The sequence below is a fragment of the Juglans microcarpa x Juglans regia genome, chromosome 6S (genome assembly GCF_004785595.1).
Source record: "Juglans microcarpa x Juglans regia isolate MS1-56 chromosome 6S, Jm3101_v1.0, whole genome shotgun sequence".
Taxonomy (NCBI): Eukaryota; Viridiplantae; Streptophyta; class Magnoliopsida; order Fagales; family Juglandaceae; genus Juglans; species Juglans microcarpa x Juglans regia.
The window spans coordinates 12682061-12826239 of record NC_054605.1 but is presented as its reverse complement, the minus strand read 5'-3'; the positions used below and the strand labels follow the sequence as shown (position 1 = coordinate 12826239).

The 144179-nt window shown below is 36.8% G+C and overlaps 4 protein-coding genes across 5 annotated transcripts; all 4 read right to left on the bottom strand.

The window, feature by feature from the left end:
* Positions 1-9003: 9003 nt before the first annotated feature.
* On the bottom strand, positions 9004-28998 carry LOC121236386 (UPF0481 protein At3g47200-like). Of its 2 annotated transcripts, none has more exons than XM_041132800.1 (3): positions 28840-28998; positions 27325-28489; positions 9004-9386 (listed from the first exon to the last, which is right to left on the bottom strand). In XM_041132800.1, the coding sequence occupies exons 1-3, from the start codon at positions 28911-28913 to the stop codon at positions 9312-9314; spliced, it is 1314 nt and encodes a 437-aa protein (XP_040988734.1). In that variant the 5' UTR covers positions 28914-28998; the 3' UTR covers positions 9004-9311. The 2 variants fall into 2 exon arrangements, with proteins under 2 accessions (XP_040988734.1, XP_040988736.1); XM_041132802.1 differs by having other exon boundaries at positions 27325-28486.
* Positions 28999-67905: 38907 nt separating this feature from the next.
* On the bottom strand, positions 67906-129409 carry LOC121236389 (UPF0481 protein At3g47200-like). Its single transcript, XM_041132805.1, has 6 exons — positions 129362-129409; positions 129175-129273; positions 127990-128200; positions 104356-105545; positions 71807-71809; positions 67906-67933 (listed from the first exon to the last, which is right to left on the bottom strand). The coding sequence occupies exons 3-4, from the start codon at positions 128173-128175 to the stop codon at positions 104853-104855; spliced, it is 879 nt and encodes a 292-aa protein (XP_040988739.1). The 5' UTR covers positions 128176-128200; positions 129175-129273; positions 129362-129409; the 3' UTR covers positions 67906-67933; positions 71807-71809; positions 104356-104852.
* LOC121236387 (UPF0481 protein At3g47200-like) lies at positions 90462-97659 on the bottom strand. The gene is made up of 4 exons (XM_041132803.1): positions 97575-97659; positions 97286-97389; positions 95456-95935; positions 90462-91348 (listed from the first exon to the last, which is right to left on the bottom strand). The coding sequence occupies exons 3-4, from the start codon at positions 95667-95669 to the stop codon at positions 90462-90464; spliced, it is 1101 nt and encodes a 366-aa protein (XP_040988737.1). The 5' UTR covers positions 95670-95935; positions 97286-97389; positions 97575-97659.
* Positions 129410-137187: 7778 nt separating the features above from the next.
* LOC121236388 (UPF0481 protein At3g47200-like) lies at positions 137188-138696 on the bottom strand. The gene is made up of 2 exons (XM_041132804.1): positions 138172-138696; positions 137188-138130 (listed from the first exon to the last, which is right to left on the bottom strand). The coding sequence occupies exons 1-2, from the start codon at positions 138238-138240 to the stop codon at positions 137192-137194; spliced, it is 1008 nt and encodes a 335-aa protein (XP_040988738.1). The 5' UTR covers positions 138241-138696; the 3' UTR covers positions 137188-137191.
* Between the last annotated feature and the right edge of the window lie 5483 nt (positions 138697-144179).

Below are 144179 nucleotides of genomic sequence, written 5' to 3'. Positions count from 1 at the left end.
TCATTTTTAGTAATACTTACCAATACACTGTATTTAAAATAGTTTCATACGCTGATTGCTTAAATAGTAACCATTATATGTACCACAGGGGCGGAATTAGAAAATCTGGTTTGGGAGATCAAGTTAAAAAAATAATTTTGGGAGTCCAAATATTAATTTTTACAGTCTACTTTATAAAAACACCATTCTAAACCTAATTTTCTTCAAATTTTGAAAATTTTGGGGGGCTTTCTTAGTAGTTCCGCCCCTGTGTACCACATAACAAGTGTGTTTGAAGATGGTAAAATTTAATAAAGAATGCAGAGTTGTGCATAAACCTGATTTCTATTCCATAAACATATGAAGTGCAGAATGAAAACCATACCATTCTTTCGAGGTGTATAAATGAAGAATGCATAGTTGTGCATGTCCTACAGAGCTCGGGGATGGATCATGATCTTATATAAATAAATAAATAATTACTTGGTGGTAGGAGGCCGGATCAGCTGGGCATTGCCACCATGTGTTATCCTCCTGAAATTGCATATGATGAAAATCCAATCAAATTCTAGTCATAAAATACTGGGGGAAAAGGAAAAGAAAAGAAACGAAGAGAGAGAGAGAGAGAGCCAAGGTTCAATAATTGAATCATTGATAGTTACAATTAGAATATCATCTCTTACCGTTGATATATTATTATGGGGTGGAATTTAGATAAGGTGGGCAAGGTGATGATCGCTATATAAATAGCTAGCACTATCAATCCTTTTTTACTCCCTTATATAAATCTTCTTTTAACATATATTAAAATAATAATAATAAAAATAATTCACACGTTGACGATAACTTTAACGTCCACTAGCCAAATTTCCTGGAATTTCTTTAAAGTTTGTTGGCTAGATTTTCCTGGAATCTCTTTTAAGTTGACAAATTTAAGTTTGTGGCTAGTGTTATTTATCATAATTTTTAATTATGATTGATGTGATATTTAACGAGTCAAAACTTTTTATTTTTTTATTTATTTGCTAATCAATAGATATAATATATAAAAAAATATAATGACTAAAAAGATGATTAATAATAATTTTATCTAAAATTTAATTGTAAGGGGATTTTTCCTTCTCTGTCCTAGTCGGCCTGAGAAAGGTAACTAAGAGAACAAGAACCAAAGGCTCAACCCAGAACAATTAGAGTCTCCAACCTTGCCCATAGGTAGACTCATCTAGACTCAACCTGCATGAGAGAACGTGCTGCAGGGGATGAGACTTGCTGACCTGAAGACCCCTTGAATCGTGTCCAGCTCTTGAGTATTTGTCCGTATAGTGGGCGTAATGTATGGAGGACCCTCGATCTCCTGACATGGGAATATCGACGGATCACAAAGGATGAAACAAGATCGAAAAGCCACGCCGCATTGATGACACCACTACCCGAGCTACACGCCACATTAGTAAATTCATCGTAGAGCCATGCCACAATAAAAGACTCTGACAAGAGGAATAGTATGAAAGACACGGACTCTATGGGAGCAGACACAATTTGTCTCCCCAGACTTATAGTATAAATAGTCTGTTCCAGGTATGAGAAAACTCTCTGATCTTTAGACTCTCTCACTTATTTACAAACTTCCAAGAGAATTTACTAACTTTGGTACCTGAGACTCCCTGACCCCAAGGCTGCTCACTCCCAAATTGCCTTCTTTCTCATCTTTTGCAAGCCCAAGTTCTGAATACTTGAGTTGTCGGAACTTGACCCAAAGGTGTGTGAAACATGACTTTAACAGTGGCGCCATCAGTGGGATCCTTATAGATCTTACTTGTATTTCGTATGCCTATGACAACTCGTTCTAGACAGCTTAGAAAAGACACAAAGGAAGCCATGAAAGCAAGGCAGAAAACTATAGATGAGTGGGTGACGAAGCTGATTGGCGAGGTGCAAACGCTTCGCAAAGAAAATGAGGAGGAACTCAGAAAACCTTCACAGGTGCAGGATGAGGAAGCAGAGCCCAGCGATAGCAAGCACATGGGGTCCCAGTAGACACAAGCTAGAGCAAATAGGGAAGATGAACAAAAGAACATGCAGGATGAACTTCGCAATCTCAAAGAAAAGTATGAGGAGATCGCAAAGAAGGTGAGTACGTCGTCATCGGTGGCCTACCTTACACAGAGGAGGTGATGACTATGCCCTTACTACCAAAGTTCAGAGTCTCGACCAATGTATGACAAAGGAGGGGGCCCTTTTGAGTACCTGGAAACTTTCAGGACTCATATGATGCTGCATGGCTTATTGGGTGAGGTGGCATACAAAGCATTCTTGTTGACCCTAAAAGGGCTAGCACAAGTATGGTTTGGGTCTCTGGCGCCTAAATCCATAAACAGTTTTGGCGATCTAGCTAGACTGTTTTCAACTCAGTTCATATCGAGTCGGAGGAGGTGGTGCCCTACAGCGTACCTCCTCACCATCAAACAAGGGGAGGATGAGAGCCTAAAGTCCTACTTGACTCGGTTTAACAAGGAGTGCATGACCATTAATGACCAAGATGAGAAAATAACCTTGGCGGCGCTTCTAGGATGGGTCTGGTCGCGATCCCAGTTTATGGCTGAACTGGCAAGGAGGACTCCTGTGACTTTGCGGAAGTTCATGGATTAGGCCTACGACTTCATCAACACCAAGGACACTTTTCAAGCCTTGATGGAGCTGTGAAAGAAGGAGCTGGAGTGAGCAGAGAGGAAGGCGAGGGCCCTCGGCTAAGGCTAAGACCCATAAGAAGCCAGAGAAAAGTTCCTAAGACAAGAGGAGGGAAGAAGCCCTAACAAGAGGACCAGGACCTCAATTCGACCGGCCTGCATTCACCATCTGCTAGGCTGACACCTCTGCCACCCGCGAAGAGGATGACCGGGGTATTGCATGCCACTACTGCACGTACCACAGGTCCACCTTGCATAACACCGAGAATTGCTTCTCCTAGCAAGGGAGAAGGGAGCATGTGGAATGGACAAGGCAATGCTATCTCCCGGCCCAGAGGCTGGAGCAAGGAAGAACGAGAATGTCAAGGGAAAAGAGCATGGACCGAGTCGACAGGCACAGGAGGGAAGACAGTCCCCAACGGCGAACACCAGCGTGGGGCCGCAACAAGATCATCCCCGTTCGCCGCCACGGGGGGGTGGGGCACTCAGAGAAATATGAACCATAGCAAGAGGATTTGCGGGTGGGGGTGTTTCCCCCTCAAGTAGAAAAGCATAAGCCAATACTACGAGGTGTACTCAGCTGAGTACCATCCCGCCAAGAATCAAAGGAGTGAGCCTACCCCAGTCATCTCCTTCACGGAGGCCAACGAGGAGAGGGTCCTATACCCCCAAGAAGATGCGCCAGTGATAACTATGTTGGTCGCCAAATTCACCAGCCACAGAATCCTCATTGACAATGAGAGTTTTGCGGACATCCTTTTTTGGAAGACTGTGGGAGTATGAGTTGGCTGCATCCAACCCTTATGCCATTAAAGAGCTTCTCTGGGAGTATGAGTTAGCCTGTGGGAACCATCACGTTGTCGGTCCTCGCTGGTAGTGCTGCCTCCACGGCCTCGATCGATCATGGTCGACTTCCTGGTGGTAAGGACCTCGTCATCATAAAACGCCATCATCGGAAGGCCCACCCTCAACAGCTTGCAGGCCATCACGTGAACCTACCACTTCAAGATGAAGTTTCCAACTCCTCACAGAGTAGGAGAAATCCGAGGCAAACAAGTACTGGCAAGAGTTGAAGCAAAAGGATGGTAGACTTACCCTGGACGATACCTTTAGGAAAGAGTAGGCCATGCACTGCTTTGGGAGCCCTGGCAGGCCTTAGTCTGGGGCCCAAAGGCAAAATGAATGAATGAAAGCTCATTGGATAGGGGGAGTAGAGAGGGAACATGGCCCCAAAGGCAAAGACAGAATGAATGAAAGCTCCTTGGTCATAGGCTAAAACTGCATTGGACAAGGGTCAACAATTATTGATCCCGGAAGCGAAAGGTGAAGGAGGAGGGAAAAGGGAGAGGAATCTTAGGATAAAAAAGTATAGTCAGAAAAAATAAGGGCAGTCCTTGCTAGGATGGTGATGGTGGATGAGTTACCATTTATGATTGTTGGGGACCAAGAGTTTCGAGACTACTAAAACCCTTGATCTTAGGTTTTCTATTTCTTCTCGCTTTATGATAATGAGGGACTGTATGAAGCTATTCTTGAGGGAGAAGGAAGGCTTGAAGAACATGTTTTGACCACTAGGCAAAGAGTGTGTTTGACAACTGATACTTGGATGTATATCCAAAACATTAATTATATGTGTGTTATAACTTACTTTATTGATAGTAGTTGGATGTTGCATAAATGAATCATTTTATTTACTCAAATTATCGATCACAAAGGGGCAATAATTGGGAGGAAGTTGGAGGATTGTATGCTTGGACGGGGCACTGATAAAATTCTTACAATCATGGTATACAATGCAAGCTCTAACGACTCTGGCACTGATAGGTTGAGGAAGAGGGAAATAGGAAGTTCAGATTGTGTTAGAGATTAGGAATTCATACACATGAGGTGTAGTGCACACATTCTGAACCTTATTATCAACGATGGGTTAAAAGATGTTGATTATTCAATCATAAAGGTCTGCAATTTAATTAAATATGTGAAGTAATCTCCCCAAAGACTTACCACTCTCAAGTCTTATGTTGATAGGTCAAAAGTTTCACGTTCTACTTTCTTATATCTTGATGTACCTACTAGATGTAACATGAGTTATCTTATGTTGGATGTGGCTAAAAAGTATCAGAAAACCTTTCCAACTTATGCTTGATGAGGATCCGTACCTATCTCAGTACTAGTTTGAGGATGGGTTGGGCAAGAAGAGTTTAAGTTCTCTTGATTTTGAGGATTGGGATAATATCAAAAACTTTACGAAGTTTCTACATGTGTTTTACAATATTACATTACGAATTTCCATATCACTGTATGCCGCTTCAAATTTGTACTTTTGGGAGCTTATTAATGTTCATGAAAATTCGAATGCATTTTTTTGAAACTAGTGATTCATGCTTGAATACAATGTCTTATAGAATGAAGTCAGAATATGATAAATATTAGGGAGATCTTCACAAAACCAACAGTTCGTTGTTTATTGCTGCTATTCTTGATCCTCGTTATGAGTTGGTTACTCAAACATTTTGGTTTAATAAGACATTAGGCACTGAGAAAGGTTGAGTATTTGTTGAAATCCTTAGGAGGGACTTGGAGCTATTGTATGACCAATATTGTAGGCTCTGTGTTGGGCACTCTAGCGGATTTAGGTAAGCTATCTCTCACACTTATAATGAGAGTAATACATCAATGGAGAGTAGTTATTCAATTGACGCTTTAGCCTTTTTGAGAAACTTCCATAAAGAGCAAAAATAGCATCTTTGATGGATTGTAAATCAGAGTTAGAGAAATATTTATTAGAAGATGTTGAGGTTTCCACGAACTTATTTGATGTATTAAGTTGGTGGAGGGTTAACTCTAGTAAATACCCTATCATTGCTCAAATGGCAATAGATATCTTAGCTATTCCTATAACCACTATAGCTTCTAAGTGAGCATTAAGTACAAAAGGCCGTGTGTTGGATCCGTTCCAAAGTTCATTGGCTCCTAGAATAATGAAGGCTTTTGTGTGCATTCAAAATTGGTTGAAGTCTACACTTATATGTTTGAGTCAACATTATTCGAACCAAGTTGATGATACAGACAACTACAAGTTAGAATCTAGTAATGTTATTGAAATCATTATCACCTCTTATATTTTATTTTTTTTTCATTTTTATATTAATAAGTATATTTTAACTTTTTTGAATTGTAGAATTAATCATCAATATAGCGAGTATACTACGCGACGAGGATTAAGGTGCATTGGTCAAGATTTTCACCTTTGTTATTTAATTTATCTTCTCTTGTCATTAGTTTTGTTCTCTTCTTAGTTCTAACGTCTACAACTCAGAAGGCGACAAGTGGAGAGAAGCAATTCGGAGGCAGCAATATGTAGTCATCTTTGATTATTTAATTTATTCATTCTTTATCTTGGAAACAATATTTTTCATTTTGGTTCTATTTATTGGAGTTGTGTTGTATTGTGCTGGTGATTTTGTTATTTTGGAGTTAGGATCATGTTGCATTTGTGTTATCATGGTTGGTTGGTTACTAAATAATCGGGAACAATATTGGAGTTGTGGGTTGTAAATGGTTTGGGGTTGTGTTGCTTTCGGCCTTTTGTGCTTAATGGAAATTATGTGTTTTTCTTGACTTTTTGTTTTGTTACGTATTGAATGCGGGATGATGTAAATATGGGGCTGGTTTGTTTCGTTTTGTTCATGTAATGGGTTTATTTTGTTTTATGTTTATGGCACATACTAGATGGTTGTTCATGTAATGTGTTTTTTTTTTTTTTTTTTTAATGTTATGTATTGAATGTCTAGATGGTGGTTTTTTTTATTTGTTCATGTAATTTTGGTTTAAGTATATTAGAATTTCCTTTTGTAATTGGATCCAATAGTTTATTTTCAATTTTTACTTTCAAATTTGACAGGTGATTTGTATTTTTAATCCTATTTATTTAGTTTGTATTTTAATAAAGATGGCAAAGATATTATTCTATATCATTTTTTTACAAAATTTATATTGTTTCCTGTCTTGCTAAAACTTAAGCCCAAAAGGTAGGGCTTTATGTAAAGCTCATTGCATGCCCAAAAGCGGGGGGTTTAAAAACTACGTAGGTTTTAAATATTTAAGACATTTTCAATAGTTTGATCCAAAATATGGACTTTGTATGGAGCCCATCGTATCAGCCCATAAATTGGGGTTAAAAAAATGGGATGGGTCTTAGTTTAAAATAGAGCCTACTAACAAAGCCCAAAACATGAATGGATCAATTTCGCAGCCCAAATCCGATATCCGATCCAACTTCACTGCACTTTAACTAAGTTGGAGTCGGATCAGATTTTGCACTTGTCGAATTTGGAGTCGAAGGTCGATATCAAACTCTAACTAAATCGGAGTCAAAGTCAAAAAAAGTTGAACTCGACTTGACTTGGTTGGTGCTGAGCCCTAGTGGTTGGGCTTGGGCTGATAGATAGATTTATGGGCTAAAGTCTAAACTGGCTATTTTATTATAAATAGATTTACTTTACAGGTAAAGTGGTTTGGAAGTCAATGCTAGGCACATGTTTGGTGGTGATGGTTCCATTTTTCCCCTCTTTGATTTGTTTGGTTCCATCTACAAACAGTATGCAAAGCTCACCCCTATGCACGAACAATCAAAACTTATAAAATTCTTTTTTGTTTTTAAAATTCTTAATTTTGGTGGCCGTCTATTTGATTCCAGTGACCATTCTTGTATTTCGACCAAACTTTGGCCGATGACCTCTTAGAGGGGCGGTTGCCACCCCGAGTAACAGTCGGAATAGTGACTAAAAATTGTTTTAAAAATAATTAGTATCATGGTTTTTGAGAGCTTAGGTTCATGTTTTAGGGTTCAAAACTTAATTTTCTTCTAAAAAGATTTAATTGGGTGTGGTTTAATTCATTGTAGAATTAGTAAATTTATGACGTAACGGGGTATAAAAAGATGGTGGCCGGGCGATGGCCAAATCAACTCTTCCGGGGTGATGGTTGACCCACTCAGTGTCGATTGTCAACCAGTTTATTTGGATACATAAACGGTTTCATTTCATCTCATCTCGTCATTATAATTTTTTTAAATTTTCACATAAAATATAATAAACAATTCAATTTTCTCAAATATCAAAATAATAATAATATTAAAAAATAATATTTAATAATATTTTTTTTAACTTTAAATTTTTATATAAAACTATTTCATCTCATCTCACTGTTCAAACGAGACCTAAATTAAAGACGACTTACTATTTTTTATCTTTGTGCAAAGGAGGCTCGCAACACTCTAGTTCTCCATGAAAGATATGGAGTCACATATTCCTGGATCTATGGAGCCCTAAGGAGCCACCCACTCGTCATTGTTGGGCTGGCCTATTGAGGTCGAACATAATTATAATTATTTTGATGATGATTTAATTAATAGAATCTAGAAATTGAGATTAATAAAAAATGTAAAATTGAGAGAAAACTTTGAGATCAAAGTTTATTCATAAAATTCAAAATTAAGTTTTGAAACGCACAAGTCAAGGTCCTTTGTTTGGGCCAGATGGTATAAGACTCGATTTCCAAATGGGAGAAGCACGTTCAAACCACTCCACCCCCTTTATTAAAAAAAAAAAAAAAAATAGTTTTGAAACTCATAAGTCGAGCTCAAATAACTATGAAAATTCGATATATATTTTGAGAATTTTGCTGGAAGATAAATGTCAATTATTGCATAAAAATAACATGTGTAATAAAATAAGAATCTTGCAAAAATGTTCCAAATAAAAATAAAAATTCTCTCTAAAAGTGAAAGAAAAATATTTGCATAAAAGGCAAAAATAATTTAAATTGATGATTTGAATGGAAAATAGCTGATTTTGGATTTGAAACTTGGACTAGTACAAGGCGTAGCTGGTGACCATGACATCTGCGCCAATAAGAACTTTGTGAATTGAGATCTTATACGCGATTATAATACTCGTATCAGTATTAATACTCATACGTGCACAATATGATCCAAATTCGAGGAATTTTCACCATTTCTTACTATATTTATACTGGTTTGTCCAGATCTAGATCGCCAAGCGCGCCACCATAGAATCTGTCAAATCTGCATCACCAGACTCAAGCCCCTTGCATCACCAATTAGCGCTATCCCAGAAGATTTGGGTCGTGACCACCTAAAATCTTTGTTTTCTAAACTTCCTTGCTCAATTTTTTTTTTCTGAATTGGATGAACTAGAGTTTATTAATAGGAGTGTGACTGTCATATCAGTTTGTAAGGCATGCACCTAGTAATAAACATTTTTTTTCTATTTTAGGGACAAATACTACAATTAGCACTTCGAGTTTGCAAAGATAACATGAAAGATCAGAAGTATCCACACTTACTAAAACATAGTTGTTGAAAGAAATACACACTTAGATCATAAACATAATTACTTGACATGAGCTAGCTCGCAGCCGCATCATGTAAAGTAGCAGATCAGGGCAGAATAAATGACGGTTTGTAGCAAGGAAAGACATAGATGGACTAAAGAACATCTTTGGATCTCCAAAATAATCGTGCCTCGATCATATTCGTTTTATCCAATTCAAGTTGTGACAACCGAGGTACTGTTTTTATTTTTATGTAACGGGAGTCAAGGGCTTCAGATGAACAGTTCATCAGTACCGGACTCGTACTGCATGTATGCCTAGTTGGACTGTTGGCAACGAGATTACTGGTGCTGGTCTGTTCACATGTTCGCAGAGGTCTGTGTGGAGAAAACCATGGCAACAGATATCTTTATAAAGCCTGTTTAAGAAACTTGCTATGTCCCCATTGCTCAAACCAATTTGTATAATGTCTCTCTCTTTGAGACGAAGTGCATCAGTGGGAGACTCAATCAGGCAATACAAGAGCGCAGCGTAAGAGGTGATTTCGTGGCCCTTACTCGGATCACAAAGCTCATATGCGATGAGGTTTCTAAACATAGATTCTGTGTTCTCCTCTATAACTAATGCTGGCATCTTGATTATGTTATCTTCGAGCTTTATATTGAGGATGTTTTCTCCGTCTTCAGCGATAAATCTAAATCCTTTCTCGCAAAGCTGTGTCACAGACCGAATTGGGATCCGCTTTAAGGGAACTAAGCAATTAGGCCGTGTTATAGTGCATGAACCAACTAAACAGTTTCGGAAGCAATCGAGTAAATGCTTGTGATTTTGAGTACTACTGCGCGCCGAGGGAGGAAACATTCCATACTTGGAAAAAGGAGAGGAAACCAGATCATCAAGTCGGGAGCACGATTCAGTTTTCAAGTAGGGCATGAGGTTGAACAAACAGTCGAGCACGCACCAAGGGATTTGATTCTCAAGCAGAAGCAAATCGGCTAATATTTTTCTGGGCATCCATGACGTATTAGGCACGAGATTTTCCTCTCCTTTAATTGCCATCAGGTCCTTTTGATACCTGCAGAAGAATTCGAGGATAAAGCAACCATCGAGGATCATCATCTCTATGAATTTCTTTCTTGGAACATCGACCTCTTCTGCATAACACTTACGACAATCCTGCTCAGTACTTCCGAGCGCGACGGCTTTTACCAAGCAAACCAAGCTAATTGTTTCCTCAGCTGGTGCTCGATTGAGGAGGCATTTTAAATACCATAGCTTGATTTTTTCCATTCCTTTTAGCTCCTTGTTCTCGAAGTGAAATGGACCTATTGAAACTAGTTGTGGCACGAAAGCCTTCTCATTATGCCTGCGTAGTCTATTTGGAACTCTAAATATGGAACGCTGAGATGGTGGTGGAGACGTTTCGAAAAGCTTTCCTTGAATCGAAGATGCAATTTCTTCCACATCTTCAGTCTCAATGGAAGTTTGCTTGCTTCTGTTGGAATCTGCCATCAGATCATCTTGTCTTCTGCAATATTAATTATTTCTATCGAATTTGTCATCATGTATATATTCTTTCATCTTGGAAACCCAAAATATTATATAGTTGAGGATGAAAGGTGGCTCAAATTAATGAATTAGAAGAAAATATTTTGAGAATGAATCAACTAGAAGACAATAGTTGAGAATGAAAGGTGACATAAATTAATGAAATTACAACTAATAATGCCAAATATTTTGTCTCAACGAGTGAATGAAAATAGAAGGAAAAAGAAAGGAGAAATAATCACTAAAGAAAAAATGAGTATTTGTGACGGATTATTTCTAACGAGAATGATTATTTACGACTAAAATAGACTCATTTTGACAGAAAATAATTATTTTTTCATGAAATAACTGGTCACAATTAATCAATTTTTTTTGTAGTGAATTAAGGTGGCACAAATTAATAAGATTAACATTAAAACAGATAAAATGTAGAGAATGGAAACAATCCTTTTGAGACTATGCATGTATTAATTACCTAGAGGATTTTCTTGCTGACGTCGAGTTGGTTGCGCCCATGTGTTATCCTGAAAATTGCAGATGAAGATCCAGTCAAATCCTAGTCATAAAAAGCAGGAAAAAGAAGCAGATGCAAACGGAGGCAGATGATCTATAAGAGGACCGGAGAAAGTGAGAGGCAGGCAACGGCAGATCAGGGCACTCAAAGAGTTCGTTAGATAGAGAGAGAAGGATATCGATGTCTCTAACGTTAACACGATCGTCTTAATATAAACCAAACATTATTATTATTTTCTTAAGTTTAAGAAATAATATTCTTTCTTTTAAATTAGACTAGTAGAGAAATACATTACTCATAAAATGATTACATAAAAATAAATATACAAAATGATGTGGCTTGATGTAATATGTTAAATTGTAAATTTACTTTTATTATAAAGTAGATATAAAGGATCACATGAAATCATATTACTTTTAAAATTTTCTTTTATAAAATTTTCTTTATATATGTAGTACTTCTCTTTAAATTAAACACCACACATTTAAATGAAAAATTATATAAAATAATTTAAAATGTATGGAATCAATAGGAGAAATTAGAAAGAAAAGTACTACAACAAGAAGTAACATTTAAGCTACAAATAACATTCAAGTAACGAATCAATGAATTTAAGGACTAGGATAGTCATGGGTTCGCACGTTTGACGGTGATTTGGGAAATGTTTTCCTTCTTCCTAGATTTTAGTATTGATCCTTTATATAATGATTTGGGAAAAGTTTTCCTTCTTCCTAGTTTTTAGTATTGATCCTTTATATATATATATATATATATATATATATATATAAATAGTATTGATCCAGTACGGACTCTTAAAAATGTATGACATAAGCCAATGATTAAAGAGAATAAAATCATTGGTTTAATTAACGTTATTACGTTTGATTCCAAAACCCACTATTCCTAACTACCTAACTAGTGACTTTGACTGGCCACTACCCTCCCTTTATGATTAGAAAAAGAGAATTGCTATAGTGATAAATAGATTCATAAAAGTGAGTTTTTATATAATTTCATATAATACGTTAAATCTATTTTAAAATAAAATTAATTTTACAATTTAACGTATCGCATCAGTTTATATGTCTACTTTTACAAAATCTAGTATTTCTCCATAACACATCTAAAACCCACCAATTAATCTCAAAGAGATGTGATTTGTACAAACTTTAAATAGACAAGTCTTATACAAGCTATTCTAAAAAAGCGGATTTCACCTTAAACGAAAATGTAAAAAAACCTTTATTTTATTAGTGGTACTTGCTTTTTTTTACAAAGAACTTGTATAAATTTATCTATTTAATACTTATACTAGCATTCTCCTCTCTTACAAACCGATGATAAAGAAGCCAAGGTGTAAGGCCTTTGCTTTACATCCCGACAAGATTAAAGATGTTACTATTTGGTAAAGATGAAAACTATGAAGCTACTTTTACTTTCCCTGTATCCGGGTGAGAGGGAACTCTCAAAAGGTCTAGAAAGAAATCAAGATGTCCAGCTCAGCCCCATCACATAGACCTGCAGCTTCAGCACAGGTTAGGAAAAATTATGACAGCAGCAATGGAATTGGCAAGGACGTGTGAAGGATATTCTCAGCAGCTCGACAACTCCACTACAACACTATTAGTTAGGACTTTGTTTATTCCTTTCCACTACACAGTCTATACATGTATTCCCTTCTCAGAGTTGTACAGAGTAGCTATAGGTTTGTTAGCCATTCTTTTATTTCATTGGTTGTGAGCTTTTTGGATAAGTTGTATATATATATATATATATATTATATATATATATATATATAAGTCGCACAGCTATGTACAAAATTAATTCAAGAAATGAATGAGAATAGAATTTCTTCAAGTCATTCCTCTTTTCCTCTTTTTCAACATAGTATCAGAGAGATACTCTGACATGTGAAAACGAATTCTTCAATTTCCTTTCAAGCTTTTCATCATACACCTTCCCTGCTTTTCTTCATTTTTTTTTTCTTGTCCTCTTTGATTACCTTTATACCAATGTCAAACGAAGGTTCTTCAAATGCTGCCCCTCCAACCACCTCACCCTCAGAGGACCCAAAGAGCCCTTTCTACCTTCACCACAGTGACAATGCCAATACTGTGGTTGTTACACCTACTCTCACTGGTCCAAACTACCTATCCAAGCATTAATATTTCATCTTAGCCATTTCTATGAAGAATAAGCTTGGGTTTCTAGATGATAGTAAGCTTGGGTTTCTAGATGATAGTATATCAACACCAAATTTAATCGATTCTCTCTACATTCCCTGGTTACGCTGCAACAACCTTATACTCTCATGGTTGCTCAACTCCATATCAAAAGAAATTGCCTCCAACATTCTTTATATCAGTTCAGCCAAGGATGTGTGGGAAAAATTGAAGACCAGATTTGCTCAGCCCGATAACGTGAGGATTTATCATCTTCAGCAACAACTCGGTACCATCGTGCAAGGCACTCATACAATAAGTGAATACTTTACTCAACTGAATGGCATTTAGGAAGAATTACATAATTATAGACCTGTGCCTTCTTGCTCATGTGGTTTATGTACCTGTAAAGCTCTTAAATCCGTTGGTGAAGTTCAGGAGTTAGATTACGTTTTCAAATTTCTTATGGGTTTGAATGATATATGAGCATGTTAGGGGACAAATTATACTAATGAGTCCTATGCCATCTTTAGACTAGACTTTCTCTCTAGTCTTGAAAACTGATGACAAATTTCTTATGGGTTTGTTTCGTTTTGTTCATGTAATTGGTTTATTTTGTTTTTTTTATGTTTTTGGCACATACTAGATGGTTGTTCATGTAATGTTTTTTTATGTTATGTATTGAATGCCTAGATGGTGGGTTTTTTTTTCCATGTAATTTTGGTTTAAGTATATTAGAATTTTCTTTTGCAATTGGATCCAATAGTTGAGTAATGCTAGAGAGAAGCCACTGTAGCAGTGCACACTTTGCACTCACTACATGACTGCTTTTAGTTCTCTACTTTTTTATTTTAGACTTGGGAGATGTGTGGTCTAGATAATGCCACATCATGTGTGCAAAATGGTTGCTCCCAACAGTGGCTTCTATCTATATTTATTCTTTTAGTAAAGATGGCAAAGATATTATTCTATATCATTTTTTTTTTTTACAACATTGACCTTGTTTCCTATCTTGCTAAAACTTAGGCCCAAGAGGTAGGCTTTATATAAAGCTCATTGCATCTCCAAAAGTAGGGGTTTAAAAACTAGAAAAATCTTCACAGAAGCCACTATTTGGTTGCATCCATTGCACACATGACGTGTAGACCGGGTTCACTAAGACACTGAACAGGTTTGAGGCTTTCCGTCTCTCAGCCCTCATTCCCATTTGCTATCCCCCCCCCTCTGCCCATCGCCGCCTAGCCTTTTTCCCGCACGGTCCATTTCGAACAAGAGGGAGGAGTTCATGGGGACCACGTCGCCTAGATCCTGCGATGCCCTCCCTCCACCAGTGCCACCGCTCAACGCACCTCGAGTGGTCTCCGTCCCTCTCGTCGCCCAGCACCCGCGACTCCTACCTCTGTTTTGCCACCCATCTGCTCAGCAACAAGAGGTAACTCCACATTATTAAGTTATTTGTACTGAGAGAGGTAAAGTTTGGGGCAGATTTTATCTTTCAGAGATGGGTATTGGGCTTAGGGCATGGAGATATAGAACTCCATTTATGAGTATTGATGAAAATGCTCGAGCATATTCTAACCATCCTGAAGAGGAGAGTTCAAAGGGCCATAGGCATGATCATTTTTTTTTTTTTTTTATATATAAGTATGCTGAATGGATAGATACTTACCTCCCTTGAAGGACTTTTTTGTAGACATCATTGATTGAATGGGAGCAAAAGGAAGGGTCATTCATTTAAAATATTCTTTTCTAAAATACCTCTATTGATGAAAATACCTTTATTGATGAAAATACCTCTATTGATGAAAATGCTCGAGATATGAAGGGCCATTCATTTAAAATATTCTTCCTAGTGAACATGCTGGTAACTGGGAGACTTTTTTTTTTTTTTTTTTTAATAAGTAGGTAACTGGAAGACTTGCCCAAAATCATGCTAGAATTCTGGTTTAGGATGAATTAGCCAAGAAGAAAAATGAATGGAAAAAGTTGATGTAGAAGAAAGTATAATTTAAAAAAAAAAAAAAAAAAAAAAGCTAAACAAGAAAAACCTTCTTTCCCTCACTTGAACTTGGCTGGTGTGATCTCCGTCCTCACATGCAGTTCCATATGAATAATAAAAACAGGTTAAGAAACCTTGAGCTGCAGGGTTTTTCTTCAAATCTTGTACTTTCAATATATCATTTTTTCATTTGTGAAATGATTTTGTAACTGTATTCTAATAGTTTTTCTTTCAATGGTTTTTGTTCCTCTATTGAAAGATTGTGGTTATCCGGTAGCTTGGATTGGATAATCTGCATTTGGCTGGTTGATTTTGATTTTTTGCAAGAAAAGTAAAATTTCAACAATGCCTTTTGATTCTGGGGGTTAAGTATTACTTGGATGTGTTGTAGTTGTCAAACATTTGATTTTATTTATTTTTATCTGCAGCTAGCAATGTCATAACTTTGTAACTCAAGTGTAGCAGTCAACAATAGCAAGTGAGAGGGGAAGGGCAGGGGCCATGCTGGAAGGGCATGGCAATGAGTGGACTATAGCCATTGGATGCTGTAAATCTAAGTGTAGCAGTCAACAATAGTTGTGTGGACTCAAGTGTAGCAGTCATTAAATTTATTGGTCCTGTATTATTTTGTCTAGTTTACTAAATTTTAGTTTATTTTTGGTGGTTAGTGTATTTTTTGGCAAAATTTGGTTCTAATTCTGGACAGCTTACCCAATGATTTTGGACAGATTACACTATAAATTTTGGACGTATATTGTTATCATTACAATCACAATCAGCAAAGTGCAATGTAAACAATTGCATTATAAACATGTTTTTGTAAGCAATATTCAAAGTTACATTCCAAAATGTCTTACAAATATTACAACATTACAACATTTCAAAAATTGGATGAACACTACAAATGACCTAATATCCATATTTTAGCACTGATAGACATACATTATTGTTTTTCGAATATAAAATAATTATAGCACAAATCACAACAAAATAATATACAATCCAGTTTCGTCTTGAGTTTCTTTGCCTTTCATATTGCTTGATTCTGGTGCAACTGTCCAATCATGCAAAGGACCATAATTTGTAGTTGATCAGTGCAACTATCCTATTCCAATTTGTTTGATCTGCATCCGATCTAAAGAGGCCCTGCAAATAGTTCATCAAAATTTATTAGCATAAGCTAGTAGAGTAATTTACATTCATTGTTGTCCACTCTAGGGGAAAATTGCTAGAAGGACAAGATATAATCAATAGAACAGTAAAATGTAGTATTACTTGCAAGCATTCACGAACAAATTACAAATACAGAACATCTCAGATTTCAGAGTCCTTTGATTTCACTAGATTCTGAAAAAGTCTAACTAATTACAAGTAAATAATTACAAGTAAATGCTTCCAGTTCGTGCAGATGAGACATTTTCTCCTTTGTCTTTCCTATAAATTCTTCCCATTTGTGGAAGCATAGTTCACTTAAGTGTTTCAATGTTAATTGCCAATATGAAGTGTGTACCCATATAGTTACCATAAAAAAGATAAATATTAAGTTCTCCATCATCTAGGTATAGTATCATAATCCATAGTGCAGCAGTAATAAGTAAATAATTGAAATTCACCAGCAATAGATTCTGACGTATAACATATCCTTAGGATATCTTGAATCGATAATACAGCCAACTTTTGTAAACTGAAAGTCCTCAATGCAATTTTCAAGATCATAAGAAAAAAAATATCCATTTTAGAAAATGATGCTAGAGTGGAATCTAAAAAAGAAAAAAAATGTAGTTTTAAATTGCATCTCAAATGCCAGCACTCATAGTCCCTTGTCTATACTAGGAAAAACTGCACACAAAATTACAAAAAAACAAAGAAGATGCAATTCAAGATCAATTGCAAAGCTTTTTTTGATAGGTAGGCAAGAAATCTTATCAATAGCAATAGGCATAGCCCATGTACATGGGTTGTATACAAGAGAAACACCTAAGCAATTGCAAAGATTTCATATCAAAATGTGTGGCCTTGGCACAAGATGAATGATAAATTGTCAAGAAGATGAAGGTTATGATTTTTCTCTTGCATTTCTTCCAGTAATTAGAAAAATTAAACAATGACTTCTAGGAATTACCCTCTTCCAAATTTGACATTATATGAATGAAAAATCAACACCTAGAGAAACCTACAAGAATGTAGACATTTTTTTCTCGTTAGGTGAAAGAATGAAGATAATATCATGATCTCATAGTAGAACCCTCTACATACAACATAAATAATGTATACAGTGATCATGTACAACCAAAAAACCATCAATGCTCTAGTTTAAAACATCAAAAAGCCTGAAAAGAAGTATCCAAGCCACTGGAAGTACATTAATTAAACACTATCCAAGCCAAGCCATTGGAAGTACATTAATTAAACACTATCCAAGCCAAGCCATTGGAAGTACATTAATTAAACACTATCCAAGCCAAGCCATTGGAAGTACATCGATAAAACGTGCTATGAGCCAATTATCTAACATATAGTAAGTGCATCGATATGCCAGAAGAGTTTCAGTGTAGATGTAGGACTAAATCAGCTAGAAGAGTAGTCTACAATCAACTAAGTGGTCAAACCTCCCTAAATAAAAACATAAATAGTCAAATTATAAATATCGAATATACTAAAATATGCAATAAGAACAAAAAAATGTTACCATCGATAAAAATATGTAATTCTAGTCATGCACATGTTTCCATCATAGGGGAAAAATTGTCACCAACAACATATGACTTTCCATGGCAAAAGTAAACACAATCTCTGCCCCTATCTTAGTTACATGAGCCATGGGCAATTATCTTCAGTCGAAAGAGAATGACTTAAATGAAAAGACCAGAACAGAAGACCAGATTTTGTCACACCTTTGCATGGATGAACTTTTCTTTCACTGATATAGAATCAGCATGACTAGGTTTACTGAGAAAAATCAACTGTGATTTATCGGACTTGTAAAGGTTACACAAATAGAAGAAAAAGTGAGTGTTAGCCACACCTAATAAAAGTAACATATTTATGTAGATCTCAAACACATATTCCAATGACTATGGAGATTCCTTACTCTGCAGGGACGAGATCAAGCTGGAACGCACTTCTTGATTGCAATAGTTCCTCCCAGACCGAGTTTGCAATAGTCACATCAGATTTAACAAATAGATTTAACAATCTCTGCCCTAAAAATGGATATGATCGAAGTTTTAACAATCTAGTTACAAATCCAACAGTGTTGGGTTCTGTTTGCAACAGTTTTGACAATCTCTGCATATCTTCCTTGTAAAGAATTCTTTAAATTTACAATCACTAAAGACGACCCAACAGAAGTAGAGAACTCTACACAACATAACTTAAAAGTTACTATTTTTTACAAACAACCACTGGGTATGGTTCTATTAACAATACCCATATCAGAAAACACAAAAATGCCTTACGAACCATATTTTGAAAAATGTTTTTCTCCATGCCCTAAGCCACAATATCCATATCAGAGAACACAAAAGTCACATCTCGATGTATACATGAAGAACATAATAGTATGGAAGGGAAAATGATACAATATTTACCTAAAAAGCTGAGCAAACCGTTTGGCGAAACAGAGCTGAACTTGTCGTTGGTTAGGTCGGTTCAATCAAAAGTTTGAGGGGAGTGGCGGTGCTGGGGAGACGTAGGAGTGTCGTGAGGTGGCGGTGAACAGAGAGACACCGTCACGAGGTGGTGCTGGGAAGAGGAAGCCAACGTGGGTTTGTGGCGAGGAAGGAGGGTGGGTTTCGCGGGATTCAAATATGGTTTCGGGTTTGCTCCATTCAATGAGCTTGCGGGAAGTGGCGGTGGCGTTGGGCAGATGAAGGAGCGCCACTCGATGGTGCTGACGAGAGAGACAATGTCGCCGGGAGGAACTGGGTAGAGGAACGTGACGTGGGTTACTGTCGAGGGAGAAGGTGTTCTGCGGGATGAATTCGAATGGGGATAAAATTAGAAACCGACTTTCAAATTGAATCAAAATGCACGTTTTGATTTTTTTTTTTTTTGTAAGAGAGAGAGATAAGCAGCCAGCAACGAATGCACTACTACATGGCTTCTAAATAGCAAACCTCTTAAAAACTATATAGGTTTTAAATATTTAAGACATTTTCAATGGTTTGACCCAAAAATATGGACTTTGTATGGAGCCCATCGTATCAGCCCATAAATTGGGGTTAAAAAAATAGGATGGGTCTTAGTTTAAAATAGAGCCCACTAACAAAGCCCAAAACATGTATGGACCAATTTTGTAACCTAAATCCAATATCCGATCCAACTCTGCTCCGCTTTAAATAAGTTGGAGTTGGATCGGATTTTGTACTTGTTGAATTTGGAGTTGAAGGTCGATATTGGAATCTGACTAAATCGAAGCCAATGTCGAAAAAAGTTGAACTCAACTCTGACTTAGTCGGTGCTGAGCCCTAGTGGTTGGGCTAGGGCTGATAGATAGATTTATGGGCTAAAGTCTAAACTGGTTATTTTATTATAAATAGATTTACTTTACATGTAGAGTGACTTGGAAGCAAATGTTGGGCACATGTTTGGTGGTGGTGGTTCCATTTTCTCTTCTTTGATTTCTTTGGTTCCATCTACTAACGGTATGCAAAGCTCACCCCTAACCGGGTAATGCTACCTGCAGTTGTGGAGTGCGTAAGCGCCGTACAGTTATTTTGAAAAAGAGTGAGTTTCACTATTAAAAATTTATTATTTTTTCATGTGGGTCTCGTATTTATTTATTTTTTTTAGAATAATTGCACGGCGCTTACGATCTCACAACTGAAACTATCATTTCTCTTTCAGAAATATATTCTTGACAATCATATATTAATGTCTAAAATATATTCTTATTGAAAGAAATGCGCGCTTAGACAAGCACAATTTCCAAACTAAGCTTAGCTAGGAGGGACTTTTATAAAATTAAGATACGGTGTAAAAGGGACTTTTACACAAAGTTTTGAATACCGTTTCGGTGGCCGTTTCAGTCAAGACACTGAAACGAAATATTCGATATCGATACCGTTTCGGATACCGTTTCAAAATAGTTTATATATAGATAAATATATATATATACACCTAAACTATATTCTAAAATAACAACAAAATAAATCATAAACTCAATAAGCTCAAATTCTTCATCCACTTTCTTTACTCCAAAGAAGTTAAAAAATGAAATAAATAAATAAATAAAATAAGGGTCCCATGGATGTAGTACATGTGCAGAAGTAGCTAGCTAACTAGCATTCTATGTAGTACTGCATGCCACGAGGAAACAAGCCAAAGAACTGAAATATGAGAGTTTGAAAAATAAAAATAGTTGAGCTATTCAATGCAATTATGCAAGTAACAGAGAGAGAGAATAGGGAGACAATAAAAATAAAAGTCGTGGTCTAAAAGAGAAGAGGAGGGCGTGTAGTATGTAGTGCATAAAAAATGCCCCTGCCGTTTTACCTTAATTACAAAAATGCCATATATGAGTCAGCACTTGAGCTTCCTATACACGTATCGACCGAAATTCGCATTTCGGCAAAAATCCGACATATCGACCAGTATTTTAGCCAGTAAGAAAAATATAGCTTCTCTGTACAAGCTATTAGTTTGGTATCAAATATTTCGACCGTACCGGTTGGTATGGTACAAAAATAAAAACTTTGACTTTACAGCCTCCAACCAATGATATGTCAGTCTTTTCATCATAATTAAAACACTCACCCATGCACAAACAATCAAAACTTATAAAATTCTGTTTTGTTTTTAAAATTCTTAATTTTGGTGGCCGTCTATTGGATTCCAGTGACCATTCTCGAATTTTAACCAAACTCTGGCCAGTGACCTCTCAGAGGGGCGGTTGCCACTCTGAGTAACGGTCATAATAGTGACTAAAAATTATTTTAAAAATAATTAGTATCATGGTTTTTGAGAGCTTAGGTTTATGTTTTAGGGTTTAAAACTTAATTTTCTTCTAAAAAGATTTAATTGGGTGTGGTTTTAATTCATTGTAGAATTAATAAATTTACGACGTAACAGTGTGTAATTGGAGGCAGTCACTTTTATACCACATTCTGACCAAAGATATTGTTTCCAACTAAAAACTAATCGAAAATAATAAAAAGATGGTGGCTGGGATGGCCAAATCAACTCTTCTGGGGTGATGGTCGACCCCTTCAGTCCCGATTGTCAACCAATAAGGTTTTGTTTGGATACAGAAACGGTTTTATTTCATTTCATTTCAAATTTTTTCAAATCTTCACATAAAATATAATAAATAATTCAACTTTCACAAATTTCAAAATAATAATAATATTAAAAACTAATATTCTAAAAATATTTTATTTAATTTTAAACTTTCATCTAAAACCATCTCATTTCATATCACTGTTCTAATGAGATCTAAATTAAAGACGACTTACCATTTTTTATCTTTGTGCAGAGGAGGCTCGCAACGCTCTAGTTCTCCATGAAAGAGATGGAGTCACATATTCGTGGATCTATGGAGCCCTAAGGGGCTACCCACTCATCATTGTTGCCGGTTGGCCTATTGAGGTCGAACATAATTATAATTATTTTGATGAGAATTTAATTAACAGAATCTAGAAATTGAGATTAATAAAAGATGTAAAATCGAGACTAGAGAGAAAGTTTTGAGAGAAAAATTTATTGTTAAAATTCAAAATTAAGTTTTGAAACTCACAAGCAAAGGTCCTTTGGACCAGAAGCTATATATAAGACTTTGTCTCCAAATGGGAGAAGCACATTCAAATCCCTCCACCCCCGTATTAAAAAAAAAAAAAAAAAAGTTTTGAAACTCATAAGTTGAGCTCAAATACCTATGAAAATTCAATATTTTGAGAATTTTGCCCGAAAAATGTCAATTATTGCATAAAAATAAGAATCTTGCAAAAAATATGGTCCAAATAAAAATAAAATCGTCTCTAAAAGTGAAAGAAAAATATTTGCATAAAAGGCAAAAATAATTTAAATTGATGACTTGAATAGAAAATAGTTGATTTTGCGTTTGCAACTTGGACTACAAGGCCTAGCTGGTGACCATGCATGACATCTGCGCCAAAAAGAACTTTGCAAATTGAGGTCTTATACACGATTAAAAGACTCGTAGCCAAAGTACTTATGGCCAAAATACTGATACGTGTGCAATATTATGATCCAAATCCGAAAAATTTTAACCATTTCTTGCTATATTTATACTGGTATGCCTTCTCTAGATGGCCAAGCGCGCCACCATAGAATCTGTCAAATCTGCATAACCAGATTCAAACCCCTTGCATCACCAATTAGAGCATTGGCAATGGCTAAAGGTCAATACAAGTCTAACGAGCATAGGCAATAGCCATATGTCAATACAAGTCTAAATTTTAACTATATGTGAGAAAAAATTTTCACACTGGATTAGCTAAAGGTCCAAAACTTAGCACTTGACCTACAGTAAATCTTGGATTCTCTCTAAACCTGACGAGTTACTGTTCACACTGGAAAAATATATTTTATTATTTCATCTATCTCTCATTCTCTCTTTCCCTCGTTCTTTTCTCTTTCTATTACCCGAAGTTGCCCATTTCTCTTGTTTTTTCTTTCTTCTCCCGAAAGCTCCCAACATTTGATCCTTTGTCTTCTCCAGTTTGCAAGCACCCTTCCCTCCGTTGCCCGTCCACGTCGCCGTTGTATTCCAGCCCAAACGGTAATCTGTTCCTTGCTCCTCTCTCCCTCTTCTCTTTCTATTTTCTCACATTCACATAGACCTCGTGATGACGACGAGAAGTCGAGCCTCAAGCTGATGAAGCTTTGTTGAAATCTCTATTTCATTTTCTGTTTTTTTCGTAGTTTTAAGTTTTTCCCAAAAAACCAAATCTGGAGTGACGGTCCCAGTTTGGTGAGATTTTTTTTTTTCCTTTTTTTTTTTTTTTCATTTTTTCATTCCATCTGTTTCTCCTTCAGATTCAGAGTTTTCTATGCCTCTCTATCCGGCTTGTAGTATTATCAAGGTAACCCTGTCAACATTTTCAGTCGACCCAAAAGAAATCCACTACTTCTCTCCTTTCTAATCTCTATTATTGTGCAAATATCATTTCATTCCCCAAATATCATTTTAAGCCTTCCTGCAATTCAGCTTCCATGGAGGATTTTGTTAAACAGTCCTGGAACTCATAGTTCAGGTCTCTCCTTTCTTTTGCTTTTATGTTCTTTCTCTTGTTTTTGGCTGAGATGTACGGAGTTACAGTTTTGTTGTTGCCTTATTTTAACAATGGCCTTATGGCTGAAGTTGGATCCTCAAGCGTCGGGTTAAATAGTTAGAGATCACCAATTAATAGAGTAGTAAAACAGGGGCTGGATCATGAAGATTCACAACTGGAAAATCAAGTTTTGGGTAGAGTCGAAACAATAAAAAAGGTTAGAGAAACTCTTCCCATTTGACAATGTTGGGTTAAATATCTTTTCTCTCTTCCCTTTTTTTTTTCACTCCAGTAGGGAAGGATTCTTTCAGTATATTTTCAGTTATGTGTTTGATGGAGTTTCCATCCATGACCATATTTAACCAAATTCGCTTAGCTGTGTTTGGATTAGGGACTTTGAGGAGAGATTTGAATTTGTAATTTTAACCTTGATATATTGTTCAAATTCTATGGAAGAAGGTGCCATTGCAAAAATTTTAACCTTGATCTATTGTTCAAACTCTTTCCACCACTACTCAGTCGCTGTGACCATTATTGTGATTCTAAAGATTTGTCTTAAAAGGACAGAGTGGTTAAACTTTATAAATTATTTCAGGGAGTTTGAATGGTAACTTGAACAGACCATTTGGGGTATAGTGAAAACGTAGTTAGTGTTTCTTGAGTGGTGATATCCTTGAACAAACCTTTTATTTTTTCTTTTACTTGTTGAGACCAAAACCTAGAAAGTATATCTTCATAATCATCAAGTCACTAATCACTATTATTATCATCATCATTATAGCTATTTTATTGATCAGATTTTTTACCCTAAAAAAAAAATGCTACTTTACCTTTATCCTTGCACATTTCATTTGTCAATTTCAATCAGAGCAAGAATTGGCATGACTAGATGACTAAACAATCTGATGAGTTGTGACTCGGTCTAAAATGTGCTTCCAAGTGTATAAGTGTCAAGTTGTATCAAGGATAATTTCAGGATCGTATTCCACAGGGACAGAGAATTATCAAAGCATTTGTGAAATTTAATTGGAAAATATGATGATGTATGAGAAGTGTGAAGAAGTAAAATGAAGTATAAAATTCTTTCTTTTTGTATTTTTTTATGTATGTATAAACAATGAGTAAAATAGATTTTAATATATTCACAAAGAAAGATTTAATGAAAACGGAATATATGGTTATGCTTTGAGCATCTCAGTTTTATAAATCTTAAAAAGATAGATTAAATCATAAAAGAAATAGTCGCTGAAAATTTAATATTCTAAACGATGAAAAATTGTAATTCCAATTCCTACAAGTAACAAACATAACTTTTTAAATATAAAACTGAAAATAACAGTTCCAAAGAAATAATTTAACAAACACTTGGGTCACGTTTTTAACCTTCCTTTGTTTCTACACTCCACAAGAATTCTGGGCACTACTTATCTTCTATTAACCCAATCAAGGTATTAACAGATCACAGATTAAAAACAGTATACACATGTGCTGGTTCTGAACACGAAATATCCTCACTAAAGCATGAACCAATCTCACTATAACAATTGGCTACTAGAAACCTTGATTAATTCAAAGGTCTGTTTTGCCTCATGTCAACAACAGAGCAAGACTAAGAACAAGAGAATCTATCCAACATTCTTTTCCCAAACTTTAGTATCAAACACAGCAAGGTAAGAAACTTGAAATCTGCATAAATCTAGCAAAAATGCAGATAAAAGAAAGTGTTACCGCAACCCAAGTTGTAAAACTTAGCAGATCATCCTCATAAAACAATAGAATGCTCAAAAGAAAATAAACCCGAAAATGCCAAAATACCTCTCTGAATCAAAGCAAGAAAATAAAATAATGGAATGTTCAAAAAAGTAAAAACTAGCTGTATATATATTCGAAGAATAGCGCCTCTGCTTCATGCGATTCCCTTTCGCAAACGTCTGTGCCTCCAACTTCATGCCTGCACGTCCCAGTTGCAGCTCCACGAACGTGCGCAGCAACTCCTGCCTTTGGTTTGTTCCACTCCCAACTGCCCGTGCATAAGTGTGAGGCGTGCTCCTCATTTCTGCTCGTGGCCATCTATTAGGCCTCAATTGGTTATTTAGTTGCAAGTCCAGGGGCCCTTCATGCATGGGCTTCCCCTCTTGTATGTGGGCCTCCTTGTGATAAACTCTAACTCTTAATTAAACCTGGAACATCGTAAGCTATATGAGCCCATGCATCTGATAAGAAATTCATTTCACATGCCAAACAAAGTTAACTTTATCTAATTAATACTCTTGTTTTAACACATAAAACACTTTTAACCCAAGATATTTAAGAGTATTAATACCGCATAATTGACCATTTATCAAGTTGACTTGAGCATTTATAAATAAACAACCAGAATTCTTCTCTTTTACTAGTGGATTATATGACTAATGCGTTTTGGCATTCTAGAAGTAATAAGAGTAGCCTACAAAAAAGAATAACTTGCTAGTAAGGTAGGAGCTTATGAGTAGTAGGAGTAGGCTACAAGTAAAGCAGTGTGAGTTTTTTGGACTGTGGTGGTGTCATGTGGACTGTAATGTTCATTTTATTTGTGGACTGTGTTGCTCTGTTCTTTTTATATATGTTGGACTGTGTTGAGGATACTACTAATGTTGGACTGTGTTGGTGTCATGTGGACTGTAATGTTCATTGTGTTTGTGGACTGTGTTGCTCAATATATGAATGTTCATTTTTATATGTTGGACTGTGTATTGATGAAGGAGTATTTTTATTTTTGATCTCGTACTTTTTTCTTCCATTAATCTTTCTCATTAGTAAAAAGTCTCAGTTCTCAACATTTGCAAGTAATTATCTCTCAATTTCTTTATATTTTTGTAGTCTACAATTTTTTGGACATCAAGATAGTTTGTTTATTTGTTTGTTTTTCGTCGTCTTGGAAGGCTTGATCTGAGAGGAGAGATTCTTGTCTTCCACTTTTCTTATGGTTGTAAAATGTAACATTTCAAATAATAGCATCACAAAATTCTAATTTGATCATTAACTATTAGCTACAACTAAAAGAGTCGTCGAAAATTAGTTTATTGGTTTCAAGAATTGTTGGATAATTTTTTTTGTCAAATATTATTAAAATATATGAAGTGTATTTATAAAATATAAAAAAAAAATTTAAATATTCTTAAAATATATAATATTATATTATTATTTTAATTTTAAGATGACTAGTCTATATGAACTCATCTAACTAAAAATTGATGTTATAACCAAAAGTTGAGATCCAAACCAAACTTTAGACTTGATTCTTGGCCATTAAAAATGCTCTTAGCCATCCAAAAGATTTGGGTCGTGACCCCACCTAATTTTATGTTTTCTAAATGCTCAATTTTTTTCTTGAATTCGATGAACTTGAGTTTATTAATTGGCGTGACTGTCATATCAGTTTGTAAGGCATGCACTTAGTAATAATAACGGTATATATATATATATATATATATATATATATATATATATATATATATATATAGTACTGTTAACACATTTTTTCTATTTCAGGGACAAATAATACAATTAGCACTTGGAGTTTGCAAAGATAATATGAAAGATCAGCAGGATCCACACTTACTAAAACATAGTTGTTGATAGAAATACACACTGAGATCATAAACATAATTACTTGACATGAGCTAGCTAGCTAGCAGCCGCATCATGTATAGTAGGGGAGGGAGGACAGAAAAAACGGCTTGTAGCAAGGAAAGACATAGATCATGGACTAAAGAACATCTTTGGATCACCAAAATAATCGTGCCTCGATCATATTCGTTTTATCCTATTAAATTGTTCGACACCGAGGTATTGTTCTGTGCACACGTTCGCAGAGGTCTGTGTAGAGAAAACCACGGCAACCGATATCATTATAAAGCCTGTTTAAGAAACTTGCTATGTCCTCATTGCTCAAACCAATTTGTATAATGTCTCTCTCTATGAGATAAAGTGCATCTGTGGGAGACTTGATCAGGCAATACAAGAGCGCAGCGTAAGAGGTGATTTCGTGGCCCTTACTAGGATCACAATGCTCATATGCAATGAGGTTTCTAAACATAGATTCTGTGTTCTCCTCTATAACTAATGCTGGCATCTTGATTATGTTATCTTCGAGCTTTATATTGAGGATGTTTTCTCCGTCTTCAGCGATAAATCTAAATCCTTTCTCGCAAAGCTGTGTCACAGACCGAATTGGGATCCGCTTTAAGGGAACTAAGCAATTAGGCCGTGTTATAGTGCATGAACCAACTAAACAGTTTCGGAAGCAATCGAGTAAATGCTTGTGATTTTGAGTACTACTGCGCGCCGAGGGAGGAAACATTCCATACTTGGAAAAAGGAGAGGAAACCAGATCATCAAGTCGGGAGCACGATTCAGTTTTCAAGTAGGGCATGAGGTTGAACAAACAGTCGAGCACGCACCAAGGAATTTGATTCTCAAGCAGAAGCAAATCGGCTAATATTTTTCTGGGCATCCATGACGTATTAGGCACGAGATCTTCCTCTCCTTTAATTGCCATCAGGTCCTTTTGATACCTGCAGAGGAATTCGAGGATAAAGCAACCATCGAGGATCATCATCTCTATGAATTTCTTTCTTGGAACATCGACCTCTTCTGCATAACACTTGCGACAATCCTGCTCAGTACTTCCGAGCGCGACGGCTTTTACCAAGCAAACCAAGCTAATTGTTTCCTCAGCTGGTGCTCGATTGAGGAGGCATTTTAAATACCATAGCTTGATTTTTTCCATTCCTTTTAGCTCCTTGTTCTCGAAGTGAAATGGACCGATTGAAACTAGTTGTGGCACGAAAGCCTTCTCATTATGCCTGCGTAGTCTATTTGGAACTCTAAATATGGAACGCTGAGATGGTGGTGGAGACGTTTCGAAAAGCTTTCCTTGAATCGAAGATGCAATTTCTTCCACATCTTCAGTCTCAATGGAAGTTTGCTTGCTTCTGTTGGAATCTGCCATCAGATCATCTTGTCTTCTGCAATATTAATTATTTCTATCATCTTGGAAACCCAAAATATTATATAGTTGAGGATGAAAGGTGGCTCAAATTAATGAAATTAGAAGAAAATATTTTGAAAATGAATCAACTAGAAGATAATAGTTGAGAATGAAAGGTGACGGAAATTAATGAAATTACAACTATTAATGCCAAATATTTTGTCTCAACAAGTGAATGAAAATAGAAGAAAATTAAAAAAAGGAGAAATAATTAAGGTGGCACAAATTAATAAGATCGACATTAAAACATATAAAATGCAGAGAATGGAAACAATTCCTTATATCGAGTATAGAGCACGGGGATGGTTGATTATAAATATGAATTACCTGGAGGTATTACTTGCCGGCGAGCTCTTTTCCGGTGGGCAATCACTTGCTGACGCCGAGGGAGTTGCGCCCATGATGTGCTATATATCCTGAAATTGCAGATCAAGATCCAGTCAAATCCTAGTCATAAAAGTCAGGAAAAATAAAAAGAAGCAGATACAAACGTTAACACCACAGAGGGCAGTACTCGAAGGTAGAGTTCGTAATTACATCGAGGAGAAGGATACCGATCTCTCCAACGTTAGCAAGATGGTCTTAATATAAGAACCGAACATTATTTTTTGTTTTTTTTTTTTTTTTTTTTGTTTTTAAGTTTAAGAAATAATTTTTTTCATTTTAAATTAAAGAAATACTTTAATTGTAAATAGATTACATAAAATTAAATCTACAAGATGACGCAAATTGATATAATATATTAAATTGTAAAGTTAATTTTATGATAACGCAGTCAATCACTTTCTCTGTTTACTTTTATAAGACATGTTTATGTATTAAACCATACATTTAAATAAAAAACATAAATAATTAAAAATATATTACAAAAAATTAAAAAGAGAAGTATACAGCCATAAATAACATTAAAGTAAACGAATTAATGCATTTAAGGACTAGGATAGTCTTGCGTTAACACGTTTGACCGTGATTTGGGAAATGTTTTTCTTCTTCCTGAATTTTAGTATTTATCCAGTGATTTTTAATTTAAAATGTATGACATGAGTCAATGGGTAAAGAGAACAAAATCATTGATTAGGCTCGTTTAATTTTTCAGATAAGATGAGATGAATTAAGATAAAAGTTTAAAGTTAAAGAAAATATTATTAAAAAATATTTTTTAAATATTATTTTTATTTTAAAATTTTAAAAAGTTAAATTTTTTATTTTATTTTGTGTGAGAATTTGAAAAAGTTGTAATGTTTAGATGAGATGAAATGAGATAAAAATAATTGTGAAAACAAACGAGACAAGAAAGATTTAAATAGTGAGTTGAGATTAAAGTTAAATAAAATATTATTATAATATTATTTTTTAATAGTATTATTATTTTAAAATTTAAAAAATTTGAATTGTTTATTATATTTTATATAAAAATTTGAAAATTTTAAAATGATTAAATGAGACAAATTAAAATGAATTGAAAGATTTGCATATCCAAACCGAGCTTACATAAACGTTTGGATATCGAGACAGTCTGATCGTTTTAATATATTTGAGATTCTTTGTGTTTAAATGTAATTTTATTATAAAAGAAATTATTTGTATAAATCTTAAATAGATAAATCATATACAAATTTTTATAAAAAAAATATCTAACATTAAATAAGTATAATTTTTTTTTATTAATAAAAACTATTTTTTTAATAAAAAATTGATATAAAATTCACCTATTTAAAATTTATATCTAGTTATATCATACCTTGTCCTTCTCTTTTCCTAGTAATAAAGGGACAGTGGCCAGTCAAAGTGGTGTCGAATCATTTGGTCCTCCTTTTGACTAAATAATTGAAGGGAAATGCTTTTCGTACAGAAGGGTGGTGGCCACCAAAATGTTTTTTAATTTTTTTTTTTTTTTTTTTACTTAGTGATGATATAATTGTTTTAAAATGAATATGTGATTTTTTTTATTTTTAAAAAAATCTTAATTGTTTAAAAAATATGAAAGTAAAAGTAAAAAATTAAAAAAAAATATTTTAAATGATCAGTAGAGAATTTCTCTGTAGACGTAGGAACGTCCATAATTGAATGGTGGGTTTTTGGAATCAAACATGATAACGTACACAGAAATGCTCTCACCTCACTTTATTTCAAATCTGTTCCTTGAGATGTCTATATATAGACTGACATTTCTGAGACCAACACTTTTAATTTTTTATAAAATGGAAATATCTTTTATAAAGTATATGAATGTTTTTTATAGAATAAAAATATAAAATAATAAATAATAACTAATAAGAGGAATTTTTCGAAACTTCTGAGACCAACAATCCAAGCCTCAAACCGAAACAATTATAAACAAATATGGGCAAGGCAAAATACCGGCAGGGGCAGTATGGCCCAGTGGGGATAGAACAATACAAAAATTTTCCATTGTTTAAATGTGAGATTTGTATTATCAAAGACAACCTCTAAAAGGGCTACTGTACTACACTATAATTTACACAAAAATTTGTTAGTAAATTTAAGAACTACATAGTTTTATATTATTGTCATATTTATAAATTTATAATTTACAATTTGAATCTAAAAATGTATTTTTATCACTTTTGGACCGAGAAATTATTTTTGAGTTTAGTAGATTGTAGTTCGTTATTAAAGTGGGCATTGGGCAGGGCAGATTGGGAGTCTGTCCCGCCTCAACATTAGGGCGGATTGCTTTTTTTCTCATACATTTTTTTAACGCTTTTAAATATTTTAAAAAATTCATAATATCATTAAAAAAATATTTTCTTAATTAATAAGTAAAAAAAAACCATTAGCCCCCATCAGGAGCAGTAACATTTTTCTAGGTCCCGTTTGGATTCAAAAAGTGTTTCATCTCATCATTACAACTTTTTTAAATTTTCACACAAAATATAAAAAATAATTTAATTTTTTTCAAATCTTAATTCAACTTTTTTAAAATTTTAAAATAATAATTATATTACAAAATAATATTCTAAAAGTACTTTTTTCAACTTTTATGTTTTATCTAAAACCTTCTCCTCCCTTATTATATAGATAGTTACAAGCATATTAGATAGTTACAAGCATATAATCTCTTACCATTGATGGTACGGGATTTGGAATTTAGATAAGGCGGAGATTATATATCAACATCATTATCATTATCGATCATTTTTTACTCATTTATAAATCTGTTTTTACTTTGTTGAAATATTAAAAACCAAATTTCCTGAATCTCAGTTTGTCGGCTAAGGGAGGAATTACAAGCTTGTCGGCTAGTGTTTCTTGGAATCCCTTTGGAGTGGATATTTGGACCTCACAATTTTAGCTAAGAGATAAAGTTAAGAAGGAACTCAAACTCTTAAGAGGGAGATGACTCAGACTCCTAGTAAGAGATAGACTCAGAGTCTTAAGAAGAAAATGTTTCACAAGGTATATTGAATTCTATCATTCTAAGGAAATAACCTCTATAAATAGAGTACAGGAGATAACAAATACTTCACTTAATTACGTAATTACTTTATACACTTACTCTCATATTGATATACTAACTTTGGCATCGGAGTGTCCCTAGGGCAACAAGTGCCGTCCTTTTATTCGTCTCAGGTCATTTGTATAGTTGATGGTGTGAAACACAACCTTTAAAGTGGTGCCGTCTATGGGATCTATACAGACTTCAAAATGATTTTCACACACTAACCACCACACGATCACACGCAAGCTGTCTAAATGTGACTCACAAGATCGTTCTAATAAGCAGTGCATTGTGCACGCCTTGCACAGTGCTGGCAAAGATCAACGAGTGGCTGGAGGCCCATACACCTGCGCTCGTGAGCTGGCAGGGTAACCACCAGCCACCACCTGCACCGTCGGTGGTTTCTATCGCCGGTGGAGTGGTTCCTCAACATCGGAAGTGAATTGCGTGCAACACAGCATGGGCAGAGGATGCACACTGCCGAAGGACCACTAAACCAGGCGTCCATGGGGCGGCCAGCCCATCGCCGACCACCACCTTGCTCATCGGTGTTGTTTGTCATTAGCGTGGTGATTCCCGACCCCCCTAGAGCTCCTCCCCATGCGCCTCGCCATTCTCGCCCGTGCTCACCAAAGGAAACTTGCTCAACGTCAACTATAGCTCACCAACAAAAGTAGCTTGACCACCGCCTAGCTCGCTGGCATGCTCTGTTGTTGTCAAGGTGGCTCCCTCCAGCTGGCACGCTCAGAACCGATGAACGGAGGCACATTCCATGCACATAAGGCACGCCCATGTAAGTGCACAGTGGGCACACGGACCACGGGTGCACTCCACCATGCACTTGGTGACCCTTGTGACGAGCGATGCGGCCACACCACATCCTTGTCACGATGGCTGGATATCCAGGTGAAACCAGCGGTAAACTCCCACCCAACATCGGCAATCGCACCTACTACGAGTTCGGTCGTAAAGCTTCCTCGCACTCCAGCCCCTTGCAAATGCAACGGTGACATCGAAGGTGCAGATCCACCACTGGCAAAGTGCTCAGAAATATCAGGCGGCGCTGTCCGCCACTCCCGTTACAGTCCTCACCACTGTCCCTCTCCACCATTCTCACCAATATACACCACAATATGTTCATCGGCGTAGCCCAACCGTGAGCTTGTGGAGCCACCCAACAACACTATTGCAGTCACCATGACCCTCGTCATGGCAGCACACCATGAAGGTTGTGCACTATGCAAACACTGAGAGCCCGATGGTGAGCATCCTAAGGGAACCAACTTGACCACCCCCAGCTCGCCAGATTCACTACATTTTTCTGTTTCCAGCTTGAAGACCCTCAACTACCAAAGTGCCAGCGCTCATCGCTAAACTTCCTCGGCACCAATGCTTGCCACCGAAGATAAAGCTCCTCGCCAGTACTAGCCCACAGAAACTCCACCTACTTAAAACCTCCCCGCCACAGATCGGTACACCGGAATGGGGAGAAAGATATTCTCCGACTCACTTGATCATCAATGAAAGTTTAGATAAGTTTTTCTCCTTTTTTCCTTTTGTATTTATTTTACTAACATATGTGAAATAATGGAGAAATATGGGAGGAATAGAGCATGTACATGATGTACACTACACGTACATGCATGCCCTACTGGCCAAAATACTTGTACATGCATGTCCCACGTAAAACCTGCAATGTGCATGGGACCCACAATGTTGGCAACTCTTGCATATTAGAATCGTGTACGCACGAACTTTCAAAAGATCCACTGCACCCGACACATCAAAACCATAACTCCACTGCAACACCACGACCAACACAATTAGTGGTTCTATCACTGCCCGTGCCAAGGCATGGCTACTCGTGGGCATCACCCATGTATCACCAGCCTTCACCACACATTAGTGGGATGGCTCAGGTTTGCATATCTCAAAATTGTAATTTGTATTACACTTACCTATTTTGTGTTAGTAAAAATCTCTTAGGACACGGTGTAATTAAAAAGGGCATGGAGGTCAAACAACCCCACGACCCGCTCAGCAATCAAGAAGGGCGTGGAGGTTAAAGAACCCCACGACCCACTCAGCAATCAGAAGGGCGAGGAGGTCAAAGAACCCCACGACCCACTCAACAACAAGACCCGCGCCTCTCGGCAAGCAACAAAACCAACATCTCCACCATGCAACAAGACAAAGGTCTCTGTGGAAAGCATATGTGGTTCTGTCACTGCTCGTGCCAATGCATGGCTACCCACGGGCATCACCCATGTATCACCAGCCTTCACCACACTTTAGCGGGGTGGCTTAGGTTTACAAATCTCAAACTTGTAATTTGTATTAGACTTACCTATTTGTTCTTTTCGTGAGAACTTCTTAGGATGTGAGGCAACCAAAAAGGGCTTGGAGGTCAGAAGACCCCATGACCATCTCAGCAGTTAGCCATCAAAATTCGAGTTACACACTCACAGTGCAATCAAACAGGCATGGAGGTTAGAAGACTACATGACTCTCTCCAAATGAACGGGCATGGAGGTTAGAAGACCACACGACCATTTCCAAAGTTAGCTACCAAAAGTCGAGTTACACACTCACGGTGCAATCGAACAGGCATGAAAGTCAAAAAACCACACGACCCTGTACAAAAGAATGGGTGTGGAGGTCAGAAGACCACATGACCCTCTCCAAAGTTAGCCACCCAAAAGTCGAGTTACACACTTTCGGTGCAATCGAACGGGCGTGGAGGTCAGAAGACCACACGACCCTCTCCAAAGTTAGCCACCCAAATGCCGAGTTACACACTCGCGGTGCAAGTCAACAGGCGGGAGAGGTAAGGGATCGCCCGACCTCCCAAGTGCCTAACAGGCGAGCAATCTCTAGACTGACTGGCCTTTCTCTTGGACAGCAGTACAAGCACAACATCTTCTCCAGCAAATGCCAAGTGTTTATGCTCACGCCACAACCGCCTAGAGCTGGTTACCTTCGGGAATGAGCAACCAAGCTCTACAACCGCCTCGAGCGGGTTACCTTTGGGAACGAGCCACCAAACTCTATAACCACTTCGAGTTGGTTACCTTCAAGAACGAGCCACCAAGCTCTACAATTGCCTTGAGCAGGTTACCTTCGGGAACAGGCTGACGGACTCGATAACTACTTAAGATGGATTCAGGGGGTCGACGGACACCCTGACCACTTAAGCACAGGTTACTAAAAATAAACAACAAAATGAGAACACCAACAAAAATTTACACCAAGGGGTAGAAAATCCACCATTACCAATAAATAACAAAACGAGAATACCAACAACAATTTATACCAAGGAGGTAGAAAATCTATTACTACCAACCAAAGTAAAAACGATCACAAAAATACACACGAAAAACCAAACATGGAAATATGCACTCTTCACCGACAATAAACAATCTCTCAGGCCAACATTCACACAAATAAACAAACTCAAATTGACCTCCGTGCTCACACCTGCTGTTGTCGAGTACATCTCCCGCCCATCTCTCCATGCTGAGCTCTTTACCACTTCACACAAAACAAACAAAAATACAACACTGGGCGAAATCCACTAAGGCCACCAAAAACCGAAAATGATCACCGAGCACACCTACTTGAATTGTTTTTTCTGCATGTTACCTCCATCACGGTTGACTTGAAGATGTCCAAGACAACCAAGAGGTCGAGCCACCAAAGATCGAGCCTCGCTCACGGTGTAGCCAATTGTTAGCTAACCAAAAGGGAGTGGAGACACCCACACGCACTAACTAGCACGGATCCTCAGCGGGGTAGGGAAAATAAAAGCAAGTAGGCACCTATGAGCTCACGGGGTAAAAAGCATATGCAGAGAATGTAAAGTATTTAATTTCCCATGTGCCAGTACAAAGAAAATTAGTGTGGTAACTAGAAGGGATATTTGAGCTCCCACAATTTTAGCTAAGAGATAAAGTCAAGAAGGGACTCAGACTCTTAAGAGGGAGATGACTCAGACTCCTAATAAGAGATAGACACAGACTCCTAAAAGTAAAAGGCTTCACAAGGCAAATTGGACTCTATCACTCCAAGGAAATAATCTCTATAAATAGCCTAAAGGAGGTAACAAATACATCACTTGATTACTTGATTACTTTATATTCTTACTCTCATATTGCTATATTGACTTTGGCATCAGAGTGTCTCCAGGGCAACAAGTAACGCCCTTTTATTCATCTCAGGTCATCCGTATGGTTGGTGGTGTATTTATCAATCATGATGCTATATTAAAAAGAGTAATATTACATATAGTCGTACAGTGCGAAAGTGCTGAACCATCGCTTCGAAAAAAAGTAGGGTCTACTATTAAAAAATTAATTTTTTTTAATGTGGGTATCGTATTTATTCATTTTTTCTTAAAAGTGATTGCTCGACTTTTACACACTTCACAACTGCAAATATCATTTCTCTATTAAAAAAAGTTAAAAAAACATGATTGTTATGAACATGTTTCGTATTCCTATTAACGACTTCTAGTAACCTGTAAAAAGAAGATGAGAAGAGCTCAGTGTGGTTGGTGACATCTCCAATGCCTAAGTCAGCATAGAGTGTGCAGAGTATTTTAATTTTCAGATGGTTCAGAAGTTACCTCATGCGTGTTCTTTGACCTTTATTTATATGGTCGAGCATGTGATAATAAGGCTTGCTTCATGGCTTGACTTTCTCTAATCCTTTCTGGATTGCAAATTGTTAGGGCTCCAAATCAGCTATTATATCAGAGGGAATTAATATTCACGATGAGTATCGTGGGCGGATATCACGCTGGAGATATATGCCCAGTATATCATTAAATCGTAATTAATGATAGCCGAATTCAAATTCTATATAGGTGCATTTTGGCAGTTGGTCCTTTGATTTGTGTTGAGCGGGTCTTTGACCTTTGGTTTGTGGGCCTTTACGGTAGTGGGTTCGGCCCACTCTTTAAAAGGGAATATTTGGTCCCCCAATTACCCGGCAAAATTCCTATCATAGGAGTGTGATGGGAATTTCTACTTCACTCTGCACCGTTTCAATGACCCTTCCTTTGCTTTGCTTCATTTGTGGGCATTTTCCTGACCCCACATATTCCCACGTCTGGGATGGCGTGTGTCATCAGACCCCCCCAAGCGTCTCCAAACAAGGCTGGGGCTACCAGCCTCATCAGACGGATGATTTTGGTCCCTATTGGTCTACCACAAGCTCCCAAGCATAACTGGATTTTTTAAGGAACTCTATAGAGTTCCTGACTCCGTTGTTTTGGAGGTGCCTAGGGTCCATCATGGGGCCATCAATTCAAAAGGGTTTGCGGACAGGTGGCCCCTTATATGAATATGTTTCTGATGGGGTTACAGTTCCGCTTTTGTGGTCTGGTTCGGGACGTTTTGGATTATCTAAGTTTAGCCCATTTTCAGCTTCACCCCAATGCTTGGAGGATTTTACTACCGTGTTACATTTTATGGTGTTGGGTCTTGGAGCCTGTGAGGAATATCCCGACCTCACCACTTGGTAGTTCTTTTATACCCATGGTGTTTGACTTTGTGCAATTTTCGTTCTCGAACTAAGTGTAAGGTAACACACCTTAACACTCGCTATTCTCATGCCAATGATTGGTACAAGAAATTTTTATGTATCTGGTATGGGTTGGGAATACCCGACGGGAGAAGCTAGTTGTTAGGAATTTTCAGTTTGAGCAATATGGGGTGTAGTCCTCAAATATCTTGAGTTCAATGTGGCGTTTTTTGCTCGAGAGGTGCCCAAGCTTCAACAAGTTTATTCTTGGGTTGGACATAATTCTGAGGTGGTTTATACTGATATTCTTCTTACTCAGGTGAACATTGATCGATTTCTGGTTATGCTAAGTCTTTCCCATGTAATTGGACATACTTTTTTACCATCCAATGCTCGTGGCAGAAAAGAGCCTCTTCCATTCCATTGGAGCAGAAGGGGAAAAAGCCTCGCCTAGACCACAACGAGGATGAAACTTCTAGGGAATCAAGCTTTGAGGGTGCTTCCATACCCTTGGGCATTGCTGTCCAGGGGCAGGCTTCATCGCTTCTAGAAGGCAGTGGATCAGACAATCGATTGACCAACAACAGCACGTTTCATCGTCTTCAGGAGACAGTGGATAAGGTAGCTTAGGTTTATCTACTCATGACTTCTTGGAGGAGATTTTGAAGCATGTGGAAGCTGACTGGGCCCTAGTTTTGGATGTTGAGTCTTCTGAATCAAGTGACCAAGGCCATGTTAGTCATCCCCTATCCACTACTGACTACTCGGTTGAGGTCCTTGATTAAGAGGAGGTGGATATCAACGTGGTGCGACACTCCACATTTCTAGAATTTGTACCCAAGGGCTCAACAGGCCCCTTTCCTGAAGTACCCTTTAAGACTATGGAGGGCATGTATTTGGCCCTAGGGAGTTTGGTCGAAATGCAAGAGGTTGGGGAGGGAGCCCTTCTTCATGGTGACCGTAATACTCCCATGCCATCCACCCTTTCCACAGCTTCTGGTGGGGAGACTCCCGACCTCTCATTCAATCCTCGAGGCTTATCTCATGATGATCCCTTGAGTGTGGAACTCAGCGATGGTCGGAATTCAATTCCTTCTCCGCCTTTTAGTGTTTCCTCTATTGGCAAGGAAGCTCTTTGTGCTGCTAATCCAAAAGGTAATTCAGACTAGGCCCTTCCCTCAGGTGAAGTTGAACCATATGAGGAAGGTGGATCAACACTCCTGGCCAGCAATGCCTTCACACCTTGATCACCTATGGTCTCACCGCCCTGTCATTCTGAGCGGGCAAGTGGTTCCAGGCCTTCATTTGCTAGTGGGGAGCTTAACTTTCTAGGCCTACCTAACCCTTTTGGGTCTCATTCTTCAAGGCCTATCCCGGGAGCTAGCAGTTGTGTGAAGGAGTTTGTTCGAGATACTGCACGAAGATTAAAGGGCTTTTTGCCCTCGGTAAGTTTCCTTGCTTTAGTTATTGTATACCTATCCTTTCTTTCCAAAACACAGATTGGTTTTGTGCCCCAAGGGTTGATCAAATCATTGGCTGAATTGTCGATCGCCAACTCTAATAGAACACGAGTTTCGCTCTATGTGCGCCTATGCTGAAATAGCTCGCTAGGTTATTTCCAAAGCGAAGGCAGAAAGGGATGAACTGGCAGATGCATGCTCTCATTGGGAGTCTAACTCCCACATGTTAGAGGAAGACATCTTTGGCCTTTAGGACAAGGTGGTTGGTCTTCGACATGACTTGCAGAAATTCGAGAAGTGTCGAGGTGCTACTTTGAGTCCAAAATTTTGGAAGAAGAATGTGACACTGTGCGGGATAGGCTTGACACCTAGAGAAAGAGTTTAAGGAAACCAAACAACACTCCATGGAGTATGCTGGTATAGTGGCCCAGTCAAAGAACAGTTGCCGGGAACTTAGTTTGACCCTCGACTATGTCCATGGCGAGATGGCTCAACTGGAGGCTCTGTTCACAGCGGCCAACAAGAACCTTATGGAACACAACAAAGAATTCCTTCAACTCAGTCATGCAAACGGCCAAGGGTGAGTGTAAAGGCACTCGGCCTAAGGGGTGAGTGTTGATACACTTAAGGGAGTGTCACCATTCTTTAATCGCCAGATGCGAGGGCAAGGGAACTCAACTTCAAGGGGCGAGGCTTAATGCACTCAGGGGAGTGTCATCACCCTTTAATCGCTAGCTATGAGTGCAAGGGCACTCAGCCTAAGTGGGCAAGGGTTGATGCATTCAAGGGGGTGTCATCACTCTAAGCGTCAGATCCGAGGGCAAGGGCACTCAGCATAAGGGGCAAGGGTTGACGCACTCAAGGAAGTGTATTAACCCTTTAGTAACCAGATGTTGAGGGTTGACGCACTAAAGGGAGTGTCATCACCCTTTAATTGCCAAATATGAGTGCAAGAGCACTCAGCTTAAGACAACGATGTTTTATGCATTCAAGGGAGTGTCATCACCCTTTAGTCACCAGATGCGAGTGCAAGGAAGTTTCACCACCCTTTGATCGTCATATGCAAGTGCAAGGGCATTCGATTTAGAGGGAGTGTCATCGCCCCTTAGTCACCATATGCCAGTGCAATGACACATGGCTTCAGGGGGTAAGGGTTGATGCACTTAAGGGAGTGCCATCCCATTCGATTCTCGTATGCGAGTGCAAGGGCACTGGTGAGGCTCAATGCACTCAAGGGAGTATCAAAACCCTTTGATCGTCGTATGTGAATGCAACTACACTTGGCTTAAGTAGCGAGGGTTGATGGACTCAAGGGAGTGTCATCGCCCTTTAGTCGCCAGATGAGAGTACAATGGCACTCGACTTAAGGGGGCGAGGGTGGATGCACTCAAGGGAGTGTCAACCCTTTTGATTGTCATATGTGAGTGCAAGGGCTCTCAGCTTAGGTGGTGAGAGTCAATGCACTCAAGGGAGTATCATCACGCTTTGATCTCTGTATACGATTGCAAGAGCACTCAGCTTAAGGTGGTGAGTGTTGATGCACTTAAGGGAGTGTCATCACCCCTTAGTCACTAGATGATAGTACAATGGCACTCAACTTTAGTGAGCGAGGGTGGATCCACTCAAGGAAATGCCATCCCCTTCGATTGTCGAATGTGAGTGCAAGACACTCGTCTTAAGGGGCGAGTGTCAATGTACTCAAGGGAGTATCATCACCCTTTGATCGTTGTATGCGATTGAAAAGCACTCGCTTTAAGTAGCAAGGGTTGATGCACTCAAGTTGCCAAATGCAAGTGCAAGGACACTCGTCTTAAGGGGGCGAGGGTTGATACACTCAAGGGAGTGTCATCCCCATTTGTTTCTAGATGCGAGTGAAAGGCACTCTAATTAAGGGGACAAGGGCTTATGAGCTAAAGGGAGTGTCGTCCCTTATGATTGCTTGATGCGAGTGCAAGGGCACTTGGCTTAAGGGGGCGAGGGTTGACACACTCAAGGAAGTGTATTCACCCTTTAGTTACCAGATACAAATACAAGGGCACTTGGTGTAAGGGCTGAGGGTTGACGCAATAAAGGGAGTGCCATCAACCTTTAAATGTCAGATACGAGTGCAAGGGCACTCGACTTAAGGTGGCGATGGTTTATGCATTTAAGTGAGTGTCATCGCTCTTTAGTCACCAGATGCGAGTGTAAGGGCACTTAGCTTAATTGGCGAGGGTTGATGCACTCAAGGGAGTTTCACCACCCTTTGATTCACCATATGCGAGTGCAAGGGCATTCGGTTTAGAAGGACTGTCATTGCCCTTTAGTCCCTAAATGCGAGTGCAAGGGCATTCGGGTTAAGGGGGTGAGGGTTGATGCACTCGACTTAAGAAATGATACTCTTCATTTTAAATTAGAGAAATATTTTAGTTGCAAACGATTACATAAAATTAAATTCATAAAGTGATGTGGATTTATGTGGTACATTAGATTATAAAGTTACTTTTATCATAAAATAGACCTAATAGATTACATGAAGTCAGTCACTTTCTCAATTTACTTTTATGAAACATCCTTATGTATGTATTACTTCTCCTTAAATTATATTTGGTTAACATCACACATTTAAACAGAAAATATATAAAATAATTGAAAATAATACCAAAAATTAGAAAGAGAAGTGTTACGAACACAAGTAACATCTAAATAAACTAATTAATGCATTTAAGGACTAGTATTGATCCAATGACTTTTAATTCAAAATGTATGACAAGAGTCAATGGTTAAAGAGAATAAAATCATTTATTTAGGAGATGTTTGGTAGGCTTGTGCATAGAGGGCCTTGGCCTGATCTGTTCGAGACATCTGATTTACACACGGGTTCATCGGGTTAAAAGTTAAAACCGAGTTTTATACAATGCAACTTGTCGAAACCGAAAAATATTCTCTGTGGAATTACATGAAAAACTTCTCGGACTCTCTTCTCCCCACTGCTGATCGAGTTGTTTCTTACCTCGGCGAAGTAAGTACTCAATGTAGAGAAAACTTTTGCGATCTACTTTCTTAGAATTCTGACAAAACTCAACTGAAATGACGGATTCGATCTTGCGTCGATCTTTAGCAGATTTTGAATGAGCTACTCGCAAAAACCCTCTGTATAGACTCAGTACTTGGTTCTACATTCTAGAAAGCTTCGAACCACCGGAGCCTCCCATGGAATCTTAATGCCAAGTTCGCAACTGGATACACTTTTTGCGAGCATAGAGAGAGAGAGAGAGAGAGAGAGAGAGAGAGAGAGAGAGAGAGAGAGAGAGAGAGAGAGAGGAGAATGGGGAAGGGGCGGGGGGATAAATGATGATTAGGGTTCTGAAATACTGATTCAAACGGTTGCGTTTTGAATTTTTCTTGCATTAATGATGACAGATTCATTCATTCAGAAAGAAAAAGGATAAGCATTAACCATTACGGAGAAACTGAGAGAGAAGTGAATAGTTTGGAAATGGGTCCAATAAATTTCATCCATCTGCTCATTTTACTCCAAATCTTCACATGTTTCTGCCATTTCGGGTAAGCAGTTGCTCCAGATCTAATTAGGATTATAGCTCATCCAAGAGACTTTAGATTTTGACAGGAAATCAGACCCACCAAGAAACCAACAAAGTTTTACATTTTTCTCTGAGAAGAAATCAAGCAAGCTACTGTTTTCCTGAACAAAATGATGCCTAGTTACTTGCAGAGTGAAGACCCTCTTATTATTCTGTTGAATGCTATAATATTTGTAGCATGAGAGAGAGAGAGAGAGAGAGAGAGAGAGAGAGAGAGAGAGTTCAAACAGAGATAAGCAAGGCGAGTATCACAAGGCAAGTTGAATAAGAGTGGTTTGGATTCAAAGATGAGTTGAGATGGATTGAGATAGTTTGTGAATAGTAGAATAAAAGTTGAATTACTTATTATATTTTGTGTGGAAACTTGGAAAAATTATTTTCGAATTTGAAAAAGTTGAATTGTTTCTTATATTTTGTGTGAAAATTTGAAAAAGTTGTAATAGTGAGATGAGACAATTTGATGTAGGTTTTGAATGCAAGCGAGGCCAGTCCAACGCAAGTGTACAATGATAGATGGATAAACATAGGAACTGGGTTCGACCTTGACTGCAGAAAACACAAATCAATGAAAATCTCTAGCCTCTAAAGAGAAGATTACCCAAATTACACTTTTTATTAATATTTATGAGATTTCTATATTTAAAAAAAAAAAACCGACTTGACTTGTACGGTACGGGTCAGGTTGGTGCGCAAATAGTTCGGGTTGGGTCCAGACCTGGTTGGTTGCCATCGGGTTAAAGGCCTAATGTTTAGATAGTGAGTTGAGATGAAATAAGTTATAATGAAAGTTAAATAAAATATTGTTAAAATATTATTACTGTTTTGAAATTTGAAAAAGTTGAATTGTTTATTATATTTTATGTGAGAATTTAAGAAAGTTGAGATGAGTTGAGATAAGTTGGGGGGCTTCCTGCCTCCAAACCGAGCCTTAACGTTATGATGTTTGATTCCAAAACCCACCATTCAATGATTTAGGTCTGGTTTGTTTTCATAGATGAGATGTGAATAGATGAGATTAAAATTAAAAATGGAATAAAAATTATTAAAAAATATTTTTTAAAAATATTTTTGTTTTAGAATTTGAAAAAGTTGAATTGTTTATTTTATCTTATGTGGAAATTTTAAAAACATTTTATTGAATAGATGAAATGTGATAAAATGAGTAGATAAGTGTTGTGAAAACAAACGAGACCTTACTCAAAAGGAGAACTAGATGATTCCACCCCACTTGACTGGGCACTACCATCCTTTTATTATTAGGAAAAGAGAAGTACACATGTATAAAAAGATTTAAAAAAAGTTATAATTTCATATGATGCATTATAAATAGTTTATAATAAAATTATATTTAAACACGAAGCATCTTAAATATATTAGTATGGTCAGACCGTCTAGATATCCAAATGTTCATCACAAAAATGATACCATGTATAGGGGTGGGCTGTAACTCTGACAAAGTTGAAATGCCCACTTCTGACCTCCGACACCTATGGGGGTCAGAAGTTAAAATGTGCTCTGACTCTGACTTTGATTGGAGTTGGAGTTCGACTCTGATCAGAGTTCGGAGCTCGGAGCTCCAATTAGAGTTGAAGTATTAAAACTATTATAAAAAATAAAATAACGTAAAAAAATAATTAAAAAATCTAAAATACTGTAAAAAATAAATTAAAAAGTTAAAATTTAAATACAATGATTAAATCATGTACAATACAAAAATAGGTGACTTAATATGTGTAAACCATAAATTTAAATTTAAAACTACAAATTTCTAAGAAACTTAAATTTACAGCACCAAAATATAAATAATGTCATAGATTTCAATCAAAATTTCAAATAACCACGGTGACATAGTCCCCTCACATCAGTATTTACAGTCCATGCATTTGAGTTGATGACTCGATAATATTTTCAATTTTCCTGCATGAAGTTTTATTGATCAGATGCACTACCTTTTCTTTAGTCATTTAACTATAAACTTCTAAACCATCAGCCAAGTGATATATGACATAAAATTGGACACATTATGAACTCACCTCCACCTCTAACTCTGACGAGTTTTGCATGATGGTAATCATGGTATTGAGTTTCTCACCAATAAAGTAGTCATCCCACGGTGTATCCATCTCAGTCATCCATAATTAGTTTAGGATTCACAACTAGGTCTACAAAATCATATAAATTATAAATTAAATAATAAAAATATTAAATTTATGTAAATAATAATTTAAAATCATAAAGTTGTCTGATTCAAGCCTACAGCCCTAGGCATCAACAAAATCTACTCCAATGGACGTTGAACTTAACCAGTTATGTGTGCAAACGAGGGTTTCGACAGTGGCTAGAGACAATGAACTTCGAGAGGCATCCAAGACATGATTTACAGTGCTAAACGCCGACTTAGAGGCAACTGAGTGATTGGATTATAGGAATGACTAGTACTTCCTTGTCTATTCGAAAAATAACTAGAAAATTGTCAGAATTCACCTTCCACCAAGTTAATATATGAAATATTTCACTAGGTACCTCGACATCTTCCATAAAGTAGTGCTCCACCTCAGACTTACACTGCACAATATTCCTCGATCCACAGTTTTGATGAAAAAGTCATAGCATCAAAACATTTGAACTCGGTGCATGTGAGTCATCCCAAGAAGATGTCGAGCCGGTCAGGCGTGAGGAGCTACCACCTACAGTTGAGGACTAACCACTGTTTTTGTAATGGCTATATAAATCATCAATAGCACATTTAAGCGATCTAATAAACTGATCAGCATCATTATTACCGATGACGCCTTTAATCCAAAGTCCTACAATCGCCAACTTATAGCGGGGGTCAAGGATCGCAGTCACAAAAAATAATCTATATATCTTCTCTACATCCCCCAAATATTTATTCTGTTTGTAGTTCATCCTCATAGCCATTGAATTCAACAAACCCATAATATTAGCACTACTCTGTTGCAAGTGGCCGTAAAGCCCCGACAGCTCCTCGAAGTACATGTTCATAGTAAGATATTTTATCCCAGATATCCGCATAGTTATGTAATAAAATAATTGAAAAAAATTGAAAAAAATATCTTACATTGGCCCAACCAACTGTGTTCAGCACACCAAGCTCCTTTCTCCCCCTAATTGACTCCAACAAAGCATACCACATGCCCCCATCCTCAACTTCCATCCGCTCGAATGATGTTTGGTATTTCTGCTCTACATCCAACATCATGTATGTAGAGTTTCATTGAGTCAGAACATCCAGTTGCAACATATTGGAAGATTGGATCTCAAGTTGTTAGGCTGTTACATTAAACTGGCGGAGCCGTTGGGGGGAAGCCCTCACATATCTCAAAAGGGTCTGAACTTTAATAATGGAATAATCAACCTCCTTCAACCCCTCAGAAACTATGAGGTTGACAATATGGGCACATAAGCGAACATGGATAAACTGGTGCTCAAGAATGATATCCACCTTTACCATCATATTTCGCCTAAACCAATTATTGGCAGTGTCATTCCCGCTGGCATTGTCAACAAAGCACTTTTTTGATCCTCCAATCCTTTATACAGTCATCTGTCTCCTTGCCAATGGATGAATTCTTGTGATCAACAATTTCTTTAAAGCCGATAATCCATTTCTGCAACATCCACTCACTGTTGATAAAGTAGGTTGTGATACACATGTAGCCCATATTCTGTATGGAGGTCCATGTATCAGTCGTAAATGACACTCTTTGGCGAGTGGAGACAAAGATTTCCTTCATCGATGCCTTCTCCTTGGCATGCCTCTTCAAACAATCGTGCATCACCATATACGATGAAGGCATGGGAAATCGTGGCTCTAAAGTGTGTACAAATTTGCGAAAGTCTACCTTATCAACAGTGGTAAACGGCATCTCATCAGTGATGATAATCTCTGCAAGAACATCCCTTAACATCTTCTCACTATATTGAATGATTGATAGCTTCTTAATCTATGTGCCATCAATGGCTGAAGAAGTCTCATAACTTAGCTTTGTCTGATTAGTTGCCACTAACCCTTTGTGTATCTTATACTACTGGCAGCTCGTAAGATGTGCTATTAATACTGATGTGCCTTACTTTTTCGAATGACAATCACATTGTTGCCCACAGTAGTGGCATCGAGCCTGTGGGTTCTCACCTCACTGGGAACTTTGGTGAAATGTTCCCATGTCCATGACCTTTTTTCACTAAGTCGACCAGCATCAACATTCATCAACTCTTCCTCCTTATTAAGCATATCAACATCTTCTAGATCTATTGGGACTCGACTGCTTGCACATGAGGTAGCATCTTTAAATGGGGGTCTATGGCCCGAAGTACCTGTCGGTGACTCTAATGGTTATGCGGTTTCCTCTCGTGGAGAATTGCGGCGAGATGGTGTAGCATCCATAATTTTCAATGTAAATAATTTAAAACAATTAACAAACAATCGTCATTTAACATGTTATGAAAATTATATGCATATTGGAAACACATTGAAAAGGAAAAACATATGAGTTTAGTCATGTTTATGGTTTTAAAAATAAATAAAACACAAAAATTGAGTGTCCAATTGAGTCGTATTCGAGAGAAGACTCGAGCTAACAATCTGTGTTCAACTCGCTCAAGCCACACTCGAGCAATAGTTCGAGCGAACAATCTATGTGAAGTTTGCTCGAGCCACACTCAAGCAAACAATCTATGTGAAGTTCGCTCGAGTGTGACTCGAGTGAAGGCTCGACTGAGCAATCTGTGTGATGTTCGCTCGAGCCACAACTGAGCAAATATCGAGTGGACGTTGTTTGAAGGGCACTATTCAGTTTTTTTCCAAAACAATCCCACAAATCTCATGACTAAAACCTTAAAAATAGAAATCGCCCAATTCAAACAATAAATCAACAACAAAAACCACAAAACAACAAATTTCACAAACAACTTCAAAATTTTTTAACACTAAATCATTCAATTAACAAACCTAAACATAGGGGTGAAAAAAAAAACTAGTGAACCAGTAAACCGAACCGAACTCACCTTTGGTCCAGTTCTAAATCGGTTCGGTCCAGTACTGGTTCCATTTTTTTCAAAATCGGTCGAAATCCGTCTGGTTTTGGTTTTTCTTTTTCTAAAACCAGACTAGACCGATTTATATAAATATATGTTTTTAATTTTTATATTATATAAAATATTTTTTTTATGATTTTTTATAATTTTGATATCTAATATATAAAATTATATATAAAATAATCTTGTATTATTTGCTAAATTACTAATTAAAATAGCATTAAAATTTAAAATCCTATTTAAATAACTATATATTAATACTATAATCTATAGTATTTGTAGTTATACTAATACAATATCACTATATATTATAATATACTATAATATATCACTATATTATATATTATAATATATCACTATAGTCTATAATATAATTATAATATATATATTATAATATACTACAATATATTATCACTATATTATTATATACTATAGTATATATAGCATATATAATATGTTGTATATATAATATATTGGGAAAATCAAACCGAACCAGATAGAAACTGGTAAACTGGAAGTACTGATTTAGAGGTGTAACTGGTGAGGTATCGGTTCTTCAAATATCAAAACCGGTGTATACCAGTTCGGTTCTAAATGATGTCCAAAATCGAACCGAACTGGATCGGTTACACCCCTACTAAATCATTCAATTAACAAACAATTAAAACCATTATAACAAAATATTAAGATATAAGGCTTACAAAAAAGAATGGCAGATGGAGTTCCCTCTATGGTGGCTCACGGTGGTGCAGGCGACAAGGAGAGAAGAGAGACAGGGAGAGAAGATGTTGGAGAAGGAGAACCAGAGAGGAGAGAGTTCCTAGGTGAGAATGAGAGGGAAAAGTGGGAAAGAAACGAGGGGGGTCCTGCGTTTTGGACCCCCTTGTGAATAAAATGACGTCATTCTGCTTTAAACGGAATAACGTCGTTTGAAAGAATGAAACAAAGAGAAAAGGAATCGGAAAGAGGATTCACATTTCATTTTAGATATTACATATCCTTATATACATCATGTAGTCAATGAAAATTTAAATACAAGGTCATAAACAACATAAATAGAAGATTTATAGAATAATACAATAAAGGAAAATTCCCATGATCTTCTCCTTCAAATCTTCACTATATCAGAATTGGTAGGTTCCATGATTTTAGCAGTTTCAGCTTGATGTTGGGTGACATACTTTCCAACTTTGGTAGACTTGATTGAAGACTTGATTCTCTTCCTTTTGTCTAGCACAAATGTTGCATAATGTTAACACGTTTTAGTTAGGCTAATTTTTCTAAAAGGAAGTGTCGGAGTTCGGAGCTAGAGTAAAGGAGTTGGAGTAACTTCGACTTTGACTCCAATTTCTGAAAAATTTGATTCCATCATAGTTGAAGTGGCGTCAGAGCTCGGACGGGGTATATTCTATGTAGAAATTTGAAAAAATTATAATGATTAGATTAGATGAGTTGAGTTGACATCATTCTTGTATTCAAACCGGGCCATCATCCAAACACCATAAATTTGTAAAAACTAACTCATCTCATCTATCTCAACTTAACAATCTTACTATTATTCACAAATCATCTGAACTAATTTCATCTCAATTTACTATCCAAACGATCACTAAAGTAATTTTACAATCTAACACATCTCATTAAGACACATCAATTTATAAATTTACTTTTACAAAATCTCTTTATATCTAAAATATTTATGCGCCTACATATCCAAAACTCACCCATTAATCAAAATGAGGGGAAAAAGTGACGTGAAAAGTTCCATCTCACTCGGATACGGGGAAAGTAAAAGCAGCTTCATAGTTTTGATCTTTACCTAAAGTAAATAGTATAACATCTTTATCATCAATTTGTCGGAATGTAAGGCAATTGGCTTTACACCATAGCTTCTTTATCATCAGTTTGTAAGAGAGCAGAAATTAAGCAGCCCAAAACTCACAACTGTTCCTCATATTCAAGCTTTCTCGAACTTGCAATCCATCCCAGATAATTTAAGAACAAATTCTTTTATTCTGATAAATTTCAAAAGTTATTTCCACTTAGATGATTAAAACCTTAAAATCATTAACCTCGAGTCAACTCCAAAGAATTGAATTGATATTATCATATAGATAGTTATAAGCATATAATCTCTTACCATTGATAGTACGGGATTTGGAATTTAGATAAGGTGGGTTGAAACTTGATGATATATGAACATCATTATCAATCCTCCCATATAAATCTGTTTTTACCATGTTGAAATATTAAAAGGCGACCACTTTAGTCTTTAACATCCACTTTTGCCAAATTTCCGGAAATCTCTTTTAAGTTTGTCGGCTAGGGAAGGAATTACAAGTTTGTCGGCTAGTGTTTCATGGAATCTCTTTAATCTTTTTTAAGTTCGCCAAATTTAAATTTGTCGTCAGTGTTATTTATCAACATTTTTAATCATGATATTGAATGACTTAAAAATTATTTCTTTTATTTTTATTTATCAATTCTGCTATATCAAGGAGTTATAAAAAATATGATTGTTACAGACGTGTTTTGTATTCTTCTTGTTAACGACTTTCGGTAACTTGCAACAAGAATGTGAGAATGGCTCGGTGTAGTGAGTGACACCTCTAATGCTTAAGCCAGCATAGAGTGTGGAGAGTATTTTAATCATCAGATGGCTCAGAAGTTACCTCACTATTAGTGCATCGTATGGGGGTATTAGACTTCCTCGCAATCTTCGTCACCAAAAGATATGGCGTTCGCCTTTTGGTTCCTTGCTTACTTTGGAGGCTTCTCCGTTGAGAGTTTTTTTGTATCTAGCCCTTCGTGCAGCCAACCTCGGTGAATCCTCCCGTTCTCATCCAGATCTCACCCAAGTGTGCATTGTTCCTTGTTGAGCTTTGTTGAGGAGCATCATTGGGATTTTCCCGCATTGTCCTTCGTTGCTTTGGGCTTTCGCTTCTGTGTAGCCTTCGAGTTTGCTCCATCCTCTGGCCCGAAGATTGCCCTCTGGGCATTGAATGTTGGGCAACTAACAGTTCCAGCTCCCCATTTTCCCTCATTGTTTCTATCTTCTTTTTCAGGGAGTAGCAATCTTTCTTCCTATGCCCTTCCACTTAGTGGTAGGTGCAAAAATAACAGTTTCTTCTATTTTGGTTGCCATCGCCCCTTGCACGCCGCTCGCCTCCTGTTTGCACTTTCAACTTCATGTGTGCAGGCCTAGAATTGTTCGAAAGCGTTCAAACGAGATTTGTTTTGGGACAAAGCATTTTCGTCCCAAAAAACCGTTCGAATGGAACATTTTATGTTCGAATGGCTTGGAATCTGTTCAAACACTATCGAAATTTGATTCGAACGACCAAATTTATTTGATCTTGTTCGAATGGACGAAGTGTTCAAATAGTTTATTTCTATTTGAACAGATACATTTATGTTCGAACAAAATTAATCTAATCGAACATGATTCATATACGTTCAAATTGAAAACATTTGTTTGAATGAATGGTTCAATGTTTGTCTTTGGACGGTGTATGGTACATTCGAATAATGACAAATGTGTTCGAATAAAATATTATTTGTTTGAATGTTAAGACATGTAGTCTATTCAAACAAAATTAATTATTCTCAAGTCATTCGAATGGTTTTGATTTCTAGTACAAATAAAAGCTAAAATGCATTCGAATGTTAATAAATTGCAATTTACTGTTCAAACTGGGTATTTTAGGTTCGAATGGTACTCATGATACATAACTCTTAATTCAAAATATAAAACTATTATTAAATATTGTAATTAAAACATCACATTTATTCAAATGTTCAAATCAAAATAATAAAAAGACTTGTAAAGAAAGTAAGTTCTAGGATTGTGGTGACATAGAGTTTTGGGATATCATTATGTTGTGTAATGTTGTGCAAAACACTCACACCAATAATGACAAATAAAGTAAAAACAAGCATGATCAAGCACATGACGCACAATATAAGTGATTCAACAAATTGCCTACATCCATAAAGTTGCAAAAACCTTATTAGTCAGAGGAGATTACAATCACTCAAGACTCACACTCTCTAGGACTTTTTTGCTCTCTCACATAATATGCACTCACTTGACAATTATTCTATCTGAAAAATATGTTGAAAGTCGTACGAAACAAGTAAAATATGTTGAAAGTCGTACGAAACAAGTAAAATTTGCGTTCTTCGCTCGAGCGGCGTGTTGAGTGCACATCGAGCGAACGACCAAATCAACATTGGCTTAAGCGGGGCATGAGTGAACATTAGGGTTTGTGTCTTCCTCGAGCTCACTGTCACTTGGGAATCGAGCGAACTCAAGAGTTGAGCTTCGCTCGAGCCCATTGTCGAGTGCACGTTGAGCGAACTCACAGGTTGAGCTTCGCTCGAGCGCACGTCGAACAAACACTCTGTTTCTCAATTTTTAGCTCCAAAACCAGTCTCCACATACACTCCAACAATCTCTCACTTGGAGACTGGATGGATCTCCACATGCCAGCCACTATTTCTAGCCAAGCCCTATTATCTCTGCAGCTCACAGCTCCCGTATTCAAGTTAGAAGATGCCCTGAAGTCAAGCCCGACTTCAGTCTTCCACGTACATCGCCCTTAGTCATCACATCCATTGGGCGACTCATAACTCTCACTGCTCTAGGAGTATCCAGTTTTGAACCGATCTTGGCAACCTTAGCCAATTTTACCAGGCTTTCATAAGGAACAACAAAGCTGAGTCCCTTTGGCTTTCTCACATGTTTCGCGCGATCAAGCCTGCCTTTTTGCACTCTTGTATTTTTCGGTACATCACTGGACCCTAATGTTAAATACAAAGAGTTAGATCTCTTACCATGTGCTAAGACCAGTGCACCCTTAGTGATCTTCCAAGTTTCACCAGAGAACAGTACTGCAAAACCGCTATCATCAAGCTATCCTACAGAGATCAGGTTTTTCTTCAGATCTGGAACGTGTTTGACTTGTTGTAAAGTCCACATGCCTCTGTTTGGAAGTGTGATGTGCACATCACCCACTAGTGCCTCTCCATCAGTCACATACATCTTCCTAAAATCACCAGTAACATAATTTCGCATGACCTCTCGATGTGAGGTGCTATGGAACGAAACCCTTGAATCCAACACCCAATCATCAATCAGACTGTGGACTGAAAGAGTAAGGTATCATGAATTTCTACTGCGACTACATTCACCGCATCATCCTCATCACTTTTTTTATTCCTACATTTTTTCTTGATGTGGCCCAGCTTGCCACAACTTCAGCACGTGATTTGCTGCCTAGATCTCGTCTTGCTCTTCCCCTACTCTTGGAGCTTGATTTGTCATGTCTTCTGCCCTGTTTGTCAACTTTTAGGGCCGATCTTGAACCCGAAAACTCACCCGAGTCTCTTCTACGTACCTTTTCTGCAAGGACCATGTCACGTATGTCGTCATAGTTCAGTTTCATTTTGCCGGCTAAACTACTCACAGCCATCCTCATGGCCTCTCAACTATTTGGCAACGATGTCAACAAAATCTCCGCTTTGATCTCATCATCAAACTCAATCTCTACATAAGACAATTGATTTGTGATCGTATTGAATTCATTCAAGTGTTAGGCTACGGACATACCTTTCGACATCTTTAGATTGAACAATTTCTTCATCAAGTGCATTTTATTGTTCGGCGACGGCTTTTCATACATACTTGACAAAGTCGCTATGAGATCAACCATGGTTCTCTCCTTACTAACATTGTGTGGCACTATTTTGGACATGGTCAACCGAACAATCCTCAGAACCTATCGATCTAACAAGGTCCACTTAGCATCATCCATGCTCTCCGACTTTTTTCCCAACAGTGGGAGGTGGAGCCTCTTCCCATAGAGATAATCCTCAATCTGCATCTTCCAGTAGACAAAATCAATGCCGTTGAACTTCTTAATCTTGGGTGCTTTCACTTTTATCTCCAGCCATCTTTCTCCTTCAGATCCGACCTTGGCTCTTGATTCCAGTTGTTGTGTAATGTTATGTAAAACACACACACCAACGATGACAAATAAAGTAAAAACAAGCACGATCAAGCACACGACGCACAATATACGTGGTTCGGCAAATTGTCTACATCCATAGAGCTGTAGAAATATTATTAATCAGAGAAGATTACAATCACTCAATCTTAACTCACACTCTCTAGGGCTTTTTTGCTCTCTCACACAATATGCATTCACTTAACAATTGTTCTATCTCAAAAATATGCTAAAAGTCGCACAAAACAAGTCAAATATGATATATATATATATATATATAGCAAACGGCGCTGGAAACCCTAATCTGGCAAAATCTACGTTCTTCGCTCAAGCGGCGTGTCAAGTGTGTATCGAGCAAACGACCAAATCAACATTGGCTTAAGTTTTTCTAAAACCGTTCAATAGGATACATCCATAAATATAGTATATAGTATATATAGTATATAATACATACTATAGTATATAATACATACTATAGTATACTAATACATACTATAGTAGTATATATTATAACTACTACTATTATACTTGCTAGTATTATAACTACTAGTATATAACTACTGCTACTAATATAACACTAAAGTTATACTATATATTCGTATATACTATATTATAACTAGTATAGCAGTATAATAGTATACTAATATATATATGTATAAATATTATACTACTATATAATATATATATATATGTTTAATGTTACTTAAGTTTGTAATACTTTAGTATACTTATAAAGCCATTCAAACGGAGTACTAACCCGTTCGAACTAACCGGGATCATGGACAAAAATGAGAAGTTCCACGAATTCATATATTTGAACAGGGTCAAACATTGCTCGAACGGGTTGAAGCACTTGTTCGAACGTCTAGATTTTTATTCGAACAGACAAAAGTAACTAATAAAGTGTTTGAACTCGATAGTACGCTTCAAATGGGAATGGTCGGACAAAAATGAGAAGTTTCACAAATTCACATGTTCGAACGAGGCGTACAGAGTTCAAATGGGATGAAGCACCTGTTCGAACTTCGTAGTTTCTATTCAAACAGAATAATTTAAAAGATAACGCGTTTGAACTGGAAAATATCTATTTGAACGGAACTGCTCAATACAAAATACCCAGTTCTAATGTCGAACGACCATATTCGCACAACTCCGTTTGCAAAATCTCCTCCGTCGTACGCTGTCACCGCCACTAACTCCACTGTAGAAAGCAAACTTTCTGCTTCGCTTGAAATGAGACTCATTTAAGTGCTTTTTGGTAGTTATTTAAGTTTGTAAAGGAGGTCAGATTTCGAATCCAATCTGACCCTTTTTGGTGTTTTCCAACGTTTGGCTGTAGAAATGATGGAGTGAATTGTAGGCTTCACTCCATCTTAATTTGGACCGATTAAAACCAAGGATTCTTGAGAATCCTTGGATTCCACGTTCGGTGCTGAGTCGACTCAGCCATGGTTTGTTTGAAATGTTCACGTTTGAGCTGATTCAAACCTGTTCAGATGCTTATTTGCCAAACAACCATTTTAGCATTCAAGCGTGAAAGAACCACATTTGAACGTTAAAAATTGAGATGTCGATATAGGTTGGCTCTCCGTTCGAACTTAACATTTATTATGTTCGAATATCATTTTATTTATATTGTTCGAACAACATATTTTTTTGTTCGAACGATTTGTTGGTGTTCGAACAGGTTAAGTCACTGTTTGAATGGTTATAAACTATTTGAACACTTAGAGCTACTGTTCAAACAATATTATTTAACATTCGGATTAAATACCTGTTCGTTCAAACCAATTAGTTCCTGTTCAAACGGAGTTGTTTCTATTCGAACATAACCGTATATATATATATATATATATATAATTTAACTACAGCTTTATATTATATTTATATTCTTTGTGGTTTTATGAACAGTTAACTAATGGCAAACGTGGGAGAGAGGGCCAAGCTAGCGGTGAAGTTAGTGAGACAAGGAGGCTAATACTGGTAGAGCGAGAGATCATTATAGATGACTTCTGCGATTTTGTGTGGGATGGAGGAAGCCTCTTTTCTATTATCAGCAATAGAGGATGGGCCCCGATTTGTCAGCAGAGGGGTGTGGCCTATCCAAACATGATCAATGAGTTTTACCAGACCATGGGTTAGATGGAGGCTAATGAGGAGTCCTTCACGTTTACCATTCGGGGAATGAGTATTATTATCTCAGCAGACATTATGGCTAATTTTCTTGGGATCTCCTAAGCGATTGGTGCATACCCTGCACAACAACCGGCTGTAGGGACAAATGGTGGAGATGCTATCTAGGATGAGGCTCCAGCAGATGATGGTCCCACACACGATGAGATTCGTCAGTTGATGCATGATGTTTCGGCTCCTCCATATGATGGTAGCAAGTTGATCAAATAGGTAGATTGTATCGCATTTTTTCGAATGCTGAATTTAATTGTTTTCCATAATATTGATCTGAGGAAACACAAGACTGACTTTGGCATTGAACGAGCTCAATTTATGTTATGGATAGCACAAGGAGAGCCAATTGATCTACCTTTATATTTCCTCCTCCGTCTGATCTGAGTCACGATATTCGAGTGGGGGTAGTCTACCATTTGCATTGATGATCTCTAACCTCCTAGTCCGATTGGGGGTTAATGTGCTGAGGACCGAGTGGAGGCAACCACAGATTGGTCCCTTAACAAGATCACCTTCAGCAAGAGCGAGTGCAACTTGCGGAAGGCTCAAATTAATGTTCCAGTTGCACAAGATAGAGGCACGGAGCGTGATTCAGCTTTTACTGATGTCGTGTTGATAGACAGGCTGTAGTGGCTACTATCACAGAGATTCGATCCCTTCTCGAGAATCATTGCATACTTTTGATCCAAGAGATGGAGAGGATGGTGAAGAGGATCACTACGCCATATGGTTCGACTACAAGATATTGAGGGACGCATTTCTGTCATGCAGGAGGACCTGGATAATCTTACCCAGTAGTTTTATTTTTTATTTGACTTTTTGTATTGTTTCGAACATTGTTGATTTAATTACTGTATCGTTTTTATTTGTTATATATAGCTAGCTTGTTTATTGTCAAAAATCATTTTCCTTATTTTACTTACCGTTCATGATAATATAAAAAATGACACTCCCTAGAAGGTAATGTTTGTTTAATTGTAAATTCTTATTTACCATAATAAAACTCATTAATTAATTTTTAAATTAATTATATAAAATTCTTAGGAATATGAAATATTTTAATTTACCATAAATAATAATAAATCTGTATAGCTAGATTTTTTATCTTTTAAGAATGATAACTAATAAACTCAAATAATATTTATTTTTAAAATATTTGAATGCCTTTCAATAAATTTCTATAATTAAAAGGTACCGTTCGAACGACTATTATGTGCATTCGAACGTTTAATAGATCCATTTGAACATAAAAGTACCGTTCAAACTGTGTCGCAACCATCCCTGCTAGATTTATTTATAACTTCTCACCAAAAAATTGGTTCGAATGAATAAATGTGGCATTTGAACGGGTTCTAATGTATATGTTCTCGCCACGACTATTATTCGAACAGTTATATCAACATTTGAACGTGAATTAAAATACAATTCAAACTTGTACTGGAGCGTTCGAATTGTATAACAGCATCCCCGCCAAATTTATTTATAACTTTCCACTAAAACTTCAGTTCGAATGATTAAATATCTTGTTCGAATGAGTTTAAACTTTTCCCAGCACAATTGTATATACTTTCCCGCCACAACTATTGTTCAAACATTTATGTAACCATTTGAATGATAATTAAAATGTGTTCAAACGGTTCAATTTTTAGAGACAAAATCTTTTAAAGACGAATTAAATTTTGTCCCTAAACGTATTTATTTGGGATGAGATTTAAATGTATGCATTCGAACAAATAAGTATCTGTTAAAACTAGACCTTCTGTGACAAAAATATCATCTCAAAAAAAGAAAACTGTTTGAACGTAAACAAAATCTCTTGCAGTATGGAGTGCGTAAGCGTTGCACAATCTGTTTTAAAAAGTGAGTAAATATGAGACCCGAATGAGATAAACTAATTTTTTCATAGTGAACTCCACTCTTTTTCAAAACAATTGCACGACACTTGTGTATTGCACGATTGTATGTAGCATTACTCAAAGCCTACATTTCCAAAAAGAAAATGTATGAGACTTAACACGCATGTACAAATCATTTTTCTAAATTCTTTTAAGAAGGGTAGGGCTTTACTGATTGTACCGAGGAAATTTGTTAAGAGATCATAGTTTACGTATTTAATTATTCATTGTTTGCTCGTATAATTCTTCAAATGTCTCTAGCAAGGTACTATCAAGGAAACTGAAGAAATCAAACAAGTGCCAACTCAAGTCCAGCTGCCACCATAAATATCACCAGATTTTTCTGTATCCCATGATTCTAAGATGTATCAAGGAAACTGAAGAAATCAAACAAGTGCCAACTCAAGTCCAGCTGCCACCATAAATATCGCCAGATTTTTCTGTATCCCATGATTCTAGGATCAGTCTCTTATTGCTATAAATATTGCCATTTATTATGATTGTAAATTTCCTTTTTCAGTTATGTATTTTGAATGCCTAAAATTAGGTCTCTCGGGTTGTATATAGTAACTGTGCAATGAAATGAAAATTGTGAGTTCAAAATACAATACCATAGCAGTGTAAAGTTCCTTTATGGTATCAGAAGAGCCAGACCTCTAACGAGTATCTCTGTCCTCTTCTTGCGACATGGCTGCCACAGACTCACCCATCATCACCATCAACGCCGCAACCACCATCAATGAAAAACTTACCCCTTCTACATTCCCTCAGTGGAGTGCTCAATTCGAAGCATTGCTCATTGGTTATGATCTTATTGATTATGTCACTTGTGTAAAACAATTCCCTACCATTGACGGAACAAACTCTGTTGCCTCCAAAGCCGCGAACTCCCACTAGGTTCGCCAAGACAAACTCATCCTACATGCTATTCTTGCCTCAACCTCCACTACCATTACCCCACTTCTTGCTGCATAAAAAACGTCCCATGAAGCTTGGATGACTCTTACCCGTTTATATGCAGGAAAATCACGGACGCGTGCGATGCAACTCAAGGAGGATTTGACCTTGAGCACTCGTGGCAATCGCACTATTACTAAGTTTCTTCAAGCAATCAAAGCGGTTGCCGATGAACTTGCAGTTATTGATCATCCTGTTTCGGATGATGATTTAACTCTTTACATCCTCAATGGATTGGGTCCCGAATTTAGAGAAATTGCGGCACCCATTCGCACTCGTGAGACCTCTTTGAAATTTGAAGAACTTCATGATCTTCTTGTAGGTCATGAGAGTTACCTGCAGCGGCAGGAGAAGCAATTGGCAGCAGCCTTCATTCCCACTACAAATTATTCTAATCGGCAAGGAGGAGCTGTTGTACAGCCTAAACCGAGCCCCTAAATTCTCATCCAACAAGAATCGCAGCAACAACGGACCCAATAAAAATGGACATTCGGGCTACAGGAAATACAAGCATAAATGTCAATGGTGCGATCAAGTGGGCCATACGTCTAAAAATTGCCCAAAAATGAATTCGGCTGATTTCACAGCAAACTGTGCATCATCCTCTCAAGGAAAAAATAAAAAGTGGATGGTTAACTCAGCTGCCTCTCACAATATTACCACCTGATCTCTCTAATCTATCGATTAACTCTGAATATGATGGTACTGATGAGGTGGTAATTGGTGATGGATCAGGTTTGCCTGTGTCTCATATTGGTTCATTATCTCTTGCATCGTCTAAACGTGTCTTTCATTTACGTGATACTCTTTGTGTTCCCACAATTCAAAAAAATCTTATTTCCGTTCATCACTTTACCAAGCAAAACAATGTTTATCTTGAGTTTCATCCTACTTATTTTTTGGTGAAGAATCGGATCACGGGGGCGACGTTACTCAAAGGTGAATGTGAAGATGGAGTGTACCCATTTTTGGAGCATCCACCAAACTCCAAACCTACCATTGCCTATGTCCATGAACGTACCACAACTGATGGATGGCACAAAAGACTTGGTCATCCATCGTCAAAAATTGTCCATCATTTAATTCATGTTTTTTCTTTGCCTACCAATAAGGATGGACATTTATCTCTTTGTACTTCATGTTCTCAAAATAAAGCTCATCGTCAACAGTTTCATTCTCATGGCCTCACTAGCACCACACCCATGGAATTAATTTACACAGATGTTTGGGGCCCCTCTCATGAAATTGGCATAAATGGTTCCAAATATTATATCATTTTTGTGGATCATTACACCAAGTATATTTGGCTCTATCCCATGACTCATAAATCCAATATTCAAACAATTTTTCCACAATTTCGAAATCTTGTGGAAAATAAGTTTAACACAAAAATAAAGAGTCTTTATTCCGATAATGGTGGGGAATACATTGGATTAAAATCATATCTCTCCGTTCATGGGATAAGTCATTACACAACCGCTCCACACACTCCACAACAAAATGGTATGTCTGAAAGACGACATCGCCATCTTGTTGAGACTGGTCTTACCTTACTCACGGATGCTCATATGTCCCTCTTATTGGCCATATGCGTTTCAAACTACTGCCTATCTTATAAATCGCATGCCCACCTCAACTTTGAAAAATCAATCTCCGTTTCAAAAATTGTTCAGACAAATCCCGAATTACCTCAAGCTCAAGCAATTTGGCTGCCTATGTTATCCATTAACTAGGCCTTATAAAAAACATAAACTTGAGCCCAAGGCCCAACCATGCACGTTTGTGGGTAATTCACTCTCCCAAAATGCGTATCTTTGTCTTGAGACCCAAACCCGCAGCATCTTTTCTTCTCGGCATGTCCTCTTTCACGAAACCAGTTTCCCTTTTCAAAAACAAAACCCTAACCATTCGGTGTCCTCATCTCTAGCAACCGCAAAAGATTCCTATGTCCCAATCTCGTTGCCGCAAAACATTCCAGCACGTCTTCAAACTCCATTAGCTTCGGAAATGGGTGTTGAAATCTCACCCACGCCTGCGAATGCTTCTCTTCGTGCGCCGACTTCTCTCCAGGTAAGTACCCCCTCCTCCCCTCAATTGATTTCGAACCCACCTTTTCCTTTAGAAGTAAATGAACCCATTACTTCTGTGAACCCTGAAATCCGCACTCATCGCATGACTACCATATCCATGAATGATATTTACAAGCCAAAAAATCTTTTGTAGTCACTAAGCATCCCCTCCCACCCACCCTGAAACCCACGAATGTCACTGAAGCACTCACTGATTCACGATGGCATGATGCTATGTCCTCTGAGTTGGCTATGTTAATGCGTCATAACACATGGCAACTCGTCCCACCTCCGAATGATTGTAATATTATTGGCTGTAAGTGCGTGTTTCAAATTAAAAGGCATGCTGATGGATCTGTTGATCGATTCAAGGCCAGGCTTGTGGCCAAGGGGTTCAATCCAAGACCAGGACTGGATTACAAAGAGACTTTTAGTCCTATCGTAAAACCAGTCACTATATGAACTGTCTTAACACTTGCTGTTATGCAAGGTTGGTCTCTATGGCAATTAGACGTCAATAATGCCTTCCTTCATGGGTCTCTCAATGAAAAGGTGTATATGAAGCAACTGCCTGGTTTCCAAAATCCAGAAAAACCAAGTCATGTTTGTTGTCTTTCAAAGGCGATATATGGGCTCAAACAAGCACCACGTGCGTGGTATTCTGCTCTCAAACAAGCACTGCTTGAATTTGGTTTCACCAATGCTAAGTCAGACTCTTTTCTATTTGTGTTTCATGATGGTTCCATACTTGCCTATTGCTTAGTGTATGTTGATGATTTGATTCTCACTGGAAATAATTCAACATTTGTTGCAAGTGTTATTGATCACCTTGGACAAAAATTCTCCATAAAAGATTTGGGATCTTTACATTTCTTCTTTGGTGCTGAGGTCATTCCTACAAACGAAGGGCTGTTTCTCACTCAGCATAAGTATATTCGAGATATACTAGCTAAAACGAGTATGGATGGAGCTAAGGACGTCACTACTCCTCTATCTACTTCAGTCCCCTTAAAGCTGGCAGATGGTTCGTCACTCGTTGATTCAACAGAGTATCGAAGAGTGATTGGAGCACTACAATATTTGTCGATAACTCGACCTGATATAAGCTTTGTAGTGAATAAACTCTCACAGTTTATGCATTGCCCTACCCAAACTCACTGGACAGCCACTAAAAGACTGTTGCGTTACCTGAAGAACACCATTTTTCATGGAATCAATATCAGCAAAACATCCAACCCAGCTCTCACATGTTTCTCAGACGCTGATTGGGCTGGTAGTTTGGATGACAGAAAATCAACTTCCGCTTATGTTATTTTTCTTGGCAACACACCCATTTCATGGAGTCCCAAAAAGCAACGTGCCAATGCACGGTCATCAACAGAAGCTGAGTATAGGGCTTTAGCAACAGCTACAGCAGAGTCCATGTGGTTGTTATCTCTTTTTCACGAGATGAAGTTTAAATTATTACAGCCTCCAGTACTCTTGTGTGATAATTTGGGTGCAACACAACTAAGTTTTAATCCTGTCCAACATTCAAGGATGAAGCACATCCAAATAGACATTCACTTTGTGCGAGATCTGGCGGAAAAAAAGGTTCTCAATGTTCGGCATGTCCACACTAATGATCAGCTTGCAGACTTACTTACCAAGCCACTTTCAAGACAAAGGACAGATTCTCTATGAGACAAGATCGGCCTATCTAATGGTAGCCCGTTCTTGCGAGGGCGTATCAAGGAAACTGAAGAAATCAAACAAGTGCCAACTCAAGTCCAGCTGCCACCATAAATATCGCCAGATTTTTCTGTATCCCATGATTCTAGGATGTATCAAGGAAACTGAAGAAATCAAACAAGTGCCAACTCAAGTTCAGCTGCCACCATAAATATCGCCAGATTTTTTTGTATCCCATGATTCTAGGATCAGTCTCTTATTGCTGTAAATATTGCCATTTATTATGATTGTAAATTTCCTTTTTCAGTTATGTATTTTGAATGCCTAAAATTAGGCCCCTCGAGTTGTATATAGTAACTGTGCAATGAAATGAAAATTGTGAGTTCAAAATATAATACCATAGCAGTGTAAAGTTCCTTTAGGTACAACACACACTACATGCATTGACAAGAAGAAATTGCAGAGGCTAGAAAGTTAACCTAGGTCCTTCCCTGTCTTGCAAATACATGATGTGTGTCAAGTTTCATTGGCATGTCCAGGTTAATGGTACTATTTTGACCTCGACATGGGAGCTATAGGTCCTAGAAAGTGCTAGGTGCCACAAATAAAGTATTATTATAACCAGCATTATAGCACCCAGAGCATCGACAACCACTTTGGATAAGACTCACAGATCACCAGATTTCTCACGCTACAATAGATTTCATTTATTGTGACGAACAAAACAAAATAATCAAACCATCACAGAAACCTTTTGGTGATGGTTTGAAACTGTCCCCACCACCGTAACCAAAAAGGTGTCACAGAAAGTATTTTTTGACGGTTTACTGTACAATCATCACTAAAAGTTTTTTTGTGACGGTTGAAAGTCTGTCGTGAGTTGCAATGTCGAACGTGAAGAGATTTTGTGACAGGCAAATTCTGTCATAGAAAGTACACTCGAATGTCGATAATAACATTCGATAAATATCTAACGTTCGATATTTTTCATTCTCACGTTCGATTTTTATGTTCGAACAAATACGTTCGAAGGTTTGTGATGTGACGTTGAATTTTGCATTCGCAAGTTATTGGGCAATTGTTTGAACATCAAAGACTAAACATTCGAATGATTAATAAATACGTTCGAACACAACTTCTTTAATCATTCGAACATTAAGAAATATTTGTTCGATCGTAATAGAATAAGTTCAAACATTTGTGGAGTATATACATTCGAATGTATGTATCGCACGGTTGTGTAGTTATGTTCGAATGTTGTTTCGAGCGTAAAGGCATGTTCAAACGTTCTTTGTTTACATTCAAACATGCCACCGGCAACGTTCAAACGATTAGCTCAAGAAGAACGTTCCAAATTCTAGAAAAGTGTTAGTTGTACTCCGAAGGTATGTTAATTTACGTTTATATGTACTATTACGTTCGAACGTATATACAGTCAAACGTTCAAATATAATGTCTCGTGGGATGTTTTAGTCCTAACGTTTGAACGTAGAACTGCAATAGTTTGAACGTTCAGTCAAATACGTTCGAATGCACTTTCACATTCGAACATATGTACATGAAAAGTTTGAATGTAATGTTTTGTGGGTCTTTTGACTCCTAACGTTCGAACGTGATTACCTACCCTTTCGAATGTCATCCTTTTACGTTGGAACGTTAAGTTCTACATTCAAACATATTTCAGAACAGTTTTAATTTGTTTCCCTTTATATATGTGTATATATATATATATATATATATATATATATGTATACTCATGTTTTTTCTTACTGTAGGATGTGGCTCATCCTTTGACAACTAAGAAATAGGGTAGGAAAGGAACCTCGGACACTTCTTGGATAGACTATAGAATTATCATGGTCGAATGCCTAGTGTATATCAACGAGTTCGACGAGCTAACATGGGAGGACAAGAGTCTGAGGTCTGCCTTTATTTCCAGAGGTTGGAGCAACATCTGCGCATTGAAAGAGAGGATATACCACTCCATGGTCCGCAAGTTTTACATGGAGATGTCGTCCATGCCTTAGGATGCAGCTACTCATACTGTGACTATACATAGTATTCAATTCGAGGTATCAACGAATGTCATCACCGAGCTACTCGGGATCTGTCGCGTATCTGAGGCATCGACTACAGTGGATGCCTAGGCTGAGGATGCACCAGATGTAGGCACATATGCATCATCTACTGGCTCAGTTGAGTCTATGGCCAAAGATGTAGACCAGTTGAAGGGTGAGGGGACTTATCAGCCTCAAAATGATGACCGCGATGAGGATTTCTTCATTCTCACTAGGAGATACCATGCATCATTCGATAAGAAGAACACATTCTCCTTGACGTTGCTGCTGCCATTTTTTCACATGTTGCATCTCATAGTTGCAACAAACGTGGATCTTGTGGCACATAAGGCCACCTTCAATAGGACTCGCGCACAGTTCCTCCTACAAGTAACACATGGAGAGCCCATTGACTTGCCACTGCAGATATTTGCGAGGATCTGTTATGAGGATCTCATCATCTCCACTGACAACCTACCGTATGGGTGATCATTACTAGGCTATTACTAGAGCGGAGAGTGGCACCCCAAGCGGAGGAGTGGTTGATTGAGCATATGAAACCCCTAGACATGACCTTACACCGTTGGAGCATTGTACAAGGAAATGGGCGTGCTCAGCGTGAGCCTTGGTGTACACCAGATCTTGTTCCTCTGACCCAGTCTGGGGCCAATGTTGCTCCACATAGTAGGAGTACTGGTCAGCAGCCAATGGGTACATCTGCAGGGGATGTGCACCCTGCTTGGGTAGATGTGTTGGTCTCAGATATTACTGTCCATATTGACCAACAAATTGTGTTAGTACAATAGAGTGTCACCGAGGGTAGCCATAGTTTAGATTTCCTAAACGAAAATGTCAACACATTGACTGAGGAATTTCATATATTTGTAAACAACATGTTGTAAGCTTTGCTGCACTTTTATCGTATTTTGTATTTATATTTTAATATATTTCTTTTTCTATACTTTATGTAATGAACAATATCATTTAATATATCTAGTACTTTTGTATTTCAATTCTCAGTCTTTTTTAATTTGAAATTCCATGTTTACTTTTAAATAGTTCACGTTCGAACGTTAATAACAATCGTTCGAACATAAACTAAATCGTTCGAACTGTAAGACAAAACGTTTGAATGAATAGTCTACACATTCTAACGTTCGAACGAATAACTTATATGTTCGCACGTAAGTGGGCTTAATGTTCGAATGTAATATTTTATACGTTCACATGTACTCATTCAAAAACGACATCATTTGAGTTACGTTTGAACGAAACACTATTATAGTTCGAACGTATAACCATTTCTCGTCCACCTTTAGTGACGGTTTCCTTCAACCGTCATACTAAAGCATTTTTTGTGACGGTTTCACGTCTGTCACAAATTCAAAACCGTCATAAAAACCTGTGTTGTAGTGTCATCAATTCTGCACGCGCGTATAGATCATGTTAATAGGTGTGTTAGTATATCATTCTTTTCTTTTCTTTGTGAGAAAACTCCGTGCATGATTTCTTTCGCGCTATCTGGGTATGGATGTGCCTTATATAGAGATGCAAGGTATGTTATATTATGGTATTCTTTCCACTTCAGATAAATATATAGAGGACATTTTCCCGGCCCCAGTATGCATGGACTCTCATTGGTCGATGTGAGGAAGATAAAAGTGACTAGCTAGTAGTTGAATTCCTACCTCAGAAACAAGCGAAAGCTTACGATGCAGTAGATGGATCAATAAAATAAGGACCCAACTAATTGGTACATGGATGAACGATCCACAAATATTTCATAACAAGGGAACTGCATAGATTCAACATAAAACATCATTTAACTTTAAAAAAAAAACACAAAACATCATTCCCCGCACTTTCTTTGATCACAACAGTAATGAAAAAGGCCGATAGACAAGAAATTGTTTTCTTAATATAGTAATAATTTTCAGTTAGTTTGCATTGATAAGGCTGTAGATATTGTTTGCATTGTGAAGAATAAACAAAGGCTCCAAAAAGTGCTGGTAATACTGCAACATTCTAATTCATCTACCCTTTCATCCACTCACATGCATGCCAAGGTTGAATACGTTCCAGATCTACGTAAGGTTATTAGATGAAAAATGTTGATAATATAAAAATAGAGTCAAAACCGTGTCATAACATGCATTGGAAATGGCTAAAGTCGCGAGGTATTTTATGAAATAGGCAAGAGCCAAAATACATGCAGCCTCAGTAATTAATGGAAGGGTTGATTGCATAAACATCCCGACAAAATGGACTATGAGTGAAACTATCCCACTAATGATCTAGAACTTGCTGGAATTAATTGTATGAATAATGCTATACACCACACTCTCATATTACTTTCTTTCTGTTTTATAAGATATGGTACATTTATCACATCTTACATATATATATATATACATATATATATGTGTATAAATAAAACAGATATTAAATAAAATAAAAAGATAATTTAATAGTGATAAATATGTCACATCTTACACATATATATATGTGGGATGAAAGTAAGATGATAGTGTGATGTTTAGAATTTTCCTAATTGTATTTATTTAGAAAATATTAATGTGACAAAGCCAATAAAGATTACAATTGCACAATAAACCCTCATCCAACAAGCTGGCAAACGTGGTGCTAATGATCTCAGTCATAGACCGACTCAAAAAATGTAGGGTTGATTGAAAGTTCAAATGATTTGTGTGGGGACGTGGAGAGAGTCAAATTAGAAGTAGTCAAACAAGAAGAGTAGAGTATATAGACGGTTAACAAACTCAATCTGATACCAAGACTCTTTGGATCATATGGCATAAGAACTTGTCTCTAAATGATATAATCGGGTTTGAACCTCCTACCTCTGTATAAAAAAATAAAAAACAAACTGAATCTGATGATTTTAATAGCTGGAGTTCTTAGAAGAAACTATGATTATTGATAGTTTCTAATTTTTAAGTACATTTTCTTTTAGGAAGGAGTTGGAAAATGAAGAGTGGATTTTCAAATAATTCTTATAAAAGAGGTGGACAAATGAAATCAATATATATATAAAGGCATTGTGATAATTATGTATTTTGATTTTTTTTTTAAGTACGCCTACCAAGTCAGCAAATAAGTTTACATGATCAATGAAAAGTGCGAAAAAATAATTAAGAGAAAATTAAAAAATAATTAAAAAATAATAATACTATATGGTAAGAAAGGAATGGCCAGATCGTTAGTTCAAGAGCCACCGACCCACTGTTGTGGGCCCGGGTAGTACTGGCTAAAATTATTTGTTTATAGTTTGATTTTTTTAACGTTATTTTTTAATCCCATTGGAATTCAAAAATCGATGTGACAGTATGATTGTCTAAAAACGGATATTATGTATAACATTGTAATACAACAATTTTTTTTTTTTTTTTTAATTCATCGACAAACAATACAAATAGCCCTTTGAGTTTGAAAAAAAAAAGGATGCAAACGATCCACACTTACACAGACCTACTTATTTAAAGAAAGAAAAAATCTATTCATAAGCCGGTTGAAGTTACCAACACCACACACCGTGACGTGACGAACTCGGTCTAGTCACCACGTCATGGTTTTACACTTCTCACCTAGATAGGGTTCCCTTCATAGATTCATTTCTCCTCGTCTCCCTCACTTCCCTCTGTTCGTAACCAAAATCGCCCAAAATCTCAAGTTCAACAACATCGTCATGCGAGAAAAGAACTTGCACCCACCAAGCCTTCGTCCCTTCAAAGAGTTTCCTCCCCGTCTCCCTCACTTCCCTCTATCTGTAACCCACCAAAATTGCTCCAAAATCACAGAGTTTGTTTTATCGCCATGCGAGGAAATGACCCACACCTACCAAGCCTCTCTTTTCCCTAGCTCAGATCCGCTACATCGCCGTGAGAGAAAAGGCTCCTCACCCACCAAGCCTCTGTTTTCCCTAAGCAATTTCTCAACATTTTGCATGTTCTCAACATTTTGCAGGTTCGTTTCTCAGCATTTTATAGGTTCTGAAAAATTGCAGGTTCATTTCTCAACATTTTGTAGGTTCCACTCGTGTGTTTCCTTCACTCTCTGGCCCTCTCGCTCTTGATTTCTCAACATTTTGCAGGTGACTCCACATCCATTTCCTTCATTCTTTTATAATTATAATTATCTCATCTCGAATTTTTTATATTTGAGATAGGATTGGATAAGAGCTTAGCTATAAAACTTGATAATGCCCCTTTATTGATCAGAAGTTCAATTATCTGCATGACTTGTTAAGGAATTGTGTGGATAGTTCCCTTTGAGCCCAAACTGTAAATTGCATTTCAACAAAGATATTGCATATAATGGACTACGAGTGGACATTGGGGTAGCTAGCTCCTTTTCGCCAGCTACATCAAATCATGTTCGGGATAATGGGTGGCCTTGTGCATATTTTTCTAACGAAATTGATGGAAAATTATATATAATGTCGGGCCATTTGATAAAGATGAATGCGAGGCCAAGGTTGTCTGTCTTCATGTCTAATGAATTTATGGCAGAAGCTGGGAAACAAGCATACCAAGCATTCGAAGGAAAACCTCAATGGAGGCAGAGCCTCTTTTCATTCATATATTTTCTGTCTCCCCACATTGCATTTCCAACCTATATTTATATACCAAGGATAAGAATCTAATTACATTTTGTTCAGACGGTGTACAATCACTCGGTTATATGAGAATCTTCTAGAGGTAGGACAGGTGTCATGCGCTTGGAAGATTCTTTCTAAATTCTGTTAGGATATTTCAGTGCTATTTTACGAGTGCTATCGTGCTCATGGTTGCACTTTGTTGCAGTAGCTGTTGTATGAGAATTAGGTGCCTTAAATAGTGTCGTTGTTTCCCATTCAAAAGTACTGAGTTCATTGGCATGTTAGGCTCGGATACTTTCGCATCTTGATGGACCCTGCAATAACAGGCATATATTAAAGAGGGAACCATGGTTTTTTTTAATAAAAAATGATGGTGTTTTGTCTTATATGCCAAGCAATCTGAAATTGATAGAATCCAAATTCAATGCGCATAACATAATTTTTAGTAAGGATACACTTTTAATCATTTTTATAGTCCTAATTTATATAATCATATTTTAAATAGAGGATATTTTTATAACCTAGTGGTTCTGCACTTATTCTCCCTAGCAGAAGAGACATTATACACGTTATACGTTGTTTGTCAACCATAACCCCGATATTACAAATATTGCATTTCCAATCCTGTGGCCTTCTATGTTTCTATATGCCAAAAAAGGAAGAACGGGATAGAAATCATGTTGATCTTGTAAGCTAGATAATATGTTAGTACAATCATGTGGCCTTTTATGTTTCGATACCTTTGTTGCTATTTTGTTTTGGGCTTTTTTCAATAGCTGTTTCTATTTGCTTCAGCAAAGGTTGTCATTTATATCAACTACGACATCAAGTCATTCATCAAGTCAATCATCATCATTTATAAAAGTTTTTCATATCTTAATGTTTGAAATTCTTACATTGTATGCAGGGAGTATGAGGTGTCCAGAAAGAGAGATGATGATTTATTGTTGTGCGAGTATGAGGTGTCGAGAAAAGAGGATAAACTAATACAGAGAGAGAATGATCTGAACAAGCAAAAGGAGGAATTTTGAAGGCGGGTCGTAGAGAATAGATGTAGTCATATATTATTGTGTTGGTATTGGATTTGTTCTATTGTAATAGTTTTTGGTTTGTTTGGATGATAGATGTATTGACCGTTATTGTAATTGCAGAATTCTTTATGAATATTTGTAATTGTGGATTTGCGTATGACAATGTCAATAACCATTTTGTATTTATGAGAATGTTACTGTACATTTTACTAGGAAAAAAATTAGTCCAGTGAAAAAAAATCTGTCTAGTGAGAAACTGGAAAAAAAAAAAATTTGTCCAGTTTAAGAACCTAAGCAGGGGAAAAAAGACACTCCAGTGTTAATAGGCATCACAAATCTATCCAGATTTTCATAAAGTAGAACAAATCTATACGGAAAACATTCTTTACAAACCCATTGACATTCTTTACAAAACTTTCTTTACAAACCCATCGAAATCCTTTCATTCTTTACAAATCATCACAAAGCCCAGCATATTTCATCACTACACACAAAATACACATAACTACAACTTCACAACAACATTCTCTCCACAATATTTCATCATAACAACAAAGATGCAACAAATTACTAAGGCACAGTTGCGACCTCCTCATTGCCCAATGCTGTTGGTTGTGTGACAGTACTACATTGTATTTCAACAAGAAAATCATCAACATTAGAACCAAGTTGATCCACTTTAGCACCAGGTTGAGCTTCTGATACCTCACCATGTTGTGATTCATCATCAAATATTTTTCTACAAGTCTAAATTTCAAACAAAAAAATCCACATCTATTAGAAATAAATATGCATGCAGTCCAATAAATATATAATTAAAATGAAAAAGATTTACTACCTATTTGTTTCTTCTTTTGGTCACAACCTTCTCCACAGGCGGAACCTTCCTTTTTTACGGAGGCCTTCCTTTCCCTCGGACAACGTGTGAGCTTAATATTTTCTTACCCTTGTCCTTGGACATGTTTTCCTTGACCTTGCTTGAACCAAACTCAAGAGGTAATCCTTTAAAGTTATTCTCAAACTCATCCAAATGGCACATGAATGCATTGACATGGTCACCACACTGGGATACACGGGTTATTAATTTTAGACATCATTTCACCACAAGCTCATACCTTCGTGCGTCTGCATTTTGCTACATGTCATCGTAACTACTTTTGACCAGTGTGTATCTCCTTTGCAAGTCCTTCTGCAATCGATCCAAGACGTACGTCTCTGGTACCACATGTATCTTCATCATCTGACAAACTTTCAATGCATGCCTACAAAGGATCCCCCTTATCTCAAATAATGCACACGTACATTTCAGTTCACACTCTTCCTCGTTATAATAAAATGAGTAGTTGACAGTTTTGACATGGTCATCCTCAATGATAATTTCATCCAAAACATCGAATGTGAAAATGCAACCTTTCTTGCTGACAAATAGGCAATTACAACACATCATCCCAACAACTCTTTTTGGACCTCTTTATACTTCGCATTTGTATATAACGCTTGAAACTGCTTCTCAATGTGGAATAGGGATACACCTGGGATGGTTTGGTTGTAGGACATGAAATCAGCTGTAGTCTTGACCTCCACCTTCTTCCTCAGAGCATTATCAAATTGATCTACGAATTCTTTAAATGTCATACCAGAATGTACAAATCCATCGAAGAAAGCATTTATGCTTTCAAACCGTTGTGTAGTGCTCATGCCAGCCCAAAATACACCCTTCAAGTAAGCTGGTACCCAGAACAACCTCTCGTTGTGCAACCCCTTGCAGCCATGCATTATCACCAAGGTTATACTTCTGAATTAGTTGCCCCCACTTCTCCTCAAATTCTGCATATGTCTGTGAATCATATAGGGAAGTAAGAATGGAAGTCTTCAACCCGTCATTGAATTGGGAGTGGGATCCCAATTTCTCGGGAAGTTTCTATAGTATATGTCAAAAACAATATCTATGGCGAGTGTCTGAGAATACCAATACAATAGCATACTTCATTGCTCGATCTTGGTCTATTATGATCGCTTTGGGAGCTCGATCATTCATGCACTGCAACCATGCGTGAAACAACCATACAAAAGTAGTTGTGTCCTCACTTGAAATCAAGCCAGCCCCTAACAATATAGACTGCCCATGATACAAATGGAGCAAAAGGCGTACCATATCTATTTGTTAGGTATATCGTATCGAATGTGATAACATCTCCGAAATACTCGTACGCTGCTCGACTTCGTGCGTCAGCCCAAAACACATTTATGATTCTCAAGTCTTTATCCACATCCACAACAAAAACAAAGTCATCATTGATCAACCTCATCCTCTTAAAGTAGTCAGTAAGTGCATCACCACCTCCTTTACCCAACCTTAACTATTTGGAAATCAAGATTTTCAAACCCCTCTGCATCAACAACAAGTGCTCCAAAATTCTTATTCATTCGAATACCTGCTCTGTCATTCAAATCCAACATCCTTTGACTGTATTCATGCAAACATTTGAGCGATCTAAAAAACCTAGACTTCTGTGGGCTAACGATACTATGATTATGGGCAATCTCAACAGTGGTCACCACTCATATACCCTTCACCAAATGAGCATTTATCCTCACCTTACAATCGATTTTAGTTATTGGACTTGGCCTCGGCCTCGAGATATTATTGTGGCTAGGATGTTACTTCCCGCCCCGCGCATACCCAATTGTCAGATACTTGGCACTCTCATCTGCCTCTCTCTTCGTCCTTTGTGTTATAACACCAAAATCTTGTTGTTTGGCATATCGCTTGTAATAGGTCATAAGCTCCTAATCAGTGGCAAACTCCATACCAAATTTTGGTTAATCAACTCTTTCATCATCCGATACTTCATTAGTCCCCTCGTCCTCTCCCTCTTTACATACGTCTGATGAACATTCTGAAAATAAAAATGCATGATTTGGATTAGCATTTATATCATATACATGCACTGAATGTTTACTCATCGTGTTTAAAGTGTAACGCCTTTACTCTTTTGACAGCTTTGATCAGTCATGTGTGATACACTTCCCAAAATTTTTTCACTTTCAGATGTAAATGGCACAATTGATGATTCACTTGCTAACGGAGTGGTCATTTCAGATCTTCTCAACTCCTTTGGACTACTCGACGGAGGGTAAGACATTGATGGAGACTGTAATTAGGGTGTTAGAACGGCTCGAATACACGTAAACAAAAAATATGAAAGCTGTTAGAAAGGAATCTACCTGGAAAATATTTTGAACTCACCCCGACTCCTCCGCATTACTCGACGAAAGGTAGAGCATCGTTGGTCCAAAATGTGGCATTGATGGGGCCCGTAATTTGATTCGATGTTAGAACGAGCCAAAAGCATGCAAGAAAAAAAAATATTTTGAAAGTTCGAAAGGAATTTACCAGGATAATATTTTGAACTCGCCCCGACTCCCTCGCCTTACTCGACGGAGGGTAGAGCATCGTTGGTCCAAAATGTGGCATTCCAGATGGGGACTGTAATTAGGCACGAGATTAAAACAACTCAAATGTATGTCCTCAATTTTTTTAAAAAAGCTTATAAGGAAATCTACCTGGCTATCCCATGTGTAAGTATATATAAATGGCGGGTAGTACGAATTTCCTGGACCACAAGATCCCTATAATAAACAAATAAAAATACATTAACTAAGTGGAAATATCAAACACATCGACATTTCTAAATGACCAATGTGTATCTTACCTGTGTCAGTGGCATTAATGTAGAAGGCCTAGGTGGCCTTTCATCTTTCTCTTTATTTATTACGCTATTTCAACTGAGTCATAATGAAGTTTTAGAAACCCAGATAATAGGAAATATTAAAACTGATTATCTCACCACTAGTAAATTTAAACCAAAAGCCCATAAATTTATTAAATAACCAGAAATTTATTCTTACATGAAGAGAAAAAGTTCTTCTATACATCTTTTATGTACCCAACAACTAATAAAGCAAAAAATATTGTTAGACTAGAACAAACCCACCAAAGATCAGGTAGAATAACATAAGCTCAGATAAGAACTCTTCAAATTAAACAAAAAAAAAAAAAAATCAATTCAAAAACATGCAGAGCTCTGAGTATATCAAAAAAGTTTAAACTTGGACCAAAACCATCTCAATAATCAGTTCATAAACATGCAAATCAAGAAAAAACTAGTAACAAAATCCCCACTCAATCCTTCTATATATATAGAGCTACCAAAAAAAATTACATTGCTTTGTATAGGAAAACCCAAACAAAGAGGACAGATAAATACAATAAGAACTCAGTCATTACTTATATGCAAACAAACACAAACACTTGGAAGAAAGAGAGGATCTATAAAATAACTCTAAAAAGAATCCAACACCATGTCTAGTGAGAGAGAGAAATGTAACCTGCAAGATGGTAGAGGACCATCGGAGTTTGTTTGGCCGGTCGGCGTCAACAGCTGCACAACACAGTGATAGGAAGAACAAAGCATAGTTGAAGAGCAAAGGAGCAACGCTGGAGAGGAGCGACGCGGGGGAGGGGAAAATTTCGAACGAGCCATGCGAACAAAGACATTTCATAAAACATTCGTTTCACTTGGAAAAAAAAAATGAAATGCCACATCACCCCGTGTGCAGTGTTGGAGAAGTAAAGGTAGGTGTATAGACGAACTCTTAAAGAAATACACACTGAGATAACCGAAATTACTTGGCTGATTTAAAAGGAATGTAGGAGAGGATAGCTAAAACTGTTTGTATAATGGAAAGAATTAAAGAAAGGACGACTCCGCAAAGGAAAGTAATGAACGTTGATGGTTCATCCCATCTTGCGAAACTGCCCCTCCTCCCTTGCGTCGCCTCCCTCTACCCCTCTGTTCAACGCCACCTCGCTTAGCTCCCACGTCTGCCCAGCGCCACCACTCCCGTGAGGTCATTGAACGGTGTTGCGCCTCCCGCGAGCTCATCGAAAACCCCCTTGTTCTTCACTATGAAGCGCTGTGAATCCCTCAAGTTTCCTTACAAAACCCACAAATCTTCTTCTTCTTCTCTATGAATCGCTGAGTGGCACTGATGAAGTCAAAAACCCAGCATTCTGAATCTGCTTCTCTGTGAACTGTGGAACTCAGGTTCGATTTCGAGACCTTCTTCTTCTTTAGAACATTCTTTGCGATTGTCTCAGTTCCCTTACATGCATTGTGATTTCCCTCTCCCTTCATTCGCTGACACTGCGATTTTCCACCTGATGTGATTTCCCCCATCTCAACTGGCAAAGTCTATCGAAGAATAGGCATTGGGGAAGCAAGGGTAAGAGGAGGACGAACAAAAGGCGCTGGCTCGAGAAAGCTTGGATCCGAAGTATTTTGATTCGTGAAAGAAGATGTTTGATTAATACTTCAATTTTCACTATTACTGGCCTTCGAACCTCAATGCCAAGGAACAAGGAACCGACTTTTTAAACAATTTTTTTAAAATTTTTTTGGCCGCATAATATTACGCTAGTTACCGAGAGATTATAGGACAAAGAAAGAGAATGAGGATCAAAGTTCTTTCGTTTATATTCTTCATGGTCTTTTCTTTTTTAAAGGTAAAGTATGCGTAAGTTTGGTAAGAACCTGGAGGAAGATTGATGTTTTTGTAAGGTTTTCTGAGAACTGAACTGAGGATTGGTTTCAAACTTTGATCACTTTCATATTGCAAGTATTGAGTGAAAGCGGATTTCATAAACTTTAATTCTCTGGCCATTTCTGACCAGGTAAAATCTCTCCTATGTATTTTTACTAGTATTAGAAAGGGTGGTTCTTTGAAATTGGCTTTTTTATAGGATAGCTAGGGAGGTAGGATTATTAGATCATGTTGGAATTGGAATGCAGAGGTGGGATCCTTCTAATACAACGTTATTGTTTCGATATATGTGATGTTAGTTTTAAGGGAAGATGAAATTCTGATATAGTTATCTCATATCGTTTTTTTTTTTTTTACAAGCATATTCTAACCATCGTAGAGAGGAGAGTTCAGACGGCCATAGGCATGATCATTTTTTTTTTTTTATAAGTATGCTGAATGGATAGATACTTACCTCCCTTAAACGACTTTTCTATAATTGATTGAATGAGAGCAAAAGGTCAAGTACATCTCCACAATTGGATACAAAGAAGCTGCATATAATGATAAGAATAGGATGTATTGTCCAAGCAGAACCTCATTTCATTAAAATCCAAACTACAACAGCTGGAGCACATAACAAACTTCTTACTTCACAAAGACTCATTAATATGAATAACTTAACATATATGAATCAAAGACAATACACCAGTTCAGTTTCCAAACTAAAACAACAACAAAGTATTGTACTTCTTTAACTTGAGTGTAAACAAATACAACAACAAAGACAAAACCAACTCCCACGACCACTATTTGGCTGCAACTATTTCCATAAATCTTCAGTTCTGCAAGTGTCCAGAGTGCTATCCAATCCCATTTTCGATCTCCATCATTATTTCTGCAAAACAGAGAAACATGTATGAGGGATGGATTAAATTTCCATTAATTCATCTAGTTTGATATACTGTGCAAGCAGGTTATCTCTAGAGCTTGATATCCATAATGCCCCACAATGAAAACATTAATGCATTTACAGATCTAAATAACTTGAAGTTCTACAAGGGGTACTTATATAGTAGATAGTAAAAAGAAAATCAGAATAGGCTGTGAACTTAATACCAAAGAAATAGTCATAAATGATGCAATTCCGTGAGGTCTGGTTTCCACTAAGAAAATAAAATGTTAAGTCATTTCTTTGATTTTTCATGCTGGTCACTCATTGTGCTTGAAGGCACCAATACTCTATATAGTTTTGCACTCTTTCAAAGAACATGCCTTTTGCCATCAATTGGAGACCATATCTCATTTACCTTTCCTTACCAATAATTGATTCTATTGAACAATTGGAAAGTGTTTGATACTCCATCATCAGAGATGAATTCGATGAAAAGAAAAAGCAAGAAGATTTGGTTCTAAGCCTCGAATATCAAGAAAGAGGAAGAATAACCTGGTGGTGGTCCAAACAACCAAAACCTATTTACTTTTAATCCATGCATGACAGCTGATGCCTATTGTGTTGCAAAAGGGAAAGAAACTCTCTTTGAAAGGAAAACGCATGTACTGCAGAAGGAAACAATGAGCTGGATAACAGAGAAAAGAAATGATGAGATGGAGAAGAGAGGCATTTGCAGATGGACAAAAACTCTTTGAGAAAGAAACATATGCGCTGTAGAATGAAAACCCTAGCTTATAATAGAGATCGACTAAAATCCTCAAATATATAAAAATACATCCAATGATCGACCACAACATTCAACATCCAGAGATCGACTACCTTCACAGGAACTGAAAATATATGAAAATACATTACCCTTGACTCTTTAGATCTTTGGACTCACACCGTTGCAGGACTGAGAAAATGCAGCATGAAGGATTTAGGATGAAGGGAGGGTGAGCCGGAGAAGAAGGGTTGCGGGACTGAGATGGGGGAAATCACATGGGGGGACTGAGGTGCTCGTCGTGTTGTGTTGTCTGTGTTTTGAGGATTTCTTTAGGGTAAATCACAGTGAAGACCTTCGTGCTTAGGCTCGGGGGTGGGGGAAACTAGGGGCTTCGGGAGAAGACGACAAAGGAAAGGGACGCTGCCCTTCGTGATTGGGCTCGGGTTGGGGGTGAACTGAGGGCTTCAGGAGAAGGCGATTGAAGGAAAGGGAGGGAGACCTTCGTGCTTAGGTTGGGGACGAGGGGTGGGGGGAGAGTGCAGACGGAGCACGGGGGTGGGGATGGGGGAGAGGAGCTCTGTTTCGCATTTCAAATGGGTGAAATCTGAGAGAGTGAACGTGCAGCTGTTGTAGGGAGAAATTGGTCATTCTGCTAGGCGACGTCATCTGTGCTTCGGCTGCTACCAAATAGTGGCTACTCTCCAGATTTTTTCTTCGTAGAATACGTTTCTTTTTTAGATGAAGTGCACCTGCGGGAGACTTAGGTGAGGTTTAGATAGTGAGTTGAGATGAAAGTTAAAAGTTGAATAAAATATTATTCTAATATTATTTTTTAATATTATTATTATTTTGAAATTTGAAAAAATTGAATTGTTTATTATATTTTATGTGAGAATTTGAAAAAGTTGTAATGATTAGATGAGATGAGTTAAAACCAACTTTGTATCCAAACCCAGCCTAATCAGGCAATTCAAGAGAGAAGCATAAGATTTGATTTCATAGCCTTTATTAGGATCACAATGCTCAAATGCAATGAGGTTTCTAAACAAAGATTTTGTGTTCTCCTCTATAACTATTGCTGGCATTTTCATTTTGCCATCTTTGAACTTTACATCAAGGATGTTTTCTCGTAATTGAACACTGAAACTATTAAAGTTGATGCAGCTTTTCATAAACTTTATTATTAGTGTGTTCTTCTATGTTTAGATTATAATATTAATTAGCTTATCTTAAAATTTTTTCTTTTATTAATGTTGTGATGTTTACAATGTGACTATATAAGTTGTATTCTAAGAAGTGGAATAGATAGAACATCAAGAATCAATCCAACAGTTTCGTGGATTGAAGTTTCTCTCTTCATTTTCCTCTTTTTTTCAATTGTAATTTCCATCAGAAACCAACTCCAAAGTCTAAAAACTCCATCACGGATATATTTGGTATTCAGTACTTTAGGTGTAGTGAGCTTGCAGGCAGAGATTTAGGCCGTTTTATAGTGCATGATCCAACTAAATAGTTTCGAAAGCAATCGAGTAAATGCTTGTGTGTTCCAAGCCTATTTCGGTGATGGCCGTAATAGAACATTCTATACTCCCAAAAAGGACGGGCAACAAGATCATCAAGTGGGGAGTTCTGGTACTCAGTTGTTGTTGAGTTAATCAAGTTGAACAAACAGACGAGCGCGCACCAAGGAAGTTGATTCTCAAGTAGAAGCAAGTCTACTACTATTTTCCTTGGCACCCATGACATTTTGAACACGGGATCACCCTCTCCTCCTTTTAGTTCCATTGATATTTCCCAAAAATATCTATCCATATATATGAGTTCTTCACATCTTTCCTTATCTCTAGCCTAATATCTGTAGAGGAATTCAAGGATAAAGCAGCCATCAATCAGCATCATCTATATGAATTTATTTCTATTAAGATCAACCACTTCTGCTTAACTTTCACGGCAATCATGCTCAATACTTTGGATGGCTTCTCTAAGTGTATCGGGCCAATAGTATCATGTCCTTATCACTTTTCGGGCCAGTGTCTTTCCCCCAGAGTGGTTTCCGCACATCCCTTCATATATTTCTGCTAACACGTACTATGCTTCTTGTGGTGAGATGTTTCGTAGTACGGGGGCGGTGAAACCCTTCCTATAAAGGAACCCATCCACCTTTACAAATCTCGTCGCCATTCTTCTTACCTTTCTTATGTCCTCTTTACCCTTAGGGAGTTCGCCCGCGTCCAAGTACTTGATGATGTTACCGGCCCATTAGAGCTCGTTGTCGCCTACCATGTAGACTTCTAGTCGTATTGCTGAGACTTCTATTACTCTTCTCTCGACTTCCCAGGGGAGGGGGAGTCCTCTATCCTCGAGGCTGTACGTGCTAGTCTGTCTGCCACGACATTATTTTCTTTATAAAATAGAAAAATGGGTCTTGCGCCTCCCAGACTCGGCTCAGGTATTTCTTTAGTTTTTCTCCTTTTGAGGCGTATGTTCCTAACACTTGGTTGACTATTACTTGAGAGTTTGACTTCACCTCTACCTCAGTCGCCCCCAATGCTTCGACCACTGAGAGCCCTGTTACAAGTGCCTCGCATTTTGCTTCATTGTTGGTGGTTTTGAATGTAAGCCTCGCCATGTAGCGATGCCCCTACCCTGCGTCGCTGATTATGTGGATTCCTACCCCTCCGCCATCATGACAAGAATAGCCATCCATAAAAAGGATCCACGATTTTCTTGTCAGGGCAGTGACCATTTCTGGTGGGAAACCTGACAATTCGACAACAAAGGTCGCCAATGCCTACCCTTTTACGGTCTTTCTTGACAAGTACTCGATGTCAAACTGGCTGAGCTCGATTGACCACCCAACTAATCTCCCTGACCTGTCTGGTCTCTACAATACCCTTGCCAACAAGCTTTCTGTGAGTACTTTGATTGAGTGGGCCTGGAAATAAGGATGCATTATGGTTGACTAGCCTCTGGTAGATTGCCCTTGCATTTTATTTGGTCAACCAGAGTCGCCCTATTTGGTTTTTAAACATCTGGTTGACCTGCGTCTAGTAGGTTACCCCTGCATTCTTTAGGCCAAATGGCATGACATGGTAGAAATACAAACCATGGTTTGTGATGAATGAGGTTTTCTCTTCGTCTGTTGGGTGCATTTGGATTTGGTTATAGCCTGAATAGGCATCCATAAAGCTCAACATATTGTGCCCCGCCGTGGCGTCTATGATGACATCGATTCGTGGTAGGGGGAAGCTATCTTTTGGGCAGACATTGTTTAGATTGGTGATGTTCACGTACATTCTCCACTTTCTATTTTCTTTTTTCACCAGGAATGTTGGATAGCCATTTGTGGTAATGGGCTTTCCTGATGAACCCTGCAGCGAGCAGGCGTTCTACTTCCTCGGCGATGGCTATATATTTCTTCGTGCTGAATGATCTTCTCTTTTGATGCACCTTCTTGTGCATGGGGTCCACACACAATTGGTGTTTGATAATGTTGTTGTCGATCCCTGGCATATCTTCGTGACTCCAAGCAAATACATCCCAGTGCTCTACTAACAGTTGTTTTAGGTTCTCTCGATTTTCTAGAGGAATTTGAGTTCCAATCCGTGTTGTTGTATTGGGGCAATTTAGGTATAATATTACGATCTCCAAGGGCTCATTCACTTCTGCTTGCTATAAGTTTTGCTCGTCCCTCACCTCCATGCTCCTGTCCAAAAGGACTGTGGGGGGTGGGGGCAATGTAGTTGGCCATCCTCCTGGGTGGCTTGGTCACCCTCGCCTACGATAGTACATACTTCTTCCCCTTTAATCCTCAGCTCCTGCACATAACATTCATGTGCTAGGGCTTGCTTGCCTCGTGCTTCCCCTACTCCTCCTTTAGTTGAGAACTTCATCTTAAGGTGATACGTGGACCTAACTGCCTTGAGATTTTTCAGTGTTAGTCGCCCTAGTAAAGCATTATATGAGGAGGGTACCTTCATGACCAACACATTGGTCATAATGGTTGCGGTGTGCATCCCTCTTCCCGCTGTTATTGGGAGGGTAATGGCCCCAACAGGTTGGATCAAATCTCCAAAGAAAGCCTTCAGCAGCATCGGAGAGGGTCTCAGCTTAGTGGCATCTATGCCCATCTTCACGAAAGTCTCCCAAAATAATGTTTGTTGAGCTCCCATTGTCAACGAGGATGCATCTGGTAGTGTAATCAACGACCATGAGGGTTACTGATAGCGCATTATCACGAGGGTACAACAATCATTCACAATCTTCTTCCCCGAAAGAGATAGCTACTAAGGCGGCAAGTTTTTGGTGCTTGAGCGACCTGTTTGCTACATAGATTTCTTTGTATCTTGTCCTTCATGTGTGTGCCCTCTTGCTAGACGAGGATGCATCGCCCTCAGCAAATCCGCCTGCTATTGTCCTAAATTCGCCTAGGGGCGCCTTGTCCCAATCGTTATTTTGAGGTGCCTTGTCCCTGTCATTATTACGGGTGTCTTTCCTCGATAGGCGCCCCCTATCTGGGCTGCTACTTCTACATGGGTTGTGTCCTCTCTCAAATTGTCGTTTGGGCTTTGCTCTCTCCGCAACCATTCATTCAAGCTCTTCAGTGCTCGCTAGTTCAGTCACCCTTTTCTTCATGGTTGTGAAGTACTCTATCTAGTGTGAGTCTGTTTGATGATATTTGTAGTAGCGCTTGCCAGTTCTGGGCTGATAGTGTTCTCTTTCTGATTCTTCCTTTTCTTGCACATTCAAATTATTGTGGATGAGTATGGTGTTATGCTCTTGTAGCCTTTCGCACTTCCTTTCTTGGTGATTCGATGCAGCTTTCCTATCCCCCGAACTACTTTTGCGTTCCGCCTTTGGCTCCACTTTTCTTGGTTCTACAAGAGCTTTTAATGTATCTTCGACGTTAACGAAGTCATCCACCCTATCATAAATTCTCTCAGAGTAAAAGGGGTCTTTCTAGCCAACCCAGCTATGAACGAGTTGCGTGGCCAAATCCCGCCTAATAAGGCGGCTAGAGTAATCTTCTCATCTTCATCATCTGTCATCAACCTCTCTTTATTAAAATGGGTGAGGTATGTCTTTAGGCTCTCTTCTTCCCTTTGCTTGACGGTAAGAAAGTATGCCGCTGGGTGCCTATGCCTCCCGCAGGGCATAAATGATGCTGCTTATAGAAATGACATTTTAATCCCACCAGATCAACACACCACAGAAAATGAACAAGGATTAATCAAACAAAGAAGACCAAAAAGACAAGGGCATCATAACAACGGACAAAGAGCAAAAACAAGAAATACAAGGCATCAGATGCCAGTCTAAACCTTCCAACCTCAAGATTACAAGTGAAGAGAGAGTTTGTTAAAAACCTTCGCACAATTTCCCAAAATAAAGAGAAATGACTATCACGTGATTTTTTGAGAGTAGTCCTCTGCATACATAATGCTGCCATGCAAGCCTCATATAACCTAAACAAGGCACTGGCATTGTATCGGGATTTAGAGAATATTACTCTCCCAAGAAAATTGGCAGTATGAAATTCATTATCTTTATTTTACTGTCAGGACAAGCACACGTACGGAACCTATATTTTCATGCTTTACCAGCCCCAGTGAATCCTACTTCTTCCCCAAAGTTAAACCTGATAGATCTCCCTTTGTATGAACTGTATCAATATAAAAACTTAATAACAAAGGTCCAGATGACTTACCAATGTTACTCCTTTTGAAAGTTCCTCTAACGCTTCACGATCAAAAACTTTTCCATCTAATGGTGTTTCATCAATCTGTAAACGCTTGTAAAGCTTCAAAATGAAAGTAATAAAGAGCCAAAAAAAAAAAAAAAATATACAAGTTAACCTTACCTTCCAGTCCCAAGTGTGAAGAATTGTACCATCAACACAGCGAAGAACTAATCCACAGCAATTGGGAATAGAATGGGTGACCCTGATAGGCTCAATTTCGAATGGCCCCGCGGCCATAAACTTCCTCCTTGTTCTAAATACCTTAAGTCTAGACGAAACAAAAATCCCATTCTCCTTTAAACGCTTCTTAATAAGCTGTAGAGAAAGATAATTACCTTCCTGTACCAGGATGAACAGAAACAAAAACAACATTCATAGAATAGAGCACAAAAGATTTTCATAATTGCTGGGTGGAATTGCATTCCTTGGGTCATGCCCAGAAGTATTGCGGATCTTTTTATTCTTGGAGAAGACTAGGAGGCATCCTGCAACTTGCAGCAATATGAAAGATGGTCCCTATTTGTCTCATTGGTGTATCTGGAATGCGAGAAATAATAGAACATTCAAGGACCATGTTTGGACGGTAGAGGAGCCCACGAAGAACTTTATACACGCTCTTTTCCTTGGATTGTATCTATAGAATTTTATGGACTCAACTTGCATGAACTTTTGGTATCTTTCTCAACTTCTAGATGGGTGTATCTCTTGTATACTTGAGTTGTGTCTTTTAACTATAAAGAAGGGTGTCATAATTGCAATTGCGTGAAACCTCAATCATCATATATAGAAATTACCTTATTGGTATGGAAATAAGGAGAGCATGAGAAAGAAAGAGGGAAATACAGGTGCATCATGAGTTATGAAGTCAATACTTTCATTAAGGAAATGTCAAACACCAATAAAATAAGATTGTGCTACTTCCTATCAGGAATGCCATTAGAGTATTTGCATTGGATTGGCTATTTTATTCTTTAAATTTTGACTAATATATAACTTTTTCACTTTTAGCTAATCATTCAAAACTTAAAGTCAACATTGGATTAATCATCACACTCTCTATAATAATAAAATATTATTATTTTTTATTTTTATATTTTTTTAATTAATTATTATTTTTTTAATGAATTCTATTTTCATAACCTCCTATAATCTCCAACAATAATATTCATTTTCATTTTCACAATCCAATAAACAAAATTTCATCACACGATATCAATATTATCAAAACAATTCCATCAATCTTCAATGCAACCAAGCCAATTCTCACAAACATCATCACTCAATGTAAAGAAGATTATGCTCACAAACAGGTTGCAAGCAAATCCCATTGTTGGTTGCAAGCAAATCTCACAAACAGGATGCTCACAAATTTTGTTTTTGCCAGTATGCTTGGCTGCCATCATTTGAAGGTTATACAAGGCTTTGATAACAACTAATGCAAAATGAGAATAATGAAGAGGGTGGTAACCAACCTATAAAACTATGAACATCCTAGAGGTTGCCATTCTAGTTGCTGCCCACATTCTCAAACACTCATATTTGTGATCCAAAATAACAAAAAGCCACAAAATAATCATGGGCTACAACCCCAAAACAAATACAACCACAATGTACAAAACAACCCCAAAACATTACACCAACAAAAGGCTACACATCTTCAAAAGATGAAAATAGAGATGGAGATTAAAATCGCTTCCTGGATTTCTCAAAAACCTCTTTTTGAAGATTCAAGAAATACTCTCGTTGCATTTCATTCATGCCAGCAAGATCCATCTTCATTATCTCTATATCGATCTTCTTTTTCTTCGTATCATTTCTCCTATTTTTCTCCGCTAGTAATTGAGCCCTATTAGCATCCAATTTACTGGTCATTTGTCTTCTTTCAGACATGAAGACAGCTATATCATTTGTCATGCAATTTAAGGCCTCAACAAATTCTGAATTGTAAGATTTTGCAACCTTCCTTTTTCTCTCCCTTTCTTTCTCAGCCTTCTTGCGTGGAAGTCTCTCAAAAAAGACCTCTACGTTGTCATCTAACGCGTCGTCTCCTAGTGGAGTTGACTCTGCCATAGCAAGGCATTTTCCATGTGGTTTCCTTCTTGTAGACAACATAGACACGTGTTGTGGCCATTTTGGTTAGTGTCTCAATAGACACCAACAATGTTCCATGTTGTATTTGGCATTCTCAGTCTCTCATGATTTTAGCTCTTTCAATCTAAATATGCGAATGTAACAAGAATGTGAGAATAGAATTTCAGCAAGAAGATTTAGAATGAAATTTAGTTAGAAACTCATACATTGTCCTGCTCTGTTGCACCATTTGGATGCAAAGATTCTACTTGAGCCACAGCAGCACAAAATTTATTTGTGCATTTTTGGATCACCGACCATCGATTGGTCAATGACCCACTAGAACGATTTACCATGCTAGTATTTTTATGCTCATTGTAATAATTGTTAATTCTCTCCCACATTTGAGAATATTTTTGATCCGTCCCCCATATAGCATCCATGCTAATATTGAGTCAAGCTGACATGAGGAGATTGCTAATTCACCTTCCAATAGTGTTGCTTGGAGTCCAACATTATCATGGCTACTAGTCATTACGGTTGTGGATCTCCCTTGTTCACCACTTTGCAATAGAGTGGTAAAGAATGGATCTTCATCAAATGTGGTGTCCATTCTTGATTCAAATATAATTGTAAAAAATCAAGACTAGACTCATAAACACTGCTTGATATGAACCCGTAGGATGAAATCCCTTGAACCAACAATCAATTTGAAAACTCTCCAATAAAGTCAAAATCAAGTCAATGAATGGAGAATTTAGACCCGATGAGAACTCGTTTTAAGAACCTAGATTATATTAAAATCTAGACCCGATGAAGAACCCGTCTCAAGAGCCCAGATTACAAGGAGGAACGCCACAAAGGTTGTGATTTACTTTTGATTAGTTCAAACGTTCAATCAAGAACAAAAGGAGTAAAACTCAACTCACAATGAATAAATTCATCAAATTTCATAAACTTTTTTTTAACATGAGGCAACAAAGAGTATTTAAAGGAAAACCTATTTAAACCCTAGCCAAAATAAAGCCACTTTTTCCAAAAATGCCCCCGATGAACAGTGTCGCAGCTACTGTAGCGTGCTAGAGTAAAACCCTAACCCTAGTTTAATAAAAGGATAACTTTCCCAACATGCCCTTGTATAGGCCCCCGTAGGTTATTCTCATAATAACTCAATTATTCTAAACTAATAGAATAAGTACTTTAAATAAATCAAACAAGTTGAAACACTTCAAGTGCCCAAGGCCTTTAAGTCATGTTGTTGCCCTCTTCCATAACTTATCAAATGAATCAGAACTTGATCTTCATCCTTCAAGTCCATCTTGAATATTTGGCTCTTGCAAAACTTGTCTCAAGTGGATTGCATTAATCCTTGCATTGCTTCTTTGATCTTCTTAGTTCTTGATCTTATAATTAGCCCATCTGAAACATGCAAAAGATCTTTAAGTCTAAGCCCACTTTAGTTCCCATCACTGCTACTGAACAGCAGCCACAATCTCAAGTATTCACACATAATCTCATGCAAGCAAGTCTAATATTGCATTGCTTAAAGACAATACTTCCTTTCAAAAAAAAGGTATATTAAACATTATAAGCAGGGCTAACATTTACAAACAAGAAATACGTTCGAATGAGCGGACCAATGAGTTATTTTTTTTTATTATTATTATTAGGTTGTATGAAATACGTTCGAAGTTCATTTATATATTGATATGTTTGCTTTTAACATGCACGTGACATATCAATGTGGGCTACTGCCTAGTTTGTAAAATACAGAAGGAAACGGTTTCTGAAGCTAGCTGGGAATAACATGGTCAACTGGTTGAAGACATTAAAGGAGTTTTGAAGAATAGATATAACTGGACAGTCATACATACATATAGGGAATGCAATTGTGTAGCTCACTTTCTAGCAAAAGTTTCTTTACTTGTACATGAGGAAAGAATCTGGATAGATGAAGGCCTAGAAACACTTTTCACTTGATTGGATTATAATTTTGAGTTACCATAAATGTTTCAAACTTACAAACATGAAAACAAGCGAGACCAAAGAACTACCCGAGACCATAATGCAAACTTACAAACATCTTTCAAACTACTTGAGACCATAATGCAATTTCAGGGGAACTCAAAGAAACTCAGTACACGCTCCAAATAATTCGATCGACAGTTCGGGGAATTCAAACAAACTCAGTACCTTAAACCAGATTTTGGGATTTCTAGAGAAACATTGCAGCACTTTCCACCATTATTTATCCCCACCTCAATCTCATTGGTTCAAATCAAGGCTAGGGTTTTGAATCAAACCCAAACAATAAAATCAAGAGTAGAATCAAGACAAGGGTTTCGAATCAAACCCAAACAACATCAATAAAATCAAACCCAAACAATAAAAATCAAGAGTAAAATCAAGGCTAGGGTTTCGAATCTTATTGTGTGCTTGTCGTGCTGGAGAGAAGCTGTCGCGGTGCCGTGCTGGAGAGTGCCGTTGCGGGAGAGAATGGTTTCAGAAGAAGAGAAAGAGGGAAGAAGAGAAAAAAAATAGAAGAAGAGAAAGAAGGAAGAGACGCGAGAGAGGGAAGAAGAGAAAGAAGAGAAAAAAATAGAAGAAGAGAACGGAGGAAGAGACGTGAGAGAGAAAGAGGGAAGAAGAGAAGAAAAAACGCTGGAGAGAAAGAGGGAAGAAGAAAGAGAAAGAAATCGTGGGAGAGAGAACCGAAATTAATAAACAATGTATTTGGAGGTGAAACAGTTCTTTTCATCTTTGAAGAAAATGATGAAATTACTGTAAATAATATTTAGGATGAAAAGTGTTTCGCTAATTCAATATGGGCCAACTATTGATAAAATTAGTTAAATTTAGAGATGAAATGTTATTTGAAGAAGCCAATGTAGATGCTCTTATTTGGTTGAGAAGGCAAGCTCTTTTGAAAAGTAGCGCATTTCATAAACTTAATGTGCATGTATTTGAGTGTATATATATATAATGCAAATATATTAAAATTTAAATCCCTTGGAAAGTACCTCTCGTAAAGGAAGATGCAAATATTGGTCTACGAGTAATGAGAGAGAAAAAGTTGAATAAAAATATTATAAAATAAAAATTGTTTCAATATAATTTTGTAATATTATTTTTGTTTTGAAATTTGAAAAATGTGTATTTATATATATATATATATATTGTATTTTATATATGTAAAGGTTTGGAAAACTTGTAACGATCAGGTAGATTAGATAAAAATGTTGAAAATTTAAAATTGATAATATTTGAAAAGTAATTAAATATATAAATTAGAGCTGAAAATATCTAAAGATACTTGTAGATCCAAACAGACCTTTAGAGTGGTGCCTCCAAAAAAGGGTGCATGTTTGTGCGCAATGGAAGGATGATTGTATCATGTACATCCAAGTAAAACGACTATGAGTGAAATTATCTCATTGGCGACATTTGTATTTATCTAAGATATTGTTACGCTAATTTTTGTGAAAGAAATATAAGATTTATGCTTCTTACAAAACGAGTTTTTCTATTTAAAAGCTAGTGTGCAAAATACATCTATTTTTTAATGATATAGTAAGACTTTATTTATTTATAAGAGATTTTAATTTAAAAATTTTCAAACAAATCAAATTTTGTGGTGTCAATAAAATGAAAAATGTGCTTTATACCATGAATTCCAAATAGAAATTTTCGAATCTCAAATATTTTTTCCTTTTACTAAAAGAGTTAGTTGACCGACCACCTTCTATATATATGAGACTGCCATATATATCCGACCCTCGTAACCAAATGGGTAATATGTCCAGCATTATTCAACACATCAATGTTTTATATATTCTCAGAAGAAAGACAAACACAAATAGTAATTGGAGTTAGGCTTGAAAACCGACTATGTAAGTTCGGTTTTGTGAGAAAACCGAAACCTAACGACCATGTTTATTTGATGATAAAAACCAATCGAAACCAACCGACCATGTTTATTTGATGATAAAAACTGAGCGAAACCGACCGGTGTTAAGGGTTGAAACCGACCAGATTCGGTCCGGTTGGTTTGATCAGTTTGGGCTTTTTTGTTGGGCCCTTTTTTTTGGGTTTTGTGTCCAATTAGGCCAATTCAACATCTGTTTTGGGCTTTTTTTTTTTTCTCAATTCATTATCAAAGTTCTTTTTGAGTTTTTTTTAGGTTGATTTCATTTTAAATTTTAATAATAATGTCATTTATAATTTTCTACTATTACTGAGTAACTAACCATATTAATTATTACTTACTACTTATTATATAACTAAAAAAAATAAAAATAACTTCACTAGATGTTTATTATTACTTAATACATATTACAAAAAAAACAAAAACATAAAAAAAATTGTCTTAAGCATAGCAAAATGCAACTAAAAAATATAACATAATTAAATGACAACAAATTGGAAATGATCTTTATATTTGCTACTTCAACTTCAAGCCTTCAACCTTCAATCTTCAATAGTTGTCACGTTTGATTGTGTGTCCAATTCTATATATAAACATTAATATTAATAATAAGAATAAAACATCAAATGTTAGTGAATTTGGATTATAAAAAATACTAAAATTAAATGAAAACAAAGAAAATATTACCTGGTTCTACTATGAAACTCTCCACATTATCCATAGCCTCCCAGATATCAATGGTTGTTGCCGGATGCCTCAACCAATTTTGACTACAAATAAGTGCATCAACTGTTCTCGGAGCCAATGAACTTCGAAAAGGATTAAGCACGCGACCTCCCGTACTAAATGCTGACTCAGACGCAACTATGGAAACAGGCATGGCCAAAAAGTCTCGTGCAATCCTCGCGAGTATAAGATAATTAGCCTCATTAATTTTCCACCAAGTCAACAAGTCAAATGATGTGGGGAGCGTCTCATAACCATCTGATAAATATCGATCCACTTCTGTTTTGGCAATATTAGATCCCATGGCGGAAGATGTTTTATACCACTCATAGAACCATCTGATCTCATGCTTGCCATCACCATCATTCATGGTTTTAGATGTAAGAGGGGATTCATGTTCTTGGGTACTTGTGGTGGAGCCGAATTCCGCATTATATTCCACATACAAATCTTTCAATACATGTTTCACACTCGACACCAACTTCTCAACACGAAACTCATCATGAACTTTCCTCAAGTGAAAAGTAAGAAGTCCTAACTTGCTTCGTGAATCTAGCACAATTGCAATTAACATGAACAAGTTCAGCTTATCTAATGACCCTCAATACTTATCATATTTTGTAAACTAATCTATTTTGAATTTATAAATAGCATTGCTCCTTATTTAAAGTAGGAGAGGATAGCAAATATGGTTTGTAAAAAACCTAGAAATAGACTAAACGCGATTCCATATACGAGAGTAAAGAACGTCGTTGGATCTTTAAAGTAATCCCGCCTCAGAGTAGCTTGATACCTGTTAATTGCTCGGGACTGATGTCCGTTCAAACGTAGCCAGAGGTCTGAGTAGTGAAAACCATTGAAACAAGTATGATTATTATAAATCAGCCTGTTTAAGAAACTTGCTAGGTCCAGCTCGTTGCTCCAACCAATTATATGTAGAATATGTTTCTGTTTGAGATGAAGTGCATCTGCGGGAGACTTAATAAGGCAACCCAAGATCGCAGCATAAGAGGTGAATTGCGTGCCCATTCTGGGATCACAATGCTCAAATGCGATGAGGTTTGCGAACAAAGATTCTGTGTTCTCCTCTATAAATGTTTGTGGGATTTTCATTTTGCCATCTTCGAACTTTACATCGAGGATTCTATCTCCGTATGGTGCAGGAAAGAAACCAACTTCAAAGTCCAAAAGCTCCGTCACTGACAAAATCGGTTTCCGCACCAAGGCAGCTTCCTCTCTAGCTGGAAACCGTAATGCAGGCAGTTCTATAGGGCATGTTTCAACTAACTGAGCTCGGAAGCAATCGAGTAAATGCTTGTGTGTTCCACAGGGGGAAATCCTGTTACGCATTCTGAACATTCTGTACTCCAAAAAAGGACGGGCAACAAGATCATCAAGTCCGCAGTTCGGCAAGTATGTAGGCATTGTTGGGTTCATCAGGTTGAACAAACAGTTGAGCACGCACCAAGGAAGTTGATTCTCAAGTAGAAGCAAGTCTGCTACTATTTTCCTTGGCATCCATAACGTTTTGAACACGGGATCATCCACTCCTTCTAGTTCCATCCATGTTTCCCGAAAATATCTCTCCATAGATTTGAGTTCTGAATGTCTGGCCCGATATCTGTAGAGGAATTCAAGGATAAAGCAACCATCGATCAGCATCATCTCTATAAATTTCTTTCTACTAAGATCAACCACTTCTGCATAACATTCACGGCAATCCTGCTCAATACTCTGGATGGCTTCTACCAAGCTCTTCAATTCCGTTCCTATTCGAAAAATGAGGCATTTCAAATACCGTAGCTTAATAATTTCCATTGCTTGCAGCTGCTCATTCTCGCGGTGAATTGGACCGATTGAAACTACTTCCGGCCCGAAAGCCTTTTCATTATGCCTGCGTAGCATATTTGGAACTCTAAATATGGAACACTGAGATGGGGGTGGGGGTGGTAGATACAAAAGCTTTTCTTGAATCGAGGATTCAAGTTCTTCCACGTCTCTAGCCTCGGAACAGGTTTGATTGCTTCCGTTGGAATCTGCCATCAGATGTTCTTTATCTTCTGCATCATCTTGTATTTCCATCGATCTTGGAAAAGCTTTCTTGTCAGCCTGCATTAATCTTTCATCTTGGAAATCCAAAATAGTTGGGAATCTACTTCAGTAATCAATAAAAAATAAATAAATAAAAACAGCTAGGAAGATTATTTGGGGGTGTTCTCTATATATGTCGTAACAAAATTACAGTAATTGAAACCATATTCAAGCAGTTATCCTTCAAAGTTTGTGTTTATACCTATCTAGTACATGATTTCTTTCTACCCTTTTTTATTGGGGGAATTAGATAAAAGGTGTATGTAGGAACCAAGTTGGTGAAGCTGGAGATGGAGACCGACAAACTCAAAGGTTTGATCTCATAGTATCGACTTGAATCTCCATTGTTTATGGTTTCCATTCCAGGTCAAGATTTGGATAAAAGATTCACGTATTTTTTATTTTGTCATCAATAAAATCATATCACTACTGTTTCTTTCTGTATAAACATATAAACTGTAGAATGAAAAATATATTCTTTCGAGGTGTATAAATGATCATATATATATATATATATATATATATAAATTACCTGGTTGTAGTAGGGGATCAGCTGGCCATTGCCACCATGATGCATATGTGTTATCCTCTGAAATTGCAGATCAAAATCCAATCGAAGTCTAGTCACAGAGAAAGAGAGAGAGAGGACCAGGGTATGTACTAGTCAAGGTCCAATACTTAATATATATTTACATGCATATCATCTCTCATAAATTAAATTATGGGGTTTGGAATTTAATTAGATAAGGTGGGGTCACATATCATCTCTCACCAATGATATTATGGGGTTTGGAATTTAGATAAGATGGGACGTACGTTGATGATAAATCCTTTTTTACTATGTTTAAATATTAAAATAATTCACACGTTGACAAAGACTTTTTAACATCCACTTGCCAAATTTCGTGGAAGGAAAGGTTTATTTACAAGCCTACATACCTAGTAAAGTGCTTAAATTTTACAAATCAATTCTTACTATATAAGTGTGGATGGTATATTCTAGACAATGACTTATAAATATAGATAATGATAGACTTACTACTCTTCTACCATCCTTTAACTATTGATCTATAGTATATGAGCCTATAAACCTCGCAATGCGTAGACCGTTATTTATGCTGAATTTTATAAATCTAAATAGTTTATTATACATAATTACTACCACAACTATTAAAAAAATGTATATCAAATATATATAAAATGGAGCATGCATATAAAGAGTTCACATTACCGATAAATATTTAATAAAAATATTAATCATTTGGCAGGAACATTCACTATAAATAAGAAATGTAAGCAAGGTTCATACCCAAAAAAATCCAATGTCTTGTTGCTTTTTCTTATGTCAAACTATGTTCAACCATGCTGCGTGTAGGAATAGTCTCCAGCATCCATGGAGACATTCCAAAGTGAACCTAATCTTTATAATGTTTTCTTCATAAGCAACTGAACCTCAAGTTGGAATCCATTAAGAACCTTCATTTACTCTGTTGATTTAACTTCATCACATGGCAGTGTTAAAGTAGAAGTTAATTTAATATGGAAAAACAAAACATCTAATTTTGATATTATGCACTTGCTTATGCTCATGGGTCTGTGTTTTTTGTATTTTTTTTTCAATTTTAGATAAGAAAAAGTAAAACTGAGTGTGGGTGTGTGTGTATTGTGTTTGAGCAAAATATGAGCTTTTAGGCTGTCATTACCATCCCTTTCCATTATTCTTATATCATGTCAAGGTGCAACACTATACTGGAAATGTATGGATCACAAACTCTTCAAATGTGTACCCAGAAAACCAACATAAGTGCACAGGAAAGCAGGAAACAGGGGAAAATGGCATTCTCACTATGCGGAGTCTTTTTCCTCCTTCTAAATAGGTGACTCTCTTGGATGTATCCAGTATACTTGGGTGGCACCTTTTGTGAGAAAAACTATGAGGTGGGCTATGATCTAAAAATAGAGATCTATCAATGACATATATAAAGAAGTTAAAACCGAGCATAATCCCTAATAAAGGACTAAATTAACACCTATGTGAGCTAATCTAGATCAATATAACCATGATACAGCCCCATTATGGCTAACACTCACGGTGAGGAAATCACATCTATGAAGTAAGGGATGAGGAAAATGCAGAGAAAAATAGAAAAGAAAAAATTATTATTATTTATCTATTTGTTGGCAAAACAGATGGATCATTAGTGAGTTTAACCTCAAGGCTTCCTCCTGGAAACATGCATGTCATTCTATTTAAAAGAGTCCAATCAACAGTACCAATCAATCTATAGAGAAACTTTTTCATAACCAATCTTCCAGGTGGATCTTGGGTACTGAGTGAAAACACCACTGACTTCTGTTTCAGGCTAGTGAGACCCTGTATCAGATGTTGGGCCCCATATTTCTATATTTCTCCAAATTTTCTTCCACTTTGTGTTATGTTCATATGTTGTTTTATAACAAATTAATTTTCAGTCGTCCCAATCTATGGACATAAATCTTTTTATCTGATTAGGTTGCAAGTGTTCTTAACATATTGGATAATGAATTGGTTCAGAATATTGGAGTTTACATTGTAAGGTTGGTCTCGATTATCCAGAGAGTTAATGGCCACTGTGTGTGTCGAATAGGATATATGGTGACTTTAATTAATATAAGAGATCCCTAACATAACACACTACCCAAACCTACCCATAAACGAATATTGTATAACACAGAGATCAAAACCAACAACAGAAATTACTAATAATATTTATATGAATATGGAAGGAACACTTTAAAAACCCACCCCCAACCCCAAAAAAGCTCACACAACAAAAAGAAAGAAGCATGAAAGACCCTTCTTTCATGATGGGGGTAGAAAAAATAAAGAAAGCAGCCAAATAAATCAGTAATAATTAACTATTCTGGTAAAGACTCTGAGATTTATACCTTTAAGCTAATCGAAATACATCAAGCAACAATGATGAGACTAAGGTTAACAGTCCATGGTGTAGAACATCACTTAAGACTCACTTAACCCTTAAATATATGAAAAGTAGATGAAGTAACATTTTACACAGAAACCTTATGAACATTACTCTACAACAAAAACAAAATCACATTTCCAACCTTACAAACTTTTGCAAGACTCATAAAAGCACAACTTACACCCAAAATCATAAGGAAACCAAATCTTAATAGGTACCATTACCTAGTACGTATAGAGTTTCACATATAATTAACAATAAAAAACGCCAAACCAACATTTGGAGATATTCATACAAAACTATGAATAATAACAGCCAAGAGATATCTAAGTTGGCACATTTTCCACCATTAACTTTCCATAGTTCCTCTATCCATGGTACAACCAATAAATTCATTATATGGCGTCAGTTTTAAGACCCAAAAAGTAACTTTTAAAAGTGGTATGCATGGGTGTAAACCAAGAACAAATGGAAATTTAGGCCAAGGTTCAGCAATATTACTTGTGACAGCATGATGTGAGGAAAAAATAAGAGGGAAATGCAAAAACTTCTTAGAAAAAAATTACAGAAACTTAGAAACTGAGAATTAAAGACAACTTGCTTGTATTAATGATAGGTTATCCATATATCTACGGAGGAATTCAAGGATAAAGCAACCATCAATCACCATCATCTCTATGAATTTGTCTCTTCTAAGATCACCCACTTCTGAATAGCATTTACGGCAATCCTGCTCAATGCTTTCGATGGCTTCTACCAAGCTCTTCAATTCCGTAGTTCTTGTTTGTTGAGGAGGCATTTCAAATACCATAGCTTATTATTTTCCATTTCTTGCAGCTGCCTATTGTTGCGGTGAAATGGACCGATCGAAACTACCTCCGGCGTGAAAGCCTTTTCATTATCCCTGCATAGCATATTTGGCACTTTAAATATGGAACGCTGAGATAATGGTGGTGGTGGTGGTGGTGGTAGATATTGGACAAGCTTTCCTTGAATGGAAGATGCAATTCCTTCTGCATCCATAATATGGGTTGAATTTTGATTGCTTCTGTTGGAATCTGCCATTCATCAGATGTCCTTGGAAATCCAAAATAGTTGAGGAATCTACTTCAGTAATCAATAAATAAATAAAAACAGCTAGGAAGATTATTTGGGGCGTTCTCTATATACGTCTAACAAAATTACAGCTTGAAACCTATTCAAGTAGTTATCCTTCAAGAGGTCTTTACTACCTCTTTGCAATGAAATTCAAACTTTCTATCAACCAAAAAAAAAAGTTATCCTTCAAAGTTTGTGTTTATACGTATCAACCTAAGCAATACAAGTGCGCAGCCAAAGAGCAATGAAGATTCAGGAAATATTTCCTTTTATATTATTTTTTGAGCAATGCTACACAACATCCCCAACCTCCACACACCACATTTTTTTAAATTTTAATATTTTTTAATATTTTTTTTTAATTTTTTTTGAGTTTATTCTTTTTAAAATAATTTAATTTTTTTATTCATTATTCAAATATTAAATATTTAATAAAAGAAAAAAATAATAAAAATTTAAAAATATGTGGTGTGTGGAGGTTGTGTGAATAGTAGGAGGTTGAGTAGATTTTTTCTTATTTTTTTCATACTTGTACTGATGTCTATATAAAGAGACACACACACACTGTAAACTGTATATAGTGGAAATGCAGAGTATTACAGAAAATATTACCTCTTTCTTTTCTTCATTTTGTTATGGTATCAGAACTGCTGACTAGCAGTCTCTTGATCCTCCTTCTCACCATGGCCATCGAACCAACCAACATCAACACACCTCGTCCCTCCCTTTCATCTTCATTTTCTCATATAGTCACCATCAAACCATATCTAACAAAATTACTTGAAAACCATATTCCAGTACTTATCCTTCATTCATGCCATGGGCGGCATGTAATTTGGTTTAGTCGATTTTGTAAAAATTTAAAAAAATTATTCAACTTCAAAGCAAACATCTTTTAATTATTTAGGGGAAAAAAATCTTTCATTGACTATGTATATGTCCAATCATTTACCTAGATTTTGATAAAAAAGTTAAAAATTCAGAAATCGAAAGAAAAATACAATTAAAGAAAATTATATTCTTCTAGTTTTTAAAGTACTCTAATCATGTAAAATGAAAACATATTCTTTTGAGGTCTACATAGAATGTAGATTCGTGCCCTGCTTGCTAGGCTTGAGAAATACTTATCAATATAGATCAATCTGAAAAATGTAAACTTACGAACGGACGAAACTAGCTTAGGTTAATATGATATGTTAAATTATAAAATATTTTTTGTGCAATATGGATCTAACGTATGACATAAACCCATAACTTGTTATTACAAATTTATTTTTTTTCAAAATTTCTTTGTATACTTAACATTCAATATATTAATTACGTACGTACCTGATGATATTGGAGAAGGATTTAGTTTCTTGATGGCGAGTGCTGTTGGGGAGGGTTAGTCGACGTTCATGTTGATGTGGAGTGGGATGAGGCCATTTGTTACCCTGAAAGTGCATATCAAACTTCATTCAAATCCTAGTCACAAAAAGCGGGAAAAGAAAAAACATAGACAGAGAGAGGACCGGAGAAAGAGACAGGCCGGCCGGCAAGGGCGAAGGACAGTCAAGTGGACGAAGATATAGAAACAAAAAAATACAGATGATGAAACGGAAAAGAAAAAGCAACTCACAATATTGCCACATCACTTTGTCGAACTTCTTGTAAACTCAATACGGAATGGGAAAAGACTTGTTATCTATGGGATTCAGACTTCAAAAGAATTCAGAAATAATTAAAATGTAAACACAAACCGACCGGATTAGGCCCTAATGAACCGAATCGTGCAAAACTGGTTTGTCCAATCTCTTGATTTAATTTTATGGTTTTTTTTTTTTAATCAGTTCTATGCACATGTCCTTGATAGCATCATTTTTTTTAATGAAAATACGGCATATTTTGATAGAGGAATTAAACCAAAGAGCGGATACAGATGGGAACAAAATCAAAAGAGGTGGTGTAACCACTTTTGCTAAATGCATCCTTACTTAAGGCATGAGCAACAGAGTTGTTGGCTCTTATAGTGTGCCTTACTGACCAATCACAAAAAGTGTTTAGGGTGACCCTAGTGTCAGCTATAAGCTGTCCTGCATAGGTGAGATAATCTAAGGTTGAGTTCAAACCATTAACCACCTGCAGGGAGTCACCCTCCATAATCTCATTTGAGTAACCCATAGACTAATAGAAAAGGGATGCTTGTAGTGCAGCAAAAGCTTCGCCCAAGAAGGGATCTGGGAAGAGATGATGAGTCATCCTTAGAGTAGCAAGGATCTGACCCTCAAAGCCCCTTATCACTGCACCAACTCTCACCTTGCAAGTCCTTTTGTCGAGTGATACATCCCAATTTAGTTTGACTATGCCTAGAGATGGAGCTTCCAACGTAGATGCCTACTGCATGGTAGAGGTTGAGGCAGTTTGTTGTGAATTCTACTGCAGTTCCTCCACCAACCAGGTTGATTGTTGGGTAATAGCCTGTGGGTGCATGAACAAGTCCTTAAATACCATTTCATCCTTCTCTTCCATATTAGCCATGATGTTATAGAAAAAGACATGAGCTCCTCGTGTTCTAGAGATTCCATAAAGCCAGCAACTAAGTCTTTGAAAAGATGAAATTGATGACTTGATTTATATAGTTTCCTAGTGCTATAGCTCCAGACATCTCTAGCTAGGCAGTCTCATAGTATATGTTCAATGGTCTCTAGTTGCTGGTTGCAAATGGGGCAAATTGGATCTTCCAAAACCTTTCTCTTTTGCAGTTTTGCTCGAGTGGGGAGGGCATTGAGACAAGCCCTCCAGAGAAAAGTCTTGGTTGCATTTGGGATTATCAAGTTCCAAAGCTTTCTCCATGGGTCTTGGGGATTGTTTGGGTTCAAGGATTGACCTTGTTGTTGGATGTTCCATTCTAAGTAGATGGTATGCACTCTTTGCAATGAACTTCCCTGATGTTGTGCATCTCCAGATAAGACTGTCAGGCTTGGGGTAGGGGCAAAGTGGGATCGCAATAATTAGCTTTTGCATCCTTTTCTGTGAATAAGGCATGGATCATGTCTATTTTCCATCTGTTAGTTACTTGATCTATGAGGCAGAAAACTTTGATGTCCTCTTGTAAAAATCTAAGAGTTCTCTGGGGCTTGAAAGTTCTTTCTTTTGGAATCCACTTGTTATTCATTTCTCAATTTGACTGCCATCACCTATTCTCCATATTAAACCTTCACTTAGCAGAGCTTTAGCAGCCAGAAAACTTTGCCATAGGTAGGATGTACCCTGGCCAAGTTTTGCTGACAAGAAAGAGTTATTGGGAAAATATTTTTCCTTTAAGACCTGAGCTGCTAGGGAGGCTGGATTGGAGACGAGTCTCCATCCTTGTTTTGCTAGGAGAGCTAGGTTGAAATTGGCGAAATCTCTTAAGCCAATACCCCCATGACATTTCGCCCTTTCCATTTGGTCCCAATGTACCCAACGGATCTTGTGTTCCCCTATTTGTTGTCCCCACTAAAAGCTTCTGACCAGTTTGTTTAGCTCCTTTACTAGGTGCTTAGGTAGTTTAAAAATTCTCATGCAATAGGTGGGGATGGCTTGAATGACTGATTTGATCAGAATTTCCTTGCCTGCTTTTGATAGGATATTGTTTTCCAGTTATTAAGCTTGGCTTGCACCCTGTCCAATATGGTCTTAAATGATTGGACTCGAGATCTGCCTAATAGAGCTGGAAGGCCAAGATACTTTTCATAAGAGTTGGAGCCAGTGTTTTGGATTTCGTACCGTACCAGCCGGTACGGCCGATATTTTTCATACCGGCCGATACAGGTACTATACCTGTTTCGTACTAGCCAAAATACTGGTCGTATCAGCCCGTACTGACCTCAATTTCGGCCTGTACCAGCCGATATTTCGGCATTTTTTTTTTCATTTTTTCAAACTACAAGCTTATTTTTTAACCCACAATTCAAACTAGACTATTTATAATTTATATCTATATATTTATATATAATTTATTTATATATAGACTATTATTTTAGAATATAATTTTTATATATATTTATATATAATTTATTTATATTTCGACTATCCCGAAACGTTATCCCGAAACGGTACCAGTACTGAAATATTTCGTTCCAGTGCCTTGACCGGTACGACATCCGGTACGGTATTCAAAACATTGGTTGGAGCCCCTAATCCCTGCAATGCTGGTAATGCTAACTCTGATTTCCACCTTACTGTTCTTGCTTAAATAGATAGAGGTCTTCTCCTTATTGAACGTCTGACCTAAAGCATTCTCATAAGTCTTTAGTAGTTGAAATAAGTTGGACCATTCGGTTGGATTTGTTTTGCAGAAAAGGTGGCTATTGCCTGCAAAGAGCAAATGGTTTATAGAGAGCCTGTTTCTTCGAATAGGTAGACCTGTTAAGATCCCTTAGTGTTCAGCTTTGTCAAGCATGCAATTGAGTACCTCTAAGCAAAGGATGAATAAGTAGGGGATAGAGGATCCCCTTGCCTTAGACCTTTCGATGGTGTGAATGGCTGTTGAGGGGTTCCATTGAAAATGAGGGAATATGATATTGAGCTCACACAATTTATTATAGTGTCCACCCATTTTGCATTAAAACCAATCTGTTGCATAACAAATTTCAAAAAATTACATTCAATCCTATCATAGACCTTGCTCATATCGAGCTTTAAAGCCATGTATCCCTCCCTTCCTCTCACTCTTGACTTCATAGTATGGGGGACTCAAAAGCCACAATCAAGTTGTTTGCGATCAACCTTCCTTGAACAAAGATTGTTTGAGTAGGTGAGATGAGGTGAGACAGTATCAATTTCAGCCTATTAGCCAGAGTTTTTGCAATTATCTTGTAAAAAATGTTGCATAAACTAATTGGTCTAAAATCAATCACCTTTGATGGGGATGGTGTCTTTGGGATCAGGGCAATCAATGTTTCATTCATCTGATTAATCCAGCAGCCTTCATTTAAGGCCTGCAATGTTGCTTTTCTTACCTTTTTCTCCTAAGATATTCCAGTGTCCCTAGTAAAAGGCTGCTGGGAACCTATCAGGGCTAGGTGATCCCAATGGGTTCATGTTAAAGAGGGCTTCTTTGACCTCCACAGCAATAAAGGGTCTGGAGAGAGAGGTGTTCACGTCTGTTGTAATCTTCCTTGGAAATGGTGCTAGGCATGATGCAATGTCTGTTGGACTTGAGGAGGTGAAAAGGTCCTGGAAGAAATGTTGGAAGGCTTTATTGATTTCCTGTTGGTTGTTGTGTCCTTGTCCCTGCATGTCTTGGATCTTCTTGATGGCATTATGTGTTTTCCTTTGGATGGCACACTTGTGAAAGTAGGAGGTGTTTCTGTCACTTTCTCTAAGCCATGTTTGCTTGGCTCTTTATTGCCATTTGGAATGTTCCATTTCCAGAAGGAGGTCTACTTCATGTTGTAGAGTTTTAATCTCATCATAGAGGTGCCCCTCATTTGACTCTTTCAAGGAATTGAGTCTATTTTTTTTGGACTTCAGCAGCTCCCCTTGACTTTTATGCATGTCTTGACTCCACCATCTCAAACTGTGCTGGCAATTTTGTAAACTAAGCAAAGTGTTTTGGAGTGAGTCAAGCTGCCTTGTGGAGTTCTCCCATGACTTTCTTATGATGTCCCTGCAACCTTCATGGTTACTCCAACTTACTTCATACCTGAATATCCTATCCCTCTTTCTAGTTTCAAAATTGTCATGGATCTGTATGAGGAGGGCCTGTGGTCTGAGGATGAGGCAGACATGTGTTGCACTGAGTATTCCATAAAGGAATCAAGCCATGCAGAGTTACCAAGGGCCCTTTCTAGTCTCTCTTCGGTAAAATGGCAGCCTTGTCTGTTATTTGCCCAGGAAAAACAATCTCCTGCATAACCAAGATCATTTAAATCACATTGAACCAATGTTTCTCTAAAGTCCATGCTCTACCTGTTAGGACGAGGTGTTACTCTAAATTTCTCAGTGATGCTTGTTATCTCATTAAAATCACCAAAACACAATCAAGGGGCATTGAGTGTGGGGGTGAGTTCTTTTAAAAGCTGCCAGGTAGCATTCCTCTTAGTAGTGTTAGGATGGCCATAGAAACCCGTGAGAATCCAAGGGGTTTCATTGTTTGGATGGTTACTGACCACAAAGATGTGACAATTAGTGTATGAGATGACACTGAGAGCAACTGAGGAATGCAGAAGAAGTGACAGGCCTCCACTCCCTCCTCTACTGTTAACACTAAAGCAGTTCTCAAAACCCAGTTTACACCAAATTCTTTCCATTTTTTTCCTGGTGCACTTGGTCTCAATGAGGAAGACCAGGTTGGGGACTTAGCTTTCACCATAAGATGAAGCTCATGAATTGTCCGAGGGTTCCCAAACCCCCTGGCAATTCTAGCTTAGACAATTCATATTGTTTCGTGGGGCTACTCACACATTAGCCTGAGTTTCCCTCCTTGCAGGCGTGGGGTTTTGTTTAGTCTTTTTGTGAATTATGAAACTGGCCATTGTCTCCATCATGGATGCAAGTCTTTTGGCAGAGCTGAAAAGATCAGGAGGATCATTAGGGATATTTGTGATATCAAAGAGAGGTGTAGACTAGTTTCTAGCTTTCCTTTTCCACGTCTTGCTACTTGTAGATAAAGGGGGGTGAGGTTTGGGATCTCTTGGAGGGGCCGCATTGTGCCCTGGGTCTATCTTACTAAAGAGGCTATCCTCTTCAGAAGTGATGGGGACAGCTGCATAAGAATTCTCCTCAGTTGACATGGTCATGTTGTCATCCTCATCATTACCCTTTATTGGTGGTGTAAAGACTTTAGGCAAAGCTACCCTATTTTCAGGGTGAGGGATCCAGCTCTCTTTACCCAGGAGAGGAGCATTGGGAGAGAGTTCATAAGGGACAGAGAGGGGCTGACCTTTTGCTAGTGCAGGTTCCTGAATTGAGGAGCACTTTGTGGGGGCCTTGTCCATTGCTTGACTCGAAGGGTCTTTGGTGGGAGGCAGATGGTCACCAGGACTTGGAATTGGGGCTGAGTCAATGGAGGGAACTGTTGAGTTGCATACTTTGTCTGCCGTGATTGGTGCCTGCTGGTCTGTAGGGACTGTCTCCACCACAGGTAGCCTGCAGCTACTGGTAATCTCCTCCTCCTCAGTGGGTTGGTGGCCTGAATCCCTTACATGTTGGTCTGTCCTTGATGGAACCCCATATCTTTTGGATTCTTTAAGGCATGATCTGGAAGCTCCAACCCTCATCCGAGAGCCAAATTGCATAGATAGGTTGTCATCCTGTTTAATCAAGTGGCAGCTCCTCCCTTGATGCTTGATCTGCCCACATTTCAAACAAAAATTGAGGAGGCGTTCATACTTGAAGGTGATCCATGTTTTATGATGAGATCCCTAGATCCATTTCCCACGAGCTAGCGGTTTGGAAATGTCTACTAGTACTTTCACTCTGAGAAAAGGACCCCAGCCCAGGTCATTATCATCAACTTCCACCTCCAAAACCTGTCCTATGCCTGAAGCAATAGGTTTTCCATAGTGTTTATTCATACGAGCCAAGGGGACACTGTGTAACTGCGCCCAAAATGGTTCATGAGAAAAGCTTATGGCATTGGTGGGGATACTTCCATCTTCTTCTTGGATGGCTAGCATGAATCATTCGAAGGACCAAGGTCTACTTTTGATTATATTTTGTAAATCTGTGATGTGTTGGAACTCCACAAGGAATTTGTTCTCATCTGCTTCAGTGAAGAGAACCCATCCTTCTGATTTCCAAACATGAGGCATTGTTGATCGAAAAGCTTCTTTATTAAAACTCCTATCAGCTATAACCAATACTAACACAGTTCATTCCTTTCACTGCAGCAGCCTCCACGGATTTGTCCGAGATGATGACAGCTTCATCTTCAGTTTTTGTAAACTTAAGTCCTTCCCACAAGGTAGAAAGATCCGTTGAGTTCATGAGTACCAAACTCCACTTAGTCACTTAGGAAGAGAATGCTCTCTGTCTGGGACAGAGAGAAAATTCCTCACTCCTTAGAGAAGGACCTGATGGATAGCGTCATATTAAAATACATAGAGAAATATTTTTGCAGCAAATAAATTTTATAAAAATAAATTGACAAACTGACATGACTTGATATGTTACGTCAAATTATAAAGTTGCTTTTATCATAAAATAGATTTAACATATCACAAAAAATCACGTAAATTTGTGAATTTACTTTTATAAAATCTTTTGATGCATGTAGCACTTCTCAAATAAATAATACAACAAAAGTAATGCTATATATAAATATTAAAAACTTTATTACAGGGGTTATGCAAACTAATGAAACATTACAAATAGCAGCAGCTAGCACTTCGAGTTTGACAAAAAAAAAAAAAAAAAATGCAAAGGAGACCTACTTATTGAAAGAAATACACACTGAGATCAACTAAATTTACTTGGCTGATTTGAAGCCTTATTAACAAACTCCATTGGCTCGTTAAAATAATCGCGCCTAAGACGTGCTGCCCATACCGTCCATCTGGAGGAATAAATTTTGTTCATTCACGTCGTGGCAGAGGTCTGAGTAGAGAAAACCATGGAAACTGGTATGATTATTATAAAGCAGCCTGTTTAAGAAACTTGCTGTGTCCTCGTTGCTCAAACCAATAATTCGTAGAATATCCTTCCTTTTTAGATGAAGTGCATCTTCGGGAGACGTAATCAGCCAATTCAAGAGAGAAGCATATGAGGTGATTTCATAGCCTTTACCGGGATCACAATGCTCAAATGCAATGAGGTTTCTAAACAAAGATTCTGTGTTCTCCTCTATAACTATTGCTGGCATTTTCATTTTGCCATCTTCGAACTTTACATCGAGGAAGTTTCCTCCGTCTGGAGCACGAAAGAAACCAACTCAAAAGTCCAAAAGCTCCGTCACGGACTTAATTGGTATCCACTTTGGGTGTACCGAGCTTGAAGGCAGAGATACAGGCCATTTTATAGTGCATGATCCAACTAAATAGTTTCGGAAGCAATCGAGTAAATGCTTGTGTGTTCCAAGCCTATTAAACCGGTGCTGGCCGTAATGGAATATTCTGTACTCCTCAAAAGGAATGGCAACAAGATCATCAAGTAGACTGTTCTTGTACTGATCAGTTGTTTTCGAGTTGGTCATGAGGTTGAACAAACAGACGAGCACGCACCAAGGAAGTTGATTCTCAAGTAGAAGCAAGTCTGCTACTATTTTCCTTGGCATCCATGATGTTTTGAACACAGGATCATCCCCTCCTTTTAGTTCCATCGATATTTCTCGAAAATATATTTCCAAACATCCGAGCTCTAATTCTTGATATGTATCCATACATCTGCGTTCTTCATATCTTTCCAGCTTATCTCTGGCCTTATATCTACAGAGGAATTCAAGGATGAAGCAACCATCAATCACCGTCATCTCTATGAATTTGTCTCTTCTAAGATCACCCACTTCTGAATAGCATTTACGGCAATCCTGCTCAATGCTTTCGATGGCTTCTACCAAGCTCTTCAATTCCATAGTTCTTGATCGATTGAGGAGGCATTTCAAATACCGTAGCTTATTATTTTCCATTTCTTGCAGCTTCGTATTGTTGCGGTGAAATGGACCGATCGAAACTACCTCCGACGTGAAAGCCTTTTCATTATCCCTGCGTAACATACTAGGCACTTTAAATATGGAACGCTGAGATATTGGTGGTGGTGGTAGATATTGGACAAGCTTTCCTTGAATGGAAGATGCAATTCCTTCTGCATCCATAATATGGGTTGAATTTTGATTGCTTCTGTTGGAATCTGCCATTCATCAGATGTTCTTGGAAATCCAAAATAGTTGAGGAATCTACTTCAGTAATCAATAAATAAATAAAAACAGCTAGGAAGATTATTTGGGGCGTTCTCTATATGTGTCTAACAAAATTACAGCAATTTGAAACCATATTCAAGTAGTTATCCTTCAAAGTTTGTGTTTATACGTATCAACCTAAGCAATACAAGTGCACAGCCAAAGAGCAATGAAGGTGCACAGCCAAAGAAAATTCACTCAGCCATGTGCATCCACCTCAACTATAGAAGATTCATGAAATATTCCTTGGTCTGTATTCTTTTAGTAGTGCAGCACTGCTGTATCATGTAACCGTTTATTTCCTTTTATATTATTTTCTCATACTTGTACTTATATCTATATAAAGAGATACACACACACATTGTAAACAGTGCATAGTGGAAATTACGTACGTACCTGATGATATTGGAGATGGATTTCTTGATGGCGAGTGATATTGGAGAAGGATTATACACACACACTTTGTTGATTTGGAGTACAAGAAGTGGCGAAACGGAAAAGAAAAAGAAACTCACAATATTGCAATACGAAATGGGAAAAGACTTGTTAGCTATGGGATTCAGACTTCACAGCCAGAGAGAGCGAGAGAGAGAGATCTACGTCGGAGAAGATCGGTGATTGCTTGGCTTTATAAGCACCACTTTTCCATATGACATGACTATCACAAACTTGGAAACCGAACATTCCTAACGTTAAAAAGTAGTCTTATGTATGACGTGTATAACGTTAAAAATAGTCTTATTAATATTATTATTATTAATTCTATAAATGTTTGTCTTTCTTTTTTCTTAAAAAAAAAAAATTATGAAACGTTTGAAAATTCGTCATTCTTAAAGGATTAATAAAAAAATGTTCATTCTATTTCAAAATTGAACTTTATAACTTAATTCTTACATAATTTTAATTATTTATAATAAGAAGATTTTTAAAATTATTTTATGCGCAAACAAATATTATGCATAAATTTTATATATATATATATATATATATATATATTTCCCTCAATTTGGAAGATCTATTTAAAGTTTGATAGAGGTAGAGATATATATATATAGAGAGAGAGAGAGAGAGAGAGAGAGAGAGGTTTGGAAATTGGATGTCCCTCTAGTGAAAGCAATCTTTGCTTAAAGAGATCAGGTTAGCCACAGGAATAAAGCTAATTAGGACAAGGCTGCAGTGTAATGGGCTAAAGTTAAAAAGCACATCTACCTCGCTTGCCCGCAGTGCCAGAGCACCACCTTAAACATGTTACACGACGTGAGGCCAATGAGAGTGCAAGAGGCAAGGGATTGGGATGTGCAAAGGTGAATTGGGGATAATGGGATCGAAGAGAACCCTAGGAGACTTTAAGTGAATAAGTGGGCTTATATGGGCCGTAAGTAAATAAAGAATGAAGTGGGCTCCTTCAAGAAGATGGGCCACATGCTGAAGACCAGATGCAATCGTGGGCTGGCTTTGTTTGCACTTTTAGTTTACCTGATGTAATAGCTGAAGGGCCCATAGGCCTTTAATAAAGAAGGGTAGTTCACTAATTTACTTTTACTAGCACAAGGAGTCTGTCTCTGACAGAGTTACTTATCGGTTTCCAGAATATTCTAAGTTTGTTCTGAATTTGGAGGAGCCTCGCTCGAAGCAGGCCTTAATTTACGCAATTTCAATAGAGATAGTGATCAATATAATACATTTCATCACCATCATCTTTCTTTACATTTTTATTCAAAATCCTAGCTATTACAAAACCCATGCATGCACACACACTGCCCTCCCTCTCGCCTGGCCTGCTGACAACCCACCTCAACCAATTACATTTCTCTCAACCAAAAAACTAAAATAAATAAGAATAATGTTATTATATTCCTCATTTTGATTGCTCATACATTTAATTTATTTTTAAATTTTTTTTACTTATAGTTATGGAAGCAACCAGGGGCAGAACTAGGATTTAGTGACTGGGAGGCAATTGGCAAAGTGTGTAGTATGTGTCAATATAAGTAATATGTACTTTTTACTTGTGACTATATAAAAAAATAATCATACGTCATAAAATTATATAATTGTTCTCGACTTACTCATATTTTTCTAAATTTAAAAAAAAAAAAACTTATAGATCAAGAATAAATCTAAAAAAAGTATCTAATAATATAAAAGTCGTTAGATTTTTATTGTATAATTATATTACTATTAATAAATGAACAACAAAAAGCATGTGAATAACTAAAAAATTTTTCACAAATAAAAAATAAATTCTTCACATACTCTATCTATCTCTCTAGAAACGTCTCATCAACCATCTTGCTAGATAAATTTGCTGCCTCCCATACTTATAAAAACAAAAAAATCAGCTGCCTCTCATATGTAAGAATCTTCCAGATTTGTTTTAACTATTAGATAAACTCTTCTTGAGACTTCTAACTAGTTAAATGATTAATATGTGGTTAAAAACATCTCAAAGGTTGTAAAAAAAGATTATGTATAGGTAATAGGCAAGAAACTCAATGAAGTTGAGAATAATCCAGATAAGAAAATAAAATAAAAGAATCATGTAATTATATAAGCTCAGAAAAACAAAAAAAATTTATATGATATCATTGATATGAAACTAAACAAACTGCACAATGCACACAAAATGTAAGTAAAGAGAGATAGAGATGTCAAATCAAGAATATTATATTAGAATAATGCTACATGCAGTCGTGGAGTGCGCAAGGCCGTGCAATCGTTTTGAAAAAGAGTGAAGTCCACTATTAAAAAGTTAATTTTTTTTTATGTGGATCCTGTATTTATTTACTTTTTTTAAAATGATTGTGCATCGTTTGCGCACTCATGACTGCAGCTATCATTTCTCATTATATTAATGGACTTAAATATATTTGAGTGATATACTGTGCGTTTGAGTGTTGGGGGCAATTCTAAATATTTTAAGAATATTTACACTTAAAATTGTAATTATACAATATATAAGACTAAAGGGCACCCCCAATCTACAACATAGTTCCGCCCCTGAAAGTAACTATTAGTGTATTGATACTTTTTTTATATTTAAAAAATGTTTAAACATGTCTAAAAAATGTTCAAAAAAAATAAAAATAAAAATGATAATTTGCACTTGGAGGCACACCAAGTAGACAAATTGAGGAGACATCGTAACACTGAATCCGCTCTACCCATAAAGCGATGTATCAAGGTATTTAAAAAAAAAAAAAAGATTTACATCATTTATTTGTTCATTATTTAATGATATTAAAAAATAATAATAATTGTTATAGACTTATTTTTTATGCATCTTTCTATCATGCAGAGACTCAAATTCGTGTAAAAAGTCGCGATAATATTTTTTGCGTATAATTACTTTCAAGTTTTCAACTCTTTATGGTTATAAAAATAATTAAAAATTAATATTTTATTATTATTATTCGAACAACCTAAGTTCATATACTAAATGTGTAAATAAATATCTTTTTCATTAACAAAAGGATATTAAGAGCAGAAAATGAGAATCACATGTACTTCTCGTAACAACTCGAGTCTTCTGGATTGGGTCATGCAAACAAGAAGAAGACAATGAGGATGGGGGCCTTGGTGAGGCCGAGAGTCTCCGAAGCTTAATATCTTTTTTTGGAAGTTTCTATATTAAGTAAGAGAGTCTACAGAAAGCTTCTTCGTACCTAAGGATTGCTATTTATACTAGAATCTGGGGTGGGACAGATCGTATATGTCCCCATGGGGCCATGTCTTTTCAACTGTTCACCCTATCAAGACTCTTTAATTCGGCGTGGATTCTGAAGGCAGCGTCATTAATGCAGCATGGTTCCATGGTTTACTTTATTCTGAAGACTTCCCCTTGTAGCCCTATTTTTGTCTACTATTAGGAGATCAGGGGGAACCCCTTACATTTATGTCCGCCTAGTATCACAATTCCCAATGAGTGGGGCGTCATGGGGAGGTGTCAGTTCAACGTGTCCCATCAGTCCTTACTATTCGTTTACCTTTTGCGTAGATTACTTTACAGGCGGGTTTTTTCCTTGGGCCGAGTATTTTGTAGAGGCCCACCAATCCAATTCAGGGATACTTCTTAGTTTTGATCGAGCTTGGCCGAGGAGTCTCACTACCCATTGGCCTTTCATGGGTGCCTCGCAAGCTTATGGGAGAGGGGAAAATCCTCTTAAAGTTATCCCACCAATTCCTATCGAACCAGTCCGATGGAAATTCTTTCTTTGCCTTAGTCCTTGGTCTGCTGTCTTTTCATCATTGCAACTGTGGGGTCCTTTTTCCTGTGATGGGAGGTCATGAGTCCCCTCAACTTCCACGTGTTGCATCTTCAACCTTCAGTCATACTCAGATGGCTTTTTCATCATTTTACGGTATCTGATAATGGTTCACCTCCAACCTTTATGACCACTTTTATTGACTGTTCAGCTTCGTATTCAATCGCGCCCTTTTAGTTCCTTCAACATTAATATGTCAGAAGACTCCTCTTACCCACGTTGCGTCATTTGATACGTGATGTGGGTATCGTGCGTTTTTGTCGACTTCGTGGGGCGCATGTGCCCCAGCTGCCTTGTGTTGCGAATCGTCGCGTAGGTATATTTAAGGCCTTCCCCCCACACTGTTGGGGTTTACTTTGCCCAATCTCTTTTCTTCAGAATATCTTTCATTCTTTTCTTCTTCTCCCAAACTTCCCTCTCTATGTTGAACACTTCGTGCTTCTACTCTTCCACATCTGTCGTCAATTGTCTCCCAAGAGCTCCTCACGTCCTTCCAAACCTGCCAGGTCTTCCGACTCCACTCGCGGTTTTGAGGAACAAGATGGCTCTGAACCACAGGAGTATACTGGTTTTCCATGGCGAGCATTGGAGGAGGCGGAGGCTGATTATCTTGACCTTTCGGCTCAAGTTTCTCCACACTCACAATCTCTTGCGGCAGGGCTGCAACACCTGCAACTTCAGGTCGATCCAAGTATTGATTCGGCTGGAATTGCAATATAAGGGGTGGATTCGTCGCTTCTTCTTTCTATTGGGCAAGGTATGAGAGTTTCTCATCGGCCAGGGCGAGGATAGCCTAGACGAGAGCCTATCTAGATAATATCTTTTTGGAGGCTCTATTGCGTGAGGACAACCTTTGCCATTCTTCCCCCCCTCCCCCGGCGACCAACTTACATTTTGTTGACTTGTCCATTCAGATGAGGGCGGTCATCGTCAAGTCCGCAAGCGTTCCCCTAGCCCGCTGGTGAAAAGGAAGGAGAAGAGACCCTAGAGCATATCCCCTCCCCAAGTTGATTCTAAAGATTTCCCCATTCCTTTGGGTGTCCTTCCGTGGAAGTGCTCGTTATTCGGCAAGAGCCATCTCCACCAAAGAAAGTGACAGTGACTGCGCCCCTCCCTCGCATCATGCCCTTGCACCAAACTTGGGCCGATCTTTCGAGCGCCCAGCTCTCGTAGTCAGCCCCTGGGATTATTCCGGAGGCTATTCCCGCAACCCCACCGGGCAATGCAGGGGCTGCCAGCTTTTTCTTCAGGGAGAAGCCTCGAGTCGCACCCTTATCCATCGGCATCGACCTTGAACGGGTTCCTTCGCCCCTGCTTGAGGAGCATCTTGTCGGGGAGGAGGAATTCCTTGAGCGGGTTTCCATCCTAGAGTCTCCCATACTTTACTCTCCCGAAACAGAAGTTGTCTCGGCCGAAGGCGAGGTACTGTTTCTCGAAAAAATAGTCGTATCTCAAATATTTCTGTTTTGGATTACTCACAATTAAAAATATAATCACATGAAATTCTTTAACAAATTAGAAAAAAATTTACGTAAACCCTAAATTAATTTAGGAGTTTTGATATGAGTAGGTTGTTTTATAAAAAAAAAAATTCCAGACATAAAACAACACCGTTTTGTCAAATACAAAACAATGTCATTTTATGATTGAGGGTTTTTTTTCTATAAATACATTTATATTTATAATATAAATATACATTATAGCGGGGCGGGAGAAAATCGGGGCAGGGTTGGGCCCTCTCTGTCCCCACCGCCATTGGAGGGTCAGATGCGGGCGGAGCCGCCTACCCCCCGCCCTGCCAATGTGGGGGCTGGGCAGCGGGGTGTGGGGCCTCACTGCCCACCCCTGTGAGAAAGTGCCTGCATTGTACCATAGTGTAAATTGTAATTTTTTTTCTTCAGATATTTTTTAACCCCTTTAAATATTTTAAAAAAATTACAAACTCATTAAAAAAACTCTTCCTTAAAAGAAACAATATCAGTCAATTTTGGGGGCATCCTTCTTGATTCCCCAAGCATTTTCCTTATTCAATTGCCGTTTTGGTCTACTATTCATTCTAGTGGTGTGTTTTCTTTTCGGTATGAAAACAGTGTGAAGTTTTTAGAAAAAATAAATGTGTATATTCTTAAAATTTTTCTAAATAAAAAGAGTTATTTTTACTAGTCGAGTTTTGAGCTCAACCACTTATGCAAAGTTTATTCGAGTTATAGAACGATCAGTTGAGCTGTTAAATCCTAGAAGAGACAAGTCAATAGGAGGTATGTTGCATCGATTCATTTAAAACTTTGTAAACCATAGGATGATTGAATCTCTTTAAAGAGAGCAAAATTTTTGTACCTCAGTCCAAACTGATTTTGTCTGAATTTTAATTCATTGTAATTTTTATTTTATTTTATTTTACTGTGTATTTCATTAATAGTACTTATAATTTTTACTCACATACATAATAATACATGCGAAGTGAAAATTATAAAATTTAAGATTTATATTAAAAAATTAAAAAATAATAAAAATATATCTTATAAATAAAATTGTAAGTATATATAGCACCATTCTTAGCTAATTAGTTAGATATATGTTTTATTAAGAAATAAAAAAAAAAAAACATAAACAAAATCACCGGTGCATCCAATGCCCTCTTCCCATAAATAGTGTCTTCTTCACGGAAGGTATGACCAAAAACATTATGCAACGCCATGCCACTTGCCCATTGGGCCATTCCCATACTCAGCAGTATATCATTTATCAGATAATGTTTTCAATCACAATTCTTTTACGGGTATGATCACTTCAAATTCTCTCTCTCTCTCTCTCTCTCTCTCTCTCTCTCAAAAAGGGATCTGCATATGGCTTTCTTTGCTCACTTTCTTGGGATTTTTGTAAATGGCACGTAAAAGCTTTTTTTGCAAATGAAACGGAGAAGTGGAAGGCACTGCTGGTTGTAACAGCTTGCACCAAGGAAACTTGTTAAAAGATGGACAAATGGTTACATGATTTGTAACACCTGGCCAAGCTCGCTTTACAAAATTTTTGGATTTACAGGTATGAAAAGTCCATTTAAAATTTCGAGTAAAATTTTTGGAAGAGAGTATGGGCCTAAAATATATTTGGCGGATTATAATTTTTTGATAGGTTTAAAATCTTTTAATGGACCAAGTAGATATTCACTCGAAAAATTTATGGGACTAGTGTAATTTTTTAGGTTGAGTTAAGGGTCAAATCTTAGAGAAAAAGGTCATGCATTAACCCCATTCAAGATCCAAGTCATGGGCCAATTATTTTCAGGTTAAAGTGCCCTAGCCCGTGAAAATAATTTCAGACTCCACGTTTCTGCACGTTCACGTCAGTTTACCCACTGCATGCACTCCACTCTCTTATCTCTAGGGTTTTCTTTTGGTCATCCTTTCCTCTTTATATACACATATTGTTAGCCCTCAGTCTCATGCACATAGTTTTCACCTTCAACCTTTAGACTAGAATTGCCGCCGCTCGTCCTCCTCCTAAAAAAAAAAAGGTCAAACCGAGACCCCCCACTCCGCTGCCGCTAGCAAGGCCTGACCGCGACTGGCACATCCGTGGTGCTGCTGTGTTAGAAATCCAACCCCGTTAGCACCACTGCAAGCCACCCATCTCACGGAAAACCCAGCCATTGTCCCCTGTTTTAGCCCCCCAAAACAGAGTAAGAAAATCGCCCCATTCCTTCAGTTTTTCAGCCTCGTTAGACGACGGACGCGGGGAACCACCCAGCCAACCTCAAACCGCCGTCTAAATACTCTTCGTCAGCCCTGATCAGCCGTACATTCATCATCAGCACGATAAGCCATGCCGAAACTACCCCCTGCCTCTCACGTATTTTTTTTCCTCAAGTTTTGCTCCCTTTCTCTGTGTTTCTCTATCTCTCATTAGTGCGTCTCTCTCTCATCGCTCTATCCCTTTGTAGTCAGCCACCCAGCTGCCAGCGTATCCACCGAAGCCACTCAGCTCCGACCGAATCCCTGGTGTAGCCTCCTTCCTCGGTGAGCCTCGTCGCTGCCTCCTTCTTTTTCAAACTTGAAAACAAATTTCAATTTTAGTGAATCCCGATAGTGCCATTAGCGTTTAGTTGGCTTAAATTTCCAGTTTTAGTGAGTTTCCGTCGCATGCATTTGTGGTTCCAGCAAATTTGTTGCCCTGCATATAGAGGTGTTTTGCTCTTTACGTAAGGTTAGAGAAGATTAGATCTAGGATATTACGATCTTACCCTTGAGTTACAAGCCAAATCACAAGGTGGTTTGAGTTTATATATTTTTTGGTTGGGTTGACTTTTATGATGGGTTTCAATATGATTACAGATAATTCTTATGTTAATGTTACGAGAGTTTCATCTTATATTATATTAGTCAAAAATGTTTCTTAAAGTGCTTTAAATTTGTTATTTCTTTCAAAAGAATAATCGATAATGTTGTATTTTTACTATGACTTAGTTTATTATATGGTTGCTGTATAGTTTATTATATGGTTGCATCGATTCATTTAAAACTTTGTAAACCATAGGATGATTGAATCTCTTTAAAGAGAGCAAAATTTTTGTACCTTAGTCCAAACTGATTTTGTCTGAATTTTAATTCATTGTAATTTTTATTTTATTTTATTTTACTGTGTATTTCATTAATAGTACTTATAATTTTTACTCACATACATAATAATACATGCGAAGTGAAAATTATAAAATTTAAGATTTATATTAAAAAATTAAAAAATAATAAAAATATATCTTATAAATAAAATTGTAAGTATATATAGCACCATTCTTAGCTAATTAGTTAGATATATGTTTTATTAAGAAATAAAAAAAAAAAAACATAAACAAAATCACCGGTGCATCCAATGCCCTCTTCCCATAAATAGTGTCTTCTTCACGGAAGGTATGACCAAAAACATTATGCAACGCCATGCCACTTGCCCATTGGGCCATTCCCATACTCAGCAGTATATCATTTATCAGATAATGTTTTCAATCACAATTCTTTTACGGGTATGATCACTTCAAATTCTCTCTCTCTCTCTCTCTCTCTCTCTCTCTCTCAAAAAGGGATCTGCATATGGCTTTCTTTGCTCACTTTCTTGGGATTTTTGTAAATGGCACGTAAAAGCTTTTTTTGCAAATGAAACGGAGAAGTGGAAGGCACTGCTGGTTGTAACAGCTTGCACCAAGGAAACTTGTTAAAAGATGGACAAATGGTTACATGATTTGTAACACCTGGCCAAGCTCGCTTTACAAAATTTTTGGATTTACAGGTATGAAAAGTCCATTTGAAATTTCGAGTAAAATTTTTGGAAGAGAGTATGGGCCTAAAATATATTTGGCGGATTATAATTTTTTGATAGGTTTAAAATCTTTTAATGGACCAAGTAGATATTCACTCGAAAAATTTATGGGACTAGTGTAATTTTTTAGGTTGAGTTAAGGGTCAAATCTTAGAGAAAAAGGTCATGCATTAACCCCATTCAAGATCCAAGTCATGGGCCAATTATTTTCAGGTTAAAGTGCCCTAGCCCGTGAAAATAATTTCAGACTCCACGTTTCTGCACGTTCACGTCAGTTTACCCACTGCATGCACTCCACTCTCTTATCTCTAGGGTTTTCTTTTGGTCATCCTTTCCTCTTTATATACACATATTGTTAGCCCTCAGTCTCATGCACATAGTTTTCACCTTCAACCTTTAGACTAGAATTGCCGCCGCTCGTCCTCCTCCTAAAAAAAAAAAGGTCAAACCGAGACCCCCCACTCCGCTGCCGCTAGCAAGGCCTGACCGCGACTGGCACATCCGTGGTGCTGCTGTGTTAGAAATCCAACCCCGTTAGCACCACTGCAAGCCACCCATCTCACGGAAAACCCAGCCATTGTCCCCTGTTTTAGCCCCCCAAAACAGAGTAAGAAAATCGCCCCATTCCTTCAGTTTTTCAGCCTCGTTAGACGACGGACGCGGGGAACCACCCAGCCAACCTCAAACCGCCGTCTAAATACTCTTCGTCAGCCCTGATCAGCCGTACATTCATCATCAGCACGATAAGCCATGCCGAAACTACCCCCTGCCTCTCACGTATTTTTTTTCCTCAAGTTTTGCTCCCTTTCTCTGTGTTTCTCTATCTCTCATTAGTGCGTCTCTCTCTCATCGCTCTATCCCTTTGTAGTCAGCCACCCAGCTGCCAGCGTATCCACCGAAGCCACTCAGCTCCGACCGAATCCCTGGTGTAGCCTCCTTCCTCGGTGAGCCTCGTCGCTGCCTCCTTCTTTTTCAAACTTGAAAACAAATTTCAATTTTAGTGAATCCCGATAGTGCCATTAGCGTTTAGTTGGCTTAAATTTCCAGTTTTAGTGAGTTTCCGTCGCATGCATTTGTGGTTCCAGCAAATTTGTTGCCCTGCATATAGAGGTGTTTTGCTCTTTACGTAAGGTTAGAGAAGATTAGATCTAGGATATTACGATCTTACCCTTGAGTTACAAGCCAAATCACAAGGTGGTTTGAGTTTATATATTTTTTGGTTGGGTTGACTTTTATGATGGGTTTCAATATGATTACAGATAATTCTTATGTTAATGTTACGAGAGTTTCATCTTATATTATATTAGTCAAAAATGTTTCTTAAAGTGCTTTAAATTTGTTATTTCTTTCAAAAGAATAATCGATAATGTTGTATTTTTACTATGACTTAGTTTATTATATGGTTGCTGTATAGTTTATTATATGGTTGCATCGATTCATTTAAAACTTTGTAAACCATAGGATGATTGAATCTCTTTAAAGAGAGCAAAATTTTTGTACCTCAGTCCAAACTGATTTTGTCTGAATTTTAATTCATTGTAATTTTTATTTTATTTTATTTTACTGTGTATTTCATTAATAGTACTTATAATTTTTACTCACATACATAATAATACATGCAAAGTGAAAATTATAAAATTTAAGATTTATATTAAAAAATTAAAAAATAATAAAAATATATCTTATAAATAAAATTGTAAGTATATATAGCACCATTCTTAGCTAATTAGTTAGATATATGTTTTATTAAGAAATAAAAAAAAAAAAACATAAACAAAATCACCGGTGCATCCAATGCCCTCTTCCCATAAATAGTGTCTTCTTCACGGAAGGTATGACCAAAAACATTATGCAACGCCATGCCACTTGCCCATTGGGCCATTCCCATACTCAGCAGTATATCATTTATCAGATAATGTTTTCAATCACAATTCTTTTACGGGTATGATCACTTCAAATTCTCTCTCTCTCTCTCTCTCTCTCTCTCTCTCTCTCAAAAAGGGATCTGCATATGGCTTTCTTTGCTCACTTTCTTGGGATTTTTGTAAATGGCACGTAAAAGCTTTTTTTGCAAATGAAACGGAGAAGTGGAAGGCACTGCTGGTTGTAACAGCTTGCACCAAGGAAACTTGTTAAAAGATGGACAAATGGTTACATGATTTGTAACACCTGGCCAAGCTCGCTTTACAAAATTTTTGGATTTACAGGTATGAAAAGTCCATTTGAAATTTCGAGTAAAATTTTTGGAAGAGAGTATGGGCCTAAAATATATTTGGCGGATTATAATTTTTTGATAGGTTTAAAATCTTTTAATGGACCAAGTAGATATTCACTCGAAAAATTTATGGGACTAGTGTAATTTTTTAGGTTGAGTTAAGGGTCAAATCTTAGAGAAAAAGGTCATGCATTAACCCCATTCAAGATCCAAGTCATGGGCCAATTATTTTCAGGTTAAAGTGCCCTAGCCCGTGAAAATAATTTCAGACTCCACGTTTCTGCACGTTCACGTCAGTTTACCCACTGCATGCACTCCACTCTCTTATCTCTAGGGTTTTCTTTTGGTCATCCTTTCCTCTTTATATACACATATTGTTAGCCCTCAGTCTCATGCACATAGTTTTCACCTTCAACCTTTAGACTAGAATTGCCGCCGCTCGTCCTCCTCCTAAAAAAAAAAAGGTCAAACCGAGACCCCCCACTCCGCTGCCGCTAGCAAGGCCTGACCGCGACTGGCACATCCGTGGTGCTGCTGTGTTAGAAATCCAACCCCGTTAGCACCACTGCAAGCCACCCATCTCACGGAAAACCCAGCCATTGTCCCCTGTTTTAGCCCCCCAAAACAGAGTAAGAAAATCGCCCCATTCCTTCAGTTTTTCAGCCTCGTTAGACGACGGACGCGGGGAACCACCCAGCCAACCTCAAACCGCCGTCTAAATACTCTTCGTCAGCCCTGATCAGCCGTACATTCATCATCAGCACGATAAGCCATGCCGAAACTACCCCCTGCCTCTCACGTATTTTTTTTCCTCAAGTTTTGCTCCCTTTCTCTGTGTTTCTCTATCTCTCATTAGTGCGTCTCTCTCTCATCGCTCTATCCCTTTGTAGTCAGCCACCCAGCTGCCAGCGTATCCACCGAAGCCACTCAGCTCCGACCGAATCCCTGGTGTAGCCTCCTTCCTCGGTGAGCCTCGTCGCTGCCTCCTTCTTTTTCAAACTTGAAAACAAATTTCAATTTTAGTGAATCCCGATAGTGCCATTAGCGTTTAGTTGGCTTAAATTTCCAGTTTTAGTGAGTTTCCGTCGCATGCATTTGTGGTTCCAGCAAATTTGTTGCCCTGCATATAGAGGTGTTTTGCTCTTTACGTAAGGTTAGAGAAGATTAGATCTAGGATATTACGATCTTACCCTTGAGTTACAAGCCAAATCACAAGGTGGTTTGAGTTTATATATTTTTTGGTTGGGTTGACTTTTATGATGGGTTTCAATATGATTACAGATAATTCTTATGTTAATGTTACGAGAGTTTCATCTTATATTATATTAGTCAAAAATGTTTCTTAAAGTGCTTTAAATTTGTTATTTCTTTCAAAAGAATAATCGATAATGTTGTATTTTTACTATGACTTAGTTTATTATATGGTTGCTGTATAATTTAAAATATTTTGGTATAATTATATTATCTAGTATTAGATTTTATAATTACACTTCAATAGTAAATAAGTTAGACTTTTAAATATTTTTTGTCGAAGTTATTAAATGAACATTGGCGATGAAAGGGATGATATATTTTGGGGTTATGAGGATTTTAGGTTTTAAGGAATTAAAATAGGTTATTTTATAAGCTTAGACTTAAATATCGAAATACGTAATTGATTAGAAATTTACGAGAATTATGTGATTATTTTATGGGTAACGATTAATTATTGTTTGGCATTTTTGAGGAAAATTCAGAAAAAGCTAAAAAGTCCAGGTAAGTGGGGTTCCTATGATAGATTTTGCATAAAAATAAAATGAGTCGAGGTTGATTTTTTTAAAAATATGCATGTTTTGTTATGAAAAGATATATGAACTACTTCAGTTATTTGTTCTGCATTACTCATGAAATTCTGTATAAGAATAAAGTCTTTTCTGGCATGACTGGTGCAGACATGAGCTTATTTTCTGGCATTTTATTTCTAAACTATACAAAAGAAAGCGAATATGAAATTTTGTGCATAAATTATATTTTTGTGATCTGATTCTGTTCTGTTATGAAGATGTTATGTACTTTGATATGATGTGATTTCTGAAAACTTTTGGCATGACATTCTGAATCTGGATTTGATTTGTGGATGGTGATCTGTTTGACCTACCACGGGTGCTAAGAGTGGCTTCTGTTTGGGTTGGTACCAACTGTTCTGTTTCTGGTGCACCCACTTTGGAAACAAAGTAGTTTTTCTGGTGGTCTTTCCTGTGTGCACACTCGGGGCTCCGAGAATAAATAAAAGGAAGATTCACATTCTGTTTCTGCTCGGTTAGCTACCGGGGTTTGCACAACCCTACCACGGGGGTTAAACATGGTCTCTGATGTGATATGATGTTCTGGTATGATGGTGGTCAGTGATGCTATGCCAAAAGACTTTGAATAAGAATATTTTCTGAAACTTTCACTCTGATATTTTTATAACATGTTCTGGTTTTGCATTTTGGAAGTACAAGTATTTTGCTCTGCATTCTGAACTATGTAAATGCTCGTGTTTACACACTAGTATATGTCATCTGCTTATTAAGTTGTTGATAACTCACCCCTTATCTCCATATATTTTTCAGATAATTTTGATGGTTCAGCTGGAGAACAAGAGTAGGAAGTTTTAGCAAGGTGTGATGATCGTAGTAGAATAAGTGTCTGAGGGTACAAGTGCTTATTTAAGAGTCGTAATTAGTAATCTGATTTATTTTTCGGTATTTTAATTTGATGAGTTAAGGATATTTTTTATTTTTTAGAGAATTTCTAATTATGTTATTGAGAATTTATTGGTTGTCCCCATGGAGGAACTTAGATATTTGGATTGACTAAATGGATTAATATTTTATGGAATTTTCTGGATTTTATAGTTGTGTTTTTAAGTTGATATTAGGTATTAAGAGTTAACTCTCCGAACCTCCGTGAATGGAGCATTACAGTTGGTATCAGAGCCAGGTTAGAGATTATGCATACTATAATAAGGAGTTTGATGGAATTTCAAGTTTTAGATTCGATTCGCTAATTTTTGTGCTATAGGACACGACTAGGATATGATTTGAAGTTTAGATTTTGAATTTGACATAAGTTTGACCGAAAACTGAGGTTTGAGATTCTGCAGACTATAAACATTTAAGATTTGGATATCTGTGGGTTTAGGAAGAAACTTCAAATTTGAGGTGTAGAATTTTAAAGAATAAGAGATGATTATGTGAAGATTTAAAGTTTTAGATTTTGCAGACTTTATGATTGAGTTTTGGGATTTTAGATCCGACAAGCTTAATTTGTGGAATATTGGAGATAATATTTATAAAGATTAATTTAAGGTTTAGATTTTTTAGGTTTAAATTCTGAGACGTAAGACAGTTTAGAGCGATGTCTAGTTTACAATTATAGAGGGTAGGAAAGACTGTATGAGTTGGTTAAAGATATGGCTAAGAATGGTTAAAACAAGTTCAAGATTTCATTGATTCATTTATTTATTTTTAACTTGTTTTTAAATATTTTTGCCAGTATTTATATTTTGTTTATACATATTTTATTTTCTTTCCTTAGAACGTTTAACTGAGTTTAAGATCTCAGGATGGCTGCTCGTCGTCGAGTTTGAAACTTTGGAAATTTGAGATTTAGAGATGGTACATACTTTAAAAGTAGTTTAGAGGAGATTTAAGGTTTGTAGAATTCTGCGGGCTCCAGGATATGATTTTTTTTTTTTTTTTTTTATGATATGTAAGGTTTTAGCACTTGCGGACCTATGGAATGAGTTCCACAAAATTTGAAGCTTTAGATTTTGCATAATTTAAAGAAACAATTTTTATGACATTTGAGATTTTAATTCTGGTAGGAGTAATTCTATGGACTGTTGGAATTGATTCTGACAAGATTTAAGGTTTAGACTTCAGGTTAACTTCTTGGAAATAGTTTTGATTAGGAACTTGAGGCTTCGATTTTGTGATATTGATGTTTTAGAGGCTACAACACAAATCAAGAATTATTGTAACCAGCATTGCAACACCCAAAGCATCGACAGCCACTTACACTATGGTATTCTTTCCACTTCAGATAAATAGAGGAAGACATTCCTATTTCTAGCAATGTGATCAGATAATGAATTTATGCAAGTCAGAGAAGAAGGAAACCTTAAACAATTAAAAATGACTAGTAGTTGAATCCCTCTACCTCAGAAACATGGGGAAGCTCACGATGTAGTAGTAGATGGCATAAAATAAGGACCCGACTTTGTGACCCCTCCTGAAAATGACTTGGGCGTGTACTAATGCACAGAAGTCGGGATTATAATTAGTTTAGAGGGGCCACATATTTTAAGGCTAGAATAAATAATTCAATTGAAATCTCTTAGAAATACCATCAACAATGTGATATAATATATAAATAGAGTGATCAGTAAAAATATAAGAAAGAAAAAATAAATTTCGAAATTTTATTCTTCCAATAATTTTAAAACTTTTACGTGTACGCTTGTCATATGGTGCAATTAAAAGAAAGAAGCTAAACTTTGGAAACGAGTTAGATCTTAAAGAGGTGGACAAATTGTTGATTCCATGCCCATCTACCCCATGTGCAGCTAGCCACCTGGTGAACTTAGGTTTCCCATTGTCAAGGATAGCTGCTGAAGCTTGGTCAAGAGTTGCAGCTTCCACTGCCCATGGTCTGTCAAAGCTAGTTGTTGGGTCACACTTGCTGCTGGAGCACTCCATTGTCAAGAATTGTGGCTGGTTGTTCTCTTAAGCTTCTCCTATAAAAAGAGATTATTTGTATCGGAATATTGTGTGGGGAAATACTAAAATGTCCATTTGAGAGATAAGAGATTTTGTGAGTGTTTGTAATTTTGTACAAACATAGTAAAATCATTTGTTTCTACTCTAGTAGATGTAGGCAAATTGCCGAACCGTTTAAATATTGTCTCTATCTTGTGTGTAAGTGTGGTTTTGGACGTTCTAGCACAACACAAATGACATCAGTCTATAATGGTAGTGTGATAATTTATTTTGATTTTTTCATTTAGGTCTTAATTAGTGGATCGAAGGTGCAAGAAAACACTTTAGGCGTTCGGACAGATAGTCGCCTAGCGTTGGACATACGATGGAGTATGGCAAATACGGTATCTCCGGCCCCAACAGTGTGATGAGTTGAATGGGTTTAAAAACAGACCAAGGGGCATGGGCTGGTTGATTTTGTGAAAGCAGTGGCTATTCAAGTGAATAAGCTGCTATCATATGATAAACAACCAAATGTCAACCGAGCTAATTAAGTGTGTATTGACATTTGAGTTAGAAAGCAATGTAATCATATTTCATGCTCAAGCGCTGGGATAAAATTGATCATTCGGTTCGATCGAACTTTTAGCAGTTTCCTCAACTAGACCATATTGATCTGTTCTATTTTTATGGACCCAAAACTGACTGGAATGTTTAGCCTGCTTTAGGCTCAGTTTGAATACAAAAATATTCTCAACCCATCTCATCTCATCATTACAATTTTTTCAAATTCTCATACAAAATATAATAAATAATTTAATTTTTTCAAATATCAAAATAATAATAATATTCTAAAATAATATTCTAATAATATTTTATTCAACTCATCTCATCTCACTATCCAAATGAGCTGTAGTTATTTTTCGATACTATCCAAGTTGGTTTTTGTTTGAAATTGTTGGTTTTGTGGCCCAAACTTACAGTTTTTAGCACAAATTTCAATTGTAGAGCTCAAATATTATTTTTAGCTCAAATGTCAATTGTATAAAATATACTATATAAAAATATTTACAAAAAAAACTATTATACATGGTTTCGGTTCAATCCATTTTAGTTCGGAGTATGCATACATGATTCAAGAATCAAGGGTGAAAAACACAGACCCTAAGCCCAAACCAAAAATTAAGAAATAATTAAAATGTAAACACATGAAACCGACCAGATTAGGCCGAAATGAACTGAATTGTGCAAAACCGGTTTGTCCAACCTCTTGATTTGATTTTGTGATTTTTTTATTCAGTCGCATGCACATGTCTTCGATAGCGTCATATTAAAAAAAATACATAGAAAATAATTTTTGTAAAAAATAAATTGATAAATTGATATGGTTTGATATGCTATGTCAAATTATAAAATTATTTTTATTATAAAGTAGATTTAATGTATCATAAAAAATTACGTAAATTTATGAATTTACTTTTATGAAATCTTTCGATGCACATCTCAAATAAATAATACAACAAAAGTAATGCTATATATAAATATTAAAAACTTTATTATAAGGGTTATGCAAACTAATGAAACGACCCCTACCACGTCAACAAATAAGTTTACGTACACGAAATTAAAAAACTGTTTATACAAGGGAGTTTACATCGAGGAAGTTTCCTATAGGCATAACAACTTTTAGCGGCAGTAGTTCTACGTACAATAGCTTGGTCAATTAGGGGAGGTTTAAACAGTAAATTGAGAATAAATGTATTGGAATGAACGTTAAAAGTTGAATAAAATATTATTAAAATATTATTTTTTAATATTATTATTATTTTAAAATTTAAAAAAATTAAATTATTTATTATATTTTATATAGTAATTTATAAAAATTAAAATAATAAATTGTGATAAGATGAGGTGGATTGAGACCCTCTCAATCCAAAGTTATTTCTCTAATCCCAAAACTTTATACTCTCTACTTTCCATTTTTCCGTTTGATAAAATGTATTCTATCTTTTTTTGTTGTCACTATATACACTATACAGTGCAAGTGCATGTCCATTCTATATTATATGTTTATTTTCTAAATCGTTTTAATGCTACTTTTATTTCAATCATTTTTTTTTAAATGCATACTACTAATTAACATCATCTTTTATTGTCCATTTATAGCATTATAGTCAGTCTCGCATAGATAAAAAGCATATGCAACAACTGTACGACTATCAGAAATTGAAGAATTTTCCATTAACGAAACAAGGTAAAAGCACAAAATATGACTTTTGAAGATTTTAGTCAAATAAATACAATTAGATAGAATCACATATATGACCTATAGATTCTAAGATATAAGCCTGTTGAACAAAAAAACTTTGAAAAAATATAATAATTAAATAAAAAAATATCATTGTTAGATAAAAGAACAAAATATCACAATTAGATATGAAAAAATATGTATTGAGAAAATAGATTAAAAAAAAAAAAGACGTGAACAATCGAGAATTTCCATCCTCCGATTCCAACTTCAGCGAGGACAGAGTTTCCATCCTTGGCTCTCCTTTCTACGAGTCCCCGGAGGTTGAGTTCACTTCGTCGGATGTGCTTGGGGTCATGGGGAGGTGGTCTCCCTGGTTGAGGCAAGGGTGCCAGGTGACTAGCAGGCCGACAACGTCTTCCCGGCAATCCAATTCGACCAAGGTTCAGCCCATGAAAGGGCGAGGCAGACCATCACTAGCCATCCTTCGGAAGTTCTAGAGTCGGTAATGGAGGTCGAAGGGGCCAAAGATTCAGAGCTAGTGAAAGAGGCAGGCACTCCTGAGGATGGCGAGGGGTCTTTGACGATGTTCGTGCATGGAGCGAAGGCTAAATGTTGGGTTGAGGGGACACCCAAGCAGGAGACGTCAGGAGGTAGTGCCGTGGGTGGTGCCGAAGTTTCACTGGAGTTGGTGACTGAAAGGGACGAGGGCAATGCAAACGCCGTTGGGATGTCCAGACAGATGGTGGGGGGTAGCGTCATGTGTGGTACTGCGGCCACACACGAGTCAACCCCTGTTGGGGGTGAGGGCTGCGTTGATGTCGCCGGGGTGTCTTGGCAAGTCGGGGGCCAGCGTCATAGGTGGTAATGAGACCACACCCGAGTTGGCCCTTGTTGGGGCAAGGGTGGTGTTGATGTTGCGAGACTTTTTGGCAAGTGTAGGGAGACAGTGCCACAAGCGGATCGACATCTCGCTCGAGCCCATACTTAGTGGGAGCAAGTAAATGAAGGGTTGCTTACATAAACATCCCAACAAAATGGACTATGAGTGAATCTATCCCACTATTGATCTAAAACTTGCTGGAATTGTATTTATTCAGAAGATATATATTAATTTGATGAAGTCATTAAAGATTACAATTGCACAGTTACCTCTCATGGCAGCGAGGGCAACATGGTGGCTAATGATCTCAGTTATAAATCGACTGAAAAAAATGTAGGGTTCATCAAAGGTTCAAATGATTTGTGTAGGGACATGGAGAGAGTCAATTAGAAGTCGTCAAACAAGAAGAGTAGAGTATATATACTGTCAACAAACTCAATGATATGGTGATTTTAATAGCTTGAAGCCCACGCAAACGCTGCCGACGATTTCCAATTTTAAAGAGTGTTTTCTTTTACAAAGGAGTTGAGAAATGGAGAGTCGATTTTCCAATGACTCTTTTATTGGACAAACGACATCAATCTATAAAGGCATTGTGATAATTTATTTTATTTTATAATTTAGATCTTAATTAGTGGATGGTGCAAAAACCACTGGCATTCATTCACGGAGATTGTCGCCTAGCATTGGACATAACATGGAGTAGGGAAAGCAGGGTAACTCCAAACAGAGTGATGAGTTGAATAGGTTTAAAAATAGACCGAAGGCTGATTGATTTTGTGAAAGCAGTGGCTATTCAAGTGAATAAGCTGCTATCATATGATAAACAACCAAATGTCAACCGAGCTAATTAAGTGTGTATTGACATTTGAGTTAGAAAGCAATGTAATCATATTTCATGCTCAAGCGCTGGGATAAAATTGATCATTGGTTCGATCGAACTTTTAGCAGTTTCCTCAACTAGACCATATTGATCTGTTCTATTTTTATGGACCCAAAACTGACTGGAATGTTTAGCCTGCTTTAGGCTCCGTTTGAATACAGAAATACTCTCAACTCATCTCATTTTATCATTACAATTTTTTCAAATTCTCATACAAAATATAATAAATAATTTAACTTTTTCAAATATCAAAATAATAATAATATTCTAAAATAATATTCTAACGATATTTTATTTAACTCATCTCATCTCATCTCATCTCACTATCCAAATAAACTTTGTAGTTATTTTTCGATACTATCTGAGTGGGTTTCTGTTTGAAATTGTTGGTTTTGTGGCCCAAACTTACAGTTTTTAGCACAAATTTCAACTGTAGAGTTCAAATATTATTTTTAGCTCAAATGTCAATTGTACAAAGAGAAAAGCTATTCTAACGCCTCAATGGTACCGCTCAAGTGTACCGTTTGAAAAAAAAAATTATTAATTTTTATTTAATAATTAAGGAAGTAATTTTAAGTATATTGGTATAATTTTTTTTATTTTTTAAAAATATTTAAGTATCTTAAAAAAATTAAGAAATAATTAAAATGTAAACACATGAAACCGACCGAATTAGGCCGAAATGAACTGAATTGTGCAAAACCGGTTTGTCCAACCTCTTGATTTGATTTTGTGATGTTTTTAATCAGTCCTATGCATGTCCTCGATAGCGTCATATTAAAAAAATACACAGAATAATTTTTGTAGAAAATAAATTGACTAACTAACATAGCTTCATATATTACGTCAAATTATAAAGTTATTTTTATTATAAAATAGATTTAACATATAATAAGAAACTATATAAATTTATAAATTTACTTTTATGGAATATTTTGATGCACATCTCAAATAAATAATACAACAAAAGTAATGCTATATATAAATATTAAAAATTTTATTACAAGGGTTATGCAAACTAATGAAACATTGCAAATAGCAGCAGCTAGCACTTCGAGTTTGACCAAAAAAAAAAAATGCAAAGGAGACCTACTTATTGAAAGAAATACACACTGAGATCAACTAAATTTGCTGGGCTGATTTAGAAGCCATGTACGAGAGGATAGCAAAAACTGTTTGTATAAGCGAAAGATATGCCGAGAGGATGATTCCGTACACGATATTAAGGCCTCGTTTGTTTTTATGAAATATCTCATCTCATCTCACCTCATCATTTCAACTTTTTCAAATCCCCACACAAAATAAAATAAACAATTCAACTTTTTCAAATTCTAAAATAAAAATAATAGTAAAAAATATATTCTAATAATATTTTATTCAATTTTTTAATTTTAATCTCAACTCATCTCATCTCATCTCTGAAAACAAACAAATCCCTAAGAGCCTCCTTTGGATCGTTAAAATAATAGCGCTTTAAACGTGCTCTCCATACCGCAAATCTGGAGGAATAAATTTTGTTCTTGTCTTGGCAGAGGTCTGAGTAGAGAAAACCATGAAAACTGGTATCATTATTATAAAGCAGCTTTAAGAAACTTGCTCTGTCCTCATTGCTCGAACGAATGATTTGTAGAATATCCTTCATTTTCCATTTCTTGCAGCTGCGTATTGTTGCGGTGAAATGGACCGATCGAAACTACCTCCGGCGTGAAAGCCTTTTCATTATCCCTGCGTAGCATATTTGGCACTTTAAATATTGAACAATGAGATATTGGTGGTGGTGGTAGATATTGGACAAGCTTTCCTTCAATGGAAGATGCAATTCCTTCTGCATCCATAATCTCGGTAGAATTTTGATTGCTTCTGTTGGAATCTGCCATTCATCAGATGTTTTCTTTCAAAATAGTTGAAAATCTAGTACTTCCATAATTACTAAGAGTAATTAAAACACATGCAGGAAGAGTATGCATGAAATAAAAATTGGATTCAGATATGAGTTTAGATTGTTTGTAAATAGTAAAATAAAAATTGAATTATTTATTATATTTTATGTGAAAATTTGATAAAGTTGTTTTGAGATTTAAAAATTTTGAATTGTTTATTATATTTTGTGTGAAAATTTAAAAAAATTATAATGATGAGATGAGATGAGTTTTGAATTCAAACAAGATCATGTCTAACAAAATTACTTGAAAACCATATTCTAGTACTTATCCTTCAAGCATGCCATGGGCATGTTTGGTTTAGTAGATTTTGTAAAATCTTTCAAAAAATTATTCAACTTCAACACAAACATCTTTCAATTAAAAAAAAAAAAAACTATGATTAACTATACGTCCAATCATTTGCCTAGATCATCAAATAGATCGTTATCGTTACAATATTATCTAGACTTGTGTAACCATATATCTTATACTTATCCCATGTAATCTCTTGTAACAAACCTTTTCTATAAAAATAATATACGGCAGCCACTTTGCGTATTGTAGAAGTGATTTCAACCATATTTTAATTATTTAAAAAATACAAAAATTGAAAGAAAAACACCCTTAAAGAAAATTATATTCAAGCAGTCTACTCATATATCATAAAAAAATGAAAAATAATGCTACAGTATTGGAGTGAGAAAGTGTCACATACTCCTTTTAAAAAAATAAATAAATATGAGATTCACATAAAAAAAAATTTAAAGATAGATCCTATTTTTTTTTAAATGAATATGCGAAGTTTATGTTAAGATTGTATCTAACTTTATTCTAAAAAATTTAAATTTAAGTCTAATACGATATTTTTCTAAGATTTCTTAATAAACTTAGCGTTCATTATTAATTACGAACCTGACGAAGATATTGGAGGAGGATTTCTTGATGGCGAGTGCTGTTGGGGAGGGTTGCAGCTTGTTGACGTGGAGTACTGGGATGCGGCCATTTGTTACCCTGAAGTTGCATGTCAAACTCCAGTCAAATCCTAGTAACAAAAAGCCGGAAATTAAAAAACTTGCACACGGAAAGAGAGAGAGAAGACCGGAGAAAGAGATCAGAGGCCGGCGATGACGAAGGACAGACAGTCAAGTGGTCGGAGAGTATCTCTCAACATTAATACGCTGATCCTTATATAAGAACCATGCTAGCAATGTTTGGCACTAGCTAACTGCTAGCTAATTGCATTTCTTCTCTTTTCTTTACTATATTGTCACGCGTGTCCGATTCCCGATACACGGTAATCGGTATATTATGGATCTGAGTTTTCTTTTTAAAAAATATGTGTTTATAATTTTAAATTGAATAATATTATATACAATCATAGCATGCGTAAACGTCGCATAATTTATTTGAAAAAAAATAGAATTCATTATTAAAAAATTAATTTTTTTCATATAGATCTTGTATTTATTTATTTTTTTCAAAGAGATTGCACAGCGCTTATACATCTCACGACTGTAAATTTTATTTCTCTTTTAGGTTTACGAATTTTTTTATCTTTTTTTTTTAATTTAAATTTCATAATTTTTAGTATATCAATAAATACTGACACATAGAAAAGTAAATTTTTTATAAGTTTTTCTTAAATATATTTAATATTTTTCTCTTAAAAAAGAAGAAGAAGAGATTTCGCTTTCTTTTAACTTTAAAATGAGTTGTTCTATACTCAAGTCCATGTGTAGGGCACATTATCTATATTATTTAAATAATAAGATTTAATCTGTAAGATTCAAATTTTAGAATTTACCTTTTAATATAAATTATGTCATATAAATATTTTTTATTAAAAAAATAATAATTTCTTTTCTTTTTTAATCAGTTTTTAAACAATCTTAATTATTAGAAAAATAAAAAACATATATAAATTCATTAATTATCACTTCTTTAATTATCAAAAAAATAAAAAATATATATAAATAGACATATTTAATAAACATATTTGATTATGTTAGTATCATTATCCTATATTTATACATGAAGACAATATGCAATTAAGTAGACACAAGTCAGCTTTTATATTCAGAGGGCACGTGTGCCCGTTTCCCGATACGCGGTATATTATCGATCTCAGTTTTCTTCGAAAAAAGGTATGTGTTTATAATTTTATGTTTAAGACTTTTTTATCTTAATTTTTTTAAATTTACTATACTGGCATATAAAATAATAAATTTTTTTATAAGTTTTTGTTAAATATAGTTAGCATTTTTTTAAAAAAAATAGATTTTTCTTTTTATAATTTTAAATGAGTGATTCTATACTCAAATCAATGTGCAAGACACATCATTTATAATATTTAAATTGTAAAATTTAATTTGTATGATTTAAATTTTAAAATTTATCTTTAAATTCAAATTTATCACGTAAATATTTTAATATATATGTTGTACACACCAATTTTAAAATATTGTTTATCATTTAAAATAAGATTATGTAAACGGCAGTGGATTGGCTACATGATCTATCGAGCTAACTTCACTAAAAAAATCTTCTACATTGGTATAGGCATCACAAGTTTTAGAACATTGCAGTTCCCAAGTCTAAAATTTAACTAAAATTTGAGGTTTTAGTTAAAGTTAAATTCATTAGAGATATTAATTCACAATAAACTATTTATTTTAAAGTTAAAATAATAATATAATATTAGATACTTCAATAATAATTTTTTATTTTTGCAAATGTAGTCTATATATTAATTAATAATTTAATCTTTACTTAAAATTATTATTTTGCAACTATTTTTTTTTCTTAACTGAATTATCTAACAAACACTTTTTATTAATCTTTTTCACACCAAACAATCACGTGTATAATTTTTGTCAAACTTTCTTCTACTCAACAAGAAATATTGGTATACTGTTGGGAGAAAAGGTTTGTGGTTCAAGTGATATGAATACTGCACCACAAGTTGTTATTAAATAAAACATTGGTATGTGAACATTTGACAAACTGTTTTCTCAAAGGTCGATGGACACCCCGATATAGAAGAGAATCGTTTTTTTTTTTTTTTTTTATAAGAAGCTCCCATTCGAGCACATTTCAAAGTTCTAAATACTCCTGGATAGACTCACCACCACTTGTAACATTGATTTGGAACGAACTCTGGTCCTTGAAAAGATGCTAAAGTGATGGCGTTTTCCATGGGGCAAGGAGTTAGACACAGTTAACATAACCATGATGTACGCAATAAGCTAGATCAATCCCACAAAATATTTATAGAAGATATATAGAGTATAAACATGCCGTAGAGGCCTAAATCTAGAATCAACAATAAACAGAACTAATTGGGTAATAACCTGCTAATCTAGTCTCAATTTTTAAAATAACAGAATATTCCCCAAAATAAGCACATATTTACAATTAAACGTTACAAAACAAAATCCTGCATTTTTTTTTTTTTTTTTTTTTTTTGTTAGGAAACAGACATTTCATTAATAGGATAAAGTTTACAGACATTTATCAAACTAAATAGCTTGAGAAAGAAAGTCTAGAAAATAATCAAACCACATTGAAATATTCTCAACATTCCATACATAAAGAGCATGCTTGTGAGCTACCCATTTCCTTCTCTATAAACATGTTGTATTTGACACTCTGCATATAAAGATTGTAGCTTCCTAATTTCAAATACCAAGGCCACCAGCATAGCTGCATCTTCAAGTTCTGCATTCAACACTTGCACTGCTATCAAACAATCTGACTCCACCACTACTAACTTGTGAATTCTCATACTCGCACACAGTTGTAATGCTCAAAGTATAGCTAGTAGTTCAATAGCTTCAACATTAATCCCTTCATCTTCAACCATGGAAGCTACCAAAGAACTTCACATTTGTCATTTCGAAGCACCAATCCCACTCCTGCTTTATGAATGTCCCCAAAAATAGCTCCATCAACATTGACTTTTAACCAATCTGTAGGAGGAGGCTTCCTGCATAATAACCTTGAATCATACGCCTTGGTAGCAGACGGATTTCTTTAAAAGAATTGTGCACAGATAAGGCATAGTCAATGACCTGCTTCACCTCAACTTCTTTCTGCTCATGCGCCATCTGATTCCTCCTCCACCAAAAACCCCAACCAAGACAAAATAATAAAGCTAACTCCCCTTCCTTACCTTGCTCAACCACCTTCATAGCAACCTGCATAACAGCATTACAGGCACATAAGAGTTCCGTGTAGGGAAAATAGGCTGACAATAGAAGAGAGCATGTGCAAGATTTTTCACCCCTTCCTTACAAAAACAACAGGAGGCTTCTGTTAACACATGTCTCTTATACAAATTATGTTTTGAAGGTAATCCCTCTTTGCATGCCCTCCAAGCAAAGATTTTAATGTTGTTTGGGACTTTCATTTTCCACAAGGCTTTCCAGAGTTTCTTCTGCTGGTTAGAGTTTGAACTTTCCCTTGTAGTGCCATGTCTCTCCTCCATAAACAGCCTGTAACAACTTCTTACACTAAACTTACCACTCATCTCCTAAGACCAAATCCACTTATATGGTTGTTCATAGGGGTGGATAAACACTTTCAAGATGTTTGCAACTAGGTTTGGATTGAAGAGAGCCCGAATTTGTGCCACATTCCAACCTCTGGTCTGAGTATCTATCAAACTATCTACTGAAGCTTCTCTAAGGTCATCTCTAATATTAGTGTGTTCCTGCATCAAAGATTGGTGTCCAAGCACCCAAGGATCTTTCCACAACTTTGCAGTCTTCTCATCACCAATCTTCCATACACAGCCTTGCCTCAATAATTTCTTAGCTTCCCAAATGCCTCGCCAAGCAAAGGATGGGTTTGTTCCTAGTCCAGCTTCTCAATAATTCATTCCTCGTTGCTTCCCTTCCAGTGACAGGTATTTCTTCTTTGTCTGGGGAAGTCCAATCGATGAGGACGTCTATTTAAACCCTAACCCGTCCTTCTTAGTCTACTTTCCTTCATCCCCTCTCAGTTTTTCAAATCCTTTGTGTGTCGTTTACTTCCCGATCCTCTTCATTCTTCAACCTTTTCTAGCCACCCTTCTTCCTATTCTTAATGGCCTATTCTTAATGGCGCCCAAGAATGCTTCCTGCTCAATGCTTTCGATGGCTTCTACCAAGCTCTTCAATTTTGTAGTTCTTGTTCGATTGAGGAGGCATTTCAAATACCATAGCTTATTATTTTCCATTTCTTGCTGCTACGTATTGTTGCTATGAAATGGACCGATTAAAACTACCTCTAGCTTGAAAGCCTTTTCATTATCCCTGTGTAGCATATTTGGCACTTTAAGTATGGAACATTGAGATATTGGTGGTGCTAGATATTGGGCTAGCTTTCCTTGAATGGAAGATGCAATTCCTTCTGCATCCAAAATCTGGGCAGACTTTTGATTGCTTCCGTTGGAATCTGCCATGATCAGATGTTCTTGGAAATCCAAAATAGTTGAGTATCTACTTCAGTAATCAATAAATAAATAAAAACAGCTAGGAAGATTATTTGGAGCGTTCTCTATATACGTCTAACAAAATTACAGCTTGAAACCATATTCAAGCAGTTATCCTTCAAAGTTTCTGTTTATACGTATCAACCTAAGCAATACAAGTGCACAGCCAAAGAGCAATGCATGTGCACAGCCAAAGAAAATTCATATCAAAATAATATGTAAAACTAAATTTATGTAGCCTCTGTAACACTTAGTTATAAGAGAAATGTTTTCATGTGTTACGTAGTGCAATAGTTGGCGAGGCAAGGGCGCGAGATACTCACCGAGAAGGGAGGAGCTGCTTGCGGTGTAGCGCAAAAGGTGGTTGTCCCAGCGGCGTCATATTGAGTGAAAAAAAGATGAGTGAGAGAGAGAGAGAGATGAGAACACCGTGAGGGAGACGGAGAGCTTCTTACCGAGAGAGTTACGTGCAGCGACGGCTTGGGTGACTATTGACGGCAGCACGGATAGAAGTGGTGGCAGAGCACGGGGAGAGAAAGAGAGAAAGAAAGCGGACGAAGAGAGAGTGCTCGAAGAAAACCAGAATATACAGAAATGAAAGCCATGGGGTGCGACTTGAACTTACCAGGAGTGAGCAGTGGCTAAGGTGGCTGAGATACTAGATAATGGGTTCCCATTACGCAGCAGAGGAGACGTCCGAAAGGGTTGGTAGTGCAAAACTGCCATGCTTGGAGGAGCAACCAATTGCTCTGTTTTTCAGACCCAAAACAAAGGAGTTTCGATTCACTATACAAACTGTTCTCGGCACTTTGATGGTGGTGCAGTGGTGTACGGCGGAGGATCTGGAGCTCCCGTGGTGGTCAAGTGGAGGTGGCGCATGGTGAGGAGGAGCTGCGATCCATGGAGATGCAGTGCATGCACAAGTTGCGTCGATTCTGTATGGGGAGGCGGCTTGAGTTCTGGATGGTGTAACGAGCCGAAAAACAGAGGGGCAAGAGGAGGTTTGAAGTACTGGGAACTGTCTTACTATGGTGCATGGTGGCAGAGAAAATTGACGGCAACAATGCGATGGCTTCAGCACTCTAAGTGTTGCATAACTGCCGTTGGTGACCGGTACGTGTGCTGCCAGCTTGGGGTGTGTAACATTTCGGGTGACCCGCTAGACATACATGGAGGCTAGTGTTTCGTGCAGTGGCTGGCGGCAGCAACAAGCCTTGGGCAGTTTCTCTCTGAAGAGAAATACATGTGCGTGTATATATATATATATATATAGATATATAGGTTAGGTGTTTGGAAAATCCTAGAGGAGAAACACGAGAGATAGAACGTGCATGGCGTGGGTTCCTCACGGCTTAGCTTTTCGAGCCCATTTGAAAATCTTTAGCCCACAACTTCGATATTGCAAAACGTAAATTGGGTAGCTTAAAGTGGTCCAACAAAAATATACTTAGTTTTTCTGTCATTTATCTCATGGGTAGAGTATTTTTTATAAATACTATTGGTTCTCATCTCCCATTTCAAACTAGCCTAATTCATTCCATAACTTGGTCGGACTCAATACCAACTTAAATAAAATCCACTTGGTCTAGAAAATATTAATTGCATTTAACCCAACTACCAAACTCAATACAAGTCGATATTCCATTATAATAAACTTTTAGGCCCAAAGCCTAATCTTAAATTCACTCGCTAAAGACCAAGTGGGCTTTTCATCTATAAAATAAATAAATAAAAATTTGCTCTCAAGCTTCATACTGAGCCGGGTGTCACATCCTTCTCCCTTAGAAAAATTTCGTCTTCAAGCTCCACCTAACATAAAGCCTAATAATCCCAAAATTCTAATGTTGATTTCCATACATGATCTCGAAATACAAACCTAAAAGTATGAATCTCAACCATAAATCTACAAGAACAATAATTCCTCTATTATTATTATTATTCTTATTATTATAATAAATTCTTACTAAACCTCACATAAAACTATAAAGAGAGCTCCCAAAATAATATTTAGACCACCTAATAAGCTCATTTAACAAATTCTTGCATCCTCCCAAGATCTAAATCTCAAACCTTGTCCGTCGTCTCATAAGGTCTATAGAATAAGCATACAAAATCCAAAACCTCAAACTTGTCTTTCGGTCAAACTTGTGTATATACTTTCAAACTCTAAGCCTAAACTCATCTCAAATAATTTTCTAAAATCTAGTAAATAAGCCTACGGGGATCTGAAATCTCAAATGTCATAAAAATTATTTCTTAAAACTTGCAAGATCTAAAACCTCATATTTTGTAAGAAACGATCCATAAGTTTGCTAGTGCTAAAATCTCAAATGTCGTCAAAATCATATCTGCGTTGTGAAGAATAAATAAAGCCTCCAAAAAGTCCGGGTAATACCGCAACATTCTAACCTCCCATTCCAAGGTTGCATATATTCCAAATCTATGTGAGGTTTGATGAAAGATCTTAATAATAAAATGGAGCGAAAACAATGTCATAACATACAATATTAGAAATGGTTAAATTCTCGAGGTATGCTATGAAATAGTCAAGTGCCAAAATCCATGCAGCCTCGTAATTAATCCATCGAACTTTCTCTTGCAAGTCAGCAACAAAATTCCGTAGTCGGCGAAGTGTTGCGTTCAACTAGACCGAACTGATCTGTTCTATTTTCAACTAGACCGAAATGTTTGGCCTGCTTTAGGCTTTGTTTAGATACAGAAACACCCTCAATTCATCTCATCTTATTATTATAACTTTCTCAAATTCTAATAGAAAATATAATAAATAATTTAACTTTTTCAAATCTCAAAACAATAATAATATTCAAAAATAATATTCTAATAATATTTTATTCAACTCATTTAAAACTATCTCATCTCATCTCATCTCACTATCCAAATGAGTCATTAGTTTGTAGTTATTTTTCGATATCATCCGAGTTGGTTTTTTTTTTTTGAAATTGTTGGTTTTGTGGCCCAAACTTATAGTTTTAGCATAAATTTCAATTGTAGAGCTCAAATATTATTTTTACCTCAAATGTCAATTGTATAAAATATACTTCATAAAAATATTTACAAAAAAATTTATTATACATAGTTTTGGTTCAATCCATTGTAGTTCGGAGTATGCATACATGATTCAAGAATCAAATTAATAAAAACAATAATAATACATGCATCCAAGTTTTTGTTTTCTAAAATTATTTGTTTATAATTTTGATTTTTTCTAAAAAGTTATTTTTGAATCCCAAGTGAATTTAGAAATTGATGCGACATTATCATACGAGATTGTCTAATATGGCACTAGTAATTAAATAATATATATATATATATATAAAAAAAAAAAAGCGGATATTATGTCTAATATTGAAATAGAACATTTTTTATTTCATCGACAAACATTACAAATAGCAGCACTTCGAGTTTGAAAAAACAAAATTTACACACTGAGATCAACTACATTTTCTTGGCTGTAGAAGCCTTGTAGGAGAGTATAGCAAAAACTGTTTGTATAAGGGAAAGATACACAGAAAGTACGACTCCGTAAAGGAAATTAACCAAGTCCTTTGGATCGTTCAAATGATAGCGCTTTAAAAGTGCTGCCCATACCGCAAATCTGGAGGAATAAATTTTGTTCATGTCTTGGCAGAGGTCTGAGTAGAGAAAACCATGAAAACTGGTATCATTATTATAAAGCAGCTTTAAGAAACTTGCTCTGTCCTCATTGCTCGAACGAATAATTTGTAGAATATCCATCCTTTTGAGATAAAGTGCATCTGCGTCAGACTTAATCAGGCAATTCAAGAGAGAAGCATAAGAGGTGATTTCATAGCCTTTACTGGGATCACAATGCTCAAATGCGATGAGGTTTCTAAACAAAGATTCTGTGTTCTCCTCTATAACTATTGCTGGCATTTTCATTTTGCCATCTTCGAACGTTACATCAAGGAAGTTTCCTCCGTCTGGAGCACGAAAGAAACCAACTCCCAAGTCCAAAAGCTCTGTCACGGACTTAATTGGTATCCACTTCGGGTGTACGGAGCTTGCAGGCAGCGATTCAGGCTGTTTTATAGGCAGAGATCCAACTAAAGAGTTTCGGAAGCAATCAAGTAAATGCTTGTGTGTTCCAAGCCTATTGCGCCGGTCCTCGTCGTAATAGAATATTCCATACTCGGTCGAAAAAGGAATGGCAACAAGATCATCAAGTAGGGAGTTCTGGTACTCAGTTGTTGAGTTGGTCATGAGGTTCAACAAACGGACGAGCACGCACCAAGGAAGTTGATTCTCAAGTAGAAGCAAGTCTGCTACTATTTTCCTTGGCATCCATGACGTTTTGAACACGGGATCATCCCCTCCTTTTAGTTCCATCGATATTTCCCGAAAATATCTTTCCGAATATCCGAGCTCTAATTCTTGATATCTATCTATATATCTGCGTTCTTCATATCTTCCCAGCTTATCTCTGGCCTTATATCTACAGAGGAATTCAAGGATAAAGCAACCATCAATCACCATCATCTCTATAAATTCGTCTCTTCTAAGATCACCCACTTCTGAATAGCATTTACGGCAATCATGCTCAATGCTTTCGATGGCTTCTACCAAGCTCTTCAATTCCGTAGTTCTTGTTCGATTGAGGAGGTATTTCAAATACCGTAGCTTATTATTTTTCATTTCTTGCAGCTGCGTATTGTTGCGGTGAAATGGACCGATCGAAACTACCTCCGGCGTGAAAGCCTTTTCATTATCCCTGCGTAGCATATTTGGCACTTTAAATATGGAACACTCAGATATTGGTGGTGGTAGATATTGGTCAAGCTTTCCTTGAATGGAAGATGCAATGCCTTCTGCATCCATAATCTGGGTAGAATTTTGATTGCTTCTGTTGGAATCTGCCATGATCAGATGTTCTTGGAAATCCAAAATAGTTGAGAACCTACTTCAGTAATCAATAAATAAATAGCAACAGGAAGATTATTTGGGGCGTTCTCTATATACGTCTAACAAAATTATAGCACATATCATCTCTCAGTACCAACGATATTATGCGGCCGGTTTGGAAATTAAATAAGGTGGGGGCACATATCATCTCTCAGTACCAATGATATTATGTGGCCGGTTTGGAAATTAAATAAGGTGGGGGCACATATCATCTCTCAGTACCAATGATATTATGGGCCGGTTTGGAATTTAGATAAGGTGGGGGCACATATCATCTCTCAGTACCAATGATATTATGCGGCCGGTTTGGAAATTAAATAAGGTGGGGGCACATATGCGGCCAGTTTGGAAATTAAATAAGGTGGGGGCACCTATCATCTCTCAGTACCAACGATATTATGCGGCCGGTTTGGAAATTAAATAAGGTGGGGGCACATATCATCTCTCAGTACCAATGATATTATGTGGCCGGTTTGGAAATTAAATAAGGTGGGGGCACATATCATCTCTCAGTACCAATGATATTATGCGGCCGGTTTGGAAATTAGATAAGGTGGGGGCACATATCATCTCTCAGTACCAATGATATTATGCGGCCGGTTTGGAAATTAGATAAGGTGGGGGCGTACGTTGATGATATATCACCATCATTATCAATACGTTTTTACTCCCTTATAAATCTGTTTTCCTTTTTATTATGTTTAAATATTAAAATAATTCACACGTTGACAAAGACTTTTTAGACCTTGTTTGGTTACGCAGTTTAGATGAGATAAGATAAAATATTTTATTGAAAATTGAATAAAATATTATTAAAATATTATTTTTTAATATTATTTTTATTTTAGAATGTGAAAAATTTGAATTGTTTATTATATTTTGTGTGGGAGTTTGAAAAAGTTATAATGATGAGATGATATTAAATGGTTTTGTATATCCAAACCGGGCCTTAACATCCACTTGCCAAATTTCGTAGAAAGAAAAATTTATTTTTAAGTCTACGTACTTAGTAAAGTGCTTATACAACGTAATTTTACTTTAAAAAATTTTAAATTTTACAAATCAATTCTTACAATATAAGTGTGGATTGTATATTCTACGCAATTACTTATAAAAATAATAACCCTTATTGAAATTTTTTTAAAGTTTGTTGCCTAGGGAAGGAATATCAAGCTTGTCGGCTAGACTTTACAATAAGCTCTTTTAAGTTGCCAAATTAAGTTTGTGGCTGGTCTAGTCGGACAGATGGCCCAAGGGTTTGCCATTCAGTAATGAGGATGAGGCCACCAAAGGAAAAACAGAAGCCCACATTCCCTCGAGAAGCCCACGACGAGGGGCATGCTAGCTAACCTATAGAACGATCTTGTGGCGCCCCTAGCTTCCGTTTGGGATTTGATAGAAATTGAAATGCCGAGACATGCAACACTAATAAGTGTTATTTTTATGTGATTTTCATCACTCTTTTATTTATGAAAAGTGTCAGTTTTCCTTTAATTCTATTGATTTTATTTTATTTCTATATTTTGTTTCTTTGATTTTAAGGAATGAACAGATTTAGTGCAAATTGAAAACATTTTGGTACAAAAGAAGAGACTATGGAGCCAAACCAACGAGAGGCGACGTGATATGAAATGGTGAGCAGCTTCACCGCTCGGTAGGTTGGCGAGAGGATTCTATTATCCCTATTGAGAGTCTTTCCTCTCGTTAGATGAGAAGACTTAGCGACAAGGCTTCGGGTGACTATATTGGGCGACTAGTCGAAATGACCAAATTAAGCAACCAACTTAAACAACATCGTGGGCTACAACTAGCAAAGGCAAGAGAAGTCTATCATCCCGGTCGGGAGTATTTCCTCTCGGTAGGCGAGGAGACCAATTATATTCAGCGCACACGGTATCTACCCGATGGGATAATTCCTCCCGACCGGGATCAATCTGCTGCTGATCACCAAATCCGAGTTCCAAGTTTCAAAATCAATCTGTTGGCGACCAAATCCTCCCGAGCTCCGCAATTCAAGCATATCATTGAATCCTCCATTTTAGATAATTTCGTTATTCTTTGGATAATTTATTTTATGTTGACATTTATCTTTAGAAACTATTTTCAGATCTTTAGGATAGATTGTAGCCGCATTTATCTTATTTCAAGATTTGAATTTCGACATCTATTTAATCTTGACTTGTGAGATGAATAGGAGGGAGTCTTTGTTTTAGAGAGTTTGAGTTTTAGAGTAAAAATAATCTAGAGTTTATTTTTTAAATTTCTTTCAAGGAGGCAAATCTGGGGGAGCAGAGGTGAGAACTACATGTTTCATCAACTGCTTCCAACGAAGAACAATAGTTTTATTGTTTTTCTTTTCAGTTTCATTATGAACTAATTATATTTTCTAGAGTTTTGAAGTAGTCTAGTATTGAACACACAATTTATATTCCAAATTATTTTATTTTCAATATTTCTATTATGGAGTGTTTATTCTTTGTTCGTATTGCTTACAATTTTCTAGTTAACTATTGTTTGATCTATTGAATCATAATGAGACTGAGATGTGGTTTGTGATTGGAGTTCTAGGATTAAGCACCATTAGTTGAGCAAAAGTAAAAATACAAATACTTTACCGCGACTAGTGTGATTTTTTAAGAAAAATTCAAAGAATTTAATGAATCTCCAATTAGTTAAATTCACATAGAGATATGGAGTTATTAGTTGGAAATATTTTTGGTATTGTTCAAGAGAGAATACTTAATAGTTAAGGGATTTTTATCATCAACTTGGGATAATTGGAATTCTATAACAAGAAATAATAAATTGTGTAGAATTTCCTAAGTAAAATCAAACACTCTAGATCTATTCTTATTATCTTTAAAATCTTAACTTTAATGCTATTGTCTTCAGTTTAATTTAGCTAATACATTCTTCAAATTTTGATTTTCTAAATAGTAATTAATTTAATCAATTTCAATATTCAAAAGCATAATTATTTCATGTGGGTTCGATATCCGTTTTCTTTAAAACAGTTTACTACTTGTTACGATTCTGTGCACTTGCAGATATTTTTCAGCACAACAAACACCAGTGTTACATACCCCTCGTACATGACAAATAAGATGCAATGCACCTACTAATAACTAACAGTATATAATATATCGCAGCGGAAAGTCAACTTAAGTCAATTATAGAAACATTAGTCATGGCACCAAAAACATAAAATCTCAATTCATAACTCATTAGAGTCATCAAAAGGGTTTAATCCTCCAAAAAGACTCCCAAAACATGGGACCCAAAAACACTTGACTCAACCAAAGAGCCCCTTCCCAAAAGTGGAATGAGAGAGAACTAAGGTCACATCCCAAGCAAACTCAAATACACTCCCCTAGACACTCGGGGGGTCTATCTCTAGTTCCAACTCCGCCGCGACTTCCTTAGTTTCGGCCGCAGAATTCTTAGCTTGTTCCAGATATCTTGATATAGACTTCATATCATGCTTAAACTTTAACATCCTTTGAGGATCCAAGGATGAAACCCTAACATTGGACTCATTTAGAGTTTGTCAAAATCTTCTTAAGTCGCTAAGCCAACATCTTAAGCATCTCTAAAGTAAATTGACGACGAGCCTCCACGGTGAACTCATTCTCAATTATTTCATAGATTCCGTCCATACTTAATAGTCTCGTGTACCTGGCACAACTTCTATCATTCTGAGTAAGGAATGATATTGGTCAAGCTTTCCTTGAATGGAAGATGCAATGCCTTCTGCATCCATAATCTGGGTAGAATTTTGATTGCTTCTGTTGGAATCTGCCATGATCAGATGTTCTTGGAAATCCAAAATAGTTGAGAACCTACTTCAGTAATCAATAAATAAATAGCAACAGGAAGATTATTTGGGGCGTTCTCTATATACGTCTAACAAAATTATAGCACATATCATCTCTCACCAATGATATTATGGGCCGGTTTAGAATTTAGATAAGGTGGGGGCACATATCATCTCTCAGTACCAATGATATTATGCGGCCGGTTTGGAAATTAAGTAAGGTGGGGGCACATATCATCTCTCAGTACCAATGATATTATGCGGCCGGTTTGGAAATTAAATAAGGTGGGGGCACATATCATCTCTCAGTACCTATGAGGCCTGTTTGGAAATTAAATAAGGTGGGGGCACATATCATCTCTCAGTACCTATGTGGCCTGTTTGGAAATTAAATAAGGTGGGGGCACATATCATCTCTCAGTACCTATGCGGCCTGTTTGGAAATTAAATAAGGTGGGGGCACATATCATCTCTCAGTACCAATGATATTATGCGGCCGGTTTGGAAATTAGATAAGGTGGGGGCGTACGTTGATGATATATCACCATCATTATCAATACGTTTTTACTCCCTTATAAATCTGTTTTCCTTTTTATTATGTTTAAATATTAAAATAATTCACACGTTGACAAAGACTTTTTAGACCTTGTTTGGTTACGCAGTTTAGATGAGATGAGATAAAATATTTTATTGAAAATTAAATAAAATATTATTAGAATATTATTTTTTAATATTATTTTTATTTTAGAATGTGAAAAATTTGAATTGTTTATTATATTTTGTGTGGGAATTTGAAAAAATTATAATGATGAGATGATATTAAATGGTTTTGTATATCCAAACCGGGCCTTAACATCCACTTGCCAAATTTCGTAGAAAGAAAAATTTATTTTTAAGTCTACGTACTTAGTAAAGTGCTTATACGACGTAATTTTACTTTAAAAAATTTTAAAATTTAAATTTTAAATTTTACAAATCAATTCTTACAATATAAGTGTGGATTGTATATTCTACGCAATTACTTATAAAAATAATAACCCTTATTGAAATTTTTTTAAAGTTTGTTGCCTAGGGAAGGAATATCAAGCTTGTCGGCTAGACTTTACCGTAAGCTCTTTTAAGTTGCCAAATTTAAGTTTGTGGCTGGTCTAGCCGGACAGATGGCCCAAGGGTTTGCCATTCAGTAATGAGGATGAGGCCACCAAAGGAAAAACAGAAGCCCACATTCCCTCGAGAAGCCCACGACGAGGGGCATGCTAGCTAACCTATAGAACGATCTTGTGGCGCCCCTAGCTTCCGTTTGGGATTTGATAGAAATTGAAATGCCGAGACATGCAACCCTAATAAGTGTTATTTTTATGTGATTTTCATCACTCTTTTATTTATGAAAAGTGTCAGTTTTCCTTTAATTCTATTGATTTTATTTTATTTCTATATTTTGTTTCTTTGATTTTAAGGAATGAACAGATTTAGTGCAAATTGAAAACATTTTGGTACAAAAGAAGAGACTATAGAGCCAAACCAACGAGAGGCGACGTGATATGAAATGGTGAGCAGCTTCACCGCTCGGTAGGTTGGCGAAAGGATTCTATTATCCCTATTGAGAGTCTTTCCTCTCGTTAGATGAGAAGACTTAGCGACAAGGCTTCGGGCGACTATATTGGGCGACTAGTCGAAATGACCAAATTA

What these genes read in the sequence shown, in the direction of transcription:
- LOC121236386 (XM_041132800.1), bottom strand. Translation starts at nt 28,913, where the DNA reads ATGGGCGCAACTCCCTCGGCGTCAGCAAGTGATTGCCCACCGGAAAAG. An exon ending in CCGGCAAGTAATACCTCCAG is followed by an intron (nt 28,490 to 28,839) that starts GTAATTCATATT and finishes TTAATATTGCAG; the next exon opens with AAGACAAGATGATCTGATGG. An exon ending in ACACAGACCTCTGCGAACGT is followed by an intron (nt 9,387 to 27,324) that starts GTGCACAGAACA and finishes CTCTGCGAACAT; the next exon opens with GTGAACAGACCAGCACCAGT.
- LOC121236387 (XM_041132803.1), bottom strand. Translation starts at nt 95,669, where the DNA reads ATGGTATTTGAAATGCCTCCTCAACAAACAAGAACTACGGAATTGAAG. An exon ending in CCTATCATTAATACAAGCAA is followed by an intron (nt 91,349 to 95,455) that starts GTTGTCTTTAAT and finishes AACTAGAAGGAG; the next exon opens with TGGATGATCCCGTGTTCAAA.
- LOC121236389 (XM_041132805.1), bottom strand. Translation starts at nt 128,175, where the DNA reads ATGGATGCAGAAGGAATTGCATCTTCCATTGAAGGAAAGCTTGTCCAA. An exon ending in ACAATACGCAGCTGCAAGAA is followed by an intron (nt 105,546 to 127,989) that starts ATGGAAAATGAA and finishes AAGCTGCAAGAA; the next exon opens with ATGGAAAATAATAAGCTACG.
- LOC121236388 (XM_041132804.1), bottom strand. Translation starts at nt 138,240, where the DNA reads ATGGTTGCTTTATCCTTGAATTCCTCTGTAGATATAAGGCCAGAGATA. An exon ending in GCTGGGAAGATATGAAGAAC is followed by an intron (nt 138,131 to 138,171) that starts GCAGATATATAG and finishes GAGCTCGGATAT; the next exon opens with TCGGAAAGATATTTTCGGGA.